The 141,429-nt window shown below is 39.6% G+C and overlaps 2 protein-coding genes and 2 pseudogenes across 5 annotated transcripts; 3 read left to right on the forward strand and 1 right to left on the reverse strand.

The window, feature by feature from the left end:
• The first annotated feature begins 11,368 nt into the window (after window positions 1–11,368).
• On the forward strand, window positions 11,369–60,441 carry LOC129040645 (zinc finger protein 736). Of its 4 annotated transcripts, XM_054495406.2 has the most exons (10): window positions 11,369–11,655; window positions 12,247–12,411; window positions 14,811–14,975; window positions 15,845–16,015; window positions 16,578–16,621; window positions 17,349–17,435; window positions 17,768–17,923; window positions 40,029–40,155; window positions 40,656–40,751; window positions 51,877–60,441. In XM_054495406.2, the coding sequence occupies exons 7-10, from the start codon at window positions 17,921–17,923 to the stop codon at window positions 52,932–52,934; spliced, it is 1,284 nt and encodes a 427-aa protein (XP_054351381.1). In that variant the 5' UTR covers window positions 11,369–11,655; window positions 12,247–12,411; window positions 14,811–14,975; window positions 15,845–16,015; window positions 16,578–16,621; window positions 17,349–17,435; window positions 17,768–17,920; the 3' UTR covers window positions 52,935–60,441. The 4 variants fall into 4 exon arrangements, with proteins under 4 accessions (XP_054351381.1, XP_063524459.1, XP_063524458.1 ...); XM_063668389.1 differs by lacking the exon at window positions 15,845–16,015 and having other exon boundaries at window positions 11,369–12,101; window positions 17,169–17,435; XM_063668388.1 differs by lacking the exon at window positions 15,845–16,015 and having other exon boundaries at window positions 17,169–17,435.
• LOC129040657 (tripartite motif-containing protein 60-like) lies at window positions 58,907–60,010 on the forward strand (annotated as a pseudogene).
• Window positions 60,442–120,172: 59,731 nt separating the features above from the next.
• LOC129040656 (14-3-3 protein epsilon-like) lies at window positions 120,173–120,866 on the forward strand (annotated as a pseudogene).
• An 8,637-nt stretch (window positions 120,867–129,503) lies between these two features.
• On the reverse strand, window positions 129,504–130,420 carry LOC129040648 (vomeronasal type-1 receptor 48-like). The gene is given in 2 exon segments (XM_054495410.1): window positions 129,504–130,045; window positions 130,048–130,420. Coding segments are annotated over 2 exon segments (915 nt in total).
• Between the last annotated feature and the right edge of the window lie 11,009 nt (window positions 130,421–141,429).

Here is a 141,429-nt window from a genome sequence, read left to right on the forward strand (position 1 = left end):
TCTGAATTCTTGGTTCAGCAATACATCACAATCCCTTCTGTAAGTAGGGCCCAGGCAGCAAGAAGAATCACATTACCTAGGTGCTGAGCCTGGTGAAATGTCACAATGCTCCCTGATAGCAGGGCCCAGGAAAGAGCAGCGTCATATTGCATGGCTGATTGGCCCAGAAATTTGTCACAATCTCCACTGAGGGCAGGGCACAGGAAGAAAAGGAGAGTCACATTAACTAGGTGATGGGCCCAGCCATATGTCACAATCTTTCCTGTAAGCAGGGCCCAAGCACATTACATAGGTTATAGGCCCAGTGATAAGTCACAATCCCTACTGAGACTAGAGTCCTGGAATGAGAGAAAAATTACACCACTTCTTTGATGTGCCCAGAGATGTGTCACAATGACCCCTTTGGGCTTGCCCATGCAGGACATGAGAGTCACATCATCTAGGTAATAAACCCAGAGTCATGTCACAATTTCCCCTGAAGGCAGGGCCAAGGCAGGAGAGTCACATCACCTAGGTTCTTGGCCCAGCAATATGTCACAATCACTTCTAAATGCACAAGCAGCAAAGAAGAGTCACATAACTTAGGTACTGGGCACAGAAATATGTCAAAATCCCCAATGGAGGCCAAGACAAGGCAAGACAGTAGAGTCACATCACGTAGGTAATAAGTCCAAAGATATGTCACAACGTACCCTGTGGTAAGTCCCACGCTGAAGAGTTACATCACCTAGGAACTTGGTCCAGGTATATGTCACAGTCCCAACAGTTGGCTGAGTTCAAACAAATTGTAAAATAAATTAGATGCTGTGTGAAAGTATATGCCACAATCACACCTGCGGGAAGGTTCAGGAATAAAATTCACAATTCTACATATTTCCCAGCTTTAGGTCTGAGAGTCAACACCTCTGGTGAGTTGCATCCAAATACATGAGACAGTCTTAACACTGGACAGTATCCATGCATGAGAGCTCCATCTCCACCTGCAAACACAGTCCCCATAAGATAGGCACAGCCTCACTAGGGTGCTGAATCTTGGTCTCAGAGTCACTATCCTACCTGTTGACCAGATGCATGTACGTGAGTCAAACTTTCAACTTTTCATTGCCTCTGAGTGTGAGATTCAGAACCTCAACAGTGAGCTGTGTCTATATGGGAGAGTGACCATCCTTATTGCTGGCTGGGTACGCATATGAGATTCACAGTTTCCTCTATGTTTTTGGCTCTGTTATGACACTCTTTGTACCATCTGAGGTCTTCACACAACATGCTTGAGAGTGGAATTCTGCGCTGAGAACTTTATGTTTTTATGGATCCAAGATCTTACCCACTACCCTAAGCCCAGGCAGAAGTCAACATAATTTATCTTGTCTGGGTCCAGATATAAGAGTCATCACCATGTTTGTGAGCTGGGTCCAGAAATGAGTCACAATCTTACCTGTGGTCAGATCTATATATGACAGTCAAAATTTCAACTGTGAACTGTGTCCACAAGGCAAAGTCAGGATGTCACTAGTGGGATCTGCCCATGTGTGTGGGTGGCAATTCTTACTGTCAGCTGGCTGTGCGTATGAGAATAAGTCTCAACTTTGTATTGAGCTGTGTTGACACTCTCTGTACCACCATAGGGCACTATGCTGCATGTGATTTTTATGTTGTATGTGTTGTGATTTTTTGTGACCTTTGTACAAGTAGAAAACCCAGAATCATCCCCATTTTCCCAAGCATAACAATGAGAGTCAACGTCTCTTCTATTAGCTTGGTTCAAGTGTAAGAGACAACACTGTGCCTGTGAGTTGGTCAAGAAATGACTTCCCTTCGACCTGTGGCCAAATCCACATATGACAGTCACGATTCCAACTGTGGTCTGCATCCATATGTGAGATTTATAACCTCACCATTGGGTTGTGTCTAGGTTTAAGGGTGACAATTCCATTGTTGGCTGGGTGCACCTATGGGAGTCACAATCTCACCTGCGTGTTGGACCGTGTTATGACACAGCTCATACCACTCAAGGCCTTTATAAAATATTTGTGTCATAATCTCCCGTGACCTTTTATAAGAAAACCCAGAACCTTACCTGTGTCCCTAGGTCTAGCCAGAAGAGTAAAAAATCTGTTGTTTTGGTTGAGTCTACGTATAAGAGTCATCATCATGTCTGCTAACTGGGCCTGGGTATAGTAACAATTTCACCTCTGGGTGTGGATCAGGCAAAAGAGTCACATCACCTGAATTCTGGGCCAGGAATATGTCAACATTCTTCTTGTGTGCAGTGCCATGGCAGGAAAGCCACATCGCCTGAGTGCTGGGCTTAGTGATATGTTATAACACCTTCTGTGGACATAAAATGATAGTCACATCACTTATATATTGGGCCCAGAAATATGTCACAATTCCCACTGTCGGCATGGCCCAGGCAGAAGAGTCACATCATTTGGGTGCAGGATCCAGCGATATGTTACAATTCTTACTGGAAGCAGGACCCAGGCAGAAGGGAAGAATCACGTCACCTAGGGGATGGGTCTAAAAATATATCACAATTTCCCCTGTGGACAAGGTTCAGGCAGAAAAAGATGGTAACATAACCTAGGTGATAGCTCCGGAGATATGTCCAAATTTCCCCTAAGAAAAGGGCCAAGACAGGAGAGTAATATCACCAAGGTATATGGCCCAAATATATGTCACTATCTCATTTGTTGGTTTTATCCAGGCAAAATAATCAAATCTCACAAGCTGGGCAAAGGTATATGTCACAATCACACCTGTAGGAATGTCCAGATTAGATTCACAATCTCACATTGGTCCCAACACCAGGTATCGGAGTAAACACTTGTGAGTTAGGTACAAGTTTGCAAGTCAGAATCTCAATGGTGACCTGGATTCCTGCATGAGAGCCCCAAGACCCCTGCAGACTTTTTCCTGGTAGAATAGTAACAGCCTCACACGTGTGCTGAATATTTGAGAGTCTTCATCTTTTTCTGTGGAACAGATTCACATGTAAGAGTCACAGTTCCAACTTTTGACTGTCTCTGAGCATAAGATTCAGAAGCTCAGCAGTGACCGGGCTGTGTCCATGTGGCAAAGTGACAATCCTGACTGTTGGCTGTGTCTATGAGAGTCACCATCCCACCTGTGTGCTGAGCCCTGTTATGACACTCTCTGTGCCACTCAGGAACTTTATAAAATATGCACGAGTGTTGTAATCTGTGATCTTTCTACAAGTAAAAGACCAAGTAAATTGCCTATTTCCATAAGCCTATTTAGAAGAGTCAAAATCTTTTCTATTGTCTTGGTCCAGGTAAGAGAGTCATCATTATGCCTGTGATTTGGGCTTAGGTGTATGTCACAATCTCACATATGGGCAGGGACCAGGCAGAAGTTCACATCACCTGAGTGCTAGGCAAGGAATATGCCAATATTTCCCCTGTGAGCAGGGCCCAGGAGGAGAGTTACATCAACTGGGATCTTGGCTCCATGATATGTAACAATTTCTTTTAGGCATAGCCTGGGCAGGAAAGGAGAGTCACATCACATAGGTGCTGGGCACAGCAATATGTCTCAACGTCCCCTTTAATAACAGCTTAGGCCGGGGAGCAGAGTCACGTCACCGAGTTTATGGGCTCAGTAATATGTCACAGTCTTCAGTGAGGCTCAGCCCAACCGGGAGTGTTGAGTCACATCTCCTAGGTAATGAGCCCAGAGATCTGTCACAATGCCTTCTGTAAGCTGGGCCTAGAAAGAAAAGGAGAGTCACATCACCAGGTGATTGGCCCAGAGATATATGTAACAATTTCTCCTGAAGGCAGAGCCCAGGCAGGAGCATCACATCACCTATGTAGCCCAAGTATATGTCACAATTTCAACTGTAGACTGGGCACAGGCAAAAATGTAAAAGCAATCGGGTGCCAGGCAAAGGTATATGTCACAATCATACCTGAAGAAAGATCCAGAAATAAAATTTCTAATCCTGCACATGTCCCAGCTGAAGGTTTGTGAGTCAACACCTCCTGTGAGTTGAGTCTACGCATGCAATTCACAATCTCAACAGTGGACAGGATCCATACATAACAGCCTCAACTCCACCTGCGCACAGTGTCTTAGTAGGGCAGACACACCCTAGCAGGAGTGCTGAAGTTTTGTCCAAGAGCTGAGGCAGGAGAATCGCTTGAACCCAGGAGGTGGAGGCTGCAGTGTGCTGAGATCGTGCCACTGCACTCCAGCCTGAGTGACAGAGCGAGACTCCGTCTCAAAAAAAAAGTTATAATTTTACCTGTCAATCAAATCCCCATATGAGAGTCACAATCCCAAATTTTGACTGCTACCAGGTGTGAGATTGAGAACCTCAAGAGTGGGCTGTATGCATGCACTAAGGGTGAAAATCTTAATTATTGGCTGGGTATGCCTATGGGAGTCACAATTTCACATGTGCACTGGCCTGTTACAACATCTTTGTACCACCCAACGTCTTTATAAAATATGCATGAGTGTCCTAATAGTCTGTGACCTCTCTATATGTAGAATACCCAGAAGCATACCTGCTGTAATAAGCCTAAGAGCAAAAATCTCTCTTATTGGCTGGGTCCACGTATGACAGTTATCATCATGCCTGTGAGCTGGACCTAGGTATATGTCACAATCCCATCAGTGGGCAGGAACCAGGTAGGTGAGTCACATTACCTTGGTTCTGTGCCAGGGATATATCACAATACCCACTGTAGGCAGAATGCAGGCAGGCGAGTGACATCATGCAGGTGCTTGGCCCCGTGATGCCTTAATCTTTTCTGTAGAAAAGGCCCAGGCAGGAAGAGAAAGTCATATTATCTACGTGATGGGCCCAGTGATTGTCACAATCCCCCTTGTAATCAGGGCCCAGACAGGAGAGAAGAGTCATATTGCCTAGACAAAGGTCCCGGTGACATGTCACAATCTTCACTTGGGGCAGGACAAAAAGAGAAGGGTCACATTATCCATGTGATGGGCTCAGAAATATGTTACAATGTTGCTTGTAGACAGGTCCTAGGGAACAGAAGTAAGTCACATTCCTAAGTGATTAACCCAAAGGTATGTCACAATACCTCTTAAAGGCAGGACCCAAGAAATAGAGTCAAAGACTGGGTGTGGTGGCGCACGCCTGTAATCCCAGCACTTTGGGAGGCCGAGATGGGCAGATCGCTTAAGGTTAGGAGTTTGAGACCAGCCTGGCCAATATGGTAAAGCCCTGTCTCTACTAAAAATACAAAAATTAGCCAGGCGTGGTGGTGTGCACCTGTAATTCCAGCTACTCGAGAGGCTGAGGCAGGAGAATCGCTTGAACCCAGAAGGCAGAGGTTGCAGTGAGCTAAGGTCACGCCACTGAACTCTAGCCTGGGTGACAGAGCAAGACTGTCTCAAAAAAAAAAAAGAATGTATTACATGAGTCCCCTAGACCTAGAAGGTGCTGCTGAGGTCAACACTACACAGGGCATGAGAGGCATATTAGTCTTCTGTTGCTCCATAACAGGTCACCACAAAATTAGTGGCTAAGAACGCACCCATTTATTAGCTCATGGTTCTGTAGAACTTATGGTTCAGAGTCCGGCAGGCTCCGTTGGGCTCTCTGCTTTAGTTCTCACAACGGTAAAGTCAGTATATCAGCCAGTCTGGGCTCTCATCTAGAGGTGCTGGGAAGAACCCATTTCTAAACCCATTCTGGTTGTTGCCCATTTCCAATTCCTCATGGTTGTAGGACTGGGATCCTTGTTCCCTTGCTTGCTGCTAGCTAGGACTCACTCTCTGTAAGTAGATGTTTCCCCACATTTTTCTCAAATTGCCCCCTCCGTCTTCCAAGTCAGCAAAAGCACATCGCATTTCCCTCCTACTTTGAATCTCTGACTTAGAGAAAGCTCTGTGCTCTCAAAGGCCTGCACTGTTAGGCCAGGCCGACCTGGATAATCTTCCTATCTTGAAACATAACACAATCACGGGACTGAAATTCCATCATATTCAGAAGTTCCTGAGATTTGGACATCTTTGGGGAACCATTTTAGCAATTCTGTCTGCTACAAGAGCTAGGACTCAAAAAAGAGGCTTGGAATCCTGTCAGGTCTTTGACAGCAGCCAAAAATCCAAATGAGACTTCTGTGAGGGTAGAAGTGAGGTCTGAATTCTGATTACCCACCGGGAGGTTTGCCTTTGCACTGCTTGAGTGCACACATTTGTAAAAAGTCTCACACCCACTCCGTTATTTCTTTGATCTCCCAGGGCATTCTGATGGTCATAGTAATTTTGAAGGCCAGGCTCCTCCTTACTCTGAATTGGGTCAGTGAACCTTCTTGCTGTCCCCATGAAGGGTCCCTGTTATGTTCCGTGACAGCCCAGATCTGGAACCCAGTCCAAACAAGCCTGTAATTCCAGCAATTTGGGAGGCTGAAGCGGGTGGATCACCTGAGGTCAGGAGCTCAAGCCAGCCTGGCCAACATGGCAAAACCCTGTCTCTAGAAAAAATACAAAAATTAGCCGGGCGTGGTGGTACATTCCTGTAGTCCCAGCTACTGGAGAGACTGAGGCAGGAGAATTGCTTGAACCCAGGAGGCGGAGGTTGCAGTGAGCCGAGGTCGCGCCATTGCACTCCAGCCTGCGCAACAAGAGGGATATTCCATCAAAAAAAAAAAAAAAGAGTGTTTTACCATTTATTAGGAGGGCAAAAGTTTTATTTTCATCGATATTTGCATTGTATTTTAATGCACAGCAGGAACTTATAAGAGAAAACCCAGAAAAATAATTAGGGTAAGTCTGGGCGCTGTGGCTCACGCCTGTAATCCCAGCACTTTGGGAGGCTTAGGCGGGGGGATCACCTGAGGTCAGGGGTTTGAGACCAGTCTGGCCAACATGGTGAAACTCTGTCTCTACTAAAAATACAAAAAGTTGGCCGGGCATGATGACAGGCGCCTGTAATCCCAGCTACTCAGGTGGCTGAAGTAGGAGAATCTCTTGAACCCAGGAGGCAGAGGTTGCAATAAGCCAAGATTATACCATCACACTCCAGCATGGGTGAAAAGAGCAGGACTCCACCTGTCTCAAAAAAAAAAAAAAAAAAAAAAAGAATAGAATAATCACACCTGCGAAAAGTAAGTGGATTAGCATTACATAATAAACTTTAAAGGTGAGGACTGGCCAGGCTCCGTCACTTCTCCAGCTCACTCAAAAAAACTAACAATTATCAAGGGTAAGAAATAGAAAAGGGAAGGCCCAGCTCCAGCTAGTTTCCTCCCTCCCCATGAGGCTATTTTTTGCCAGTTTTGTATTGACAAGAAGAAAATGGAGTGAGAACAAGATCTGTACCCTTCGGGACTCTGGCAGTGAGAAACAAAGTAGAATATGAGATATGCTTAAATATCCTAGAGAAAGATTTCTAGGTTAAGATTTGAAATGCTCCAAAAACTTGTAAGGTGTTAATGAAATGACTCAACCTCTGGGTGTCAGTTTCCTAACCTGTAAAATGGGGATCTATGCCTACTTCATCAAATTGTTGCCAGAGTTAAATTCTTTTTTTTTTTTTTTTTTGAGAGAGAATCTCGCTCTGTCGCCCAGGCTGGAGTAAAGTGGCACAGGCGTGAGCCACCGCACCCAGCCTAAATTCACTAATATTTAAAAATGGTGGTTACTGTAAGTGTCCACATCATTAATAAAATAGTATCAGTGGCCAGGTGCAGTGGCTCATGCCTGTAATCCCAGCACTTTGGGAGGCCGAGGCAGACGGATCACCTGAGGTCAGGAGTTCGAGACCAGCCTGGCCAAAATGGGGAAACCCTGTCTCTACTAAAAATACAAAAATTAGCTGGACATGGTAGTGGTGGGCACCTGTAGTCTTAGATACTCCAGGAGGCTGAGGTAGGAGAATCACTTGAACCCAGGAGGCAGAGGTTGCAGTGAGCCGAGATCCTGCCACTGCACTCCAGCCTGGGCAACAGAGCAAGACTCTGTGTCAAACAAAACAAAACAAAAAGGTATCAGACTTCAAAATGCATAAAAGAGATAATGTTGATGAGACCAAAGACACGATTCCCAGATTCATAAACAGTCCAGCAATATCCGAATGAGAAGACTGACAAGTAAGTTGAATTCTTCACAGCTCCACTGGAGAGAATGAGCATGGGGGCTCCAGCAAGATGAGTACGTGGCCAATGTCCAGTGACTAGTCTAGTAAGTGTAGAATCCCTAAAGACCCTGTGAAATACAGTTACACAACAGGCTAACAGGAAAAAAGTGGAACCACGCAACCCACCAGATACTACCAAGAATGGGAGAGCAGAGGAGGGTCAGAGCCACAAAATCTAACCAGAAGACACCAAATTGCAAGGAGCTCCTGCTCCGTGCACAGCAGCTGTGGCTGCATCGGGACCAATCTTCTCAGACAGCTGTCGTGAGATGGCTGACAGCACAGTGTCTTTGCAGCCACACACCAAACAGCAGTGCATCTAAACACAGGTCCCAAGACTCCTCTCCGTTAATCCTCATTTTAAAATGATGCATAGGTTCACATCACAACATTCCCTTTCAACACTTGTGAGCAAGGGTAATCAGACACCCTTACCTAAAGAAGGAACAGGGAGTAGGGTGAGAATACTGAGGGATAGGGGAGGGATGCAAGCACTTTACCACACGGACTGTCACTAAGGGCCTTACTTTTAAAAAGAGCAGCACCCGGCTGGTGTGGTGGCTCACACCTGTAACCCCAGCAGGTTGGGAGGCCGAGGAGGGTGGATCACCTGAGGTCAGGAGTTTGAGACCAACCTGGCCAACATCATGAAGCCTTGTCTCTACTAAATACACAAAAATTAGTCAGGCATGATGGCAAATGCCTGTAAAGCAAGCTACTTGGGAGGCTGAGGCAGGAAAATTGTGAGAACCCAGGAAGTGGAGTTTGCAGTGAGCCGAGATTGCACCACTTCACTCCAGCCTGGGTAACAGAATGAGACTCCGTCTCAAAGAAAAAAAAAAAAAGACTAGAGCTCTAGTATTGTGCTGTCATCTCCCTATACTTCCTCATCTTGCCACCTGCATAGATGACACATGGTTTATCTTCCTTTCTTTACAAAGGCAGTGATGAATCCAGGTGTAATTAATCCTGAAGTGGTAAATTCTTCACAAGTTTCACAAGTACAGTAACAGATTTCCATGGTCACAATCATGTTTTCCCATTTTTTTTGACAGTGTACCACATTCAGCAATCACAAATGAGAAACTATTGGAATGTGTGACATGAATGAACTATTACTTTCCTATAGATTAACACCCGGGTTATTACAGATTAGATATAAAAACAAGAAAGCTGGTACCAACTTTCTGAAAGTAACTTTGTTTTTTATTGTTTTTTTTTTTTTTTTTTTTTTTTTCTGAGATGGAGTCTTGCTCTGTCGCCCAGGCTGGAGTGCAGTGGTGCGACCTCAGATCACTGCAACCTCCACCTCCTGCCTCAGCCTCCCATGTAGCTGAGATTACAGGCACACACCACCACGCCCAGCTAATTTTTGTATTTTTAGTAGAGATGGGGTTTCACCATGTTGGCCAGGCTGGTCTCAAACTCCTGGCCTCAGGTGATCCACCTGCCATGGCCTCCCAAAGTGCTGGGATTGCAGGTGTGAGCCACCGTGCCCTGCCAAAAGTAACTGTTTCTGAGTACTTAGTGGTTTAGGGACATCAATTATTAAGAGGCTACATGGAAGCAGAAGTGCTCCTGGATGTTTCCACTATCTAGACAGAACATTTCAACAGATCAGTCCCAGCAAGTTCAGTTACATCCCTGACTGCAGAAGGTCATGAGTTTTCCATCCAAAGCAGAGATGTTAAACCTCACAGGTTCAAATGCCTTCCAAATGATCTACACCTTGAAAGTTGCTCCCACAAAGCTGGAGCACCATCTGTTCCAGAGAGAGCTGGTCACCATCCATGTCTTTGAGACACTGGCCAGTCAGGTCTAAGGTGAGATGAGGCCATGATTACATGTGTAAAATATCAAAACAATCATTACCTTTAGGTTGATTTTTGGAGGCCTAGCCCCTTAAATGGGTTGGTGAAAATGGCCCACCAGACATATGCCTGGAAACATTGGGGCTTTCTCCTCTGCTTTTAGCAGATCCCGGGTAAGCCAATAATTACTCTTCCTCATGTCTCGACTTCTACTTCCACGAAAAAGGGGTCAGTGAGGTTGACATTTTTACCAAACCACAGCCCATGTTACCCACTGCAAAGCTCAAGTTGTTTACGGGCGGCCCAGGCAGCAAATTTCTCCCAAATGCCGCTGAACTGGCTCTCTGCCTGGAGTAAGCAGAGGCCGGTGGCACAATGTACAATGTCTCAGTCAGACATCAGGCCAGTTTCCGTAGCAGTTTAGGAAAGCAGGCGGCTCCATGGGCTGGAGGCGGCGCGATGCCGTGGAAAGACCAGCGGGTAAGGATAAAAAGAGGAAACCGAGCTGCTCAGCCGAAGGTGGGACCTGCCACATTTGGGCAAAAGCCCAGATTTATCCCTCATATCTCTCTCCAAACTCACTCCCCATGGAGAGGGGGCAGCAGGGGGTGAGCGGGCAGCACTGCTTTGCCAGGTCCACACCACCCTGCCCCTCCCACTGAGCCGGTGCCTACTGGAATTGTAGTTCTGCAGCCAGGCGACCAGAGAGCCGGGAGCCGTTAAGAGACTACAACGTCCCCGCACGCCCGGCGAGGTGCGCAGCGCCCTGCCTCTCTTTCTTCTTCTTTTTTTTTTTTTTTTGAGACGGAGTCTCCCTCTGTCGCCCAGGCTGGAGTGTGCAGTGGCTCGATCTCGGCTCACTGCAACCTTCGCCTCTGGGGTTCAAGAGAGCCTCCTGCCTCAGCCTCCCGAGTAGCTGGGACTACAGGCGCCCGCCACCACGCGCGGCTAATTTTTTGTATTTTTAGGAGAGACGGGGTTTCACCGTGTTAGCCAGGATAGTCTCGATCTCCTGACCTCGTGATCCGCCCGCCTCGGCTTCCCAAAGAGCTGGGATTACAGGCGAAAAACACCGCGCCCTGCCGCCCAGCCTCTCTTTCTAAGGCTATGCCCAAACCCCGAGCCCCGAGCATGCGGGGATTGTAGTCCTGCAGTTCTGCAACCTAGGGACTGCGAGCGGTTAAGAGACTACAACTCTCAGCATGTCTAGCGAGGCGCGCACCGCCGTGTCCCCAGGGCTTCGCACCGCCCCCAGACTTGCGCATGCTGGGATTGTAATACTGTCGCCTTGCCACCAACGGGCTACGAGCGGTTAAGAGAGTACAGCTTCCAGGATGTACGGTGATGGCACCCATTGGGACTCCGCCCCTCTGCGCGTCTAGAGCTGTTCTCCCATGCGGCGGCATCCTGGCTATTCCCAAATCTCGCCTGCCTGCGGGGAGCCAGCGTGGCCCGGGCAGCTGATCTCAGCCTGTGATGGTGACATCATCCCTACCTGAGGAAGCCTCTTCCAGCCTGCTCAAGGTTGCCGTAGTTAGGTTTACCCTCCCTTCCTTCCCTCACCCCGTCCTTTCCCTCATCCCTGCCCCTTCCTCTGTCCCACGCGGCTTTCAGACATGCATAGTGCAGACCCTCCGTAAAGGTGGAGCTAATGGCCCGCGGGCCTAGCAGTTGTCAGGCCTTTTGGGAGCCCATGATGGGAGCTCCCTGGTAAGTGAAACCGTCAATTAACTGCCTAAAATGACAATACCCCATCTCTGGTATCTTTGCACTTGCCTCTTCAAAGCCACCTTTTCCTTTCTCTCTCTCTGGACTGTCACAGATCCTCCTCTGTACCCCAGGAACACCCCATTGGATTTCCAGGCTGGCTGCTTGGCCTACACACCTGGGTCAGGCCTCTCGCAGGGATGCGCCTGCCACTGTACTAAAGAGGAGAAAATGTCACAGGGGAAGGCCTGACTCCTTCATACAATCAGAATACTCAACTGCACAGAGAAGGGACCCCTTTAAGCCAGTTTGGGAGCCACATCCACCGCTCTGTGACTCCCACACAGGCTGGTTCCCAGGAATCAGGTGTCTTAGTGTTAACACGGGCCAAAAGGACAAAACAGGACCCTAGGTCCTTCCCAAAACATTAGGAAAGTTTGTGTTCTGAGGTAATGTACAATGTCTTTTTGCCCTGAATAGGGCTCCCTTAAAAACTCTTTTAATAATCATTTTTAAATAACTCTCTGGAACCACTTTTAGTAATTTGCTCAAGGAACATGACAGTAATTATCTTAATTCATGTTTTTCTTTTAGTTTTTCAGATTAACTAAGTAATTCATACTGTACATTTCTGAAATTGAAGTACACACAGCTTCAATTCTGTGCAGGGAGGATGCAACAGGAGAGAATATCCTGGGCACATCTTTCTGGAGAATCACTTTTACTACAAGATTTGTAAGAAACAAATTTATTTCCAAGGTAAGAAATTAAAACTCTAAAACAAGGCTAGAAAGTCATCTGCCTTTAATAACCCTTAGTCATCTGTGCCTGATACGTGAGACTTGGCTCCAAGATAAATCTCTCAAGGATAACCTATTTTCCATCATTATAATTAGTAAAAATTAGCAATTTTAGAAAGTCAATTGGAAGCCCTGTCCTGCCAGTTTCTTAAATCACAATATGGCCTTTGTACGATTTTACTTGGATTTTCTTTTTGGAATTTGTTGACTGCTTGGATATAAAATGTGGGGTTTTGACCAATTTTTGCAAGTTTTCAGCTATTGTTACTTTTGCACCCCATTTAATTTTTCTGTCCCTTCACTCTTTCTGGGACACAATCTGCCCACAGATTGGTAAGACTGTTCATTTTCTTCAAACTTTTTTTACTCTTTTTTTCAGATTGAATAATTTCTGTTGTTCTTTTTCTAATCTATGAATCAACCTAAAAGTACTATTTAAAATTTCATTATCTTTCTATTTGGTTCTTTTTAATAATGTGCATTTCTCTGCTGAGATTCCACATGTATTCATTCATTATGAGAATTTTTTTTCTTCACCCCATGAGTATAGTTTTAATAGCTGCTCTCAAATACTTGACTGCTGATAACAACATCTTGGACATTTTGGGTATAGCTTCTAATGCCTATGTTTTATCTTGTGTATGGATAACATTTTTGTGTTTCTTCTCATGTCTCTTAAATTTTAAGATTGTATTTTAAAAACTATAAATAATACTTACAGAGACTCTGGATCCTGTTGTATTCCTTTGAAGAGTGTTGTTAATTTTTGAAGAGGGAGTTAATTTGGCTGGATTCAAATTCACATACCTGTCTCCCTTTCAGTGGGCACAGCTAAAATTATCATGCACTTCTTATCCCCACATATATCATATGTATGATATACAGATGTGTGTTTCTATATAACAATATATGACATTGTATCCAGATTTTACCATTATTTGTAAGAGTAGTGTTCAACAAGCTACTCCACTATTACTGAAAGCCAAAACCTCAATTTTATATTCTTTTTGGATTTTACATAAATGACATTATATAGTATGTATACTTTTACATATACTTTCTTTTGTACATCATATTTGTAATATTCATCAATCCTGCTGTAGATATGTAAGCACTGAGATTACAGGCATGAGCCAACATGCTCAGCCTAAAATATTTTAGGAGGTTAAGGTGGGAGGATCACTTGTGGCTGGGAATTTTAGACCACCCTGGGCAATAGAGTGAGACCCTCTCTCTACAAAAAAATTAAAAATTAGCCAGGCACGGTGGCATGTGCCTGTTATTCCAGCTACACAGAAGGCTGAGGCAGAAAGATCAGTTGAGCCCATGAGTTCAAGGCTGTAGGAAACGATAATTGCACTCCTGCACTCCTGTCTGGGTAACAGAGCAAGACTCTGTCTCTTAAAAAATAATATAATTGTATACATTATGTTAAAATACACATAAAATTAACTATTTTAACCATTTTAAAGGTTTCAGTTGAGATGAATTAAGTACACTCATTATTTTGCTACCATCATTTCCATATATAAAAAGCATATTCCATTTTTTGAAACTGAAACTGTACCCATTAAACAACAACTCCTTGTTCTCCCTGTAGCACCTGGGAAACAGTCTCCTACTTTGTGTTTCTATGAATTTAACTACTCTTAAGTACCACACATGAGAAGAATCATATAGTAAAGAAATCATGAGGAAGAATGATAAAAAATGTATCACATGCTTATTAATTTTCAATAAAAACACCAACAGAGATCAGCAGTACCTGTTGATTATAAATAAACATATAAATGAGAAAAAGGAATTGGCAGTGTGCATTATATTTATGACAATGGGGCCTCAAGTACCATAGCAGTCAGTCCTCTGCCCCAGTCACAGGGCTGGTCAGTGGTGGAGCTGGGAGCCCAGTGTAGCAATCTGACACCCAGATCCCATGCCTAGCCCAAATGTCACTGAGCCCTAAGGCACTTCGCTGCTGCTGCTCCAGGCAGTCAGATGAATCTCCTAAGATTCATCATGGCATGTTCTCCATGGCCTTGAGGAGTTGCTGGCCTACTGGGATAAGCGATCCAGCTGGCAGGACAGGTTGTAGCTACAAGTCACAGAGGCAGATGTGAGGCCTCTATGTAGGAGCCACACCCTAGTCTCCTTCCCAGTGCCTGCCCAGCTGGAGTGCTGGGTCCCAGGGGTCATCATGCAGCAGGGCCTGACACTGACCAGGGAGCCATGGCCACAGGCTCTTGGCAGCTGGCCCAAAATAAATATTCTCCGTAACCTCTGCCGATCTGCTGGACCCTCACCTCTCAGTCTCACTGAGCCACTCCATTAACTGAAAGCCGACCCAAAATTGCTCCACAGGCTGAAGGTGGTAATTGTCTACAGACAGCTGAAGCAGCTGCATCTCCTGGAGGACTTTGATCTCCTGCAGCTAAAGGGAGGGACAAGTGGAAGATGTGGATGGAGGGTCCAGGAGACAGGCGGTTATGAGATTTCAGGGGACAGGCCTTGAATGGACACCCAAAAGTGAGTAGTCATCCCCATCACCACCCGACGGCACAGGGTGTTGCCTCCATCCTGGGCACATTTTCCAGTTATTTGGTGATGGCAGACCCTGCCAGAAAGGATTATATGGATGGGAGTGAGCCTGGGATGGGCAGGGCTGGAACCAGAATCCTGAGGCTTGGGAGAAGAGAATCCAGGATTACACCCTCAGATCTCAGCACTTGGCAAACTTCATCTCATGAGCGCCTCACAGCTGCCTCTGTGAGCTGAGGAGTCAGGCCCCTCTTCCCTATGAATGTTGAAGATGCCACATCAGCCACCAGTCCCTGTTCCCTGAGTGGTGAAGCTGCACAGCTGCCTGCTTGCAAAGCCCAGTGAGGTTTTGCCTGAGCTGGACTCAGACTCTCCCTCAGATGGTGCCAATGGAAGGATAGTAAACTTAGGCCTCTCCAAGGGCAGGCAGCTTGTATGTGGCTGAGCACTTTTTTTTTTTTTTTTTTGGGATGGAGCCTCCTCTGTCGCCCATGCTGGAGTGCAGTGGCATGATCTTGGCTCACTGCAAACTCCGCCTCCCAGGTTCAAGCAATTCTCTGTCTCAGCCTCCCTAGTAGCTGGGATTACAGGTGCCCACCACCACGCCCAGCTAAATTTTTGTATTTTTAGTAGGGATGGGGTTTTGCCATCTTGGCCAGGCTGGTCTTGAACTCCTGACCTTGTGATCCACCCGCCTCAGCCTCCCAAAGTGCTGGGATTACAGGTGTGAGCCACCGTGCCTGGCCTGGCTGAGCACTTTTTTTAGTGGGAGCCCTCAGTTTTTATGTCTGTCATCAAAGAGAGTTGGGGTGGGAGGTCCCTGAGCCTCAGCTCCCATTGTCTCCTTTGAACCCCAGAACCTGATGCAGACCCAAGTCCTGCTTTGTGCACATCCCCTGAGCCTGGTGGCCCTGGCGGTAATGCAGTATGAAGAGTGTGGGGAAGGGACCTAGTCAGGGTCCAAGGGGCCTTTCTGATGAACATTGGCTGACTTCTAGGGAAATGTAACACCCAGAAAGAAAAGGAAGGTGAGCAGCTGGGGCAACATTGAGAGAGAGTGGGGAGGTGAAAGTCAGCAACACCCTGTGCTATCGGGTGGTGATGGGGATGAGTATCCACTTTTGGGTGTCCATTCAAGGCCTGTCCCTGAAATCTCATAAGCCCGTCTCCTGGACTCTCCTATCCACATCTTTTACTTGAAAAAGCCAAAGACATGCAGCTGCCTTTCCCCAACTCTCTCCCCTCTTCCTAGCTGGCCTCCAAAAACATGAAGCATTCCCTTGTTAACTCTGTGGTGAGATTTTAACAAGTCACAACATTATGTGGTCCCTAGCACCACCATTTCCCAAATCCACTCAGCCCAGCTCTTCGAGGCCTTTACTCTGATTTCTCTTATAGAGGCATTTCAGGGACTGTTGCCACGGGAGGGAAGGGCTGAGGGAGAAAGGCCCCTTGCTCTTTTGATGTGGAGGCCTCCGGCTGGGAGGGAGGAGCTCTTCCCTCTGACTCCCTGGAGCTCCTCCCCACCACAGGGACCCTGCCTTTTTGCTGCTTTAGCCTCATCTGGGCTCTCTGTGGTTTCTTCTCTAGGGTGGCCAACTTGGGTGTCTTCACCTGCAAGGGTCAAGGACAAGGTCAGTGATATTATGCTCCCTTCACCCAGTTATGCCCAGTTACACTGACCTGGTACCCTGGATAACTGGTGTGAGTAAGCTGGTCCAGTGCTCCTGCCACCTCTAGTAAGTTCTGATTCTAGATTCATTCCCTGCTGTAACACTCACTGTGTGTGGAACCTTGAGCATGCAGCCAGGCCTCCCTGAGACTGTTTCTCAACTTGAAAGTGTGATGGGAACCACACCTACCTCACTGGGCCTCCTGAGGACTCAGTTATATGTAGCCGTCACCATTGTTATCATCATCATCTGTCTCAGGAAGAGCCAGGCACAAGCACTCTCAAATTTCTTTTCTCCTTTGAAGCTCATCATTACCGTGTGAGGCTCATCATCCCTACATTTTTTAGATAAGAAAACAGAGGCCCAAAGAGGGCAGTGACTTGTCTGGGGCCCTACAGAAGAGGCCAGCTCCTCCCCGCACCTGGAGGCCCTGACCTAGCTGACTTTACCCCACAGCCCAGCACTATCCCTGACTAGGGTCCCATCTTGGTTCTCTATGCTTGTTTAGGTCCTCAGGCAGGCTCAGCTTTGGTGGGAAAGAGACACGGTGTCTTGGGAGGCCTGGGCCAGTGGCACCTCTAACCAATCTGCTAGGCCCTCACCTCTCAGTCTCACTGAGACACTCCATTAATTGGAAGCAGACCCAAAATTGCTTCACAGACCAAAGGTGATAATTGTCTGCAACCAGCTGGAGCAGCTGCATCTCCTGGAGGACTTTGATCTCCTGAAGCTAAAGGGAAAGAAAGGATGCTGAGACAGAGCCTGCAGCATACACGTAACTATAATTCAGAATGTAATATATACACACACGTAAATATAATCAGAAAGTGATATAATCTTACATGCAAGGTTAAATACAAATGTCTCTCAGGCAGGGCCAGGCCCCCAGCACAGGGAGGACTCGCCTGAAAATGCTGCAGGCAAAAACCTGTAGCTCTTGCCTCATTCAGCCCAGTGTCTGATTACATCTTCTGTCACTTAGGATTGAAACGGGTGGGGCCTGGAGCCCTAGCCAATCAGTGGCGCTAGCGTGAAACTGTCCAATCAGGTGCGCAGCTACAGAGGAAGAGGCGGCCTCTTCAATATGGCGGGGCCTTTGTCTCCTAGCTTCCGGGCTCTGATCCCAGTTCGCGTCTCCACTGTTCCATCTCCTCCGTTCCTGGAGTTCCTCGGTGACTCTACCATAGCTTCTGTTATCCTGTGACCTGCAGGTACTGGGAGATCCATAGGGAGGACGGCGGAACATCCGGAGACTGGGAAATGGTGAGTGCGTGGAGTCGGTGTCCCGAGAATGGGGAAGAGGGTGTTTGAATCCGGCCGGAACCGGCTGCGGTGGTATCTGGGCCTTCTCGCGGTCGGGTCTGGAGTCTGCATTCCCGAGTCCCCGCGGTCAGAGCTCAATCCTCATTTCCCTCCATCGCAGATTAGGGGCTGAGCCAGCAGCCAAAACCCTACGTCTTGTTTTGTCCATAAACTCGAATTTCTCCCCAGCTTAGAGCCCTTTCTGGGCAGCTCTGTGCTGCGGTCTCGAGTCTCCCTCCTCCAGATTGTGTGGGGATGATGGGAGTGTCATAAGACGGGAATCCTCATTTAGGGTCTGGAGTGCCTCTGTGGAAGAAGCAGTGGGCCGTGGGGTCCCTAGTCCCTCCTTTCTCCTTTTAAAAATAAAATTGTGGCCGTCTTTAAAATTTATTTATTTTTGAGACAGTGTCTCACTCTGTTGCCTAAAGTGAGTGAAGGCTAAAGTGCATTTCTGCTCACTGCAGCCTCCACCTCTTGGGCTCAGATGATCCTCTCACCACAGCCCCCCAAGTAGCCAGGACTAGAGGGGTGGGCCACCACGCCTGTTTTGTTTTGTTTGTTTGCTTTTGTAGAGACGGGCTTTTGCCATGTTGCTCAGGCTGGTCTCCAACTCCGTGAGCTCAGGTCTCAGGTGATCCACCTGCCTCGGGCCTCCTAAAGTGCCGGGATTACATGCATGAGCCACCACCCTAGCCTAAATTGAGGCAACTTTAGGATATAATTTGGATGTGTTTTCCAGCCCAAATCTCCTATTTAAATGTAATCCCCCATGTTGGAGGTGGGGCCTGGTGGGAGGATTATGGGCGCAGATTTCTCATGAATAGTTTAGCACCATTCCTCTTGGTATTGTCCTCTCAATAGTGAGTTCCCTGAAGTTCATCATTTAAAAGTGTACAGCACCCCACCTTGCCTCCTTTTCAAGCTCTTGCTTCACCTTCATCCGTAATTTTAAGCTTTCTGGGTGGGGCCTCCCCAGAGGCAGACGCTGGTGTTATGCTTTCTATACAGGCTGTGGAACCATGAGCCAATTAATCCTCTTATAAATTACCCAGTCTGAGGTATTTATAGTAATGCCGGAAGCGATTAATACAAATAGTTTATTTGCACAAACAGCAATTTATGAATCAGAGAACACCCAGCTATGATTTGTTGTTTGGGGGCTCAAAGGAGGGTCTTGGAACAAAAGGCTTTTTTTTTTTTTTAAGAGGTATGAGGAAGCAAACCAGATTCAATATTTGTTTGGTTACAGTTACGTATTGCATTTGCAGCCCTCCGGTGGAAATGTCCTGGTTATGTAATTAGAGCTTTTTATTGGCAGCTTGTGGTTGGTTAAGCCTAAGTTGTTTTTTTGTTGTTGTTTTTTCTCAAAGTTAGTAATTTACCAGAAATTCCTTGGACGTAGTTAGGTTTCCTTAGGCAGAATCCCAGGGCACCATGGCCACTTCAGCCTAATTGCTAGCTATTTAATTATTTTAATGCTCCACAGGGTCGTTGGTTTTCTCTGCATTTTTCAAATGTTTGGCAAGCAGGGTCTCAAATCTAAAACTGTTCTCCCAGCCTAACTTTTCTAGGGACTGTAGAAAATTCTAAATTTCCAATTTCTTTCCCACATTCCCAAATGCCAGCTATCCCTCTCCAAATCACATTATGAACTATCAGTTGTTTATTTAATTTTAAAACGGATGTGGCATTTTGTTTATTTTTGTTTAACAGAGTTGTGGGTGGCTCTTTTTAATATATTAGTCTGTGCGTATTTCACAGGACAGAAAAGCAAAGAGTAGTCACCTGACACTGCGCATGTCCTCTCATCTTCTCTAGGCACGCGCACCTTCCCAGAATGTCTTTCGAACCTTTGCAGGGTGATGTGTCCTCAGCCACTCTCCTGTATTTTCCTGGTCCAGGTATTACAACTTACTGGAGATGATCCAAGATACCCACAAGGACCATGTCTCTTGGAGTGTCTAGCAAACATCAGCCCCTGGGTCATCTCCTTTCAGAGAAGAGCCTGAGGTATTGGGTGGAGCCTCTCAGGGGAGCAGCTGGATGCCCTCGTGCGGAGAGCAGTTTCCTGATATACCCTTCGTCTAAAAAGCTAACTGCTTTAACATTAAGATTTTTTTCCCCTCAATCCTAGTTTTCATTTCTTGCAGACACATTGGTGGTCAACCAATCAGGTGCTGGTATTGAGGGGAAAAGGCACAAATGCATCTTGCCCTCTGGTTTCTCTCAGGCTTGTGAAGGAGAATAACTGTCCCAAAGTACAGGAAAGACCCACCCTAGTGAGGGAGTGTATAAATTTGCAAAGCAAAATACACATCCGCCACACAGGGGGCAAGTGCAGTGTCTTTTGGGAGAGTGAAGATCAAGTACTTTAGTGAGCAGAATGGGGGTGGGACAATCTCTCAAGTGATTGACACGTGAGTCTAATACATCTGTGTTCCAGTCAGCACTGCTTCACCCCGTGTTTGTCATCTTCAATATATATGTTCACTTATTTCAACTTCAGTTTTTCATTAATTGTATAATGGATTTTATCATTAGAGCTTGAAAGATTTAAAAAAAAATGTTTTCTAAGAGAAAAGAGGTAGATTTTAGAAAAAAATAGTTTATATTCCATTGGTTGAAAATTTTCATTTATCTTTTATATTTCACACAGTGAGTATAGTAAGATTCTGAGGTCTGTTCTATTTAGCATGATTTCAAACAGAATCCCACGGCTTAGCTTTGGGAATGCTACCTGGGAAAAGACAGAGGAAATGTCTCTCTCATGATGCCTACAGAAAAATAAATACATTTCTACAAGAAAGTGTGGTAGATTAACACGTAAATTACAAAACATTCATGAAAACATCAGTTTCTCTCTTGTGCAGGGTGGAGAATTTGTGACAGTGGCCAACTCATTTTTAAAAAAAATTTCTACTTCATAGGAAGTATTTATGTGTACACAATAAAAAGATCTTTCCCACCATACATACATATCTTTGCTCAGGTAATATATATAACCTAAAGCAATATGATTGTCTAGTATAATTGTAGCCCGTGAATCAGTAGCTTTTTTTTGAGCTGCAATGGATGTAACAGTTTTATCAGTAATTTTTTCTAAGCTTATAAAAATATTTTTAATCATGGATTCATGGGAGGTGACACCTCACCAAGGCAAAAATATTTTTTCCAATAAAATGAATGAAGCTGTTTTTTGAAAGCCAGGCACATAATTAGCAGATTTTTTTCAAATAGAATCTTAATCTAAAACAGATTGGTGGCCTTGCCTGTGGAAAAGTTAGAGAGAATTCGTCCAGTGCTGAGTTTTTTCAGAGCTATGTATAGAGAGAGCAGTGACCAGATATTTTAAAAGACATTACCCTTCAATTTAGTGGCACAGGTACTGGCCAAGAAAATCTAATATGGTTCATTCCAACAAATTTGGAGTAAATCTTCTTCATAAAAATAGAAAATCAAATTTTATTTTTATATTATTAAAGCTAATTTTAGGAAAGCATTATAAACAGATGTATTCAATCTCAATCAGCTTTGACCATACAAGATTTCTATAAACCTTTTATAACCCCTTAAAATTTGATTTTTCTCTTTCTTTCTCCAGCTTTCTATATCCATTAAGTTTACCTCATTTTCTTTATCTTTTTTCTCTCAATTTTATGTATTTTTTAAATAACCTCTAAACTCAGCAAAATTGCCTTTTCTTTAAGAAAAACCACGTCCTCATGTCTGTTTCTAAAATTTTTTTTTTCATCAAGAAACACATTTTCTTTGTACTGTGTATGTAAAGTTGTTTCTCTCCTTAACAATAGTTATTAATCTTAGGCAGAATTTTAATTTTTAATAATCTTAATTTATAGTGAAAGCCTGAGAAGTAAGCAATTTTAACTATTAGTCATGTGCTAAAATTTTATAAATATATATTTTATAATTTTTAGAAACAGGATTTTAAATGGAAACATTTTTAATGTGGAATAAGACATACTAACAGATCTAAATATCTTGTTTCTGTGAAGAAACAAAAAATATTTAGCTTAAACTTATATTTAAAAATTAATATCTTAGCATTTTGTCTTACTTGGAGATAATTTAGATGTTTAATGAATAGCCATCATTTAATGTAGCTTAGCAACAGTCTACAAGTATAGTTTCCATAAAGATTTGAGAAACTATTTAAACTAAACACATTACAAAACAATCAGTATTGTAAGTTTATAAACTTTTGTCCCATTTACATGTTTTATTTATTTTTTCTTAACAATTATTTTTGTAAAATCTCATGAAACAGACTAATCTACTCATCTAAAGTTAAACTTCCTATTATCCATTTTTATATTACCGTGTTGAACAAGTATCATAAAAGCAATAAACTTAAAGTTTATATTTTGCTGAGAAGTCAAAAGACATTTTTTTAAATTAAACTAACAATATTAAACTAGTCATGTTTGCCAAAAGATTTACTCAATTCACATATGCTTAAAAATATTGGGCTTATTTTTTTAATTCATGAGCAGTTATCTTTAAGTTAATTCAGTACCATGTAGATAATACACAAAGACATTTATAGACATATATACATATAGACACAACATATAACTTACTCATGTTTGTATCTAAAAGCCCTAGAGAGGGAGTTCATTGTAAAAGGGAGTAGAGCTTCAGACCTCAAAAGAACCTGTTTACCCACAACTCTGGGGGCTTCATGAGGAAAAACAGAGGTACCCTGCCAAAAAGGAGAAGCCTGTGGCACTTTATCTGTGCTCTTCAAGGGGTCTCAGGCTCCTAGAAGTTTCCTTTAGTTGTCCTCTATAGTGACAAAAGATTTTAACTGGAACATGAGACAGATAGAAGTAAATGGAAGAATTAATTCCAGAGGAGACAGTTTGAGAAGATTTTGTTTTCCAAAAAGCCATTAAAGTTTTACATTATCCTTGGCAAAAATCATGTCACCAAGAGAAGAAGCAGGCACATAGAGATGCTAATTTAGGGAGAAAGAAATTCAGTTAACTAAAGACCTTATATGGGAAAACCATAGGCCTCAAATACATATGTATATGTATGTGTGTGTGTGTGTATATGTATAAAATATGTGTATGTATGTATGTGTGTGTGTGTGTGTATATAAATATATATATATATGCCTGACTAAGCCTGACTGTCAATTTTAAATAAATGGACTTTTGACTGTAGAGCTTTTAAATTTTTTAAAATTAGATTTTACCCAGGTAAATAGAAAACATTTCTTCCTTTTTTTTTTTTTGAGACAGAGTCTTGCTCTGTTGCCCAGGCTGGAGTGCAGTCGAGTGGTCTCAGCTCACTGCAACCTCTGCCTCCTGGGTTCAAGCAATTCTCCTGCCTCAGCCTCCCAAGTAGCTGGAATTACAGGTGCCTGCCACCACGCCTGGCTAATTTTTTGTATTTTTAGTAGAGACGGGGTTTCACCATGTTGGCCAGGCTGGTCTCGAACTCCTGACCTCGTGAATAGCCTGCCTCGGCCTCCCAAGTGCTGAGATTGCAGGTGTGAGCCACTGCGCTCAGACAAAAACATTTCTTTACTTGTCTTTTTCTTTCTAAAATTTATCTTTTTCTTTCTAAAATTTACATCAAGAAGGAATTTTGGAGATGGGGCATTTTTGTTTACTGGAGGCCTAGGGTAATCACTATTCAAAGCTGTTTCTCTTTGAAGTTTTTCAGTAAATAGTTTTCTTTTTTCCAAACCACAGTATATGGTTTTATTTAGTTCCAGAGAGAAGACTAAACAAACAAAACAACAAAAGTTTCTATTACACTGTAAATATAAACTGAAATTTTAAATTAAAGGTATACCTGAACTAGTGACTAAAAACCAACACAAACATTCATGAGGCCAAATCCAAGAAATCCTGTATGACTTTAAAACTTCAGAAATAAAAAAATTGTAGCTCTTCTGTAATCAAAACTTCTCCTAAGAACAGCTTACTGCAAATGGGTTGCAATCTGTATTTTCAGGCCACATTTTTTAGCATCTCAGCTTCTCAGCTTACCATCTACCCACAAAGGCCAGACACAAGATTTTAAGAAATGCTTGGTAAAACAGGAGAATGAAAGCTGTCTGTGGGAGTAGACAAGTTTACAAATGTGGACTCTAGAAGGTCAAGAGCAAAAATCAAATAATAAAAACAAATACATTCGTAATTAATTATTATGTATGTAATGTTTTTTTGCCTAAGCTAGAGATAATTCATTGAGAAATAAAATTTTGAGGTTTGGTCTAAAAAAACTTCAATTTTTTTTTTCCAATTTGATCTCAGCTAGAATGCTGTTTTGCTAATTCTCTGGATGTTAACATTTCAAATACATGGTAAGATTTACATCTCTGAGAGACTGAGAAAAGACTGGAAAAAGTTGAAGTATGTATTGCAAATCCTGCAGCAATCAAACAGGCAGTTTGAACATTTAAAAGGTTTTTTTTTTTTTTTTGAGGAAGTGGAAGAGCCCTCTTAAAATGTACTTTGAAATCTTTTACTAGAATTTAGCCAGGCAAAACAGAAAGAAGGCCTTTCATTAAATTTCATTCTAAAACCTGCCGTTTCCAATTGTGCATGGAAAGATATTAATTTAGAAATGTCAAAAGACCTTCATTTTTGTCATTGCATTTTGGGGTCATCTGAAGTCATGTCAGTCCATTTACCCAGGCATTTGCAAGATGAAGCTCCATAGGTATTATACATAAGTTCAGCTTATGTTTCTAAGGGATGTTACCTAGAAGGAAAAGAATGGTTTTGATGATCAGTTTTCCATAATTTAGAAACTTTTCAAAGGTGATCATGGCCAGAACAGTGTACCAGGTCTGAGTGTGCTGTGTATGAGCATCACTCCTCAAGGTGTCACCCAAGAATTGCTGATTATAGTGCTGGGTGAGCAATGCTTATGTTCACCTTCCAGCTTAGCTGAAAGTCTCTGCAGGTGTTTTTCTTTTGGGAAGACCCTATGAGACTGGTACAAAGCGTTGAAAATCATCCTAACACCTCTACAAAGTCTGTAGTTGCCTAGAGCACCCAAATGAGTCAGTTAAAGAAATTGCCTTTTCTCTTTGCGATGAGAGAATTCACTCCCATGCACCTTTTAATTTGAAGGTCCCAAAAAGTCAAGTTCAAATTAGAAACAATAGAAAACAGCTGTGTTTTTTAAAGCATGTTACCTAATTTTAGAACAAAAGAAGTAAAACCACCAGGGCTAGAGTGCCAGTATTATGACCCAGATTTTCTGTCTTGAGACAGAAGCAGAGAAAGCAGTTAAAAATATTGAAATTAAAATCTCCTGACTTTAGCCAAAAATGGAAATCTTTTGTCTAGAAAGTGAGGGTTGAAAAGAACAGCTCAAGCAAAGTCTTGACCTCATGAAATAGTAAGGAGATCTGAATTCAGGAGGACTCACCCCTTACACTCAACGATGTACTGGGAGCTGGAAGAATACAAGGGGTTCTCATTGGCTAGTTTCTCAGTTCAAGAGGGATGTTGGATGGTTGGGGGTGTCCCTCTGAATCCTGCTTACAGCACCAGAAATATCAATCTAAAGGAAGAAGCAGGGGCAAAAAAATAAAATTTTAAAGAATTTACTTCAGCCAAGGTGAGGACAACTGCCTGGAAGACTCAGATGCATGTTACCTAAGATATGAACTTTGGCCTTTTTAATACGGTTTATAAAGTAAGAAGCAGAATAAATAGTTGGCCATTGTCAGGAATTCTCGTTAGTTTGCAGAAATAACATTGATTAGTGATAAGCTATATGTTGTTGAACTACAGTCTATGAATTTAGCAATGAAATAGCTGGATCATATAATTCTATGTTCTAAACATAGAAGAAGGTACATTTTATGTTTGTTTGTTTGTTTTTTAAGAAATGTCCACATTGTTTTTTATAGTGGCTACACCATTTTACATTTGCACCAGGAATTAAAAATCATTCTAATTTCTCCCTCTTCTTTTTACCGCTTGTTCTTTTAGGGATTATGCTGTTGTTTTTTGTATAATAGTCATTCTCATGTGTGTGAAGTGGTATCTCAATATGATAGAACATCAATTTTTATATTTATTTTATAAACAGGTTTATTTTTTATGCTGCCACTATGCTAAATCTTGGTATTTGTTGAATCTCTTGGGTTTCTAGGTATAGTATATCATCTACAAATAGAAATTATATTTTTATTTTTTTCCTTTGGGAATCATGTTTGATAATGCTATGTACAATATGCCAAGCACTGTTCTAAGAAGTGTTAAGATAGTAACTCGTGACATCAAAATACAGTGTGAGCAGGAGTGGAAGATACAGACATTTCTAAAATTATGGCTGAGAATGTGACAAAAGACATCTAATAGAGAAGAAAGTTCGCTTTAAAAAGGACCTGAAACTTCCCACAATTAAAAAGTCAACTTTTATAAGTTACACAGCCTCTTTGTGTCTCACAGCTCTTATTTGTGAAACAGAAATAATAATAATATTATTTATTGTTGAGTATATTAAGAGAAGTAATATCCTGACTTGAAAATTAAAATATTTATTAGTGTAATTAACTGAAATAACAGTAATAAGAATATGTCAATTATTGGAATAGATTAGATAATAGTTTAGTAGGACCATCAACATTTTAATTCTATAAAAAATGTATGTCTTTCTGTTTACTCTTTACAAAACTACTTAGTCACTCTCTATTACTTAATTACTAAAACCTCCTAATTCTTAGTAAGGCCTTTCTAGGGCCACCTAAACTTACAGTCTTTAACCACACTGTTTATCAGGATTCACTTCTTTAGCTCCTTCTTCTTTTCCTTATCTTGCCTGGTGCAAACCACAGTTTTGCTCTGCTTTTCTGTCTTATGTGTTTGTATAAAGACATCTGCCTTTATGTAAATTCCAACCAATTACAGCTGTGACATTTTCCTCGAAACATGTAAATTCTGTGAGTTCTTTTTTATTTGAAATCTCTTATATCTTTACCATATTATGGGCACTCATTTGAAGTAATAAAAATTTTTTTAAAATACCGGATAAGAAATTTTGAAACACAGTCAACAAATATTCATAACAAATATTAAACTACAGTTGCTTATTGAGCATGAAACACTTGTGATTACATTTCAATAGGTTCTGTGCTCTCAAAGTATGTTTTAAAAATGTATTTTTTTCAATTAACCTTAAGCAGTATATTGTTTTTAAAAGTAAAACAAAAATACTATTCACAATAGCAAAGACACGGAATTAACCCACATTGCTTCCAACAGTAGACTGGATAAAGAAAATGTGGTAGATATATACCATGGAATACTATGCAGGCATAAGAAGGAAAAAGATCATGTCCTTGACAGGGACATCGATGGAGCTGGAAGCCGCTATTCTCAGCAAACTTAACACAGGAACAGAAAACCAAACGCTGCTTGCTCTCATACTAATAAGTGGAAGCTGAATGATGAGACACATGGACACACTGGGGGAACAACACACCCTGGGGCCTGTCAGGAGGCAGGGAAAGCATCAGGAAGAACAGCTAATGGGTGTGAGCTTAATACCTGGATGATGGGTTGATCTGTGCAGCAAAGTACCATGACGTACATTTACCTGTGTAACAGACCTGCACATCATGCATGTGTACCCTGGAACTTAAAAGTTGATTTTTTTTTTAAAGTCAAAAAATAAATACCTAAACGCAGGGGGTATTTGTGGTACAGAAATTCATAGTAAACACATACAAACTATTTGAAAACATAATCTTATCTCTTAATGCAGTTATATTCTGCTTTATTACTTACATATTATAAAATATGGATTCATGGCATAATTGTCAAAGGCTTCCATCTATTCCTACCACATATCCATTGTTGCTGATTTGTTTTAATTTGTTCATTTTCCAACAAAGCTGGGATAAAAATATCTTCATGCCGATGCTATATTAATTTCTGACAATATGCCCTGGGTTACTCAAAAGGAAATAGAGTTGTTTTGCTCATGTTTTTGACACTTGAGTCAATCATCTACTACAAATAACCTAAGAGGAGTCAAGGACATGTGCGTGCCTGTGAGTTACTCAGCAAGTGTCAGGCAGGCCCTGGGCTGAAGGGAGACTCCAGGTGTCTCAGAAAAGGGAGGTTCTGCTCTACTGCACACAGACTGTCACACTGTAAATTGTTCTGTGATTCCATGTTTCTCCCAAGGTCAACAGGAACTGAGGACACATAGGAAGTGAGTTATGAGGGCAGACTCCTTCTCCCATTTAGCTACCGGTATGTGATTTTGCCCCCCTGGACACATGCACACTACATAATAATGTGCTCACAACCCTCTTAGGACTAATCTCCATGCTTACAAATTGCATCCACATTTTCTTTACTCCTAGAGTTTTCAGCCAGATACAAGTGCCTAGAGGACTTTAGACTTATCCCTGTCCCCAGACCCTAAATCTGTGCCAACAACCTGCTCTGTCCAGTCAACTGGGCTTCTGAGTCACCTGATCATAGTCTCTTCTACCTGTATAGACACAGAAGTAAGCCAGAGCCTAACCCTTTCTGAGTCACTATCTGTAGCACAAATTTAGTCTTTCCACTAACTCTGGACTTTCCCCTGCCCATAGGTCCTATGAAACTAAATAATTCAAAATTTAAGCTGTTTGATACTCTAAATTATTCTGGGCCTTAAAGGAATGTAAGTATAAAAGCTGGGTAATATGACAGGCAGCAGTAACAAGGCAGCTGTAACCTTTGTTTTTCTGTTTATGGATTACACCTACTTCTACATCTGCATTCTTTTGTCAGGTGTTGTAAATGGCCGAAGTGCCCCATGGAAGACCTCTTTCCCCTTCACTATCGACTTTCGTTATAGATTAACCTCCCTCTTACCTATGGCTATTGCATTGTCTTAAGATGAAATGTTAAATACATGCTTAGGTTGAAAAGGAAAGAAAAACCAGTTGTAAAAAAAAAAAAGTTGGAAAAATACACTGTAACCAATTAATTTTTTGTAAATCTTAAGCCAGCCTTGTATAGAAACTGTTGTAGTCTTGTTAAATTTGTTTTTTGCCTGTAGAAATAAGAACTTAACTTTCACCTATGAAGCACTCATCTCATTTCACTAGAGCTTTTGTCTCCTGGATGACTATTTCTAGCTTTTCATTTGAATAAACTCTAAAATTGGATTTTGAGGCTTTATTGATTATTCAGATTATTTCAGATTAACAGTCCTTCATAGCATCTTTGTTCTGCCTTTACTTCCTGACTAAACCCTCTTTCATGTGAACAAATTGTACCCAATGCCACTCCTCAGGTGCCTGATTCAAATGCCTACTGGAAATCAGATATCCGTGAGTTCAAGGTCATGGCCTTAGACTTGGCTGTTGTAAGGGCAAATAAAAATTAGAAATACCAGACTTAAATTATCAAACTTGAAGATAAAAGAAGACATTTTGCTCTCCTTTTAAAAAATAATTTTAGAAAAATTTATATGTAAATTTATTTTGTGTGTCTATTAAATATATGTACATCATTTAAATAGGTAAATAGGACTTTGTCAGCCTTTTTAACTTAGAAATGTCTTTCTCTAGGACCTGGAAACTATTGCATTGAAATGTAAATGGATTACCCTTCTGTCCTACAGTAGGTGACTTCATAAAATATTATGAAGCCAAGGAAAGCTTATTTTGCTTTTGAATATAGCCAATTTAAATTTTCATTGACTATACCCAATATACATATAGGCTTCTCAATTACCCAGTTAATTTAGGATGAACTATATATGACAAATTATGCTGTTAAGTCTTCTACTTAAAGACTAAATATGGTGATTTTTATTTCTGCTTTTGTAATCTCAGCAGATTGCCTATGATGGATATCACATTGTGGTTTAATTATGTAAAAAAAACAATTTTCTTTCTCTTCTGCCATTTTAGAGTGTCTCTGAAGTTGGAGATAATTTTGTTTTTAATTATGTTTTCCAAACACTGTACAGAATTACCAGACAGGATATAAACACAGGAGGTACACACAAGGCTTTAGTTCACAGAGGCTTTTCTCTCTTTGGCTTGCCCCAAAATCTGCAGGCAGAATATTTATCTGCGTATTTTTAATATACAGTCCCTTCCAGAGCACTTCAGCCAGATTTGTAGAAAAATAGCTTCACAGCAGAGAATCAGCCATTCCAGCTCCATCTTTCAATGCACTTGGCACCTTCAGACCTGAGAGTAATTCCAACACCATGGGAACCTGAATCCCAAATCTTTAGCCAATGGGCTAATGTTTTGTAAATTTTATCTTTTCAAAAAACTAACTTTTCATTATGTTTCTTTTGAATTTTTGTTTTTATATTCATTTATTTCTGCTATAGTTTTAATTTTTTCCTTCTAATTTTGGGTTTGGTTTGCACTTTTCTAGTTCTGTATGATACATCAATAGTTTATTTGGAGATTTTTTTTAACTTTTTTTGATGTAGGCACTTACTGCTATAAACCTTAGTACTTCTTTCATTGTATTCATAGTTTTCTTATGTTTTCATTTTCATTTGTTTCAAGAACATTTTAAATTTTTTTCTTAAATTCCTTATTGGCCTACTAGTCATTCAGGAGCATATTTTAATTTCTCTGTGTTTGTATAGTTTCCAAAGTTTTTTCTGTTAGTGATTACTAGTTTTATTCTATCATCATCAGAGAAAATACTTGATATAATCTTATATGGGGGGAGATTATTTTAAGAGTTATTTTGTGACCTAGCTTATGGTCCATCCTTGAGAATAATCCAGGGGCTGAAGTGTAGCATTTGTATTCTGTAGCTTTTTGATGAAATGCTTTGTAAATTTCTATTAGGTCTATTTGGTTCATAGTCCAGATTAAGTTCAATGTTTATTTGTTGATTTTACTATCTGGATGATCTGTCTACTGTTCAAAGTCTCTGTTGTATTGGGGTTGATCTCTCTGTCTTTATCTCTAATATTTGCTTCCTGTATGTTAGGTGCATATAAATTTGCAGTTGTTGTATTCTCTTGCTGAATTGGCCACTTTATTATAATAACTTTTGTTGTCTCTTTTTATAGTTTTTGTCTTAAAGTCTGTTTTGTTTAACATAGCTATTCCTCCTCTTTTGGTTTCCATTTGCATGAAATATCTTTTTCTATCCCTTTATTTTCAGTCTTTCTGTGTCTTCATAGGTGAAGTGTGTGTCTTGTAAGAAACAAATTGTCAGGTCTTGGTTTTTGTTTGTTTGTTTGTTTTAACTCATTTGGCCAATTTGTGTCTTTTGATCGGGGAATTAATTTATATTAAGTGTTGTTATTAATAAATAAAGACTTACACCTGCCATTCTGTTACCTGCTTTCTTGCTGTTTTGTGGTCTTTTCGCTCGCCTTTTCGCTCTCCCATTCATCCTGTCTGTCTTTTAGTAAAGATGATTTTTTCTAGTGGTACGTTTTAATTTTTTGATTTTATGTATGTGTGTCTATTACAGGTTTTTAATTTGAGGTTACCATGAGGCTTGCAAATCACATCTTATAACCTATTATTTTAAACTGATGGCAACTTAACACATATTGTAAAAATGAACAAACAAGAAAGCAAAGAGGAAACTAATAAAAACTACAGTTTATCTCCCAATTTTTTAACATTTTATTGTTTGTATTTATATCTTATACTGTCTGTGTCTTAAACTTGTGGTTAGTATTTTTAATAACTATAAGTGCCTCAGAAGTAGAAATATGAGTTATGGCGTTAAGGAGGTAGAGAAAGAGTTATTACTTTTCATAATTACAAGTAATTATAGACTAATCTTTTAGTCTTCTCAAAATATGAATAGTTACACACCACATTTATAGTACTAGAAATTTTGTCTTTGTCTGTGTCCTTCATATTACCAGTGAGTTTTGTACCACATGTTTTCTTATTGCTCATTAATGTCCTATTCATTTAGATTGAAGAACTGCCTTTAGCAATTTTTGTGGGACAGGTATGGGGGTATTAATAAAATCTCTCAGCTTGTTTGTCTTTTTTTTTTTTTTATGGTAGAAGGATATTTTTGCTGGATGTATTATTCTAGGATAAAAGTTCTGGCCTGTAAGATTTCCACTGAAGAGTCCACTGTCAAACATATTGGTGCTTGTTTGAATGTTATTTGTTTCTTTTCTCTTGCTGCTTTTAGAATCCTTTATCTTTGACCTTTGAGAGTTTTATTAAAGATCTTCAGGTAGTCAGCCAGGCACGGTGGCTCACGCCTGTAATCCCAGCACTTTGGGAGTCTGAGGCGGGCAGATCATGAGGTCAGGAGATCGAGTCCATCCTGGCTAACACTGTGAAACCCCATCTCTACTTAAAAAATACAAAAAATTAGCCGGGCGTGGTGGCGGGCGCCTGTAGTCCCAGCTACTTGGGAGGCTGAGGCAGGAGAATGGCGTGAACCCGGGAGGGGGAGCTTGCAGTGAGCCGAGATTGTGCCACTGCACTCCAGCCTGGGCGACAGAGCGAGACTCTGTCTAAAAAAAAAAAAAAACAAAAAACAAAACAAAACAAAAAACTTAGGTAGTCATATTTAAGTGAATTGTGCTTGGTATTCTATAACCTTCTTGTACTTGAATATTAATAATGTTTTTTTAGGTATGGGAAGTTCTAGTTATCCCTTTGAATAAACTTCTACCCAGAACTTTTTCTTTACCTCCTCTTTAAGGCCATATTTCTTAGAGTTGCCCTCTTGAGGCTATTTTTTTTTTTTTTTTTTGGTCTCATCTGACTGTATCTTTTCAAATAATCTGTGTTCAAACTCACTAATTCTTTCTTCTGCTTGATCAGTTCTGCTGTTGAGAGACTCTAATGCATTCTTCAATGTCTTTTGAATTTTCAGCACCAGAATTTTTGCCTGATTCTTCAAAATGATTTTAATCAATTTATCAAGTTTATTGGATCAGATTCTGAATTTCTTTTTCTTCCTTTTTTTTTTTTTTGTTATTTTGAATTTTGCTGAGCTTCTTTGAATTTCCTGTCTGAAAGGTTACATATCTCTGTCTCAGGATTTGCACACTAGTGCCTTATTTAGCTCATTTAATGAGGTTGTGTTTTCCTGAATAGTCTTAATTTTTGTGGATGTTCATTGAAGTCTGGGCATTAATGAGTTAGGTATTTATTTTAGTTTTTGCATTCTGGGCTTTTTAATACCTGTCCTTCTTAGAAAGGCTTTCCAAGTATTCAAAGGGAATTGAGTGTTGTAATCTAAGTCTTTGATCATTGCAGTCATATCTGCATTAGGGGACACCCCAACCTGAATAACACTGTGATCCTTGCAGACTTGTAGAGGTACCACTTTGGTGGTCTTAGGTAAGATCCAAGAGAGTCTCTGGGTTACCAGGCAGACTCTTTTTCTATTTTTTTACATTCTGCCAAATAAATGGAATCTCTCTCTCCATGCTAAGCTGCCTGGAGCTGGGGTGGGTGTAACACAAGCACCCCTGTGGCCACCATCACTAGGACTACACTAAGTCAGACCCAAAGCTAGCACAGGACTGGCTCTCACATAAGGCCCACAGTGACCACTACCTAGGTACTGCTGATGTTCACTCAAGACCCAAGTTCTCTTCAGTAGGTGGTGAATCCAGCCAGGCTCATGTCCTTTCTTTCAGGGCAGTGAGCTCTGGGCTGGGGGTAGCAAAATGCCATTTGGTAGCAAGAACATGGAGTCAGAAGCCTTAGGAATCTACTTGGTGCCCTATTCTGCTATGGCTTAGCTGGCACCGAGGCCATGAGACAACATCCTTCCTACTCTTTTTTCTCCTTTATCAAGCATAAGAAGCCACTCTCCATGACCACCACCACCCAGAGTCCACAACAAGTACTGCTAGGCTACTGCTGAATATCCACTGAAGACCTAAGGGATCTTCGGTCAGCATGTGGTGAACTCTGCCAGGCCTGCTTCTTTGGCTTCAGGGAAGTGGGTTTTTTTGTTTGTTTTTTTGTTTTTTTGTTTTTGAGACAGAGTCTCGCTCTGTAGCCCAGACAGTGGCGTGATCTTGGCTCACTGCAAGCTCCGCCTCCCAGGTTCCCACCATTCGCCTGCCTCAGCCTCCCAAGTAGCTGGGACTACAGGCGCCCACCACTGCACTGGCTAATTTTTTTGTATTTTTTAGTAGAGATGGGGTTTCACCGTGTTAGCCAGGATGGTCTCGATCTCCTGACCTCGTGATCCGCCCGCCTCGGCCTCCCAAAGTGCTGGGATTACAGGCGTGAGCCACCGCGCCCGGCCGGGAAGTGGGTTTTTTTCTGACCTAGGGTGGTTCCAGAAATGTCATCCAGGAGCCAAGGCATGAAATCAGAGACCTCAGGAGCTATCTTGTTACGGCTACCCCACCATGGCTGAGCTGGTAATCAAGCTTCAAGACAAAGTCTCTTCTTCCCTGTCTTTTCCTCAAGCAGGAATCTCTCCACATGGCTGCCGCAGCTTGGATTGCACTGCACTGGGTCTCACCCGCGGAAGGGCTGCAGCAAGTTACTGCTTACTGGTTACTGCTGATGTTTATTCAAGGCCCAAGGGCTCTTTACTCAGCAGGTGATGAATCCTGCCAGAACTGGTACCTTCCCTTCAAGGCAGTGTGTTCTCTTCTGGCCCAGGGTGTGTCCAGAACTGTCACTCAGGAACTAAGTCCTAGAATAGGGGCCTCAGGGCTTTTTCTGGTGCTGTATTCTACTGTGGCTGAGATGATGTCCCAGTTGCAGGACAAAGTTTTTTTTAACTCTTCTCTCCCCTTTCCTCAAGTAGAAAGAAAGATTTTCTCCTGGAGCTGTGAACTGCACTGCCTGTGCCTAGGGTAAGTGTAATGCAGGCACTTTCTTGGCCATCCCATTTGGCATCTCACAAGGTCACATGCACTTCAAGTTTTCTGGCTATGAGCCTAGCAAAGCACCAGGATTTGCCCAGGAGTTGCAGTCCCAGTGGCTTAGACTTTCAAGTTTATTTAGAACCCCAGAGTGCTTTAACCCATGGTGGTGGGGCTACCTGAAACTCAGGTTTTGATTACTGAAATGGACAATTCCTCTCTGACTAGCGCTAGTCTGAGTGCTCCCTCTGTAGGCTCTGGCTGAATTCTGCCCCATGCTGCTTTCTGCTATGACGGGCAGCACTGAGTTTTACTGGACAGTCTCACAGTCACCACACTCTCCCTTCTGTAAGCACATGGATTTTCTCTCTCTGCCGAGCTGCACTGCCAGGGAATGGAGGAGGGCTGCTGCTGGCAATTAACGGCTTTCTTTTTTACCCTCTTCACTGCCTCTTTGATTTGATGCTAAAACTAGGTCCTGTGATCACTCCCCAGAGTTTTTTGCTCTTATAAAGATGCTTCTTATTTGGATAGTCATTCTAATTGGTGTTTTATCCGGGGGATGGTTGCTGGAGGGTGCTATTTAGTCGTCTTGCTCCACTTCCCCCCTGCAGCCATGTTGTTTGAATTAAGTGCCACATGTGAGGCTAAGGTGAGCCCAGGGTCAATCATGAGTGCTTTCAGATACATTCACGAGAGGTGAGTTTAGCTTTAGTTCCAAATGAAGATCATAGAGACTGCTCTGCGTGGGTTTGGTAGGGGCAGGTCAGTGTGGCCCATATTCCCATTGCTGCAGTAGAAATTTCTGGCATCTGTGGCAGAGAAAGGCAACTGAGTGTTGGAAAGGGGAAACTCACATTTTGGTTTTTATGTAGGACTTTACTGGTTCTGAACCTCTCTTGTGATAAAGGACAAAGGCAGACTTTATCTGCAATTCTAGGTCCTTCTGCCTGTGGGTGTGGTGGTTTCAGGGGAAGGAGTTTTGCTCATGCTTCAAAGGCATATTCTCAAGAAACAGGTGTAATTTGTGCAGATAATCACACCTGGGAAGGGATCACAGAGAAGGAGAAAAAGAAAGAAATGGCTTATTCTGAGGTGAATGTGTCTCAGGTCAGAGACTGTGTCCACTTTTTCTTCCGAAATATCATGTGTGTAGAACTTGCAAATGTTTACTTCTCTACTCTCAGGGGAACCTGCCCCCAATATTTCAACATAGGTTCTTTCTATTTTCCATAAGTGTTGGCCGGCTGAGAAATAAAGAGAAAGGGTACAAAAAGAGGAATTTTACAGCTGGGCAGCCAGAGGTGACATCACATATCAGTAGGACTGTGATACCCACCTGAGTCTCAGACTAGCAAGTTTTTATTAAGGGTTTCAAAAGGGGAGGGGGTGTAAAACAGGGAGTAGGTACAAAGATCACATGCTTCAAAGGGCAAAAAGCAGAACAAAGATCACATGCTTCTGAGGGAACAGGACAAAAGGCAAAACAGAACTGATAAGGGTCTGGGTTCAGCTGTGCACGTATTGTCTTGATAAACATCTTAAACAACAGAAAACAGGTTTCAAGAGCAGAGAACCAGTCTGACCACAAATTTACCAGGGTGGAGTTTTTCCCCACCCTTATAAGCCTGAGGGTACTGCAGGAGACCAGGGTGTATCTCAGTCCTTATCTCAACCACACAAGATAGACACTCCCAGAGCTGCCGTTTATAGACCTCCCCCCAGGAGTGCATTCCTTTCCCAGGGTATTAATATTAATATTCTTTGCTAGGAAAAGAATTTAGCGATATCTCTCCTACTTGCATGCCCGTTTATAGGCTCTCTGCAAGAAGGAAAATATGACTCTTTTTGCCCGACCCCGCAGGTACTCAGACCTTATGGTTGTCTTCCCTTGTTCCCTAAAAATCGCTATTATTCTGTTCTTCTTCAAGGTGCAATGATTTCATATTGTTTAAACACACATGTTTTACAATTAATTTGTATAGTTAACACAATTATCACAGTGGTCCTGAGGTGACGTACATCCTCAGCTTACAAAGATAACATATTAAGAGATTAAAGTAAAGACAGGCATAAGAAATTACAAAAGTATTATTTGGGAACTGATAAATGTCCATGAAATTTTCACAATTCGTGTTCCTCTGCCATGGCTCCAGCTGTTCCCTCCGTTCAGGGTCCCTGACTTCCTACAACACGCTGCTTGTGATGTTTTGCCTTATCAGTTTAACTCCTTTTTCACTTTTTATTCTCATGATAGTCAAGGGGCTCTGAGAAATACTTTTTCATTATGTACCAGAGCCTTCTCCTTATTCCCTACATCCCAGCTTTTAATAAGCAGTGAAAAAATCGTCACCATGAATTTATACCTGCAACATTACAAATGTTTCTTTTGTGGCTGTCGAACATGGAAAGGTGTGGAGGCCCAAGATTCCTGTTTGAGATGGGATCAGGTCTTTGGTTATCAGTGAAGAAGGAGACCATGTACTGTTTAGCTTCCATTAAATCTATGCAAAACTGCTTATAAAAATGCACATTTAATGAGAATGGTCTTTATTGCCCAGGATAACTCAGAAAGTTCTGAATAAAAAATAGAAGAGACTTCCTCTCTAGGATGCTAAAGCAAGGAAATAAAAGAGGACACAAATGGGAAAAAAAAAAAAAAAAAATCCATGCTCATGGATAGGAAGAATCAATATCATGAAAATGGCAATACTACCCAAAGTAACTTATAGATTCGATGCTATTCCCATCAGGCTACCATTGATTTTCTTCGCAGAATTAGAAAAAAATACTTTAAATTTCATATGGAACCAAAAAAGAGCCCATATAGTCAACACAGTCCTAAGCCAAAAGAACAAAGCTGGAGGCATCACGCTACCTGACTTGAAACTATACTACAAGGCTACAGGAACCAAAACAGCATGGTACTGGTACCAAAACAGATATATAGACCAATGTAACAGAACAGAGGCCTCAGAAATAACACCACACATATACAACCATCTTATCTTTGACAAACCGACAAAAATAAGCAATGGGGAATGGATTCCCTATTTAATAAATGGTGCTTGGAAAACTGGCTAGCCATATGCAGAAAACAGAAACTGGACCACCCTTCCTTACACCTTATACAAAAATTAACTCAAGATGGATTAAAGACTTAAATGTAAAACCTAAAACCATGAAAACTCTAGAAGAAAACCTAGGTAGTACTGTTTAGGACATAGGCATGGGCAAAGACTTCATGACTAAAACACCAAAGGCAATGGCAACAAAAGCCAAAATTGACAAATGGGATCTAATTAAGGTAAAGAGCTTCTGCATAGCAAAAGAAACTGTCATCAGAGTGAACAGGCAGCCTACAGAATGGGAGAAAATTTTTGCAATCTATGCATCTGACAAAGGGCAAATACCCAGAATCTACAAGGAACTTAAACAAATTTACAAGAAAAAAGCAACCCCATCAAAAAGTGGGTGAAGGATGTGAACAGACACTTCTCAAAAGAAGACATTTATGCAGCCAACAAACATAAAAAAAATTCATCATCACTGGTCATTAGAGGAATGCAAATCAAAACCACAATGAGATACTATCACACCAGTTAGAATGGCAAGCATTAAAAAGTCAGGAAACAGATACTGGCGAGGATGTGGAGAAATAGGAATGCTTTTACATTGTTGGTGGGAGTGTAAATTAGTTCAGCCATTGTGGAAGACAGTGTGGTGATTCCTCAAGGATCTAGAACCAGAAATACCATTTGACCCAGCAATCTCATTACTGGGTATATGCCCAAAGGATTATAAATCATTCTGTTATAAAGACACATGCACATGTATGTTTATTGCAGCACTATTTACAATAGCAAAGACTTGCAGCCAACCCAAATGCCCATCAATGATAGACTGGATAAAGAAAATGTGGCACATATACACCATGGAATACTATGCAGCCATAAAAAAGAATGAGTTCATGTCCTTTGCCGGGACATGGATGAAGCTGGAACCATCATTCTCAGCAAACTAACAAACTAACACAGGAACAGAAAACCAAACACCACATGTTCTCACTCATAAGTAGGATTTGAACAGTGAGAACACATGGACACAGGGAGGGAAACATCACACACCAGGGCCTGTCAGCAGATGGGGGCAAGGGGAGGGAGAGCAATAGGACAAATACCTAATGCATGTAGGGCTTAAAACCTAGATGACGGGTTGATAGTTGCAGCAATCCACCATGACACATGTATACCTGTGTAACAAACCTGCACATTCTGCACATGTATCCCAGAGCTTAAAGTTTAAAAAGAAAATAAAGTTTAGCCAAAAATTAGAGATTACAGAACATGGGAGATATTTGTAGCTTACATTTTGCCTAAAACTGATGTTTCTTCATGACTAGATTAAGTTGACCCTTTTTTGTGTTAATGTTAATATTAGCACAGTAGTCTTGTATCCTTCTTTGTTAATCAGCACCTGATAACAAATTTCTTTTAATATAGTTGATCTTAATTTATTTACTTGGTAAATATGCTCTCTGACAGATATTTTTCACTCTACAGTTAATTATTTTTCTCTATTAATAGGTACCTTGGGGAGTTTATCAAGTGATGTGCAAAAACAAGATTAAGCCACGTTTAATCTGATAGCTCTTCTTTCTTCCTACCTTCTCTTTGCGTATCGCTTGCTATGGAAAATGAAGGCTCTCGTCTTTCTTTACTGGTCAAATAAACTAAAAACCTAGGCTGTGCCACTTACTGAATTTTTGACAAAATATTCTCCTTGGGCCAGAAGCAACAATACCACTGGCAAACTTCTTACAAATTTGGAAACTCAAGCTTTACCCTAGATCTTCAGAGTCAAAATCTAGGTTTTAACAAGATCTCCTGTTCATTGCTATACACAATAAGATTTGAGAAGTATGCTTTTAACTCACCGTGAAGTTTCCATATGGGAACTGTAGACAACTTTTCTTGTATTATGTAAATGTAGCATTAAGAAATGTACATGCCTGTGTTAATGTCCTTTATTTTATACTGTATCATCAAGAAAAGTATTGCACATACACTGGTTTCATGATCTTATGCCATCTTTTCTCAGAGTTAAAAATACACTAGAGAATATTTCTGTGCTAGAAAGTATCCTATTGGATAACTCCAGTAACTCATATAAGTCAGAACCAGCTCTCTTTATTCTCATTTCACCTGATGTCAAATCAAGAATTCTTTCTATGGTCGCTTGGTAAATATGTTTTGTTTTCCAGGGAGTGTTGACATTCAGGGATGTGGCTGTAGAATTCTCCCCAGAAGAGTGGGAATGCCTGGACTCTGCTCAGCAGCGTTTGTATAGGGATGTGATGTTAGAGAACTATGGAAACCTGGTCTCCTTGGGTGAGAATAACTTCAATATACAACTCATATTCTACATTAAATATTTTATTTTCTTCTGGTTTTTTTGGAGGTTCTGCTTTGCATAAATGAGTTTCAGAATCCTGCTTCAAAAAGAAAAAATTGGGTATCTGTTGAGGTAGAAAATATAATCTTCAAGATGTTTCATCTTAACATTAATCTTTCCCTTTTTTGAGCTCATCTGTATACTTCAGTCTAAATTAGTGGTAATGTCAGAAATTTAGTAGCATAGAATAGTTACCCACACCTAAAAATGCAATTTTCACAGCTGATTTTTGATTCAGTATTACTGGGTAATAGAGCTAAGAACCACAAATTTAAAATACTTTCTAAATATTCTAAAGTTTCTGTTAGGAAACAGTATATTGAAATTAATTTTCTAGAGTCTTCTATAATGTTCTCTCTTCTCTACTGAGCATAGTACTAGATTGGTAATCAGATTATCCTAGCAAGAGTCATGTTATTTTTTTCTAATAAAACAGGTCTTGCTATCTTTAAGCCAGACTTGATGACCTGTCTGGAGCAAAGAAAAGAGCCCTGGAAAGTGAAGAGACAGAAGACAGTAGCCAAACACCCAGGTAGGTGGGAGTGAATGAAGCAAATGACACAAATGATGGATCCCAATGTCAAGGAGAAAGCCAGACCTTTAAACATGCTTCCAGAAGCTCTGCTCCAGTGGAAATGGTTTCTGAGAAACCTTCATTTCTTTCTCTTGCTTTAACATAGGGACATTTTTTGTCCCATTCTTGTGAATTTTCCAAGCACTGTACTTCCCCTTCAGTAATATGTGTGTGTGTGTGTGTGTGTGTGTGTTTTGTTTTTTGTTTTGTTTTGTTTTTAGTTTACAGCAATAATGAAGTCTTTCATGGCTTGACAGAAAATGTGTGATTTGACTGCTTTTCCATTGCTTTGGGGAAACAGCAATATCTGTATTTTTCAGAAACTCTATATTAAACCATTTTTTTAAGTTCTGTTTTTGGATAATGTCTAAATATATAAGTTTTGGTGATATTACAATTTGGATCAGAAATCCCAGGAACACCACAAAAAGATGTGTGCTTCCTGCTTTATAATTCTCTATTCTATGGAGCCTGCAAACGTGATTTTACAGAAATTTATACTCAGTAATTATATCAAAACACTAAGCATCTCCCTAAATGAAACAAACTCTAAAATTGTGTTACTTCAAATGTTATTCTTTTCATATAAACAAATGTTGGTAAATACGGCCACATTCCTCAACTGTATGTAATATAGTTCACTGTATCTACTTCATACGTTTATTAAATATACTATGTCATTGGGGAGCTTAAAACATTGCTGAGTATATTTTTTTTTTGTTTTTTGTTTTTTGTTTTGAGACAGAGTTTTGCTCTTGTTGCCCAAGCTGGAGTGCAATGGCACGATCTCGGCTCCCTGCAACCTCCGCCTCCCAGGTTCAAGCGATTCTTCTGCCTCAGCCTCCCTAGTAGCTGGGATTACAGGCATGTGCCACCACACCCGGCTAATTTTGTATTTTTAGTAGAGACGGGGTTTCTCCATATTGGTCAGGCTGGTCTCGAACTCCCAACCTCAGGTAATCTGCCTGCCTTGGCCTCCCAAAGTGCTGGGATTACAGGTATGAGCCACTGTGCCCAGCCTGCTGAGTACATATTAAACTCTCAATTTTAACTTTATTTTAAATGACATCATTTTGTGGTTTTATTTAGTATGAAGCTTACTGTGATTGTGTCATTCATATGTATATATATAAACACATTTATATACGCATGTGTATGACACACATATAATCCCAGTAACGCAAATTTTTTCACAAATAATAATTGAATACCTATGTATTGTTTACAATGTATTGATTTTATATGTGTATACATAAAGAAATGATTAATACAATCAAATTAATGAACAAACACTATGACCTTACAAGTTACCTTTTTTGTAGTGAGAACAATTAAGATGTCTCAGCAAATTTTCAGCATACGTAACAGTATTACTTTCGGTAGTCATAAACCTGTACCTTAGGTTACCATAACTTGTTTGTCTTTTAACTGAAAATTTGTACCATTTGAACAACATACTCCATTTTCTCCACCTCCAGGGCCTAGCACTCACCTCTATACTCTCTTCTTCTAGGAGTCCAACCTTATTATATTCTCCATAGAAGTGAGATCATACAGTATTTGTCTGTTTCTGTGATGTTTCACTTGGCATAACGTCATCTAGGTCCATCCATGTTGTAGAAATGGCAGGGTTTTATTATTTTTTATGGCTGAATAATATTCTATTTTGTATATATACCATGTTTTTTTGTGTGCAGTCAGTTTCCACAAACACTTTAGATTGATTTCATATCTTGAGAATTGTGAAAAATGTTTCAGTGAACATGGAGGCGCAGGTATTTCTTTGAGACAGTAAATTTATTGTATATGCAGAAATGAGATAGCTGAATTGTATAGTAGTACTATTAAAAAATTTTTAAAAGAACCTACATACTAAATTTCATAATGTCTCTAAAAAATTGCATGTCACCAAAATTGTACAGCATCTTTTCTTTAATATATTCTTGTCAACACTTGTTATAAATCATCTTCTTGATATTAGCAGTCCTAACAGGTATAAAGTAATATCTCACAATGAATTTAATTTGCATCTGCCGGATTGGTGACATTGAGCACCTTTCTACATACCTGTTGCCCAACTGTATGTTTTCATTTGTAAACATTTATTTAGTCCTTGGCTTATTTTTAAATTTTGTTATTATTACTATTATAGTTGTTGCCTTTTATTTGCATGAGTTTCTTATATATTTTTGATACTAACCACTTATCAGATATGGTTTTCTTATTCTATTTTTTCTTGGTTCTACAGAAGTGTGTTAGTTTGATGCAGTTTAATTTGTTTATATTTGCTTTCCTTGCTGTACTTTTGCTGTCATATCCAAAAATTCACTTCAAGACCAATATTAAGGTTTCTTCATATGTTTTCTTTTAAGATCATTAATAATTTATGTCATTCATTAGAGTCCTTATTTTATATTTAGTTAATTTTTAAATATTGTAAGAAAAGTGGTCTAATTTTATTCTTTTACTTGTGGATATTCAGTTTTCCCAGCCCCAAGCGTGGAAGAGACTATACTTTCTGCATTATGCATTCTCAGTGGCTCAGTGTCAAAGATGAGTTGATCTTACAAGGATGGATTTGTTTCTGGGCTCTCCATTCTGCTCCACTGATATTGGTGTGCATTTTTATGCACACATCATCCTGTTTTTATTACAGTAGTCTTCAGATGTAGTTTAAAATCAGAAAGTATAATGCCCCAGCTTTGTTTTTAATCCTCAAAACTGCTTTAGATATTCAGTGTTTCTTGTAATTCCATATAAATTTTAAGATTGAATTTTCTATTACTTTGAAAAATTTTACTAAAATTTTAATAGGGCATTTATTGAATCTAAATTTTCCGATTTTATAGACTGCTCTCAGCAAGTACAAATCTTCTCTTGGGTCAATTAGCTGATAGAATCTTCTTGGGTATGCAGTGGAGAGGGGTTATACGTGGGTCACATGGCTGTTTCTTGGTCTGTTGTGGAGTTTGCCTTTAGTGGATTTGTTACCAGGAGCCTGGGTAGTTGTTAATCCTGTCTTATTTCTTGGCAGACTGAATTGCCTTTAGGACTTTGATCTGTAGGGCCAGCACTAGGGCAGTGTTCTGCAGTACGGCTGGTATATGGTGTGCCTGATGTGTGTTTCTTACTGAGTATGTGGCAAGATTTCCCCAAGTAACTCTTTGAGTACTTAGGTTGGCAGAACTTGCCACAAACTGTGACTATCAGTGCTGAAACTGAGTCACTGAACTGTTTCAGAGAGCACAGTAAAGGCCAAGGTCTGCACACCTACTGCTATAACCACAAATAGGCATCTTTCTCTGGATCTCTGGATATGCAGAACCACTCCTAGGCTATGGCTGGAAGGAGCTGGAGATGGTTATGGAGTCACTACAGAATTTTAAGTCAAGTCAAAATAGTTGAACCATTTCTTGACCTGTAGCCAAAGACCAAGGGTTTTCAAGTTTGCCACCTATATGAGGACCTGCCTTTTCAAAATGACTTCAATCAATCTTTAGTTCTAGCAGGTTTTAAAACCCTCTCCCTGAAAAACAAAATTATTGTAAAGGTCTCTTCTTTGAGAAGGAGTCTCACTATATCACCCAGGCTGGTCTCAAACTCCCGGCCTAAAATGATTCTTCTTCTGCCTCAGCCTACAAAGTTGCTAGGATTACAGGTGTGAACCACCATGTCTGTCAACATAATGGACTCCATGTAGTAGTTCTTATAAGACTTTTCTAGGGGTAATGAACATCCTTACCTTTGGTTCATGTTAGAAAGTCTTTATTTTTGTCTTATTTTTAAAGTAAATTTCTCCCAGATTAAGTATCCTTGGTTGGTAGCATTTTTTTCATCACTTTGAAATTTAGGAAGTTCTTAGTGAGTCCCTTTTTTCTTCAAATAACCTCTCTATGACTTTTCCCCTGCATTCTTCTTCAAAGACTCCTTTCATGAATACATTGGTCTCCTTAATCGTATCTAATAAGTTACATATTGCATGTTGATGTTTTTCAACTTTTTTTGTTTTATTTTTTCATGACTCAATGTTTATAAATAATATGTCTTTAGTTTTCTGATTTTTGTTTTCTGATCATTAATTCTGTTGTGACTCTACAAAATTTTTCAACAATTATTTTTCTGCCACAATTTCTACTGGGTTCTTTTTTTTAAATCTTTGTTCTATTTTTGTTATTGAGCATACTTAGTATCATTATTTCGACATCTTTGTCAGATAATGCAAAGATCTTCTTTTCTTAAGGATTGAGTTTTGGAAATTTATTTCTTCAAGTGGGGTATGTTTTCTGTCTTTTTTTTTTTATGTTACGTGATCCTTTTATGAAATTTGAAAACTTAAAAACAGCTGTCTAATCTAATACTTAAAGACTTGCTTAAAGAATGGCTGTAGCAATGAGCCAGGCTATAGATTTTTTAGTGCTTCACAAACATGTTCTCAGTTATGTCTTTGAAATTTGTGTGTAATTTCTAAGTTAAAGAGATTTTTCCTCATTTTCTTGTCAGATTCTATAATCTTTTGCTTCCTTAGATGACTGTGGCATGGCAGTTCCTCTAGTATTATAACAACATTCACCTTCTAGCAGGTACAAACTCTAATTCTCATTACTCCATCATTTTCATATTAAGGGAGACAGACTCTACTAATCAGAACTTTAAACAGACCTGTTGTTTTAGATTTCTCCTGAGGATAATACTGGGAGTTGATTGTGTTTTACTTAGACCATTTGCTGTCGAAGGAAAGAAAGGTTGTGTTGGAAAGCCTTTAAGCTAGACCTGGTTACCTTCTGCAGCATAGAAAGTATTACTGGAATGTGAAACGAGTGGAAAGAATAGCCATACGCTCAGATAGGTATGAATGATTTAGCAGATAACACATGTGAAAGGTCCAAAGGTGAAGGAGAAAACAAGAGTTTAAAATGTGGATTGGGAGGCTATTCTCCAATGGAATGGATTCTTGAAAAGCCTCTTACTGTCATGGAGGACAATTTTTTGATGTATGCTTATTAAGCTTTTGAATTCTTTAAGTCTTCTATCCATTTAATCTGCTGGTGCATTCACAGTGAGAGACAACTCCTTTTTATGCTGTAAGGATCTAAATAATCTAACTGCTCTTCTGTTGCTTTGAGGGGTCTGGAAAATTTGTCCAAATTTTTGGAGCTGTTTTTAAAAATCTGTGTGTTATGTCAGACATCTATGAGAGGAGTAGGGAGATTTGGTTAAGAGATTTGGGAGAGGCCTGGGACAGATGTCATATGTTTCTGCTTTATAATTTCCGGTCAGTTGATCATACAGAAAATGAAAGTGAGAACTTTTATCAGAGCACAAAGCATCTGATTAAGTACAAGAAAATCTAAACATCTATTTCACTTCAAAAGTATATTTTTCTTAGTAGGAACTAGACTTAGAAATTTAAATTCTATATGACAAATGCCTTTACTGTGGAATAGTTGATTTTATCTACTCACCTCACAGAATTCCTAAAAACACTAATACCATAGGTTACTTAGAACACTGTCCAGCACATAATAAACATAATAAATTCCAAATTGTTACCTATTTCCTAATAACTATTATTTTATAATTTTATCTTCTTTACTATGAAGACTACTAGGGCTGTGTCTTATATATATGTTTTTCTTTCTGATTTGTGTGTAACAACTATGCCTGTAATTTCACAAGTTCTGAAGTAATGTGCTCAAATGTATATGTTATATAAAAGGTGAACTAGATAATTAATAGGCACACCATATATTATAATCTTTGATTTATATGATTAAGTTTACTGCATACAAAAAGATGCTAGCATTTTCATCAACTCTTCTCAAACTTTGTCTATGTGATTGTATAAATTTATTTCTAATTATTTTATTTTATTCCATATTGTACTGTATTTATGTTGTTTATATTATGTAGTAATGTAATGCTTTGCTTCCAAAGGTCGCCTTGCCTTTACATTTTGTGCAAAAATAGCAGCTATACATTAATGACATAATAAGTATGTCTAGTATTATTTAAGTGCCTATTCATATTTTCTCATCAAAGCTTTTTATGAATGATTATAATGCATTTTCTATAAAATGTCATTGCTTTCACTGTATACTAGTGATTCAAACTTTATTGTCTTCAACAGCAATGACATGAAATCACTCTAGTTGCCCATCAGTGGTGGATTGGATAAAGAATATGTGGTACCTATATACACATTGAAATACTACACAGCCAAAAAAATTATGTTCTTTGTAGCAACACTGATGCAGCTGAAAGCCCTTATCTTAAGTAAATTAATGGAAAAAAACCAGAAAGACAAATACGGCATGTTCTTACTTATAAGTGAGAGCTAAATATTGAGTGTACATGGATATAAAAATGAAAACAATAGACACTGGGGACCACTAGAGGAGGAAGGGAGGAAAGAGACAAGGCCTGAAAAGCTACCTATGGGGTACTGTGCTATCTATCTGAGTAGTAGTAGCAGTTATCCCAAACCTTAGCAATACATAATATACCCATGTAACAAACCTAGACATGTGGCCTCTGAACCTATAGGAAAAGTTGAAATTAAACAAAAATACCAAAATATGTGCTCTTTATGAATGTGCAGTCACAGTTAAAATGCGTGGCTATCTAGAATAATTATTGTTTAGTAGTACACTATGTTGATTCAATATTTTTTGGTTAATTTTTTTGTTAGATTTTGTTCCACCATTTTATATTTTAGTGGCTTATGTTTTACAGTAGGCTATGTCACATTAATTAATTGTGTTTTTAGTTTTTATTTATGTATCATAATTTTATATGACAATAATTCAACTCTGTACACATTAAAACAATGTTTGGACAAAAGTCAGATATTGATCAGTCATATATATGTTGCCAATATAATTATTTCTGTGTTTGTTTGCCTGTGTAAATATTACCCCTATTTTATGACTTGTATATTTGCTTTTTTTTAAAAATTTTTTTGTTAGTAGTCAATGATTGTTTTATTCTTAATTGTAAGAAATACAAGGGCCGAGCATGGTGGCTCACACCTGTAATCCCTGCACTTTGGGAGGCGAAGGCGGGCAGATCACCTGAGGTCAGAAGTTCAAGACCAGCCTGGCCAACATGGCAAAACCCCGTCTCTAGTAAAAATATAAAATTAGCCAGGTGTGGTGGTGTGCGCCTATAATCCCAGCTCCTGCAGAGGCTGAGGCAGAAGAATCACTTGAACCTGGGAGGCAGAGGTTGCAGTGAGCCGAGACAGCACCACTGCACTCCAGCCTGGGCTTCAAGAGCAAAACTCTGTCTAAAAAATAAAAATTAAAAAAATTAAAAAGTGTATACTCTTTAATATTTTCAGTTATATAGTTCAGCTTTGTTAAGTATATTGACATTTTTAGCAACATATCTTTAGAACATTTTATTTTTGTAAAAGAAATATGCTATACACATGAATCCACTACTCATTTTTCCCATTGTCTGGCCCTTTACAAACATCATTCTATTTTCTGTGTTTAAGGATGTAACTATTTTAGATATTCCATGTAAGTAGATTCATACAGTATTTTTGTGTGTGTGGCTGGCTTACTAATTTAGCATGTTGTCTTCAAAATTTGTCTTTATAATAGATATTAGAAGATTTCCTGCTTTTAAAAAGCTGATTAATTTTCCCTTTTTTGTATTTTAAATTATATTTATCGATTCATTTGGTAAGGAAAGTTTAAATTGCTTTTACCTATTGGCTTTTGTGGATAATGCTTCAACATGGTGTACAAATAACTCACTTGACCATATATTCAAGAGTTTATATCTGTGCTGCATTGTGTTTCATTACTTTGGTGTTCTACCTTTATACCAGTACCAAAGTGCTTTGATTACTGTAGGTTTGTTTTGTGTTTGGAAATTGTTAAGCATAATGCTTCCAATATTTTTCTTCTTTTTAAAGATTGTCAGGCTTTCCATGTTCCCTTGAGATCTTACGTAATTTTATGGGTTTTTTTTTTCTTTTTGGAAAAGTAAAATTTATTTTATTTTTTATTTATTTATTTTTTTTGAGATGGAATGTCGCTCTGTCACCCAGGCTGGAGTGCAGTGGCGCGATCTCGGCTCACTGCAAGCTCTGCCTCCCGGGTTCACACCATTCTTCTGCCTCAGCCTCTGGAGTAGCTGGGGCTACAGGTGCTCGCCACGGCGCCTGGCTAATTTTTTTTTTTTTTTTTTTCTAGTAGAGATCAGGTTTCACCATGTTAGCCAGGATGGTCTCGATCTCCTGATCTTGTGATCCGCCTGCCTCGGCCTCCCAAAGTGCTGGGATTATAGGCGTGAGCCACTGTGCCCTGCCAGGAAAAGTAAAATTTAAAATTGAAAAGGGTGTGTTGAATGCATGGGTCACTTTAAGCAGCATGGACATCTTCACAATGTTATGTCTTCCAACCCTTTGAAAAAGAGCATGCGCAAAAGTATGTTGTTGGTTGGGTGCGGTGGCTCATGCCTGTCATCCCAGCACTTTGGGAGGCCGAGGTGGGCACATCATAAGGTAAGGAGATTGAGACCATCCTGGCCATCATGGTGAAACCTTGTCTCTACTAAAATACAAAAAATTAGCTGGGCGTGGTGGTGCGTGCCTGTAGTCCCAGCTACTCGGGAGAGGAGGCTGAGGCAGGGGAATCACATGAACCCAGGAGGTGGAGGTTGCAGTGAGCCGAGATCGTGCCACTGCACTCCAGCCTGGTGACACAGCAATACTCCATCTTAAAAAAAAAAAAAAGTGTTGTTTAATTTTTATGTTCTTTGAATTTTTCAGCTTTTCTTCTGTTACGGATTTCTAGTTTCACTCCATTTGGACCATAAATAATTGTCCATAAAGTTTCAATTAAAAAAATTGTTAAGACTTCTTTTATGGTGTCACAAGTCATCCATCTAGGAAAATGTTTCATGAGGTATTGAAAAGAATGTGTATTCTGCTGTCTGTATACATTTGTTAGGTGTAATTATGTTATAGTGCATTCAAGTTTTTTGTTCCCTCACTGATACTCTGTCTTGCTTTATTTATTAGTGAAAGTGGGATGTTGATGTATCCTTCCATTATTATATTGCTGTCAATTTTTGCTTCAATTCCGTCAATGTTTGCTTTGTTTGGGAAAACTGTCTTGTGTTTATAGGTTCTCAGTGAATGAACCCTCTTATTATAGTTGAATGTCCTACTTTGTCTTTTGTGAATTTTGACTTAAAGTAAATTATATGAAATATGACAGTTTTCAACTTAATAAATTGTTGCCTCTTCTCCTCTCATTTGGTTAACACTTGCATAAAATATATTTTTCATCCTGCCATTTTCAGTCTTTTTTTTTATTAGATTTAAAGTGAATCTCTTGAAGACATGATATAGTTAGATCTTGATGTAGATCTTGATATATATCATGATATAGTTAGATTTTTTTTTTCATTTTGAAGGATACTTTTGCTGGATATAGTATTGTTGCTTAGACTTTTTTTTTTTCCGGTGCTTTAACTATGTCATCTTACTCCCTTCTTGCCTGAAAGATTTATGTTCTTAAATTTACTCGTAATCTTGCAGAAGCATGCACATAAATAACACATCTCTTTCTTCTTCCTGAATTCCAGATTCTCTTCTTGTCTGCGACTTTTAAAACATTGCTTATGTTATGTCTTGTTAGAAATCTCTTTGTGTTATCTTAGTTGAAATTTGGTGAGCTTCTTGATTTTCTTATATTTTTTACTAATGTTGAAGTGCATATTAGTCTTTTTTTGTAGTTCTGCTACACAATTTTTATTTCTTTCTGTGCTTTTTATCTTTTTGTTGGTTTCATTTTTGTTATTTCATTTTGTTTTTTTAATTTCCATTTTACTCATTGAGCATCATTGAGATGTAATTTTGATTTTCTAGGGTAATTTATTTTTTTTCTTTTAAAAAATAGATCAAGACTTTAATTCAAATTGTCTCATGTAATTTTTACATCTCCTTTTTTTAATAATTGATTTCTGGATATTCTTTTTTATCTTGAGCCATATTATCTTGATGTTTTGTATATGTTGTAATGTTGCAATTTGTGTAATAAAAAGCTACATGTCAAAATCTGTATTAAGTGACTTTTGTCTGAGGGAATATGATACCAATTTTTTAGGCTAGAGATTCTTGGAGTCTCTCAAGCCTGTTCTATGGATGTTTTCTCTGAGCTTGTGTGTTTTTTAGTTAAAAAGTATTTGCCTTTTTTTTTTTTTTTTTTTTTTTTTTGAGTGTTACTCTTGTTGCCCAGACTGGAGTGCAATGTTACAAGCTTGGCTCATTGCAACCTCCACCTCCTGACTTCAAGCAATTCTCCTTTCTTCTGCCTCAGCCTCCCAAGTAGCTGGGATTACAGGCACCTGCCACCACGCCCTGCTAATTTTTGTATTTTTAGTTGAGACAAGGTTTCACCATGTTGGCCTGTCTGGTCTTGAACATCTGACCTCAGGTGGTCCACCTGCCTCAGCCTCCCAAAGTGCTGGGATTACAGGTGTGAGCCACCACTTCTGGCCATTCCCTATGTTTCTTATTGAGATCCCTTAGTCACTTGCTATACCCATTGTCTGTCTATGATACTGAAGTCTTTCTTCTCTTGTAACAGTCATTTACCTTTGGTCTCAGCTGTCCGAAACTGTCAGTGTATACCACCTTTCCTTTCAACACTGTCATGGAATATAGAAATTAGTCTTTGGTAAGGTCTCAGTAAGCCAGAAGCATGGACACATGTGCCACTATTTTATTTATTTTCGGAGGGGGAAGACAGGAGTTTGGAGTCTATAGTTAGAGTCATCATAGGATGAAGAATGGCTGTGGTGGGTAAATATGAAATACTTTTATTACACTTCTATGTGGTTCTTGGCATTTTGCTCACTTGGTGTGCTGCAAATGCTTAACTGGTTCTTAGACTTCTCGCAAAGGCATTTTGGTCAGTATATTTCTGTTAGGTTTATATGTCTGTAAGAACATAGAGCCTGTGGTATTTTATTGTCGTTTTGTTAATGTGCTTTGTATAATTATATATTTGTGAAGTATATTCATCTGAGTCTAATGAGGGAGAATTTTATTTTTTTTCTCCAGCTGGCTCTTTTCATTTTACTGCAGAGATATTGCCGGATCATGACATAAAAGATTCATTTCAAAAAGTGATTCTGAGAAAATATGGAAGCTGTGACCTTAATAATTTACATTTAAAGAAAGACTACCAAAGTGTGGGTAATTGCAAGGGGCAGAAAAGCAGTTACAATGGCCTTCATCAATGTTTGTCAACTACCCATAGCAAAACCTGTCAGTGTAATAAATGTGGCAGAGCTTTTCAGTTGTGCTCAATGTTCACTGAACGTAAAGACATTTTTAGCAGAGAGAAATGCTACAAATGTGAAGAATGTGGCAAAGACTGTAGGTTGTTCTCAGATTTTACTAGACATAAGAAAATTCATACTGCAGAGAGATGCTACAAATGTGAAGAATGTGGCAAAGCCTTTAAAAAGTTTTCAAACCTTACTGAACATAAGAGAGTTCATACTGGAGAGAAACCTTACAAATGTGAAGGATGTGGCAAAACTTTTACCTGCTCCTCAACCCTTGTTAAACACAAGAGAAATCATACTGGAGACAGACCCTACAAATGTGAAGAATGTGGCAAAGCCTTTAAGTGCTTCTCAGACCTTACTAATCATAAGAGAATTCATACTGGAGAGAAACCCTACAAATGTGAAGAATGTAACAAAGCCTATAGGTGGTTCTCAGACCTTGCTAAACATAAGATAATTCATACTGGAGACAAACCCTACAAATGTAATGAATGTGGAAAAGCTTTTAAGTGGTTCTCGGCCCTTAGTAAACATAAGAGAATTCATACTGGAGAGAAACCCTACATCTGTGAAGAATGTGGCAAAGCCTTTACCCGCTCCTCAACCCTTTTTAACCACAAGAGAATTCATATGGAAGAGAGACCTTACAAATGTGAAGAATGCGGCAAAACCTTTAAGTGCTTCTCAGACCTGACTAATCATAAGAGAATTCACACTGGAGAGAAACCCTACAGATGTGAAGAATGTGGCAAAGCATCGAGCTGGTTCTCACACCTCATCAGACATAAGAGAATTCATACTAGAGAGAAGCTCCACAAGTGTTAAAAATGTGGAAAAGCCTTTACCAAGTCCTCATACTGTGTTCAACATCTGAAATTTAATACTGAACAAATGCAGTATAAATGTAATGACAGTGGAAGAACATTTATCATCTTAGAGGGTCTTTAAGGACTTACTTTATAATCTGGTTGCTTATATGTTGGGTGCATATATAGCCCTTTGCTTTTATGTAATGCCCTTTTTTTTTTTTTAATCTATGTTAATTTCAAGTCTGTTTTGTCAGAAACTAGGATTGCAACCCCTGCTTCTTTTCCTGTTTTCTATTTGCTTGGTAGGCTTTTCTTTTTCCCTTTATTTTGAGCTTATTTGAGATGGGTGTCTCGATTAAAGCATACCATTAGATCTTGATTCTTTTTTCAGCTTGCCATCTGTGTTTTAATTTGGGTATTTAGCCCATTTACATTTAAGGTTAGTATTCATATGTGTGGATTGGATTCTGTTATTAGGATCTTAGCTGGCTATTTTGCACATTTGTTTCTGTGGTTGCTTTATAGTGTCCGCAGTTTGTATACTTTAGTGTGCTTTTGTAGTGGCTGGTAATAGTCTTTTTCTTATTTAATGCTTTCTTCAGAAGCTCTTTTAAGACAGATCCTGTGGTAACAGATTTTCTCAGCATTTGCTTATCTGAATAGGATCATATATATTTTTTACTTCTGAAGCTTACCTTGGGTCAGATATGAAATTCTGTGTTGGAATTCTTTTTTTAAGAATGTTGAATATTGGCCCCTAATCTCTTTTGACTTGTAGGATTTCAGCTGAAAGATTCGTTGTTTTCCTGATGAGTTTCTTTTTAGAGGTGACCTGGCCTTTCTCTCTAGCTGCCTTTAACTTATTTTTTCTTTCATTTTGACCCTGGAGAATCTCATGATTATGTGTCTTGAGGATGAACTTCTCATGGGGTATCTTACTGGGGTTCTCCATATTTCCTGCATTTGAATGTTGGCCTCTCTAGGTTGGGGAAGTTCTCATGGATGTTATCCTGAAATACGTATTTCAAGTTGTTTTCATTCTCCCCATCACTTTCAGGCAATCTCTTGCATCATAGATTTGGTTTCTTTACATAATCCCATATTTCTTAGAGGTTTTGTTCATTCCTCTTTATTCATTTTTCACTATTCTTGTCTGTCTCATTTCAGAAAGCCAGTCTTGAAGCTCTGAGATTCTTTCCTCTGCTTGGCCTATTCTGCTGTTAATATTTGTGATTACATTATAAAGGTTTTATATTGTGTTTTTCAGTTCTATCAGGTTGGCCACATTTTTTCTCCAGACTGGCTGTTTTTTCCGTCAGTTCCTGCAATTTTTTTTCCTTCCTTGCATTGGGTTGCAACTTACTTTTGTAACTCAGTGAAGTTTGTTTCTACCCATATTCTGAATTCTACTTCTGTCATCTTAGGCCTTGCTGGAAACGTAATTTGGTCATTTGGATGAAAGAAGTCCACTCTGGCTTTTTGTGTTTTTATCTTTGCACTGATTTTGTCTTATCTTTGTGGGCATATCTTTGAGGTTGCTGACCTTTGAGTGGGCTTTTTCTTTTTAATCCTATTTGATGGTCTTGAGTATTTGATTGTGGTATAAGATGGATGCAGCCAACAGCCTTTGTTCCTGGGAGGTTTTTTTTGTTTTGTTTTGTTTGGTGGTGGTGGTGGGTGGGCAATGCTCAGCTCACAACTCAGAGGCTGCATACTGTAACTCCGGGGGACTTGTTTTGAGCCCCAGCTGTGTTCTCTGGCTCCTTGAGATTTGGAGTTTGCGATTTTGTGGGACTAAGGTGCCATAGCTGGAGCAGAGTGCTAATGGATATGGGGTTTCTGCCTGTCTTTTGGTATTCACCTCAGTGACAGGAGCAAAGCATCTGGGAGGGGAGTGGGGGATACCTGCTGGAGACTGTGTGCTGTTGCACTAAAGGTGGTGTTGGCTTGGGGCAGGATACTGGCCAGTAAAGGTTTTGATGCCTTCTCTGTGGCCCCCAAGAAGGAGTGATTGTTCAGAGTGTGGGAGGATACCCTGTTCTCCGCACAGTGTTAGCACAAAGGCAGGGGTGGAGTTTTCTGGCTCTCTACCCACCAAAGTTTCATCTACAATGGCAGTTGCTGGGGGTGGCGGGGCATATTGCATTCCCGTTTGCTGGTGGGGCAAGCAAAGCCAAACCTGCCTTTGCAGACATGTGCCAGCAAAGAAATATCGGGAGTTGCCATGGTGTCGCAGGAAGCTGCAGTAGGGGGAAGAAATGTGGGCTGGTGCAGTCATAGGGGCTGCCTTGCTGGAGCTCTTCATGAGTCAGGCATATCCCTCCAGTGCAGATGCTCTGGTATGAGCTTCTAGGTACCTGAGACTGCCCTGTAAGCAGCTGTGGCCAGACTGGGTCCCTGGGAGAGGCCAGCAGACCAAGGAGTACTCAGTTGGATCAGCTTCTTCTGATTTGCAAGACCATCCTGCAGAAATTAGGCCCAACAGTTCCCCTAGGGTTAAAGTCTCTTATGGGAGAAAGTTGAGCCTAGAGAAGTGGCCATCACTGGCCACACTTTACTACAGATGCTCTTGCACCAAACCCTCTGGCCACCACATGAGCTGGCTTGCTGCCTTATCTCTTTGCTTGTCTTCTGGGGGCTGCATCTCAGAGAGATGTAGGTCAGCAATTACTCAGTGCAGCCAGCCCAGGATGGAGGATCTCTACTTTTGGCCAAGTTAGGGGTTTACTGTCTGCTGAGGAGCAGTGGGTAGTTTGTGGGACCCATGGAGGATGGGCTGGCTTCCTCTCCTTGGGTAAACTGCAGTTTGAGGTGTGAATAAGGCACTTAGGGTTTTGGATTTTTTATTAGTCTGAGGGTAGCAAGGACAGTTGTACTGCAGAGGCCCCTGGAGGCTCTGTCCAGGGAGTTGCTAAGTTGCTACTGGCTCAATAGGTCTGGCAATGATTGGCTAGTGGCCCGGGCCTGGAGAACCTGCCTCGTGAGAATATATGAGAACAGGCACTCACGTAACAGTCTGACCACTTCTGAAGGGCTGCTGCAGTATGCTGGGTGTCCACTGCAGTTTCTAGTCACCTCAGATATTCCAGTACTGGAAGTTATCACCACTGAATGCTGCAAAACAGCAACAATGGCAGCATGCCCTTTTCTCTGGGAGCGCCATCCCAGGGGGAGGTATAGACCTGTTTCCAGCACAAAAACACCTGTAGGAGGTAGCTGGAAGCCCCTGTTGAAGGTCCTACCCAGTGAGGAAAACATGATTGGGGACCCACTTAAGGAAGCAGTCTAGCTATATTTTTGTAGGACAGCTCTGCTGTTCAGAGGTACCACTTCCACCCCTAGTTTATTTGGATTCTCCAAAGCCAGAAGGCTGGAACAGCTAACTCACACAAACAGCAAAAATGGCAGCTCACTCCTCCCTCTAGGAACTGTATCCCAAAGAAGTTTCAAAACTCCATCAACCAAAGAGCGCTGGTGGTGGTAGCTGGAGACCCTCATTGGGAAGTACTTCCCAGTGAGAAGAAATGAAACGGGGGACCTGCCTTAACAGGCAGTCTGGCCATGTCTTTTTAGAGCACTTGTACTGTGCTAGGAGATCCTTTCCGCCCCCCGGTCAGCTTGGGCTCTTCAAAGCCCGAAGGCTGGAATGGCTAAGTTGCCCAAGCAGCAAAGATGGTGGCCCACTCCTCTTTCTGGTAGCTCCATCCCAGGGAGGTACAGTGCTGCTACCAATGGTTGGCTGGAATCTAAGCCAGTAGATCTTACCGTGTGAGGCATTGTTGAAGTGGATCCTACAGACCATCACTATCAGCCCCCTGGATTCTGCCTCTTTCCTATGGGTATGTTCAGGGGTGTAACCTGCTTTGCTCGAGTTGCACCTACTTTTTCTGGGAAGCCTGGAAAGCCAGTATCTAAGGCTCTTGAATCTGCGCAGGCCTAAGCGGCTGCTCTGCTGAGGCTCCATGTAGCTCTGTGTGTTAAACTGAAGGCCTTGGTGAAGTGGGTTCATGGGGGTATGTCCTCACCTGAAGGTTGCAGAGATCTGTGGGAGAATCATGGGTTTCTAGGGTTACACATGCACTCACTGCTTTACTGGGTGGGGAGGTTCCCTTGGCTCCATGTTGTTCCCCGGTGGCCCATTGTCCTGCCTTGCTTTACTCCATTCTCCGTAAGTTGTTTCTTTGATTATTCCCAATGCAAGTACCTGGATGTTTCATTTGCAGGTGCTGTATTTATGTATACCTTGCATTCCTGTCTATGAGAACTACACAGTCTAGCTGCTTCTAGTCAGCAATCTCGATCACTTTTCTCTAAAGGGAACCTACTTTTTTATATTAAAAGGATTCAATATTTTTCAAAAGCAAATTTTGATGTAATTTAACTCTTACATTTGATGCTATGTCTTCATTTCTAGAATTTATGTGAAAGAACATGGTCAATGGTTGCTGCACCAGAGTTATGAGAGGTTCTTCTATATTAGATGGACAGATTTATATACTTTTCCATGGAAGATTAAGTAAACTGAAACCTAAGATACATGAAGAAATTCTAAGTGGAAAGGCCACTTAGCAGTTAGTTTACAGCAGTATCGTAAGTGACAGGATGATAAGAGTGTGGTAAGTGATCAGGATAATAATCTGCTTAGTAAGAGAAACAATTTGAATTTTAGAAGGAAATTGCCTTACCATTTGCAAACTAAGGTAATTAAAATACAGTGAATTTCAAAATGCCTTTTTAATGACAATGTGTGAACTTAATTTGTTTTAATAAACCAAAATTGTTGTTATTGTGTTAAGGCTATTTTACATTGAATGTGTATCTTGCCACTGATATTAATTTATCCCATCTTAACCCAAGGTTGTAGGTAACAATATGCTATTTGGTGACAGTGGACTAACATCTCTAGTGATCCCTTTGTCAGTGGTCTTTAACTTAAAATAATTTAGAGAATATGGTTTCTACAACTTACATTTTTGTTTTCTTGTAACTACAGGTTATTATGATGGTTGTAACGAAGGTTATGAGTATAATTGGAGCTATATGTTTCTGAATTCTGAACAACTATTTATAAAATTTTATCCTACTTTTTTCTGTTGAACATGACTTCTCTGGTCTGCTAAACACATACAGACCTTTAGTTTTGGTTTACATGGATTTAAATGTATAGATATATCACTGTAAAATAAACTTCAGGTGTAACAGATTTATAGAGAAAGTAATCATATTTGTTTATGGTTGTATACCTACTTTGAGAAGAAAAGAAAAATATTAGAATGAAACAGATAATTTTACAAGTGTTGATCACTTACCATCAAACAGAAACTTCAAAGATTTTGAAAGCAAATCTGTTTTCTCTGCTGTGTATTAAATTCATTTATCTAAAGTGTTATTGCTCCTGGCTTAGAATCATGTGCAAATTCTCTTTTTTTGTTGTTTGTCTGTTTGCCTGTTGCTCACCATAGACATAATACATAATTTTCTTTTCATCTAATTTCATAAAACATTCTTTGTATAATCCCCTCAGAGATTATGAAAGTGACTTTGATAAAATTTAATGGTGTTCACAAAATAATTTTCACATGAGTAATTTCATAGCGCATGTATTGTATGTTATTTAGTATATTTTATATTTTGTTTCAATTAGAGAATGCTATTTAATCCAATTTTTGTTTAGTTACTGTTCATTTTACTTTATAAAATTGACATAATCGAGTCTATTAAATTTATTGGGCCAATTTAAGTAAACAGTTGAACGTTTCATAAGTCATGAGGTCTTTTTGGCATATACATGAAGTAAACAAAGACAATACTAGCTATGTAATAGAAGCTACATAATTAGAAGTAAATATTTTTGAAATTAGCCTGTGGTCTCAGGTGAAAAATGGAAAATATCTATAGTAAAAAAAAATGACATTAATTCTGCATATGAAGAGAGCATAATTGTACCCATGCCACACAATTGACTCACAATTGAAACAAGATGAAGAGATGGACATTTTAGCAAAACTAAGTGAAAACCTTGTAAAATTTTCAGATTATGTTTCTACATTTAAACATCTACGGGGGGAGGTAGAGGCCAATTCTATGCAGTCAAACCTGGAATTGCTGACAGATGTTAAGAGTATGCACCACAGGTATCGAAACCTAAAATGCCCTGAACTCTTTTCATATACATTAACAAAATATAAAATATGGTTTTAGTCTTCCTCCTCTATATTCTGGCTTAGACAGAACTATCAAGCCATTTCAAGTAGATTTAATTCTAGATCTTTTTTTTTTCTTTTTTTGAGATGGAGTCTCGCTCTGTCACCCAAGCTGGTGTGCAGTGGCGTGATCTCGGCTCACTGCAACCTCCGCCTCCCAGGTTCAAGCAATTCTCTTGTCTCACCTTCCCGAATAGCTGAGACTACTGGTGCCCGCCACCAGGCCCAGCTAATTTTTTGTATTTTTAGTAGGGATGGGGTTTCACCATGTTAGCCAGGATGGTCTTGATCTCCTGACCTCATGATCCACCCACCTCAGCCTTCCAAAATGCTGGGAATACACATGTGAGCCACCGCGCCTGTCCTTGATTTTAGATCTTGACACAGCACATCCTCAACTTAACTGTCTCCGAGGATAGAAAAGCTGTGTGATGGAAGAACAAAACCAAACGTATGTTATAACCCAAGGAGATTTTATTTCTGCCCTGCTTTCCTGGGCTCTCAGAAGTGTAGTTCTGACAGACATTACTGGAAGGTAGAGGTAGGAAACAAGTCTAAATGAAAATTAGGTGTGTGTCAAGATTGTCTTCTTAGAACCTGGCAGGATCAGCCTTCAGTTCTGGGTTGATTTGGGGGCAATTGGATGATATATAAGAGTGGTTATGCTGCATCAGGTCCTAAGAAAACCCACCTTCTGCCAGTAGTAAAATCCAGTAAGATTGGTATTCTTTTGGACTATGAATTGGGTGATTTTTTAAAGTAATATAAATGATAGGTTTGTTCTGTATATTTTAATGATTCTTTCACAAGAGCTGTTTGGCCTTGTTTCTATACTGAAGCAGATTCTGAACGTCTTCAAATCTGTTCATTATCAGATGCTGAAAGATAAAGAACAAGTAAATGAATCTATTTCAGTTTTTGTGGGTAATTTAGCCAGTAAGTTTAATCTTACTTCTTTAATCTTTAAGTTTTACTACTGACGGCCAGAATAGATTTTTTTCTCTTAAATTTTTGGCAAGTATACAAGCACATTCAGAATGTCGCTTTCATAGATACTATGAATATCAATTGTCAAGTGTGTTGATTTCTAAGATAAAATATTTGAGAATTAATATTACCCAACTTGTCCAATAAAATGTTTTTAAGTTGCCTATTTTAAAAAATCTTATCAATTTTGAATTGCATACCTAGCTAAATTTTGTTTTAAGATTGAGGATAATATGTAAAATAATTTATACAAGTAATATAAACTAAGTTTACTTAAATTATTTACTTATTTAAGAAATCTAATTACATTTTAAATAAATTGCTGTTACCTGTTAGTATTTGTGTAGCATTTTTTTTTTTAAGTTTTTGCTTCTAAAGCAGGTAACAATTTGAACAAAGAAGAAAACAAAAATTCAGTGATTGGGAGGAAAATAAAAGGTTTGTATGATGACCTAATTAAGATAATGTAAAGGATAAAAATCTTAATATTTGTTTTTACACATTTTTGGGCAAAAGTAACCCTGAGATAGTAATGTGCAGAAAATACTATTAATTATATTCTTGAGATTCTTACTGACTTTGGCACTTAGAGAACCTCCAGCACAGGCCCAGGATTCCCTAGGCATTTCTTACGGAAATGAAGCAGAAGGCCATGTCCACAAAGACATATGAATGCTCATCTTCTAGAGACCAGTAGGTACAGGTTGCAGAAAGAGTAGGCCCTTCTTGAAGGTCCAGGAAGGGGCTGTGGGCACCATCCTAGAAAAGGGGTCTGGGGCTCCATGGAGCCCTCCTGCCTGCAGGAGCCTCAGAGGGCCCTGGGTGAGGCCAGCCAAGGTGCTCTGTCGTGTCCCTGGCCCTTGAGTCCTGCATCACCTGCTAGCTTTTTCCACCAAGAAATCAGGATGGCAACCGCCAGTGCAGCCCCACTAGAGGAAGGAGATCAAGGGTGTCAAGGCCCACACCCATCTTGGCACATTAAGTGACTTATTGATTAACTAGTCAATAAGTTAGAGCGGAATGTGCTACTGCAATCCCCTGAGATCACATTCTAGGAGAAAACCTGGGTGGCACCTGTCTGAGGCTGTACATTGGAGGAAAGATGGTCAGGCCACCTGGGCTTCAGTGAGCATGTGCCCCAAGCTAACCCAGGGAGACATGGGCTTGGAAAGAGCATGCAATAAGGGTAGCATACAGCAGACATGGTGAGCTGTCAGGTGGGCACAGAGGGGTAGACAGGAGGAGTCCCTGAGGGGGAGAAACCTCAGGGCCCTGAACTCAGCCCAGAGATCCCCCAGCTTTTTGAAGCACAGGCTGTACCTGGAGCTGCAGAGTGAGCACTGTGCAGTGGTCTGGTAAAAGGGATAAGCAGCCAGTCACTGAGAGGCTTTCATTGCCCATTTTTCTGATGAGCAGTGTGAGCCCCCAAAGCCACAAGCCAGGAGGGGCAAAAGCACTGGGCTGAGGCATCACCTTTTTTCTTCACTTGCTCCCATGAGCCTCAGATCTCCCTGGGCTTGCCTTTGGGGAAGAAGAACTCTCCTGTGACTGTAGGCATAAAAGCAACCAGTCATGTGTGGTAAGCCTACCCACAGCCACTTTTGTGGGTCCACCTGGGCCTCCTCACTCCACTGGCCTGTGAAACCCAACTGGAATTCCTGAGTCCAGAATTCACATTTGGTTCTAGAACCAAAGTGTTTAGGACCCAGGCCAGAGCAGAAGTGGGCCTGTTAATCCCACTGCTCAAGGCCCAAATCAGAAAACTGGCTTGACTGTTCAGCTGCACCCAGGCAGTGTGTGTACTGTCCCAAGCAGGTCCCATTCTCTTCCTGCCTCCAATTATTTCACCTGCAACTTGTCATTTGTACCAGCTCTTTCTCTGCCTCCCACATCCTATGGTTTTTAAAATTCCTCTGAAGACTGCCTGAACCAAGCATTAAGGGTCATAGTGCTCTAGCCTACTCAGGCTGTGCCAGGAAGAAAGGTCTCTCAACCTACCTTGACACTTAAGAGTCATGTATAAATAGTACCAACCCTAGCAGGAGGGCTGTCACAGACTCTATTCTGGTCTCCATACCAAAAGATACATTAGAGTGACAAGGAAAATAAGACAGACCTGGCAGTTCTGCCTTTTAAAGAGCAGCCTCAGCCTGGTCACCTTGAACCACAATTCCAGGGTCTGGTTCAGCATGTCCCACCTTGGAAAATAGTGGAACTGGGGCCCCAGAATGTTATGGTCCAGTGAAAGTCTAGAGAAGAGGCACCTCAGCAGCCTGTATACACCCAGTCACACCTGTAACAGGAACAGGCCCTACCAACAGTGAAGCCATCTCATTGACTTAGACAACTGTACCAGCAATGTGCACACACATCAGGCCTTTTAGTAAACTGTCAACCCAATGATTCAAGAAAAAGCAAAAACTTTTTTGAATCTAGAGTCTCGGGAAGAAGAACCTCTACTGCCTGAACCAGCCTGTATGATGGATGCAACTGGCAGTATTTACTTGGGCATACCTGGAGACTGACCAGGTATAAAAAAATGCTTCTGAATGTTCAATTTTAAGCTAAAAAGTCTAGTAGGAGCCAATCTCGTGATTATTTTTTATTTATGAGGAACATCTGAGCCCTGGTCCGTCCCATCCTGTGGCGTGGAACACAGGCCACACGGGATTGAGGCCATTCCTTTTTTGTTAAATGAAGTCTGACAGGTGAAAGGTTGTTCAGAAAAAAGTACTAAATAAAAATGCTATACAAACTGCATGCTTTTTGCAAGTGGGCATAGTTATCCTGCTAAGCCCACTGACACTGGACCTTCTCTCTATGTAAGTCCCCAGTAAAACTCCGTATCTCATTCACTGGTTCTGAGTCTCTTCTTTGACATCTTGAACCTGGTGCCATTTCCATGGGAGTCGAATTTGACACAACTTACCCCATAGTGAGGAAGGATTTCAGACTCTGCTCAGTGTGCTTCAAAGCTTACCAAGGCATCAGCTATGGAAGGATGCAGTTGTTCTCTTTACCACTCTCATCCAGGCCTCTTTTCCTTAGATGCACAATCAGTGGAATACCAAGAAAGATGACTAAGAAACACATCGTGGTCAGAAGCATGATTAATGCCAGAATAAGTAGTGACCACTTGGAAAGCAAAAGGGAGCATTTTTCTTTCTCCTGTGGGCAGCCCCCAACTTCTGTCATTACTTTCTGGATTCAGGAATGATTTTTAAGTTCATCCTGCCTCTGGAGGAACCGTAGGCCCTGAGTGGTAAACACCTTCACTTAATCCTGCAATAAAGCTTTCTCTTGACAAATATGACCTCTGTGATCATGAGCTTCTAAGCAATCTGGACAATACACAACCTGAAAACCTATGAAAGGGAGATGAGTAGGTCTGAGGGAAACAATTTCCCACTTTTTCCCTTGGCAAGTTGAAAAAATTATGACGGCAGACAATGTGCAGACGAGGACAGCATACTATAACTCCTCATCATGTGAGTTTGCAACTAAGAGTTTTTAATCCTAGCTGTGAGAGCTCCGAATGAAAACCAGAAGTTACTTCACTGCATCTATCAGGGATTAGATTGCACAACATTTTGTCTGTCATACTGAGGAGTCTTCACTGAGGATTTTCCCATTGAACATAGAAAGACAGGAAAGGGTAAAATAGCAACCCTATGAAATCATTAAATACAATGTAGAAATATTCATTTTCTCACATGATTAGCATTTTTGCACATATTTGCATGTGTATCTACCCATAAGGCTGACATTTTCATAATAAGTCAGTTACATGTCAAGTTAAAAAAATTTTTTTTTTTCTCAACTGGGCACAGTGGCTCACACGTGTAATCCTAGCACTTGTGGAGGCTGAGGCGGGTGGATCACCTGAGGTCAGGAGTTCGAAACCAGCCTGGCCAACATGGTGAAATCCTGTCTCTACTAAAAATACAAAAAAAAAAAAAAAAAAAAAGTTAGCTGGGTGTGGTGGCAGACACCTGTAATCCCAGCTACTTGGGAGGCTGAGGCAGGAAAATCACTTGAACCCGGGAGGCGCAGGTTGCAGGTTGCAGTGAGCTGAGATCACATCACTGCACTCCACCCTGGGTGACAGAGCAAGACTCCATCTCAAAAAACAAAAAAATTCTTTTATAACAAAGGAAAGACACACATATGGTCCAGACATGCCCTGGTGCAGTGGAGTGGGTGTGGCCCTCTCCTGGGAAAGAAGTCAGTGCCCTGGATTATGTGTGGGGGATCCATTGGGACACAAAGAGGCAGTCAGGGTCTTGGCCTGGCAACACTAGGGCTTCCAGGGGGCTTCAGAAAGCAGCAGAAATGGCCCATGACGCTGAATGCTAGATGGGCCTGTAACAATGAAAGATCTGCCGAGGGATCTTAGCAATCTTCCTAGGAGGCCCTGACTATACCCTAGGTTGGAGACTCCTGGGGTAGAGTGGCTGCCAGAGAGCCTCAGCAAACGAGTCTTGACCACTATGGCTAGGCCAATCTAAAATAGCTCATCCCTTCTGTTTTACAAAGCAAAATACAGAAAAATAAAGTGAAACAAATGAAATCAAGAGAAAGAAAATAAAATTTAAAAATAAATTTAAAGTAATTGAAAAATAGTAAGGACAAACTAAAATAAAGAAAAACAAATGTAATTAAGATCAGTGAAAATAAAATGAAGATGAAGATAATAAATACAATAAAAACAAAAGAAGTAAACATGCAATAATTTGCAATAAAATAAGAAAATTTTAAGAATGAGAGAAAAATGAAAAAAGAAACATGGAGAAAAATAATGGGATATGAATGGAAATAAATTAAAACATGACAAACAAGAAAAATTCTAGAAAATCTGAAATTAAGAGAATGTAATGAGAAAAAAGAAAAATAGAAATAAAATTAATAGAAAAGAAAGTAAATAAAAAAGAGAAAATAAAGGCAAATGCAGAGAGAAATAAAAGGTTAAAAAGAAAAATAAGACCTGGGAATAATCTACAAAACATTTCACCCAACAATAGCATAATAAATAATATTTCTAATTGCATATGGCACATATTCTAAGATAGGCAAACTTCTAAGCTAGAATGCAAGTTTTAGCATAAACAAATGGTAATCATAAAAAGTATTATTTCTGACTACAATGAAATATAACTGGAAGTTAAAAGCCAAAAGAAAACTAGCTTGCCTGCATATATATGAAAACTTGACAAATTCTTTAGCATACTATTTTTCAAGAGTTAGAACATGCAAGTTTCTTTAGACGTTAATGGTATTTGAAATGATCTACAAATCAATGAGATCTCTTTCAAAAAAACCAATGGTACTTTTTGCAGAAGTATTAAAATATTCTAAAATGTTTGAGTCAATATTTAGCTGTGTCACCCAGGCTGCAGTGCAGTGTCATAATCACGGCTCAGTGTAGCCTTGACCTCTCAAGCTCAATTGATTTTCTCACCTCAGCCTTACAAGTAACTGGGCCTGCAGGTGCATGCCACCAGGCTCAGCAAGTTTTTGTATTTTTTGTAGAGACAGAGTTTCACCATATTGCCCAAGCTGGTCTCAAACTCCTGGGCTCAAGCAATCCACCTGCCTTGGCTTCCCAAAGTTCTGAGATCACAGCAGTGAGCCACCAAAATACTGCCCTATAATTTCTATAAACACTCAAGAAAACCACAAGTAGCCAAACAACCTGGAAATAAATATTAAACTCAGAGGCATAATTCTTTTTTTGTTTAAAAATATATTGCAAATTTACAGTGATCAAAATACTGTGGTGTTGGCATAAAGACAGAAAAATGTTGAAACAGATAGAAGCCAGAAAGAGACCCACATGCATATACTAAGCTTATCTTAAATGAGGGTTCCAAATCTTTATGTTGCAGAACTTTCCTTCAGCAAAATTGGGTTCTTATCACATGACTAGGAAAGATTAGGCTCAGAGACACTCTGAAGGATGAGGAGTAGAGTTGATTGGGTTAAAAACCAGAAAGACAAAGTGAGTGGGAGTCCTGTTTAAAGGCCCCCACCTCCTAGATTGGTGAACACCAGACCATCACACAGAAACTGAAGAGGCCAGGCTCCTCCTCCCTGCACAAGGGGTAAACTTTCCATGGCTCCACTCCCTTCCCCCAGTGTGCAGGTGGACATTATTCAGAGAGAATCAGTTAGAAAAAGGCAGGCTTCATCTGGGACCAGCAGTCTGATTTTTTAGGCTGTTTTAGGCTTGAAGATGGGGTTTCACCCAGGACCCTTGGCTGTTTTCTAACTCTGTTATTTCCCTCTCTAAAGAAGTATGTCTAACTGCTGTTAGAATCAAAATAAAGATGAGAACGAAAACCACTTTTAACTGCTTCCTGCTGACAGGGGGCACTGTTTTGGAAAAATGGCAGTCAGATCTCCCTAAGAGGCCTATCTAAGCGTTCCCTGTGAAAGGGGCCATTGTCCAAGGCTCTGGTTGTGTGACTCTTTGAAGTTTGGTAGCCTGAAGGTGGGAAGAATCAAACTGGGTTATTAAAAAACATGTATTAAAACGAAACAAGGGGCGGGTGGCAAGGAAAGCTCAAAAATTCCAAGGTCTTTTACCAGTTTGCATAGGGAGAGGGAGACCAAAAGCCCAACTGGGGAAGAAAAGAAAAAAAACCTTTTACCCTTTTGCCAGCATGTCAGGCTTCTGAGTTCTTTTGTCTTGAGTCCAATCCTAAGCCACCCAGTCTAAGGTTTGGAAAATTAATTCTTCCAAGCTTGAAGGATGCATCTGAGGGGACCGTCCCATAGTATGAAGACATGATTACCTATCTGTAAAGAGAAGACAGAGGGGATAAAAGGAAAACATGTTTTCAAAGGAGTCCCAAGGGTTCAGGATGCATTCAAAAAGGGTGTAGACTGAAGATGAATGAATGGTTACTTATCTAGAAAGAGAGGAGCAAGTGTCCCTGGTTCCTTTTTCGTCCTAGCAAATACCCGGGTATGTTGACAGATAGAAGAAAGAATGTTCTCTTTTCCCCTTCCATCTTTGTATCCCTGTGCCCAGTGATTGTGACAGGGTGCCATCCATCAGTGTCCAAGCAGCTTCCACCCTGGTTAACAGGGAGGCCTAGGGGGGTGGAAATATTTGCTCTTATCCTATCTCCCCTGCTGTCAGTTGTTCTGGAGTTCACTAGACCTCATTTATTCCACAGATCCTAGCATGATATTTATCTATGAAATGGGAGGCTTGGCTTAATCGGCTGGAATTAGTCATGCTCCCCTGCACTGTGCCTTTTAACCTCCATTATCATCTGCCTGTGGATTTCTCAGATCCAGTATTCTTTCCTAAGGCTTCATTTTGAAGCTTGGAATTGAGGTTGGGACAAAAATGTGCCTCGGGATTGCATAGACTCCTTATCATGAGCTGAATGCTGAAATGAAGCTGTGGTATTGAGTCATCTTTCCACAAGGGAGAGAAAAGAATGTCTTTTGACACACCCAGATAACTAGTGGCTATAGTTAATGCTTGCTGAGATTGGGATGAGCACCCTATTTATTTCCATCCCTCTGCAGGATTTGCAGAATAATTGCCCAGAAGTAGAATATTAATCCAGATTTTTACATTACCCATCCCTTTTTGTTTCTTCTGAGCTGCAGTTGAAGATCGCCAGGTGGTTCACAGGAATAAGCAGGGTTGGTCTAAAATGTAGGCAAAAACTCAAAACTAATGAGTTTAGAATTTAATGACTATTGTATAATAAGTTTTGAAACATAATCTTTATCCAGTCCTCTTTTCTGTTAAAAACGAATCATGATAGGACTGAGTTATTTGTGAAATAAACTTTAGTCTTATACTTGACCTGATTGTTTGCATAAAGTGCAGCAAGAATAATTATTTTTACATAGGTCTTTTACATTGGCTTCGATGGAATTCTGTTCCACAAGAAATTTTAGATAGGACTTTCTGAAGTCAAGCCCAGCCATGGGTTTGTACTATCAAATACTTATGAGTTGGGTGATCCTCTCCTCTTGTGGTCCCCAGATAAACTTGGGGCTCCTGGGCCTATCAGAAAGTGTCATTCTTTACTTAACCACGGATCAGGAATGGAACCCTGCACAAGGACTATGTAGATGAGGTATGAGGCCAGTTTTTCCAAGGGGCTTTTATTGGCTCTGCAAGTTGAGCTTGACTCCATAAAGGGAAGCATACCCGATGCAAACAGCTATATTGCCATAGGTTAAGAATACTCACACTATTTTTCAAATTCTGGAGAAGCCAGGCAGAGAGAGACAAACATGCTCCAAATTTTGTTCACAGGAGTACACCTTAGTCAAATATTAAAGGCTGTAAATAGCTCAAAATAAGTTTCCTTGATGCTGGTAAACAATACAAGGATCAATAATGTTATAAGCAAAAGTCAGAAAGATTACTTCAGTTTTCTATTAGTCCAGTCCATTCAGTTAACTCTTGTGTTTGATACTCATGAACATTTCAGCTCTTCATGAGTCCTGTACGTTTTTCCTATATGCCAATGTCACAAGCTCCAAAGTTATCAGAAGCATGCATTTGAGAGCACCTGTCAAAGTTCTATAGCTGATTAAAAACGATTTTTTTGAAAAAAATCAAAACAAGACAACAATTGTCTGTGTATAACAAAATGTCCAGGGTAGTTACGGTCAGAAACATGATTGACCAAAAATTTTGGTTATTTCTGTGGCTTACAATAACTTAACCTTAATTGCGGTTGATAGCATATACTTCAGACATTAGAATTTTAGAAATCCCATACAATTTTGGAACATGTATTAGTATTATTCACCACAGTATCATCTAAAGAATATTGAACACCATTTTGGCGATTCTATGTAACTAAACCTGTCATATAATCCTATTTACCTCTCTTGTGGATACTCCAGGAGCCCTCTTTAGCATCCAAAAGCCAGGAATTAGGAAAGACAATTTTGTAACTAGAGTTTGATTTTGAGAAGGATGTTACATGTTAGGGGTTTAAAACGCTTGATGTTATGAAATAAAATTTCAGATTACCATAAATTGCTTATTTAACCAAAATGATGACTTAGAAATGTAAAAAGCAAAAACCTTTAATTTTAAATTCTTTACAAATGTTGCCAAAGAGCAGATTAGTGCCTTAAGAGTACCTTGTTGTGCTTTTATGTCAATGCTCAATTTATAAAAAACTCATATAATACCTTTTTGAATTTAATTAATGTTCACACAGAATTTTTTTGGCAAGATTTATTTTTACAATCCTTCTACAACTTGTTTGAACTTTTAGCTTTATCTTGTGTAATTCAAAACAATTGTTTGACTCTAGGCAATAATTTATATTTCCATGCCTTCTTACAATCTTTTATTTAAAACACATTTGACTGTTCTTAGACACCTTGTATGTAAATCTACTTCCAGTGGTTTCAATTACATGTTACAATGGTAACTTCTAGCAATTTCTACTTTAATGTAAAACCAGGTAAATTGTTTTCATTATATGCTAGGTGCAGCCAAGGGTTTGGCTGCTTTCAGCATAATTAGGGGTGTGGTTAATTCCATTTGTCTTCAGGTCTTACAATTGTGAAGCAAAGTTGAACTGTTCTAAAAAACCAAAAAAGTAGTTTATAACCTTAAAACATATAGCAAACTTAGTATCTGACCTGCATAATTTACTTCACCTACTCGTATATTGATGGCATTTGTGTTTTGCCAATAATCTTTAAGGCTGTTTTTATTTCTCAAAGAGTAACAGTCATGTGAACTAAAAGGTACACAGCTTTTTTCTTCCCTTCAAAAAATATTTGATCCAAGTGCTTATCATTCTTTAAGTAAATTTATTATAGAGCTCTTTTTTATAGACATCACACACACAACACATACATAACTACACAGACAGGCAGAAGAAAACCCAGTAGCCATAGGTTTTTTATTTGCCAATTTCCTGATTGAATTACTGGCCTCTCAGGCATGCATTACAGTGGCAAGACAAAATAAAAAGAATTCAATTGGCTGAGAAAAAAACCTTTCCCCAGCAAAACAAGATCCCAGAAGAGAAAAACATAAAGGTTTTTAAAATATACCTATAATTTGGATATCCACTTTTAATTAAGTTGAGCACTCTTTAAGAAAATCCTTTTAAATTCCTTATTACCTGACTCTAGCAGTGCCAAGCAGCCAGTATTTCTGGCTTTCAAACTTTATCAAAGGCAACTTACCAGGTGCTCAGTGGAAAAGAAAAAAATTAAGGCAGTTTGTGAAGGGGAAGAGAATCCGCAAATGGCAAAAGTTACATGCTGATAGGAAACCAGAAGGGACTTATTCCCTAAGCCAGGATTAAACCTGGGCTACCATTGTAAAATGGCGGAGACCAAAACAGAACATTGCCACGTGGTTACAGGTCATGCTCCTGAAAACATAAAACAAGGTAGAGGCCTACAGCAAAATTTCCTGACAACCATAGAGAATGACATACAAAGCATACCAGATTGGCCACAGTTCAAGATCGACTTCACAAATACCCTTTCACTATTAAAACTCTACAAAAAATATAAGCAGTGATCGTTGAGGTCCTAGACCAGCAAAACATTTTCTAAGAAGAAGAGAAGAAGAAAAAAGCCTGTTGCTTAAAAGTAAACTGCTGACAGGGTGAATAAAAGGGGAAAAAAAAGGCTTAAGTGTAGGGCAGGGAAAAACATTTTCATTCTTATGCAAATGATTCCTTCAACAGAGGGAAAAACTTAATTGTTATTGGATGGGGCTGGATCCCTTGGCCGGTAAAGGGGAAGACACCATGAATGCCTGGCATTTTCCAGCCCAGAGGAGATGGGGGTGAGGAGCCGCCATTCACCTGTCCATCCCGCATGTGCCTGGGGCTGTTGGGGTGGGGTGGTGCACAGTTTCCTCTACCCTTGGGAGAAGTCCAAGGATGAAAAGGCTTACAAGCAAAGGAAAAAAAGATACTTTGGTTTACATCTTACCCTTCCTCAAGCCCCACATCGAGACACCGAAATTGTTGAACTTTTTCTGTAGTTCATCTAAAACTAGGATCTTATCACATGAACAGGAACGAATAGGCTAACAGACATACTGAAGGGTGAGGAGTAAAGTTTATTGGGCAAAAAGGAAAAGGAAAAAAAACTGTCAGCAAAGTGAGAGGGACTCCTGTTAACGGGCCCCCACCTCACATATTGATGAACACCAGGTCACCACATAGCAACTGAAGAGTCCAGGCTCCTCCCCTGCCAAAAGATGTGAATTTCTATGGCTCCAACTTGTTTCCCCAGTGCACAGGTGGGCATTATTCAGAGAGAAACATTCAGGAAAGGGCAGGCTTCATCCGAAACCAGCAGTCCAGTTTTTCAGCCTTCAGGCTGTTTTAGGCTTGAAGGCAGAGTTTCGCCCAGGACCTTTGACTGTCTCCTGTCTCTGTCACTCAAAATGAGAAAAGGTCCCTTGGCTATCTACTGTCTCTATCACTCAAAATGAGAAAGGAACAGTCTTTTTAACAAATGGATTGGAGAATACTGAATATCCAAATGATAAAAAATAAAGGTGAACCTTACCACAAGCATGAACTTAGAATGAAGTAAGACTTATTTTTTATAGCTGTAGTAAATGATTTTTTTCTTGAATTTTTTTCAGATGGCTTATTCTTGTCATGTAAAAATGTTCCTACTAATTTTTGTATGTTAATTTGGTATTCTGCCACTTTACTGAATTTGTTTATTAATTCTAACGATTTTTAGTGTAGTATTTAACTTTTGCTATATAGACAATTATGTGATCTGCAAACAGAGACAATATGACTTTCACCTTTTTTATTTGGATGCCTTTTATTTATTTCTGTTGCATAAGTGATCTGACTGGGACTTCCAGTACTCTGTTGAATAAAAGTGGTAAAAGTAGACATTATTGTCTTGTGGTTTGGTGATGCATGATTTAGCACACCTGTGAGGCTGGGACTCCCCTACTGGAACACAATCTTCAGGTGGGATTGGGCATCTTATACATGGATCTTGCCCATTGTTGAGATTGTGAGTCCTCTGCTTCGACCCAACTCATAGGAGGTGTTGACTCACATACACAGAGCCAGGACTTGAGTGGGACTGTGAAACTTATTTCTGAATATTTCCTAGTGTGTAATTAGACCATAAAAGCCCAGCTCCTGAATAATTTGACTCTCCTTTTCAGGCCATGACCACAGATGAAACTGTGACATACGTGGACCATACACCTAAGCAAAGGTGCCTGGGCCTGCCTACAAAGGGCACTTTTACAAATCACTGGGACCAGCACCCAAGTGATGAGAATTCTTTACCTGAGCCCTGCCTATAAAAAGCATTGTGGCTGGCCGGGCGCAGTGGCTTATGCCTGTAATCCGAGCACTTTGGGAGGCAAGGCGGATGGATCACCTGAGGTCAGGAGTTCAGGACCATCCTGGCCAACATGGTGAAACCCCGTCTCTACTAAAAACACAAAAAATTAGCCAGGCATGGTGGCGGGCACCTGTAATCCCAGCTACTCCAGAGGCTGAGGCAGGAGAATCGCTTGAAGCGGGAGGCGGAGGTTTGCAGTGAGCCGAGATTGCACCATTGCACTCCAGCCTGGCAACAAGAGCGAAACTCCATCTAAAAAAAAAAAAAAAAAGCATTGTGGCTTATATCTAGGTCCATCATGTAAGTGAAGTGACTCCCTTCTACTGCCTTGGCCCCGCACTTATGGTGCATTGTGACACTGTGACACATAACTGGGTACTGCACCCAGGCGATATGACTCTGCGTTTTGGGTTGTGCCAACAGGAAGCTTTGTAGCATATCACTTGGCTCAGCACCAAGGTGATTTTTCTCCTCTCTTGCCTCGCCCTGACCACAGAGGAGATTGTGACATATTGCTAAACCTAGTGCCAAGGTGAGGTCACTTTCATATCTTGGTTTTGCACATAGCGGCCATTGTGACACAGATCTAGGCCAATTGCCTAGGTGAAGTCAGTGTCCTCACCTTACTAAGACCTGCCCACAGGGGGAATTTTGATATATCACTAAAACCAGCATCCAGGTGATGTGACTCTTCTTCCAGGGTCCTGCCCACAAGAAAGATTGTGACATCTCACTGGACCAGCACCCACGCAGATGATGTGACCTTCCTGCTTGTTCTCTGTCCACAGGTGATATTGTGCCATATACCTGAGGCCAGATAAGAGAACTAATCCTGACTCTTAAATCTGGAGCCAGGTCATATGCAAAATGGTGACTCCCATTCCTGGAACTTTCCACCAGTGTTATTGTGACATATACCTTTGCCCAGCTCCTGATTTAATAATCCTGCTTAAGTGTAGCCCACAAATGAGATTTAGAAAATTACCTCAGCTGAGCACCTTGGTGATTTGACTCTCCTGTGTTAACAATATCCTCAGGAAGAATTGTAACATGTCTCTGGACTTACCATCTAGGTTACCTGACTCTCCTCTCCTGCCTGGACCCTGCTTGCACTAGGGATTGTAGCATTTCTAAGCACTGCATCCAAATGATATGACTCTCTTGCCTGGTCCTTTCAACAGGAGACATTGTGACATATCTCTGGGCCTATCATTTAGGTGATATGAGTCTCCTGTCTGGACACTGCCCACAAGGGGCATTGTGCCATACATCTGGATGTAACCCCCAAGTTATGCAACTTTTCTGCCAGGAACATGCCTATATGGAGAATATTGGAAAATTTCAGGCTCAGCATTTATGTTACTTGGCTGTCGTGCCTGTTTCATTACCATAGAGTAAATTGTGACATACACCTAGGCACAGCTAACAGGCGTGATAATGACTCATATGTGGATCCCACAAATAGGAGTAATTTTGACTCTCATAACTTTCTTTAGAAACACAAGTGATTAAATCTCTTTCTGTTAAAAAAAAAAAGGAAAAGGACAAAGAAGATTATAACAGCCTCAGATATTTTATAAAGCCCATGGCTTGTACAGAGCGTGTCATAACAGAACCCAGCAGAAAGGTGAAATAGTGAGTCTCTTTTCTTTTTTTGTGACGGAGTCTTGCTCTGTCGCCCAGGCTGGAGGGCAGTGGCATGATCTCGGCTCACTGCAAGCTCCGCCTCCCGGGTTCACGCCATTCTCCTGCCTCAGCCTCCCAAGTAGCTGGGACTATGGGTGCCCACCACCATGCCTGGCTAATTTTTTGTATTTTTTAGTAGAGATGGGGTTTCACCGTGTTAGCCAGGATGGTCTCGATCTCCTGACCTCATGATCCGCCCGCCTCAGCCTCCCAAAGTGCTGGGATTACAGGCATGAGTCACCGCACCTGGCCAATTGTGAGTCTCATATGCACACCCAGCTGACAGTAAGGACTGTCACCGTCTCACATATATGAAACCAACTGTCACTCATGAAAACAGGACATGTGTGGTATTGTAAATCTTATCCTGGAAATGTTCTGCCAGTGTGATTGTCGTATAAATCTTTGCCGAGCACTTGTGTGATTTGACTCTCCAGACTGGGTCCAGCCCACATATGTTATTGTGTTCTCTACCGGGCCGACCTCTAGGTGATGTGACTCTCTTGCCTGGGCCCTGCTTTCAGTAAGAATTGTGACATAGCACTAGATCCAGCACCCAGGTCATGTTACCTTTTCTCCTGAGCTATGCCCACAGAAATCATTGTGACATATCACTGTGTCAACCACTTAGGTGATGTAATTCTCCTCATTAGAATGGGCCCTGCACCCAGTGGGGGATAGTAACATATGGCTGGGCCAGGTGCACAGGTACACTTTTGCGAGGGCCATGTCCTAAAGAGGGCATTGTGACAAATCTCTGAACCTATCACCTAGGTGATGTTGCTCTCCTGCTTGGGTCCTGCTTACCTGGATAGTGACATATTGCTAGGCCAGGCACACAGATGTTCGTATTCTTTTGCCAGGGCCATGCCTCAAGGAGGACATTGTGACATATCTCTGAGCCTATCACCTAGGTGATGTGACTCCCTGCTCAAGCCCTGCCCACATGGAGCATTGTGACATAAGGGTAGAACCTGCACCTATTTGTTATAACTCTCTTGCCTGGGGCCTGTCCCAAGGGAACCTTGTGACACATCTCAGGACCCAGCATCAAGATGATGTGGCTCTTCTGCCTGCTTTCACCTCTAATGTTAGATTGTGTTATATATCTAGGGAAGCACCCAGGCGATATGACTCTTCTCTTCTGCCCGAGCCCTGCCTACTTGGAACATTGGGCCATATATCTGAGCCCATGTCCTAAGAGATGTGTCTCTTTTCTTCTGCCTGAGCCTTTACAATGGGGTGATGTGACGTATTGCTAAGCCCAATACTTAGGTAATATGACTCTTCTTTTTGTCTTGAACCATGCCCGTGAAAAGGAATTTTGATGTATTGCATAAGAGAGAATTATGGCATATTGCTGGGGCCTCCCACCTGATGATGTAACTCTCCTGCCTGTGCCAGAGAAACAGAAAGTATTTTTACATATCTTGGGCCCACTCTGTAGGTGTTTTTGCTCTCGTCATTTGTTTGGGTTTTTTTCCACATTTAGGATTGTGTCATATTGCTGGGTCCAGCACCCAGTTAATGTAACCCTCATTTCTAGACCCTGCCTAGCGAGGGCATTGTGACATATTGCTTGCCACAGCAGTTAAGTTGTGCTACCCTCCTGCCATGTTTTTTTTTTTTTCTACAAATGGGATTTTGAAATTTACATTGCTTCAGTTCACAAGCATGATGATCAAACTTAAATTGGAATTCCACCAAGAGTAGATATTTTGCCTCTCATCGCTATGCTTAGGGCAATAGGTAAGGTTATGAGTTGCATATTGTAGAAAGCTCACAGAAGGTGACAACACTAACTCATATTCTAAAAACTCCTTGGGTGGTACACAGAGTTTCATAAGAGGGTCCAGCAAAAGGTTAAGATCATGACTCTTGATTACACTTGCAAGTGAGAGCAAAAGTCACCATCCCACATTTACAAAGCCCACTGTTGAAGTCCTGAATCTAACAAGTAAATAAAGTACAAAGATAAAATTGTGACTTTCATATATGGATCTTACTACAGGTGAGATGGTGACTTATTTCTGGGCCCAGATCACAGGCGTAATAATGGGTCTCCTGTCTGAACCCAGCCTATAAGAGAGATGTTGACTATCATATCTGAGTTTAGGGCAATATGTAAGTTTGCGAGTCAATATGAGCATGTAGGCCTCAGTGGTTTGCAACTCTTATGCATGTTGTATAAAGCTTTCAGATGTCGTAGAGTGTGTCGTACAATGATGCAGAAAACACGTGAGATTGTAACTCTTATATACACACCAAGCTAACAGTTAAAGATGTCACCCTAAGAGATGAGGAGATTGTGTCATATCACTAGGCCTAGTACCCCAGTGTTGAGACTTTTTGGCTTAAATTCTTTCCCACAGAAAATATCGCTGGGTCAGAATCATAATAATGTTACTCCTCTTCTTGGACCCAGCCAACAGGGGATACTATCACATATCTCTGGGCCTATCAGCTAGGTGATGTGTCTCTCTTGCCAGTGCCCTACTCACAGGGGACACATATCGCTAGATATGGCATGTAGCTAATGTGACTATCCTCTCCTGCCTGGATCCTGCCCACTGGAGAAATTGTGACATACCTCTGAGTGCAAAACCTAGGTGATGTGACTCTCCTCTTTATCCTGGACTCTGCCAGGAGAGGGAATTATGACATATTGCTGAGCCCAGCATCTAGGGAATGTGACTATCCACTGTTTTTTCAATCCTGCATACAGTGAGCATGATGACATATTATTTGAGACTGTACCCAACTGATATGACTCTTCTGACTGGGTCCTGTCTATAAAGGAGATTCTACTGTATCCCTGGCTCAGCACCCAGATGATGTAACTCTTCTGTCTTGTCTCTGTCCAAAGGTGAAATTGTGACATATACCTGGATTCAGCTCATATGCACAATCATAACTCCCATACATAGACCCAGCCAGGGGTGATATTTGGACTCTCATAGCCAGTCTTACGGCCATGGGTAAAGTCCTAGATCTCCCACCTGTAAGAATTCACAGAAAAGTATGCTGCTCAGGCATATCATATAAAGCCTGAGTGGTACAAAGACTGTCATAACAGGCACCACCAACCAGGTGCTATTGTGACTCTTGGATGCATACCCAGCTGACACGATTATCATTCTCACACATGAAGGGAGCCTACAAATGAGGTACTAAATCTCACACACATAAGCAGTCGAAGCTTGAAATTGTTACTGTCATACATGAATCTGATCCACAGGGGGTTTGGTGATGTTTGAACAATGATTTAGCAGACCTGTGATGCTTTGACTCTCCTACAGGAACACAGTCTTCAAGTGGGATTGGGATTCTTATGCATGGATCTTGCCCATTGTTGAGATTGTGACTCCTGTGCTTCGACCCAACTCATAGGAGGTGTTGACGTTCATACCCAAAGCCAGGACTTGTGTGGCACTATGAAACTTATTTCTGAACATTTTCAAGTGTGTGATTGGGAAGTATGACTTTGCCCAGCATCTGAGTGTTTGGACTCTCCTTTCTAGGCCTAGAGCACAGTTCAAATTGTGACATATGGGGACCAAGCACCTAAGCAATGTATAACACCTTCTCTGGCAGTGTGATGAAGGGCACTTTTACATATCACTGGGACCAGCACCCAGCTGATGTGAAATCTTGGCCTGAACTCTGCCTACAGAGCATTGTGACTTTTATCTAGATTCATCATGTAAGTGATGTGACTTCCTTCTACTGCCTTGGCCCTGCACTTATGGTGCATTGTGACACATAACTGGGTACTGCACCCAGGTGATGTGACTCTTTTTTGGTTGGGGGGGGGTTCTGTCAATAGGAAGCTTTGTAACATATCACTAGGCTCAGCACCTAGGTGAAGTTTCTTCTCTCTTGCCTTGGCCCTGACCACCAGAGAGACTGCAACATATTGCTGAACCCAGCACCAAGGTGTGGTCACTCTCCTGCCTTTTTTCTGCACGTAAGGGCCATTGTGACATATATCCAGGCCAATTGCCAAGGTGAAGTTTGACCCCTCTCCTGCCTAAGCCCTGCCCACAGGGGGGATTTAGATATATCAGTGAAACCAGCTTACAGGTGATGTGACTCTTCTTCCAGAGTCCTGCCCACAAGGAGGATTGTGGCATTTCACTGGAACAGCACCCACTAAGCTGATGTGACTCTCCTTTCTTCTCTCTGCCCACAGGTAACATTGTGCCATATACCAGAGACCAGATCAAAGGCCTAATAACCTGGAGCCAGGACTTGTGCAGGATGGTGACTCTCATCCCTGAACATTTCCACAGGTGTTATTGTGACATATACCTGTGCCCAACTCCTGAGTGATTTAATAATTTAATAATTTAATAATCCTGCCTAGTTATAGCCCACAGATGACATATTGATGTATACCTAGGCCAAGAACCTTGGTGATTTGACTCTCATATCTTAACAGTGTCCTCAGAAGGGACCATCACATATCTCTGGACCCATCATCTAGGTTATGTGACTCTCCTCTCCTGCTTGAACGCTGCTTCCAGTGAAGAGTATAGCATTTCTAAGCACTGCATCCAAATGACATGACTCTCTTGCCTGGGCCCTTTTAACAGGAGTTATTGTGACATATCTCTGGGCCCATCATTTAGGTGATATGACTCTCCTCTTCTGCCTGGACATTCTCCACAAGGAGCATTATGCCATAGATCTGGGCCTAGCACCCAAGTTTTGTGACTTTTCTGTTAGGGCCCTGCCTACAAAGAGAATATTGGAATATTTCTGGCTTAGGATTTAGGTGATGTGGTTGTCCTGCCTGTTTAATAACTACAGAGGGGATGGTGACACATACCTAGGCACAGCTAACGGGCATGATAATGACTCATATGTAGACCCAGCCAATAGGAGAAATTTTGACTCTTATAACTAGGTTTAGGGACATGAGTGATGTGAAGGCTCTCCTTCTGGTAAAAAGGTCAGGAAGATTACAACACACACATATTTTATAACACCCTTGGGTTGTATAGAGAGTGTCATAACAGGGCCTAGCACATGGAGAAAATTGTGAGTCTCATATGCACACCCACCTGACAGTAAGGACTTTCACCATCACAGATGGATGAAGGCAACTGTCCTACATGAAAACAGAATGTGTGTGGTATTGTAAATCTAATCCCTAAAATTTTATTTCATCGTGATAATCATGTGATATAAATTTCATGTGATGTAAATCTTTGCCAAGCACCTATGAGATTTCACTCTTCAGACTGGTTCCAGCCTACATATGGGATTTTGATATCTACCTGGGCCAACCTTGAAGTGTTAAAGAACTCTTCTGCCTGGGCCCTGCTCTCAGTAAGAATTGTGACATCACTGGATCCAGCACCCAGCTGCACCATGCCCACAGACATCATCGTGACATATCACTGTGTCCATTACTTAGAAGAGGTAACTCTCCTCTCTGGAACGGGCCCTGCACAAAGGGCAGGATAGTGACATATTCCTAGGCCAGGCACACAGGTGATGATACTCTTTTGCCAGGGCCATGCCCAAAAGAGAACATTTTGACATATCAGAGGGCCTCTCATGTAGGTGATATGGCTCTTCTTCTTGGGACCTGCCACTTGAATAGTGACATATTGCTAGGCTAGGCAAAAAGGTGATGGTACTCTTTTGCCAGGGCCATGCTTTAAGGAAGGCTTTGTGACATATCTCTGGGCCTATCACCTAGGTGATGTGACTTCCTTCTTGGCCCTGCCCACATCGAGCATTGTGACATAAGGGTGGAACCTGCACCTAGGTGATGGAACTCTCTTGCTTGGGTCCTTTTCTACGGGGGACTTGTGAATATCTCTGGATCCAGGACCAGGTGATGTGGCTCTTCAGCCTGGGTTCTGCCCACATACTAAATTGTGACATATACTTAAAGAAGCACCTGCATGATATGACTGTCTTCTTCTGCCTGAGCCCTGCCTACTGGTGACATTGGACCGTATCTCTGAGCCCCTGACCTAAGTGATGGGACTCTCTTCTTCTGTCTGGGCCTTTACAATGGGAAGATTGTGACATGTTGATGAGCCCAGCACTTCGGTATTGTGACTCTCGTCTTGTTGCTGAACAATGCCCATGAACAGGACTTTTGCCGTATTTCAGAGCCCAGCACCCAGTTGATGTTACTCTTCTGCATAAAGAGGTCATGCATAAAGAGGGAATTATGGCATATTGCTTGGCCCAGCCCCCTAATGATGTGACTCTCCTGCCTGTGCCAGAGCCACAGAAGGTATTTTGGCGTATCATTGGCCCATTTTGTAGGTGTTTTGGCTCTCATCACTTTGCTGGGTTTCTTCAATGTGTGGTTGTATCGTATTGCTGGCTCCAGCCATCAGTTAATGTGAGCCTCTTTCCTAGGCCCTGCCTAGAGAGAGCATTGTGACATATTCTTTGGCAAAGCACCTAAGTGATGTTAACATTCTGCCTAGTTTTTTTTTTTTTTGCCCATAGATGGGATTATGACATATACCTTGCTTCAGTTCAAAAGCATGATTATCAAGCTATATTGGGATTCAGCCAATAGGAGATATTTTGCCCCCCACCACTAGGTTTATGTCAATAGGTAAGGTCCTTCATTGCATATTTGTACAAAGCTCACAGAAGTTTACAACATTAACTCATATCATAAAATCTTTTTGGGTGGTACAGAGAGTTTCATAACAGGGCCCAGCAAAAAGTTAAGATTGTGACTCTCGACTACACACTCAGGTGAAAGTAAAAGTTGTTACCATCCTACATTTACAAAGCCCATTGTTGAGGTCCTGAGTCTAACAAGTGAAGACAGCACAAAGTTGGAATTGTGACTTTCTTAAGTGATTCTGGTCACAGTTGGGATGGTGACTCATTTCTGGACCCAGCTCCCAGGCATAATAATGTTCTCATCCCTGAAGTCAGCCTATAGGAGAGATGTTGACTGTCATACCTGGGTTTAGGGTATGTGTCCACCTCACAGGTTATGTAACTCTCCTCTCTGGAATGGGCCCTGCACAAAGGAAGGATAGTGACGTATTGCAAGGCCAGGCACACAGGTGAGAGTACTCTTTTGCCAGAGCCATGCCCAAAGCAGGGCATTGTGACTTATCTCTGGGCGTATCACCTAGGTTATATGACTCTCCTGCTTGGGCCCCGCCAATCTGGAGAGTGACATATTTCTAGGCCAGGCACACAGGTGATGGTACTCTTTTACCAGAGCTATGCTTCATGGAGGACATTGTGACATATCTCTGGGCCTATCACCTAGGTGAAGTGACTCCCTCCTTGGACCCTACCCACATGGAGCATTGTGGCATAAGCAGAGAACCTGTACCCAGGTGATGTAACTCTCTTGGCTGGGTGCTGTCCTAAGAGAGCCCTGTGACCTGTCTCAGGACCCAGCACCCAAGTGATGTGGCTCTTCTGCCTGGTCTCTGTCCACATGTTACATTGTGACATATTCCTAGGGAAGCACCTATGTGATATAACTCTCCTCATCTGCCTGAGCCCTGCCTGCTGGGGACATTGGGATATATCTCTGAGCCCATGACCTAGACGATGTGACCCTCTTTTTCTGCCTCAGCCTTCACAATAGGAGGATTTTGACACAATGCTGAACCCAGCACTCAGAATATGTTACTGTCCTCTTTTTCCTGAACCGTGCCCACAAAAAAGGAATTTTGACCTATTGCAGGGCCCAGCATCGAGGTGATGTTACTATTCTGCCTGGGTTCTGCCAAAAGAGGAAACTATGGCATATTGCATATTTCTTGGCCCAGCATTCTTATGATGTGACTCTTCTGCCTGTGCTAGAGCCACCAAATGTATTTTGACATATCTTGGGCCCTTTATATAGGTGTTTTGGCTCTTATAATTTGGCTGGGTTTTTCCACATGTGAGATGGCGTCATATTGCTGGGTCCAGCACCCAGTTAATGTGGCCCAATTTCCTATACCCTGCCTAGAGAAAGCATTGTGACATGTTGCTTGGCACAGCACCTAAGTGATGTTACCCTCCTGCCTAGTTTTTGCCCACAAATGGGATTATGACATACACCTTACTTCAATTCACAGGCATGATGATCAAACTTATATTGGGATTCAGCAAATAGGAGATATTTTGCCTCTCATCATTACGCTTAGGGCAATAGGTAAGGTCCTGGGTTGCATATTTGTACCAAGGTCACAGAAGCTTACAATACTAACTTATATTGTATAAACTCTTTGGTGGTAGAGAGTTTCTTAACAGGGTCCAGCAAAAAGTTCAGATTGGGACTGTCAATTACACACCCAGTTGAAATTAAAAGTTGCACCATCCCACGTTTACAGTGCCCACTCTTGAGGTCCTGAGTCTAACAAGGGAATACAGCACAAAGTTGGAATTGTGACTTTTATATGTGGATCTGGCCACAGGTGGGATGGTGATGCATTTCTGGACCCAGCCCACAGGCATAATAATAGGTCTTCTCTCTTAACCCTGCCTAAAGGAGAGATGTTGACTATCAAACCTGGGTTTAGGGCAATATGTAAGATCGTGAGTCCATACGAGCATGTGGGCCTCAGAGAGGTTTGCAACTCTCAAGCAGGTTTTATAAAGCCCTCAGATGTCATAGAGAGGGTTATACATTGGCCCGGCACACATGTGAGATTGTGACTCTAATATACACACTCAGCTAAAAGTTAAAGGTGTTACCCTCAAAGATGATGAGACTGTGTCATATCACTCGGCCTAGTACCCAGGTGTTGAGACTTTATTCCTCAAATTCCTTTCCATGGGTGCATTGTTACTTATCACTGGGTCAGAATCATAGTAATGTGACTCTTCTGCCTGGGCCCTGTCAACAGGGGATATTATCACATATCTCTGGGCCTATCAGCTAGATGATGTGTCTCTCCAGCTTGTGCCCTGACCCCAGAGGACATTTTGAAATATCACCGAAACTAGCATCCAGGTGATGTAACTCTCCTCGCCTGCCTGGGTCCTGCTTACCAAAGGAATTGTGACATATGGCTGGGTGCAAAACCTAGGTTGTGTGTGTCTCCTTTCTATTCTGGACTCTGCCAAGAGAGGGGATTATTACATATTTATGAGCCCAGCAACTAGGTAGTGTGACTCTTCTCTTTTTCTTAAACCCTTTCTATAATAGGATTGGTGACATACTACTTGAGACTTTACCCAGGTGATGTGACTCTTCTGCTTTGTCCCTGCCCACAGGAGAAATTGTGCCATATACCTGGGTTCAGCTCACATGCACAATAATTACTCTTATACCTGGACCCAGCCAGTAGAGATAGTTTGACTCTCATAGCCAATCTTATGGCCAAGGGTAAAATCCTGGTTCTTCCACTTGTATAAAGTTCACAGAGGATTATGACACAGGCATATTATATAAAGCCTGAGTGGTACAAAGAGTGTCATAACAGGGACCAGCAACCAGGTGAGATTGTGACTCTTGGATGCACATCCAGCTGACATGATTGTCATTCTCACACATAAACAGAGCCTATGAGTGAGGTACTAAATCTCACACATAAAAAGCAGTTGAAGGTTGAAATTGTTACCCTCATACATGGATCTGATCCACAGTAGGTTTCGTGATATTTGAACTATGATTCAGCACACCTGTGAGGCTGTGACTCTTCTACTGGAACACAATCTTCAACTAGGATTGAGGCTCTTACACTTGGATCTTTCCCATTGTTGAGACTGTGACTCCTGTACTTCTACCAAACTCACAGGAGGTGTTGTTGACTCTCATACCCGAAGCCAAGACCTGTGTGGGACTGTGAAACTTATTTCTTAACCTTTCCAAGTGTGTGACTGGGACATATAACCTTGCCCAGCACCTGAGTGATTTGACTCTCCTTCCTAAACCCAGACCACAGGTGAAATTGTGTGATACGTGGAACAAGCACCTAAGCAATATAAAACTCCTTCTTAGGTTCTACCTACAAAGAGAAATTTTACATATTACTGGGACCAGCACCCAGGTGATGTGAATTTTGTGCCTGAACCCTGCCTTCAAAGAGCATTGTGGCTTATATCTAGATCCATCATATAAGTGATGTGACTCCCTTCTACTGCCTTGTGCCTGCACTTGTGGTGCATTATGACACATAACTGGGTACTGCACCCAGGTGACATGACTCTCCTTTCTGAGCTCTGCCAACAGGAAGCTTTGTAGCATATCACTTGGCTCAGCACCCAGGTGATGTTTCTCCTCTCTCGCCTGGGCCTTGACCACAGGGGAGATTTTGACATATTGCTCAGCTCAGCACCAATGAGAGGGCACTCTTCTGCCTTGGTACTGCACATAAGAGCCATTGTGACATATATCTAGGCCAATTGCCTAGGTGAAGTGAGTCCCCTCTCTTGCCTAAGCCCTGTGCAAAGGGGGGACTTAGATATATCACTGAAACCAGCATCCAGGTGATGTGACTCTTCATGGGCAGGAACTTATTTCTTAACCTTTCCAAGTGTGTGACTGGGACATATAACTTTGCCCAGCCCCTGAGTGATTTGACTCTCCTTCCTAAACCCAGACCACAGATGAAATTGTGTGATACGTGGAACAAACACCTAAGAAATTTAAAACTATGGGCAGATTCCTGCCCATAAAGAGGTGTTGTGGGAAGTCAGGGACCCCAAACAGAGGGACCGGCTGAAGCCATGGCAGAAGAACATGGATTGTGAAGATTTCATGGACATTTATTAGTTCCCCAAATTAATACTTTTGTAATTATTCCTGTCTTTACTGCAATCTCTAAATTGTAAAGGTTTCATGGACACTTATCACTTCCCAATCAATACCCTTGTGATTTCCTATGCCTGTCTTTACTTTAATCTCTTAATCCTGTCAGCTGAGGAGGATGTATGTCGCCTCAGGACCCTGTGATAATTGCATTAACTGCACAAGTTGTAGAGCATGTGTGTTTGAACAATATGAAATCTGGACACCTTGAAAAAAGGACAGGATAACAGCAATTGTTCAGAGAATAAGAGAGACAACCTTAAACTCTGACTGTCAGTGAGCTGGGTGGAACAGAGCCATATTTCTCTTCTTTCAAAAGCAAATGGGAGAAATATCGCTGAATTCTTTTTCTCAGCAAGGAACATCCCTGGGAAAGAGAATACATGCCTGGGGGTAGGTCTATAGATGGCCCCCTGGGCGTGGCCGTCTTTTATGGTCTGTAGACTGTAGGGGTGAAATAGACCCTAGTCTCCCATAGTGCTGCCAGGCTTATTAGGAAGAGGAAATTCCTGCCTAATAAATTTTGGTCAGACCAGTTGCTCTCAAAACCCTGTCTCCTGATAAGATGTTATCAACGACAATGGTGCCCAAAATTTCATTAGCAATTTTAATTTCGCCCTGGTCCTGTGGTCCTGTGATCTTGCCCTGCCTCCATTTGCCTTGTGATATTCTATTACCTTGTGAAGTACTTGATGTCTGTGACCCACACCCTATTTGTACACTCCCTCCCCTTTTGAAAGTCCCTAATAAAAACTTGCTGGTTTTGTGGCTTGTGGGGCATCATGGAACCTACTGACATGTGATGTCTCCCCCGGACACCCAGCTGTAAAATTTCTCTCTTTTGTACTCTGTCCCTTTATTTCTCAAACTGGCCGACACTTAGGGAAAATAGAAAAGAACCTACGTGACTATCGGGGCAGGTTCCCCGATAAAGAGGATTGTGACATCTCACTGGACCCACACCCACCCAGGCAATGTGGTTTTTCTACCTTCTCCCTGCCCACAGGTGATATTGTGCCATGTACCTGAGACCAGTCCTCTTATACCTGAAGCCAGGACATGTGCAAAATGGTGACTCTCATCTCTGGACCTTTCCACAGGTGTTTTTGTGACATATACCTTTGCCCAGCTCCTGAGTGATTTAATAACCCTTCCTAGGTCTAGCTCACACATGAGATTTTGATATATACCAGGGCCAGGCTCCTTAGTGATTTGACTCTCCTGTCTTAACAGTGTCCTCAGGGGGAACTATAGCATACCTTTATACCCAGCATCTAGGTTACATGATTCTCCTCTCCTGCCTGAACCCTGCTTCCTGTGGAGATTGTAGCATTTTCAAGCACTGCTTTCAAATGATATGACTCTTGCCTGAACCCTGTCCACACAAAGCATTGTGACATACCTCTGAGCCCATCATTTAGGTGATATGAATCCCCTCCCCTGCCTAGACACTGCCCACAAGAGGCATTGTGCCACAGAGCTGGGCCTAGCACTCAAGTTATGTGAATTTTCTGCCAGGGCCTTGCCTACAAGGGTAATAGTGGAATTTTTCTGGCCCAGCATTTAGGTGATGTGGCTGTCCTGTCTGTCTCATAACCACAGAGGGGGTTGTGACATATGCCTAGGCACAGCTCACAGGCAGGAGGATAATAACTGTCATATGCGGACCCAGCTAATAAGATAAATTTTTACTCTCATGACTAGGTTTAGGGACACTAGTAATGTCCTCGATCTCCTTCTAGTATAAAGGTCGCAGAAGATTACAATACTCCACATGTTATATAAAGACCTGTGTTGTACAGAGAGTGTCATAACATGGCCCAGCACACAAGTGAAATTCTGAGTCTCATATGCACACCCAGCTGACAGTAAGAACTTTCACTGTCTCACATATATGAAGCCAACTCTCACACATGAAAACAGGACATATGTGGCATTGTAAATCTCATCCCTGGAATTCTCTGCCAGTGTGATTGTAATATATATCTTTGCCAAGCACCTGTGTGACTTGACTCTCCAGATTGTTTCCAGCCCATATATGGGACTGGGATATCTATCTGGGCTAACCTCTTGTGATGTGACTACTCTGCCTGGGGCCTGCTCTCAGTAAGGATTGTGATGTGTATCTGGATCAAGCACCCAGGTGATGTTACATTCTTGCATGCACCATGACCACAGAAATTACTGTGATATGTCACGGTGAGCACCACGTAGTTGACATGACTCTCCTCTCTGGAATGGGCCCTGCATATGGGTGGGGATAGTGACATATGCTAGGCCAGGCACACAGGTGATGGTACTCTCTTTCCAGGGCCATGCCCAAAGGAGGGCATTGTGACATATCTCTGGGCCTATTACCTAGGTGGTGCAGGTCTCCTACTTGTGTCCTGCTCACCTGGATAGTGACATATTGCTATGCCATGCTCACAGGTGATGGTACTCTTTTGCCAGGACCATGCTTCACACAGGGCATTGTGACACATCTCTGGGCCTATCACCTAGGTGATGTGACTTTCTTCTTGGGTCCTGACCACATGGAGCATTGTGACATACGGGTGGAACCTGCACCTGGGTGATGTAACCCTCTTGCCTGGGTTTTGTTTTAAGGGAGCCTTATGACATATCTCAGGAGCCAGCACTCAGTTTATGTGGTTCTTCTGCCCAGTTTCTCCCCACATGTTAGACTGTGACAAATACATAGGGAAGCACCTAGGTGATAAGACTCTTTTTTTCTACCTCAAGCCTGCATACTGGGGAAATTGGAACACATCTCTGAGCCCATGACATAACTGATATGACTTTCTTCTCTTGCCTGGATCTTTACAATGGGGGGATTGTGACATATTTCTGAGCCCAGCCCTTAGGTAATATGACTATCCTCATTTTTCTGAATCCTGCACACAAAGGAAAATTTTGATCTATTGCAGGGCCCAGCACCCAAATGATGTTACTCTTTTGCCTAAGTCCTGAATTAAGATGGAATTATGGCATATTGCTGGGCCCAGCACCCTGATGATGTGACTCTCCTGCCTGTTCCAGAGCCACAGAAGGTATTTTGGCATGTCTTAGACCCATCCTTTAGGTGTTTTGGCTCTCATGCCTCATCTGTGTTTATTCCACATGTATTAGTCTGTCATATTGCTGGGTCCAGCACCCAGTTTATGTGACCCTCCTTCCTAGGGCCTGCCTAGACAGGGCATTGTGACATACTGCTAGATCAAGCACACAAGTGTTGGTACTCTTTTGCCAGGGCCATGTTTCAAGGAAGACATTGTGACATATCTCTGAGCCTATCACCTAGGTGATGTGACTTTCTGCTTGGGCTTTGCCCACATGGAACATTGTGAAATAAGGGTGGAACCTCACCTAGGTGATGTTACTCTTTTGCCTGGTGTGATGGTTAATACTGCGTGTCAACTTGATTATACTGAAGAATGCAAAGTATTGATTCTGGGTGTGTCTGTGAGGGTGTTGCCAAAGGAGATTAACATTTGAGTCAGTAGGCTGGGAAAGGCAGACCCACCCTTAATCTGGTGGGCACCATCTAATCAGCTGCCAGTGAATATAAAGCAGGTAGAAAAATGTGAAAAGGCGAGACTGGCCTAGCCTTCCAGCTGACATCTTTCTCTTGTGCTGGATGCTTCCTGTCCTCAAACATCGGATTCCAAGTTCTTCAGTTTTGGGACTCGGACTGGCTCTCCTTGCTCCTCAGCTTGCTGACAGCCTGTTGTTGGACCTTGTGATCATGTAAGTTAATACTTAATAAACTAACTCCCATATATATATGGGAGTTTATTTTATATATATAATATTTTATATTAATTTATATATATGTGTGTGTGTATATATATATATATAGTCTGTTAGTTCTGCCCCCCTAGAGAACTCTAATACAGATTTTGTTACCAGTATTGGTTCTAACAGAATATTAAGGATGGAGTTCTTTCATTGGTTTTGGGGTTTCTGGAGTTGGCTGCTTAATATGATTAGACCCCAAAATGCTAAGGACTTTACTTCTAATACTATGAAGAACACTGATAGTCCTTGGCATGAACTGTTTAGAGAGTTATGCAAAATAAATGCATTTGGTGCTCCTGATTTACTGCTTGTGAGGGGCAAGAAGTTTAGTGACTCTACACATAATACCTTTGACCATATGTGGAGAACCATGGAACATAATGAAGCTTGTTGGTTGCTCCTAAGTTCAGTGGACAAAGTGATGAAAGAAAATGATGACATCAGGGATGCCATCTCCTGGCTTCAGAAGCAAATACTGAGCTTCAAATCTGCTAAGATTGCCCTGAATGAGAGTCTTATCTGCTCTAGAGAAAGAGCTGAAATTGTGGAAAAACAGACACAAGCTTTTACCATGCGAGTGACTGACCTGCAATGGAAGATGCATGCACAGCCTCTCCAGGTGTCTACTATTAAAGTGAGGGCATTGATTGGAGAAGAATGGGATCCTGAAACTTGGAATAGGGATGTGTGGGAGTACCCTGATGAAGCTGTGGACACTGAATTTTTAAACTCTGATGAACCTATTTTACCAGAAGGAACAGCTTCCCCATCCCCAGGAGTGGCAACATCCCCTTCCCAACCCATGCCATCAGCCTTTTCACCTTTGTCTGAGGAGATAAACCCTGGGTTGCCTGAGAATATTCTCTTCCTCTAGATGGCCTCCCCTGAGGCAGTTGCCAGGCTAGATAATGTTGATTCTCCACAGGAGCCACCCCCAACATCCTGTTTGCTTCTAGACCTATAACTAGACTAAAGTCCCTGTGGGCCCTAGAGGTGGGGTTCAGAGGGTGATCCTGAGAAGGTATGCTACACTCAAAAAGAACCGTTTGAGTTCTCTAATTTATATAAACAGAAATCTGGAGAATAGGCATGGGAATGAATATTAAGGGTAAGGGATAATGGTGGAAGGAACATAGAGTTGGATAAGGCTCTTTATCCAACTTTAAAAGTCCCTACTTTAAAAGTAGGGACTCTGCTTTTAATGTTGCAGCTTGGGGAGTTGAAAAAGTTTCTAATAGTTTATTTGCTTGGTTAGCTGAAATATGGATGAAAAGATGGCCCTCTGTGAGTGAGCTGAAAATGCCTGATCTCCCTTGGTTTAATGTAGAGGAAGGTATCCAAAGGCCTAGAGAGATTGGGATGGTGGAGTGGATTAGTCACTTTAGACCTACTCAAACCAGCTGGGAAGGTCCAGAAGATATACCCCTGACCAATGCCTTCTGATATTGTTTGTGATAGGTTTGTGGGGGCAGCACCTGCATCTTTGAAGAGCCCTGCAATTGCTCTTCTCTGTATGTCACATCTAATGGTGGGAAATGCAGTCACTCAGCTACAAAATTTAAATTCAATGGGAATCATTGGATCCCAAGGTGGCAGGGGCCAAGTGGTGGCACTCAGCCATCAAAGGCAAGGTGGGTGTGGCTACCATAATGGACAGCAGAGGCAAAGTGGCAGTCAGAATAGTCTCACTTGTGTAGAGCTCTGGCATTGGCTAATTAATCACGGTGTTCCTAGAGATGAAACTGATAGGATACCTACTGCATTCCTACTTAATTTATATAAGGAGAAAACTTCTAGGTCGAATGGACAAAAGACTGATTTAAATTATAAAAACAGAGAATCATGGCACCTCAATCAATTTCCAGACTTGAGCCAGTTTACAGACCCAGAACCCCTTGAATGAAGGGGAGGCCAGATTGTCTTGAGGAAGGACCCCACTACATTACCGACAATTTACCTAGTGAATCTTTTACCCATCCTTCCCCAAGCAGACCTCCGTCCTTTTACCAGGGTAATTGTGCAGTGGGGAAAGGAAAATGATCAGACATTTTGGGGACTACTGAAAACTGGCTCTGAACTGACGTTAATTCCAGGGGACCCAAAACGTCATTGTGTCCCTCAGTTAAAGTAGAGGCTTTCTGGCCTCCCAGAATACTAGGGTGAATTTTTATTTATTTATTTATTTATTTATTTATTTATTTATTTATTTATTTATTGAGACAGAGTCTTGCTCTGTCGCCCAGGCTGGAGTGCTGGAGTGCAGTGGCGCCATCTCGGCTCACTGCAAGCCCCGCCTCCCGGGTTCACGCCATTCTCCTGCCTCAGCCTCCTGAGTAGCTGGGACTACAGGCGCCCACCACTACGCCCGGCTGATTTTTGTATTTTTTTAGTAGAGATGCGGTTTCACTGTGTTAGCCAGGATGGTCTCTATCTCCTGACCTCGTGATCCGCCCGCCTCGGCCTCCCAGAGTGCTAGGATTATAGGCGTGAGCCACGGCGCCCGGCCGAATTTATTTTTTTGTAACACCGCCAGGATTCGATGGTGCAAGTCTTGTAGTCCAAAGACATCTTCCTGACGCTGCTCCCCATCTTGTGCCCTCTCTCTCCTGGCGTCCTTCCCCTTGCAGAAGGAGGAACTTTTCTCTTATGTTCTTTCCAGTCCCTCCCTGACAGGGAAGCCTGGAGACTAGGGTGCCTGCTTTCCACTGCAGCCACAAAGTATGGGGGTGCCGGCTAGGAGGTCGCTTCCTGGGGTGCCCTCCCGAGGGTGCTTGGTAGGAGCATCTGCTGTGCTCTGCTCTGTGGACTTTGATGCTCCTGGGCAGAGGACACTGGCATCAAGGGGGCAGCAAGCAGCCCTGCGCCCTGGCCCTTTCCTGGCTGCCAGCTGTGGTGTGTCCTACTACCATCTAAGGTGCCCAGGAAAGAAGGGGGCCAGGGCCTGGTCATGGGGGCAGCTATTGTTCCTCGAAATTCCATTGGCGGGGCACATGTTTTACTGAAAACCGTCAGTGTGGAGTGCACCATCCTTGCACAAGGTGGGGGGCTTGGGGCCCGGTGCGATTGTAAACCCAGAAAAGAAGGCAGGGGTCCTTCTCCCACTGGAACAATTTTTTTTTTTTTTTTTTTTTTTTTTTTTTGAGATGGAGTCTCACTCTGTCACCCAGGCTGGAGTGCAGTGGCACGATCTTGGCTCACTGCAACCTCTGCCTCCCGGGTTCAAGAGATTCTTCTGCCTCAGGCTCCTGTAGCTGGGACTACAGGCACCCACCACGCCCGGCTAATTCTTGTATTTTTAATAGAGACGGGGTTTCACCATGTTGGCTAGGCTCAAACTCCTGACCTCAAGTGATCTGCCCGCCTCGGCCTCCCAAAGTCCTGGGATTAGAGGTTTGAGCCACTGCCCCCGGCCCCACTGGAACAATTTGTCGCTAGTTCCAGGGCTTCCCTTCCTCCTCTCATACTGGCCCACAGTCTAGTGTCGCTACCTCTGCCCCTAGCAACAGCCTCTGCCGGGGCCCCCTCGCCCCCTCCCCACTCGCCTGTCTTAGAAAACTGCTACCCTGTTGTTTCCTGAGTTTTTAATGATTGCCATTCTAACTGGTGTGAGATGGTATCTCGTGGTTTTGATTTGCATTTCTCTGATGGCCAGTGATGATGAGCATTTTTTCATGTGTTTTTTGGCTGCATAAATGTCTTCTTTTGAGAAGTGTCTGTTCATATCCTTCGCCCACTTTTTCATGGGGTTGTTTGTTTTTTTCTTGTAAATTTGTTTGAGTTCATTGTAGACTCTGGATATTAGCCCTTTGTCAGATGAGTAGGTTGCAAAAATTTTCTCCCATTCTGTAGGTTGCCTGTTCACTCTGATAGTGGTTTCTTTTGCTGTGCAGAGGCTCTTTAGTTTAATTAGATCCCATTTGTCAATTTTGGCTTTTGTTGCCATTGCTTTTGGTGTTTTAGACATGAAGTCCTTGCCCATGCCTATGTCCTGAATGGTATTGCCTAGGTTTTCTTCTAGGGTTTTTATGGTTTTAGGTCTAACATGTAAGTCTTTAATCCATCTTGAATTAATTTTTGTATAAGGTGTAAGGAAGGGATCCAGTTTCAGCTTTCTACATATGACTAGCCAGTTTTCCCAGCACCATTTATTAAATAGGGAATCCTTTCCCCATTTCTTCTTTTTGTCAGGTTTGTCAAAGATCAGATAGTTGTAGATATGTGGCATTATTTCTGAGGGCTCTGTTCTGTTCCATTGGTCTATATCTCTGTTTTGGTACCAGTACCATGCTCTTTTGGTTACTGTAGCCTTGTAGTATAGTTTGAAGTCAGGTAGCATGATGCCTCTAGCTTTGTTCTTTTGGCTTAGGAGTGACTTGTTGGAGAGGATGTGGAGAAATAGGAACACTTTTACACTGTTGGTGGGACCGTAAACTAGTTCAACCATTGTGGAAGTCGGTGTGGCGACTCCTCAGGGATCTAGAACTAGAAATACCATTTGACCCAGCCATCCCATTACCAGGTATATACTCAAAGGATTATAAATCATGCTGCTATAAAGACACATGCACACGTATGTTTATTGCAGCACTATTCACAATAGCAAAGACTTGGAACCAACCCATATGTCCAACAACGATAGACTGGATTAAGGAAATGTGGCACATATACACCATGGAATACTATGCAGCCATAAAAAATGATGAGTTCATGTCCTTTGTAGGGACATGGATGAAGCTGAAAACCATCATTCTCAGCAAACTATCGCAAGGACAAAAAACCAAACACCACATGTTCTCAGTCATAGGTGGGAATTGAACAATGAGAACACATGGACACAGGAAGGGGAACATCACACTCTGGGGACTGTTGTGGGGTGGGGGGAGGGAGGAGGGATAGCATTAGGAGATATACCTAATGCTAAATGACGAGTTAATGGGTACAGCACACCAACATGGCACATGTATACATATGTAAAAAACCTGCACATTGTGCACATGTACCCTAAAACTTAAAGTATAATAATAAAAAAAATTAATAAGTAAAGATAAAAAAAAAAGAAAACTGCTACCCTGATGTTTGCTAAGACACAGGGGAGGTTCTTCCCGTCACCGACCCCCTCCCTAGGAAGCGGCCTGTTTTCTGGGCCAAGGGTGCATCGAGGATGTGACCCACTCCCCGGCCAAGTGTGAGGCCGGGGCGTAGGGGCCGACGCCACTGCTCAGCGGGGCACTTTCCTTTCCAGGCAGAGAGGAGCCCTGGAGGGCACCGGGATCCCACCCAGCGCAGAACGCGCTGGCCAGCGGGCCGCTTGGCAAGCACCATGGGCCGCTGGCGACCCTCGTCAGCTCTGCATTAATGAGAGGTTACGTAGAAGAGGAAAGAAATTTTCCCTGCTTAGCCGATTTGTTCTCCCTCTCTGCTTACTGGTTAGGAGATAGAAGGTGAGCCCAGATCTCAGTAGCAATTCACATTCCATTACAAAACTCTACACAGCTTCCAGGCTAGCACCAGCACACATTTGGGGAACATCAGAGGGATTTTCTTCTTCTTTTGTGAGTGATCATGATCGTGGTCATGGAGAGACATAGAAGGGTGAATAAAAAATATAACCATTTGGCAAGTCAGAACAGCTGTCTAGGATTTTTATTAACAGAAAATTAAACCCTCGTTCTTAAGAGTTTAAGCTTAGCCCTTTCTAAGTCAATGGAAACAAAGTGCCTGTTGGATAAGAATGCTGAAATAGTGAGAAATTTCTGTCTTAAAAAACCTTAAAATGATTTCTGCAAAGACAGAGTTTCCAGTGCACCCACATATATTTGAGAGGGTTTGTTTTGTTTTGTTGTTTGTTTGTTTCTGAGAAGGAGTCTCACTCTGTCGCCCAGGCTGGAGTGCAGTGGCATGATATCGGCTCACTGCAACCTCCGCCTCCCGGGTTCAAGCGATTCTCCTGCCTCAGCCTCTCGAGTAGCTGAGACTACATATGCGTGAGAGGGTTTATTTTTCCTTACATATGTAGTTGTCTCTGAATCTGTGCACGATTATTCTGAAGGAAGTTTAATAGAAGTGGAAGGTGAGGGAAAGAGAACTGCCAAGAGAAGGATGTGATTTTGTTTTCATTTTTTCACACTTGTGAAAAGCATCCTCTAGATTTTGTGCTTTTTCAAGTAGGCAGGTATAGTTTTGAAGCCATATTTTAATTAGGGAATCTGAAATTAGAGGCCAAAGTCTTGGCTAAAACCTCTTTGAAAAAACAAAAAAAATGCTTGGTTCAGTGCTACATTCAATTGCCACAGAACTTTTGCAGGAATGGGTATGAATTCCTTCTAAAGGATCCTGTGCTCCATTTCAGGTAAATGAAGTTACACTGTCTTATCATTTTTGAAAATACGGCTGTCCGGGCATGCTGGCTCATGCCTGTAATCCCAGCACTTTGGGAGGCCTAGGCGGGCGGATCACCTGAGGTCGGGAGTTTGAGACCAGCCTGACCAATATGGAGAAACCCTGTCTCTACTAAAAATACAAAATTAGCTGGGCATGGCGGTGCATGCCTGTAATCCCAGCTACTCGGGAGGCTGAGGCAGGAGAATCGCTTGAACCCTGGAGGCGGAGGTTGTGGTGAGCCAAGATTGCGCCATTGCACTCCAGCCTGGGCAAGAAGAGTGAAACTCCATCTCAAAAAAAAAATATGGCTAAACTGGTAGCATATTAGGGTGTCTTGTTTTTCAAAGGATTTGCTGGATATGTGATACTTTTAAAAATGCCACTGATGCTCACTGATATATGGAATGATATATCCATATCTGGGGTTATCTGATATCAGTTATCTGATATCTGGGGTTTTCTAGATACCATTTTATTTCTCATCAGAAATTCAGACTCTAAGCCCATGTGGCAGACACGTGTTTGTTATGCGCTGGGGAACATATATCTCACTGAGCTGGTACAGGCGGTGCACCCATTCCTAACTTGTTACAACCATCCAACAAGTGACCTTTTGATGAAGGGATCTTTTATTTCAAGTTTCTTCAGGCAGACTCCTGAGCTCTTATTTGCATCTGACGCAGGTACAGCATGTTACCTTTACCTAAAGCATTTTTTTCTCCTTTAAGAGAAAAAATAAACCTTACCTTATAAGTCCTGCATTTGATCAGTAGCTGTTTATTGGCTACCTGGTGTATGCCAGGCACTATACAACATAGGTGTGCTGGTAATAAATGCAACTGCCCTACATCAGAGGTCTCCAACCACTGGGCCACAGACTGGTAAAAAGAGAGACAGTTGCTAGTCTCATAGATGATATGTGTGTTAACTGCTAAAAGTTAAGTATGTGCTGGGATGCAGGTCAAGGAAGGCATCCCGTGGAAGTGACATTTTAACTAACATCTGAGGGATGGGTGACAGGAGGGAAAGAATGCTTCCGAGAACAGCTGGTACAGAAGCCCTGTGGTTGAAAAGGTGGATGTGTCCAGGGTAGTGAGAGAAGTACAGTGTGTTTGGAAGAAGAAAAAATACTGAATGAAGTAAATGACAGGAATGGTGAAGAAGGTAGGGAGTAGAGCAGGCTTGTAAGAACTCCGGAAAGCTGTGAAAAGTGTTGGCTCAAAAAGCAGCATGATGATTAGCTGGGCACGGTGGCTCAGGCTTGTAATCACAGCACTTTGGGAGGCCGAGGCAGGCAGATCACCTGAGGTCGGGAGTTCGAGACCAGACTGACCAACATAGAGAAACCCCGTCTCTACTAAAAGTACACAATTAGCCGGGTGTGGTGGCACATATCTGTAATCGTAGCTACTCGGGAGGCTGAGGCAGGAAAATCACTTCAATCTGGGAGGCGGAGGTTGTGGTGAGCCGAGATCGCGCCATTGCATTCCAGCCTGGGCAACAAGAGTGAAACTCTATCTCAAAAAGAAAAAAAAGCTGCATGATGATATTTGCATGTTAAGGACTATTTTTCCCCTGGTAAGAGGAAATAATAATTGGCCTTCTCTTTGGAAGATCAGTTAGAAGGCTTGTTTATGAAAATTTTGAAAACTAGTGGTGGCCTGGAGCATTGTGGCAGTAAAGATGGGAGCTCAGATGGATTTGATAGAGGTTTAAGAGGTAGGAAAAGCGTGCTAATGGAATGGTGTTGGGAAGGGATGGATGACTTTCCAATCTTGGCTTTTATAGCTGGGTGGATGCTGATGCCTCACTGATATTGGAATGCTGGATTAAGCAATGTTTATGAACAGAGCATGTTTTCTACGCTTTATAGAGTTATGTACATGTTTTTCATGTTTTTAGCTTTTTCTCTACTTGTAATGTGTTTTAGTTGGTTAAAAGTTATGTACCTGGCATGGATGAAGCATGAAAAGTACTCGTGTAACAGTGAAAAGTCAATGTCATTTTCTTACCTATTAAAATAATTAAATGGTTTCCTACTGCCCACTTCTCCTTTTTCTTCTTTCTTTTTAGTTTCTTGATACTAAAAGGCAAAGAGATTTCTTATAGATGGCCTGATCTTTTGAATAATTTTCAAATGAAATGTACACCTAAATTTTAAGAGCTTTGTAGTTTATGTTTGCTTTAGTGATGCTTTATCTGTTTGACTTGTAAGCATAACATTCATGGAAAGAGGCTTTTGGTAGGAACCAAGCTGGGACTTTTACAATGGCTTAAGTCCATCAGAGTAGATCTTATGCTACTTAAGAGCATCAGAACTCCTTTCATTGCCTGATTTTTCAACTTATTTCTTAATTGGAACCCCATATAGAACATGAGTGGTCTTCTGATACCCTTAATGTCTTAGCATTATGTCAATGTTTTGCTTACCAGTAATCTGTGTGAAAATAAAGTTTATTTAGTAAACAAAAGTTGCTGTGTATCCACTGTATGCTAGGATCTTCACTAGATCTGTGGGTGCCAAAGAAAAAGATCTATTTTACCCCTTTTGCAAAGAGTGAAACTTATTCCCGCAGAGTGAGTGTCTAACCAGCATTTAAATACATTTGGTGATGGCAGACTTACTACCTACCCCTAGACAGCCCTTGGGTTCCTACTATATTCATTTACTTCTTTTTTTTTTTTTTTTTTTTTTCTTTTGAGACAGAGTCTCGCTGTGTCACCCAGGCTGGAGTGCAGTGGTACAATCTCGGCTCACTGCAACTTCCACCTCCCAGGTTCAAGCGATTCTCCTTCCTCAGCCTCCCAAGTAGCTGGGATTACAGGCACCTGCCACCGTGCCCAGCTGATTTTTGTATTTTTAGTAGAGACAGGGTTTCACCATTTTGGCCAGGCTGGTCTCGAACTTCTGACCTTGTGAACCACCCATCTCGGCCTCCCAAAGTGCTGGGATTACAGGTGTAAGCCACCACGCCCAGGCTAATTCATTTTTTTTCCCATGGCAAATAAAATCTTTTTGGAACAAGATAGATTGTGATGTGTTTTCTGCTGAGTTGGTACATGCTAGAAGCTGTTGTGCAGACATGTTGTTCTGTGCTTTATGCAACTCAGGAGACAGTGTGCAATCTGATCCCCAGAGAATTCTATCGGGGCATGCTTCAACTACTCAGCAACTGGACACCTTTTACATGAAGATTTCTGCTCCTGAGAGAAGATATCTGTCTCCCTGGGCTGCACAGCCATCCTCTTATGTGTGAACTGGGCCACAATCCTCTTAAGGCAATCTCACATGGAAGTCTTACTGGGACTGTCATTTTGGGCAATGCTTGTCTCTGATGTCATCTAAATGACTTACCAAAACCTCAGGTAACCCCCACTGTGCTCCAAAGAAGGTTCTCTTTTGTGGTGTCAATCCTGACAGATGCAACCTGAACATCCCTTTGGGCCCCAGGGAGCACTGGTCTCTCCATTTTGGGGAGAATGTGATTTTTCATCTCTTGCTTGGGAGCATGGATATTTCTGAATAACCACAACCATGAATTCTATTAAGAGAGACACCACACTTTATTTCATCTCTCTATTAGATAAGATAAACTGAATAGGAAGGAATCAAACTTTAAAAAGCCCTCCATACTCCTCATTTTTAAAAATTGGAATAGCTTGGTGAAGAGATGCTAAAGAGAATACTTCTAAAACTAAGCTTAAGTGTGATTTTTGAAAATTTAAATTTTAAGGTACTCTACAAATAACTCAGAGTCCTTTGCCTCACTGTGACCCAACCATATGTGTGGGTTTAGAAGCCTAATTATATGTTATGTATAAATATAACTTACCAGATAATTGCCTTGTTGTGAATATCCAAGATTGAAATCAATAGTATGTTTAGAACCAATTTTTGGTGACAAGCATATATAAGCTAACTTTTGGATAAGCCATGCATAGCTACTTATTTTAAAGAGCGCAGGATAGTGGTGACCACACATGCTGTCTGTTGGGTGATTAATTTTTAAAAAAATATTTGTGTATTTGCACTATTATAGTGTTGGCTTCCTCAAGGCCCTGGTGTGTTGAATTTGTTATGCTTTGGGGTATGGGCACGCCTTACATACAGCTGTCTTCTAAATATGTTAGACCATCTATTGTGGTAAGATTAAGTGAATGAAAGTTGAATATATTTTCTGTAAGTCCCTGAGAAAATTAATGGAATAAGTGAATAAAGAAATACATGTTTTCGAATTTTAGTGAGTTTACTTCAGAGAAATTAAAAATGGTATCAGGTAAGCCAGGCCATGTAATGTGTCTTAAGGGTGTCTGTGATATGTTCATTCTTTGCACACTCAAAACCACCGTTGGTTAGGTGCGGTGGCTCACACCTGTAATCCCAGCACTTTGGGAGGCCGAGGCAGGTGAATCACTTGAGGTCAGGAGTTCGTGACAAGCCTGACTAACATGGCAAAACCCCATCTCTACTAAAAATACAAAAAATTAGCCAGCCATGGTGGTGTGCACCTGTAATCCCGGCTACTCGGGAGGCTGAGGCAGGAGAATCAATTGAACCTGGGAGGTGGAGGTTGCAGTGAGTGGAGATCGCATCATTGCACTCCAGCCTGGGTGACATGGGTGACAGACCGAGACTCCGTTAAAAAAAAAACAACAAAAAAAAACAACCGCTGTCATCTTGCTAAGAATGTGGCATTGGGTTACATGCTGTAAAATCACCTTTTCCTCAGGAAAGTGGATGTTCTGCCTTAGAATGAGAGAGTGTGTGTGCATGTTTCATCTTCTTGTGACAATAAGTGCTGAGAGCAGAATAGCCCTCACTTTCTCAGTTTCTCATTGATTTTTGCCTCTTTTTTAAAGCAGCTCTAGATTTAGATGGGGTGAGCATGGTGGTCTGTGTGTTCTGAAGCTTGCTTTGTACCTTCGTTTATCTGTTCTGCACTGGAGAGTAGCTGGTGGGTGGCCACGTGTTTGTTTTGTGTTATGCTCAAGAAAAAGGGAGAAGTATATGTATATTGGGAAAGTGGAGTGGTTAGCACTGATCAAATTCTTATGTTTATAGATTCTGATTTATTTCATTATTACCTTTATAGTAAGTGATTTTTTGTTTGTTTGTTTTTGAGACGAGTCTCGTTCTGTCACCCAGGCTGGAGTGCAGTGGGGTGATCTCGGCTCAGGGCAACCTCTGCCTCCCAAGTTCAAGCGATTCTCCTGCCTCACCCTCCCAAGTAGCTGGGATTACAGGCGCCTGCCACCATACCTAGCTAACTTTTGTATTTTTAGTAGAGACAGGGTTTCACCATGTTGGCCAGGCTGGTTTCAAGCTCTTAACTTCAGGTGATCTGCCCACCTCTGCCTCCCAAAGTGCTGGGATTACAGGCATGAGCCACCACGCCTGGCAGTAAATGAAATTTTGTAAAATCTCATTGGACCAGCTTGTCTCTAAGAAGTCTGATAGTAGCTACTGCTGTCTCTTGTGTCTCTTCAAAAAAACTGAAAAAACAGAAATCCTGGCTGGGCGCAGTGACTCATGCCTGTAATCCCAGCACTTTGGGAGGCCAAGGCAGGTAAATCACCTGAGGTCAGGAGTTTGAGATCAGCCTGGCCAACATGCCAAAACCTCATCTCTACTAAAAATACAAAAATCAGCTGAGTGTGGTGGCAGGTGCCTGTAATCCCAGCTACTCGGGAGGCTGAGGCAGGAGACTTGCTTGAACCCGGGAGGCGGGGGTCGCAGTGAGCCAAGATTGCACCACTGTACTCCAGCCGGGGGACAGAGTGAGACTCCATCTCAAAAATAAATAAACAAACAAACAAACAAACAAACAGAAATCCAGTCTGAAACATCAGAAACTATAACATGCTTATATTACAAATGAATCTGTCTAGACTATTTTTAAATAAGTTTAACCTACAGCATCCAAGTTACAGACAAATTTTGGTGAAAATCATTTCTTAGCCAGACCTGCCTGTATTTGCTTTAAATCGGATAAACCAGAAATTAAGTATTTCATTTTCTCTTCTGCCTGTGCTAGACTTGTTACCCCAATAAGTCTCCAGTTTGACAAGTCAAGAATCTAAAGTTATACTTTAATTTTTACCCTTTGTTGGTTGTTAGCTTTTTTATGTAGAAACACACTCAGCATGATAGCAGTAGGAGCAGAAGTCAGAAGATCTAATGATTATTGAGCACTAGCTACCAGCATCCTAATTTTTTTTCTTGCGACATCTCATTCATTCATCACAACAACTCTTTAACACAGAGATGTAGATGTAATTATTATCCTCAGGATTCAGATGAGGAAATAGAGACCCAGGGAGGCGGCCAGCTATTAGAACTCAAACTGTTAAGTGTGTCTCCAGGGCTGTGCTTCTGACCCCTTCCAGACTACCCACCATAGAGTCATGATCCATTCACCAAACAAATACTAACTGAAAACCTCCTGTGTGCAGAGTCCTCCCTATGAGGCACATCAAGGGAAAAGATGGGCACACCGAGAGAAAAAGAAGTGTGCCAGCACAGGGTTCTGGCTTCCAGAAACAGATTACAGCACATTCTAGCTAGTATTTGGAAACATAAGTTCGACCTTCACTTCTGTGATGGTCAGGAAGTGAGAGGGATGTTTTGTGGAGGGAGGGGCTTGCAGAGGTGGTGTTAGTCCATGAAAGAGCTGACTGGGATTTGTGTGCCCTTAGAAAAGGGGAGGTCAACAAGACACTAAAGCAGAAGGCTGGCAGAGTGAGATCCAGTGGCAAAGTAGAGTCAAACTTTGGACAAATCCTGCCAAAGACTGAATTGTTCCCATGTTCTCATTGGAAAGGCTAGGCTGTGGAATGGAGATGGTCTTTCACATGGTGGGAGATGTCCTAGAAGTGGAGAAGTAGGCGTGGACTCTAACATTCTGATGGTCTTCTGTGTTGTGGATAGAAGGGGACTCTCCTGTCTTTTAAAACCTTCCCTGTGGACACTGACTTTTAACCTCACTGAAAGTGCTGAGCCCTGTTCAAAGACTCATATGTAGCTTACTTTTGAAGAGACTTGAAGCTGTAAACTTCATAAGTGTTTGGGAAATTTAGTTTTCTTTGGGTAGGGCCAATGCCTTGAGAACAGGTCCATTGTTTTATGTTATAAGAGGTTATTGTTATTTTGCATAATATAGAAACTCAAGGTTTTGCCTTGGAATTTGTATTGGGGTGATCCCAAGAGGTTTATAACATGTGATATGAGTCAAGTAAGGGCAACAACTGTATTGACCTAATTACTAATCAAATCTAAAAATTTGTCCAAGTTCAAGTGTGATAGCCTCTAGGAGACATTATTTTGTTATTGTTGTTTTTGAAGCAGGAGGAGTCACGTGTACTGGAGGACAGTGAGAGGAAGACCTTCTATCTCTCTTACAGTGTGTCTGAGATGGGGGTCACCAGTGTGCTTCGTTTATTTTATTAGGGTGCCTGAGCAAGTTATAGAATTGGAAGATTTTGCACTGTGATAAGCACTTGAGGGTCTGTTTCCTGTTTTTTCCTATCTGTGGATGAGGACTATCTTGAAACTAGCAAAAAACAGAGAACTTAAGTCATGCATGCTACCAACTCAATTATAACTGACTTAGCTTGTGTATTTAGTACTAGTGTCATTATTATCATTGTTATTTTGGTAATGACAATGGGGGAGTTTTAGCAAAATAATAGTGAAAAGCAATCTGGATTAGTAGACAGGCATTCTGGCTCATTTTCTCATCTGTTGAATATCACCATCAGCAAACTTGCATTGGGAACCATTTATTGACAATTACCCCAGTGCAAGGCTCTAGAACTGCAAAGATGGATAAAATATGATTCCAGTTCTAAAACTCACCAGTGCCTCACAACCAGCAAGAACACATGGAGAACATCCAAGTGGAAAGAGAAAGTGGTGCTCTCAAATGTGCAGGGTTTGCCATGTGGAGGAGAAAGATGTGGGAAAGGGAAAATGTACATTTAAGAAAAAAACAGTTTAGGTATAGGCCTTGGAGTATAAAAATATGAGGCTTACTTGAGGACCGAGTAGGACAAGTAGTGGAGTGTGAGTAGAGAATAGAGTTTGGAAGTGTTGTGTAGGGTTGTGATAATAAGAGGTGTTGACCTTGGAAAAATGAATGGGGGATCAGTTGTGTTGGCTGCTATGAGCCATCAAATGTTTTGGAACAGGGCCGTGATGTGAGCAGCTCTGTGTTTCAGCGAGAACACAGCCAACACAAAAGCAATGTGTTTAGCAAAGTGCAGTGTGAACTTGGAATTTGGTCCCCACTTTGACAGAATACATTTTCCCTTTTTAAAAAGAGATTTATCAGCCCAGAATGTTTGGGCTCCTTTCTATACATGGTTAAATAATAATGGAAAGGTGAGAACAGTTATTTTCCACAAATAAAGTTCAATTAGATAATGTTTAAACTTCCCTAATTGTGTTTGAGTAATTGGTACTTGTTTAAGCTCTTTAGAGAGTGGAAATCTTTAGAGGGGAGGAAGTCCTTTTTTCTCAAAAACATTGAGAATGAACACTGGAATCTGAATGGAGATATATATATATATATATAAAATAATTTTGGACAAATGGTTACTATAATGGGGAGCTCATATGAATCACTAAAATGTTAAATAATTGAATAGCAAAATAAGCAGAAGACATGACTAGGCAATTCAAAAAGTAATACACTAAACATATATAAAACCAAGTTACCTAGATAGTTACTAAAATGCATATTAAAATAATGAGATGCCAGTTTTTTACATACCAAAATGGAAAATGTTTTTAAAAATAACATTTCATTAAACTATTCATAAATGGTAAGTGCAGGGAAACAAGAGCTTTGTAATACTTTTTTTTTTTTTTTTTGAGACGGAGTCTCAGTCTGTCACCCAGGCTGGAGTGATGTGATCTCAACTCACTGCATCCTCTGCCTCCTGGGTTCAAGCGATTCCCTTAACTCACCCTTGTAGGGTTACAGGAGTGTGCCACCATGCCCACTAATAGAAAAAAGTTTTTTTCTACTAGAAAAAAGTTTGTATTTTTAATAGAGATGGGGTTTCACCATTTTGGTCAGGCTGATCTGAAACTTCTGACTTCAAGTGATCCACCTGCGCTGGGAGCCTAAAGTGCTGGGATTATAGGCGTGAGTCTCCGTGCCTGGGCTCTAAGTATAATTGGTGTCCTATTTGTATATGGCAGTTGTTGCACTGTGCATCAGCAGCCTCAAAATGTGCTATATTTCTTAATATAGCAATTTTAGCTAATAAATTTATCACTTATAATGAAGCAGTGTCGTCTGTCTGGGGTAAATACTTGGGTTTTGTCGTCTCATGCCAAGGAAATTGAGTATGCGGACACACAAGAAGTAGGTTTAGAAGTGAAGGTTTAATAGGCAAAAGAAAGAGAAAGGAAAATAGCTCTCTCTCCTGTGAGGGAGAGGGTTGCCTGAGTGGACTTCTGGCCTGGAGCAAAGTGCACCAGATTTTATAGACTGGCTTGAGGAGGCAGCGTCTGATTTACATAGGGCCCAAATATTGGTTGGGCCAGGTGTGATGTTTACACAGTGCACGGGGAAGCTGGCTGCCGCCACCTAATCTTCTATAATGCAAATGGGGTCTTTGCCTGGCTGATGCCATGTTGCCTGCCACCATGTTGCCTGCTTCTTACTGTACACATGGTTTACAAAGGAAAGGGAAGATAGAGCCGCCATTCTGAACATGCCTAGTCACCAGGTAGCACCTTTTCTTATTGACACAGCTGCCGGCATTTATTTGTGCAAGCTTCCATCTTGCTTATCTATGTCTGCAGCTCAATTTTACACACTGCTCCATGTTAGAAAAGAAATAATTTGGGGGCTGCTTTTTATTAAAATTAAAATTTCTTTTTAGCTCCTGCATCAATAATAGTTAATGTCATGGGAAATATTCATAATGTATTTGTATTTATAAACAAACAAGATAGTAAACTCTTGTGGTTCTTTTTAAGTTATTTATACAAATGTATGGGGTACAAGTATAATTCAATTACATGCATATATTCCATAGTGGAGAGGTCAGGGCTTGTAGGGCATGCATCACTCAAATAATATACATTATAACCATTAAGTAATTTCTCATCTTCTACCCCCATCCTAACCCCTCACCCTATTAAGTCAGGTGTCATACTGTGCTGAACCTCAATGACCAACACAACAAAGATACATTGTTTTCTGAGACTCAGTTTTAAAAATCAACCTCAGATAAAAGATGACTCCTAAGCCAATAAAACATTGTATTTGTTGTACACACACACGCACACACACACGTGTGTGTGTGTATATATATATTTGTTTATACTCAAGAAATGTATGCAGAGTCTTTCCCACGGCACAAACCTAAAAGTAAAGCCAAATGGCCCCATGCAATAAACATCATGGTAATAACTTCAAAAAATAAGCTTTCTCCAATGAATGTAAATTCAAAATAAAAAGAAGAAACTGTTGCTTCAGATGTGCAAAAATCATTATGAAGACACAGGAAGCATGGAAAAGCAAGGTTTATGACACGTTCAAAAGAACACAATAATTTTCCAGTATTCTAACAAAAAAATTCATTGAAATGTCAGACTTTAAAAGACTTTAAAAAAATAGGTATTAAAGAAGCTCAAAGAGATGCAAGAGAAATCTGAAAACCAATACAAAAATAAATAAATAAATTCAGAGAATGAATGAGAAATGTATCAAGGAGGTAGGTATCTTTTAAAATAAATCCAAACAAAAATTATGGAGGTTTATTGAAGGGAAAAGAAAATACATTTAAAGATTCAATAATAGATGAGAACAGGAATAAAATGAATTTTCAGAACTTGAAAACAGGTCTTTCAAAATAATCTACTCAGACAAAAATAAGGAAAAAAGAATAAAAGAGAATGAACAAAGACTTTGAGATGTTTGGGACTAAATATAGTGACTAAACTTACAAATCATCAGTGTTTTTGAGGGGTAAAAAACATCAACATTTTAGAAAACCTGTTTAAGAAAATAATTGAAAACAAAGTTTAAGAAAACTTCCCAAACCTTGCAACAGAGTTAGACATCCATATACAGGAAGCCCAGCAATCACAGCAAAACACATTGCAAAAGGGGTTCATCATGGCATATGATAATCAGAATATCTAAAGTCAAAATGAAAGAAATAATTCTAAAACCAGCAAAAGAATAGCATCTAGTCATTTATAAAGGAAACCACATCAGACTAACAGCAGACTTCTCAAAAGAAACTTTACTGGCCAGAAGAGAATGGGATGGCACTTTTAAAGATGAAAGGAAAAGAAATTGCCAGCCGAAAATTACATTAAGCTAGATTAACCTTCACAAATGAAGAAGAAATAAAGTCTTACCCTGACAAATAAATGCTGGGGAAAGTAATTACCACTAGGCTGGGCCTACAAGAGATGTTCAAAGGATTTCTAATATAAAAACAAAAGATTGATATTCACCATCATTAAAACATGTAAAAGTATAAAATAGGTCTTAAAAAAAGAGAAAAAGAATAAATATCAAATCACAACACGACAGAATTTTATCAAATCACAAATATAAATAGATAAAAAAACAACTAGAAAACAACATTATGACAAAAACAAAACCTTACATGTCAATATTAACCTTGAATACAAATCAATTAAATTCCGCATCATGTGGTATAGATTTAGGAAATGGATAAGAAAAGTTGATTCAATACTATGTTGCCTACAAGAATATCACCTTACTTGTAAGACACATACAGACTAAAAGTAAATGGAGGAATATAGTAACACAAATAGAAACCAAAAGCAAACAGGAGTATCTATACTTACATCAAATAAAACAGACTTTAAATAAAAAACAGTAACAAAAGGATAAAGAAGGTAATCATCCAATAATAAAGATTCAATTCAGCAAGAGGATATAACAATTCTAAATATATATGCACCCAACATCAAAGCACCCAGATTTTTAAAAAAATTACTAAACCTATAGAGATAGACAGCAATGCAATAATAGTGGAGAAATTTAAAATTCTACTCACAGCATTAGAGAGATCATTGAAATAGAAAAGCTGAAAAATAAGTATTGGACTTAAATTGGACTTTAGACCTAATGGACCTAAAAGACATCTACAGAATGTGCTTCCCACTCAATCGTAGAATATACACTCCTGTCATCAAAACATAGAACATTCTACAGCACAGACCATGTGGTAGGCAATAAAACAAGTCTCAACAAAGTACCCCCCAAAATCAAAATTATATCAACTACCTTTTAGACCACAGTAGAATAAAACTACAAATCAATATCAAGAGGAATTTCAGAAACTAAAATTATGAAGAAATTAAACAACATGCTCTTAAACAGTCACCGTGTCAATTAAGAAATTCAGATGGTCAGCTGGGGGTGGTGGCTCACACCTGTAACCCCAGCACTTTGGGAGGCTGAGCAGGTGGATCACCTGAAGTCAGGAGTTTGAGACTAGCCTGGGAAACATGGCAAAACCCTGTGTCTACCAAAAATACAAAAACAAAAAACAAAAAAAACCCGGGTGTGGTGATGTGCACCTGTGGTCCCAGCTACTCAGGAGGCTGAGGTGAGAGGCTCACTTGAGCCTAGGAGGTGGAGACTGCAGTGAGCCAAGATCATGCCATTACACTCCAGCCTGGGTGACAGAGTGAGACCCCATCTCAAGTAAAAAATTAAGATGAAAAGTAAAAATTTGTGGGAACAAATTGGAAATAGAGACACAATATAATAAAACATGTGAGACACCGCAAAAATAGTACTAAGATGGCAGTTTATAGCACTAAATGCCTGCATCAAAAAAGTAGAAAGCTTACATATTAAGGACCTAAAATCACACTTCAAGAAACTAGAAAATTAATAACAAACCAAATTCCAAGTTAGAAGAAGAAAAAACTAACAAAAATAAGAACAGAATCAAATGAAATAAAGACCAAAAGCAATACAAATGATCAACAGAATAGTTAGTTCCTCAAAAAGACAAAATTGATAAATTGCTAACTAGACTCACTGCAAAAATAAGAGAGATCTAAATAAACAAAATCAGAAGTAAAAGAATAGACATTACAATGGATACACAGTAATAAAAAAGATCACTAAAAACTATTAAAAACAACTAGACACTCACAAACCTGAAAACCTAGAAAAAAAATGAATAAATTCCTGGAAATATACAACCTCCCAAGATAGAACCAGGCAGAAACAGAGTGCCTGAAAAGACCAATAATAAGTAGCATGGTTGAATCAGTAATAAAAAAAGTCTTGAAAAAGAAAATCTCAGGACCAGATGAATGCACAAATTCTACCAAATGTACAAAGAATTAATAGTAATCCTCCTGAAACTCTTCCCCCCAAAATTGAGAATAATGAATTTTTTTTTTTTTTCTGAGACGGATTCTCGCTCTGTCTCCCAGGCTGGAGTGCAGTGGCGCAATCTTCGGCTCACTGCAAGCTCCGCCTCCCAGGTTCATGCCATTCTCCTGCCTCAGCCTCCCAAGTAGCTGGGACTACAGGTGCCCACCACCACGCCCAGCTAATTTTTTGTATTTTTAGTAGAGACGGCCTTTCACTGTGTTAGCCAGGATGGTCTCGATCTCCTGATCTCGTGATCTGCCCGCCTCGGCCTCCCAAAGTGGTGGGATTACAGGTGTGAGCCACCGCGCCCGGCCATGAAATTCTTTCTAAGTAATTCTGAGGTAATTATCACCCTGATACCAAAACTAGCCAAGGACACACAACAACAACAACAACAACAACAACAACAACAAACTATAAGCCAATATCCTTGTGAATATAAATGCATGCAAGAATTTTCAACACAATACTACTAAACTGAATCCAACATAAAATAAAAAAATATATATACCATGAGCTAGTGGGTTCTATACCAAGGATGCAATAATGGTTCAAAGTACACAAAGCAGTATACATAATAAGCTACATGAACAAAATTAAGGACAGAAAGCATACGGTTATCTCAACAAATGCAGAAATAGAATTTAATAAAACTCACCATTTCTTCATGATGAAAACCCTCAATAAATTAAACATAAGAAGTAACATTATAATTATAATGAATGAGAAGAATTCTTTTTAAGCCAAAACAAGAAAAGGATGCCATTTGTACCACTCCTATTTAATGCAATTGTATTGGAAGTCTTAGAGCAATCAGGCAAAAGAAAGAAAGAAAGAAAGGCACCTGAACTAGAAAAATAAAATAAAATTATTCCTGTTCACTGATGATGTGATATTATATTTAGAAAGACCTAAAAACTCTACCAAAGTCTTTTAAATATGATAAATGAATTGAGTAAAATGTCAAGATACAAAATCAATATACAAAAATTAGTAGTATTTATATACACAAACAATGATCCAACTGAGAACCAAATCAAGAAGGCAATCTCATTTACAATAGCTACCAAAAAAGATAAAATACATAGGAACGTATTTAGTCAAGTAAATGAGAGATCTCTACAGGTAAACTACAAAACATTGATTAGACAAAATGTAAATGCCACAAAAAGAAAAATGGCTCATGCTCATGGATCGAAAGAATTAATATTGGCAAAATAACCATACTGCCCAAAGCAATTTACAGATTTACTGCAATCTCTATCAAAATACCCGCATTATTTTTTACAGAATTAGATAAAAACTATCATAAGATTCATAAGAAAGGGGCCCAAAGAGCCAAAGCAATCCTAAGCAAAAAGAACAAAGCTGGAGGCATCACTTACCTGACTTCAAATTATACTGCAACACAATAGTAACCAAAGCAGCATGGTACTGGTATAAAAACAGACATGTAGATTAAGGAAACAGAATAGAAAACCCAGAAATATGTAATCCCAGCACTTTGGGAGGCCAAGGCAGGTGGATCACAAGGTCAAGAGATCAAGACCATCCTGGCCAACATGGTGAAACCCTGTCTCTACTAAAAATACAAAAATTAGCTGGGTGTGGTGGCGTGCTCATGTAGTCCCAGCTACTTGGGAGGCTGAGGCAGAAGAACCGCTTGAACCCAGGAGGCAGAGGTTGCAGTGAGCCGAGATGGTGCCACTGCACTCCAGCCTGGTGACAGAGTGAGACTCTGTCTCAAAAAAAAAAAAAAAAAGAAAAGGAAAGAAAACTCAGAAATAAAGTCACATATCTTCAGTCAATTGATATTTGACTAAACTGATCACAAGATACACTAGAGGAAGAATACCCTGTTCAATAATAGTGCTGAGAAAATTGGATTACCATATACAGAAGAATACAAACAGATCCCTATCACTCACCATACACAAAAATCAACCAAGAGGAATTAAAGAATTAAAGTAAGACCTGAAGCTATGAAAGTGCTAAAAGAAGATGTGAGAAAAACTCTTCTGGGCATTGGTTTATGCAAAGTATTCATGACTAAAACCTCAAACATGCAATAAACAAAAGTAAAGGAAAATAGACAAATGGGACTCAAACTAAAAAATTTTGGCACAGCAAAAAAAAATAATCAACAGGGTAAACAGGCAACCTACAGAATAAAAGAACATATTTGCAAACTGTGCCAACATGGAACTAATATTCAGAATTTACAAATAACTCAAACTCAAGTCATCATGGTAATAAAAACAAAGAATCCCATTGAAAATGGGCAAATAACTAAGTATTTTTCAAAAAAGACATACAAATAGCCAGCATGCATATTTTAAAAATGCTCAATATCACTAATTAGCAGAGAAACAGAAAGTAATACCACAGTGAGATATTACATTAGCAATAATGGCTACTATTAAAAAGAAAAAACATAATAAACATTAGCAAAGATGTGGAAAAAGGGGAACACTCTATATACTGTCAGCAAAAACATATAAATTAATGCAACCTCTATAAAAAACAATATGGAAATTTTTCAAATAACTAAGAATAGAACTACCATTTGATTCAGAAATCTCATCATTGGGAATCTACCCAAAAAAAGAATTTATTATATTAAAATGATAGATACATTTGCATGTTTATTGCATCATACTCACAATAGCAAACCATATATACGATAAGAGTTTAATATTCAAAATATATGAGAAATTCAAAGCAAAGGTAAATATAATAATAATGATGATAATCCAACTGAAAAATAGAAGACTACAAAATATTTTGTCAACAAATATATACAAATGACCAACAGGTATATGAAAGAGTGCTCAATATCACCTACCATCAGGCAGTTGCAAATGAAACCAATGATGAGCTATCATTTCAAATCTGTTAGGATTGCGAAAATCAGAAAGAAAAAATAGAGAAATAACAAGCTGCGTTTGTCATTGATGTTCCTGAGATTCCTGAAACAAATCTTAATATCACCACTGCTCTCACACATTTCAGACATGATGGAAAAAGAAGACTTTAAAAATGATCTAACATGCAGTTCCTCAAAAATAAAGATATTCTTGTATCCCCCCAAAGCAATGGAAGAACAGGCGTATCATGCAGTACCTTATAAGCCATAAAGAAGACTCTGGCTCTCATGGTAATCTCAAAGGAAAATCACAGAATGGGAAGTAGAGTCTTTAGAGAATTTAAGGGTATGGGACAGAAGATGCTCCTATTTGAGAGCAAGAGGAAAAAGTGGCTTTTTAGGAAACATTTCCATTGAAGCAGAGTGTCCCATATCACATTTTAAGGTCTGGCATTCTTTTTGACCTTTGTACCTCTGATCTGTGTTATCTGCTTCATTCATGCTTACCTATCTTAGTATTTGACTACTGTCTCATGTCTCTTCACATTCCAGGGCTCTTTTATTTGCTCAAGGCAGCAGATCAGATGAGGGTTAGAGACAGCAAGACCTGTTTTGTTAGAAAAAAGTAACATGACTTGCTGGGATTCTCCAACTACCAACCTAGTATTATGTTCAGTAGAGAGGAGAGAATATTATAAAACATTCTAAAAAATTAATTTCAAAATACTGTTTTCTGACAGAACCTTTAGAATATTTAAAACATATTTTACACTTCTGGGCCCTTAGCTCTACTATCCAACACTATTGAATTTAAAATTGGTGATGAGTATTGGATTTCAATATTTGGGCAACAATATTTTATGCCACTGAATTTCTAGATTTCTACTAATCTAGGGTGAAGGATACAGATTAGCTCAAGAAAGGGGAAGGTTTCTGTTAAGATAAAACATCTTGAAGATTTGCTTTCTTTATTCCAAAAAACCTTCAAGTTTCCCTTAAAAGTATTGATCTAAAAATAATTTAAGCTAGCAAAAACTCCCAAAATCATTCTACAAAGGGAGCAAATAGAAACCTTAGGGTATATTAGGAATTCCAGGGAAATGTTATTCTCACCTAGGGAAACCAGCTTTCTGAGTTTTCTAACATCACATCCCTATACTAATTCCACTGAGCAGGATTCAGACATTCCCACTCCTTCTAAGATAATTCTATGGCCACATCCTTCAATGTTAGCAGTTTCTAAAAAAAACAAACACACACATATTTAGCAAGTGGCCATGGGCAGAATTCTTAATTTGACTCTAGGTGTATGAGAGTTAAGAGAGTTGGCTCTGTTTTACATGAGATACTTGAATTATCCAATAAGATACTATTTAATACAGAAAGATTCTCTAATGTATTCCCTCATTCTGAAGAAAGAGAATGAAATAAGATCCACAAAAGCAGTGTAGGTACTATAGTTTTCTGAATGATACAGCATACAATTCATGGCATAAACACAAGCATATACAGTTTTGAGTGCTATATTTACATCATACAGAATAAGTTGTATATAGTTCCCATATGGAGAAGTCACATTAAGTTAGAAGGTACCTGTCATATGTTAATGTGTACATCAATAAACTGGAGATTTTGTTAAAATGCGTATTCTAATTCAAGAGACTTGGGATGAGACTTGAGTTTCTGCATTGCTAACAAATTCATCAATGGTCCCAATGATTCTAGCTAAGAAAAATATTTTGTAAAACATCTAGTAAGTGACAGAACCTGGGTTTTATCCCAGTGTATAAGACCAGTAAACAAAGATGACAACCTTCATTTTCTGAAGCAAGGTATAAACAAACAGAAACAAATAAGAAAGGGACACTTCTAGATTAAATGTGATTGTTTATGCACATTAATCAGAAAGTCTCTCCAAGATACCTGCTAATGACAGAGTTCAAAGAAAAAGTAACTTTATGGTGGAGGAATCCTTTAGAGAGCACCTTAACCAAGTGAATAAAATTAATGAGACAAATTGGTATCAGGTGCTGATACATATGGGAGGATTCAACATGACTTCTGCAAGATTACTGGCCAAAAAACATAAACCATAATCAGAATCTAATCATAAAAAATCAGTTTTATGTAAAATTCAAGCCACATATGTTTCCCATGTTTTGTAATTTCTAATAGTGTATTTAAATACTCCCTCTTTAGCATCCTAGAAGGCACATTTAAAAAAATTAATTCCTTTTCCTATCTTCTGAGTTATCTCAGGCAATTAATTCCATCCTTTTTAAGTGTGCATTTAAAAGTTGTGTTCTTCATAGAGCTGATGGAGCATCCAGATGGAACATAAACAGTGGATTTTCTCACTCACTGATATCTGAGGACCCAGCACCATCCCCCAAAAAGAATGTTTTATATCCCCACCTGCCCAGACTGATCTGTCAACACAGGGAATACTGTCAATATTTCAGAGCATAAATTCTAGGTGAGAATTATTTGTGATATGTAAGAAGCCTGGATGGAGAGAATGAAGATAAGGCTCTAATATAGAGGGGAGAATTATTTTAAAGAGGTCCTTTCACTGTCATGAGAAGAAAAGGAAAAAGGTAGTTAAAATAATCTTGTTAGGCAGAAACATCAGAAGTGGAAATGGAAATGACTGCAATTCTAGATACATGACATTCTAGAAGAAAAAGTGGACACAGTTTTTGACCTGGGATACTTACCTGAGAATCGGCCATTTTTTCTCTCTTCTCTGATTCCTTCTCAGGAGAGATTAACTGAACAAATCTCACCTTCATCTTGAGAATGTGTCTTTAAAGGCATCAGGACAAACTTTGTACCTGGTACCACCACACCCACAGGCAGAAGGACCTTAAAGTGCAGAAAATGTTCTCTCCTCCTGGACTTTGTTGTGGAATTCAAAAACAATGACCTGCTAAATAAAGATGAAATTGTGAGTTACTCATTTTTCTGCCCTGTGGTACTCTCCCTTGCCACAGACTCCAGTGGTTTCTGTTACAGCAATGGGAATATGGGCCAAACTGACCTGCCCCCTACCAAACGCAAGCAGAGCAGCCTCGTGATCTCACTTCAGGGAAAAAGCTTAACTCAACTCTCCTGAAAGGATTTGGGAGCCCGTGTACTTTACCCTGGCCTCACCTTGGAATCACATGGGGCAATTAATTAGAACCACATGAATGATTCCACCCAGAACAATAGGTAGAATCAGCATTTCTTCAAACTGGCCAGGCACTCTTAAATGGAAGTTTGGGGTGAGAGCCACTTAGCTAAGCATTGCCTCTCAAGCTTTCGTGTGCATATAAATTATTTGTTATTCCAGATCTCACTGTAAGAAAATGTGATTCTGTTGGTTTGGAAGGGAGCTTATTAATTAACTTATTTATTTATTTATTTATTTGAGGGAGTCTCGTTGTGATGCGCAGGCTGGAGTGCAGTGACGTGATCTCAGTTCACTGCAACCTCTGCCCCCAGGGTTCAAGCGATTATCTTGCCTTAGTCTCCTGAGTAGCTGGGATTACAGGTGCCTGCCACCACGCCCAGCTAATTTTTGTATTTTTAGTATTGACAGAGTTTCACCATATTGGCCAGGCTGGTCTCGAACTCCTGACCTCAAGTGATCCGCCCACCTCGGCCTCCCAAAGTGCTGGGATTACAGGCATGAGTCACCATGTCCAGCCCATTGCCCTTTTTTTAAGCCTAGGCTTGAAGGCCATGCTGCCAGTCGGGTTGCAGTCACCACTCACAGCTCAAGATGCTCACCTACCCCAACTTCCTGTGGCAGTAGTAGAGGCTGTGCCTACAGTGGTGTGCGAAGGGAAAAGAGGGGTCTCATTCTCTGTGCTTGAGCCACTGCACAGAGGCTGTGCAGTTGGTGGGAGGGCATTTCACTCTCCATTTGCGGTGTGAGGACAGTTTTCGCACCTGTTGAGAGCAAAGTTACTTTTCACAGTCCCCAAGCAGGCAGCTCTTGGACTCTGAAAGTAGAATGCTTTGATTGTCTTTTGTCCCAGTTTTGCCTTCTTGGTTCACTGAACTCTCCTGTTTCCCAGGAGCAGCACTCTGTAAGGGCCAAACTTCTGGGGAACTGCGTCATTCCTGGGTCCAGCCAGCTCTGTGCCACTGCAGCCCTTCAAGCTGGCACTGGCCAATGTCAGCGGCAGCTCCTGAGATGCAGAGATAGGGGAACTGAGGTTCACAGGGCTGGAGTCAGTCCCCTGATACCTGCATTTTCCCAGTGGCATCCTGACACAACCACTTGTATCTTGGTGGAAAGTGAGTAGCACAGTATGAGTCCCCAGTCTGGTGCTATGCTCTCAAGAGCTCTTGAAGTCAACAGCCACGTTAGTGTCAGGGTTCATGAGAACAAAGGAGCTCTCCCACAGTTCAGACTGCGGCAGGCAATCCGCAGGAGAAATGTAGGCTGTGGAAACATTTCCCACTTACCTGTCCTCAGCAATGCTGGGCCCCTCCAGGTTCCTGGCAGCTCTCTGCTGAGTTGGCCTCTTGCTTCCTTTTCCTTCAGTTCCTCAGGTTTTCTCTGTGAGTTCTCAATTAGGTTCTAGTGTTCTTTCCTTGATATTCTATTTGAGGTATAATTACCAGTTGACAATATTTATTGTTCTTTCTAAGGGGAACTGGCATCCAATGTCACTAGTTTACCATCTTGAGCCCGTTTCCTTTTTAAAATATTTTATCTACATGTATGTTTTCACAACTACCATGCAATGTAACAATTCTTTGATGTCAAGTTGTACAGATGTGCTATGATTTTTGTTACTGTTGATACTGAATAACCTGATTTTGTTTCCTGTTTTGCACATTATTTAAAATATTAGATAGTGGATAAGACACCATCTCACACAAGTTATAAAGGTTATTATTAAAAAGTTGAAAGGTAACAGATGCTGCTGCTGGGCACGGTGGCTCACACCTGTAATCCCAGCACTTTGGGAAGCCAAGGTGGGCTGATCACGAGGTCAGGAATTCGAGACCATCCTGGCCAACATGGTGAACCCCCACCTCTACTAAAAATACAAAAATTAGCTGGGCGTGGTAGCACACGCCTGTAGTCCCAGCTACTCTGGAGGCTGAGGCAGGAGAATCACTTGAACCTGGGAGCCAGGGGTTGCAGTAAGCCAAGTTTGTGCCACTGCACTCCAGCCTGGCAACAGAGCGAGACTCCATCTCAAAAACAAAAACAAACAAACAAACAAAAAGTAACATGCTGCAAAAGTTGTGGTGGAAATGGAATGCTTGTACACTGCTGATGGGAATGTAAATTAGTCCAGACATTGTGGAAAGCACTGTGGTGATTTCTCAAAGAACTACAAACAGAAGCACCATTTGACCCAGCAATTTCATTATGGGGTACATAACCAAATAAATATAAATTATTTTATCATAAAGACACATGTACACACATGTTCATTGCAACATTATTCGCAATAGCAATATCATGGAATCAACCTAAATGTGCATCAACAGAAAACCAGATAAAGAAAATGTGGTACATACACCATGGAATACTACATATCCATAAAGAAGAATGAGATCCAGTAATTTGCAACAACATGAGTTGCAGGTCATTATGATAAGTGAAATAAGCCAGGAAAGGAAATGCAAACATTACATGTTCTCAATTATTTGTGGAAGCTAATAATTAAAACAATTAAACTCATGGAGATAGAGAGTAGAAGGATGGTTATTACAGGCTGGGGAGGGTAGTGGGGGGGGGGGTTGGGAAGAAGTGGGGATAATTTATGAATACAAAAAGTAGTTAGAACAAATGAAAAAGACCTAGTATAACACAACAGGGTGACTATAGTCAATAATAATTTAATTGTACATTTTAATATATCTAAGAGTATAACTGGATTATTTGTAACACAAAGAATAAATGCTTGAGAGGATGGATACTTCATTCTCCATAATGTAATTATTATATATTGCATGTCTGTATCAACATATCTCATGTATTCCATAAATATATACACAAATAGATATTTAAAAATATTTTTGGCCGGGCGCGGTGGCTCACACCGCCTGGCCAAAAATATTTTAAAATATCTATTTGTGTATATATTTATGGATTTTTGTGTATATATTATGGATATTTATAATCCCAGCACTTTGAGAGGCCGAGGCGGGTGGATCACGAATTCAGGAGTTCAACACCATCCTGGCTAACATGGTGAAACCCCGTCTCTACTAAAAATACAAAAAATTAGCTGGGCGTGGTGGCATGCACCTGTAGTCCCAGCTACTCGGGAGGCTGAGGCAGGAGAATCCCTTGAACCTGGGAGGTGAAGGTTGCAGTGAGCTGAGATCGCACCACCGCACTCCAGCCTGGGCAACAGAGCAAGATTCCGTTTCAAAAAAAAAAAATTATGAGGAATCATAATAATATTTTCATTGTTTTTTTTGGTTAGAGGTACAAAATTTCTACAAATTTAGCAATACAGATTTTTATATTTAATATTTTACCAAAAAAATGGAGTTAATAATTGAAAATGAAAGACAAAATAATGGCTGGAGCCTTGTGATGGGTAATCAGGAATTTTTGTATAATTTCTATATCTTTGTTTACATTTTTAATTGCCATGAGTTTTAAATAAAAAATTTAAGTTATTTTTTTGATAAAAACCTTCAAATACTGAACATTAGCCATGTTATGTAATAAAAAATAGGCAGATATCTTCTTATAAATTACAGTAATAAATTTAGAGATTAGTATCAGATTTGGGTATTGAGATTGGTTTTGAAGAAGCGATGAATGTGCAGCTTTTGCATTAGCAATAGGCTACTCTAACTGTAGAGACGGGTGCCATCAACCAACTTTATGTTAGATTGCTTCTCCAAATATTTTTAGTTAATTAATTAATTTTTAATTTTTCCTCATTCTATGATGACATCATTACTTATTTGTAACAATCTGTGAGTTAGAGTAGTCTTCTGTAAATGACTTCAGTTTTCCAGTCTAGTAAAACCAGATGGTTCCTATCCATAAATACTCCTTACAAGCTGTTTTCTTTTTGCTTACGTAACCTCTATAATGTTTTTGGTCGCACTTGTGTCCTCTTGTGATATTTAAAGTATCTTCTTCTTCTTCCTTTAATATTTATTAAATCAGCAGAAATAACTTTGGTGTTAACAGTCTGTTTCTTGGGTTTCTTAAAGTCAGAAGCTATTTTAATACTTTTGGCATGTTTATTTTTGATAGGCTTTAATGGGATATAATTTATATAATACAATGACATTTTCATTGTAAATATCAATGTTTTATTTTTTTATTTTATTTTTTTTTTTTGAGACGGAGTCTTGCTCTGTCACACAGTCTGCAGTGCAGTGGCGGGATCTCGGCTCACTGTAACTTCTGCCTCCCGGTTCAAGTGATTCTCCTGCCTCAGCCTCCTGAGTCGCTGGGACTACAGGCATGCGTCACTACGCCCGGCTAATTTGTTTGTACTTGTAGTAGAGATGGGGGTTTCACCACGTTGGTCAGGCTGGCCTCAAAATCCTGGCCTCAAATGATCCGCCTGTCTCGGCCTCCCAAAGTGCTGGGATTACAGGCATGAGCCATCGCGCCCAGCCTGTTTTTAATATTTTAACAGAGTTACGTATTGATAATCACAACTAACTTTAAAATATGTTCATCATCTCAGAGTAAAATCTATCTTGTTTTCATTCACTCTCCACCATCACCCAGGCCTTAGACATCCATTAGTTTATTTTCTATCAATGAGCTTTTTATGGACTCTTCTTATATGTGGAATTATAAATTATGTAATCTTTTTGAAACCTAGTTTGTTTCACTTAGTTTACTATTTTTGAGGTTTATTTCCAGTGTAGCATGGATTGCTTAATTCCCTTTGATTGCTGAGGATTTTATTGCATAAATATGACATATTTTTTCACTAGCTGATGGATATTTGGATGGTATTCCCCTCTGGCTCTTATAAACATAGCTGCTATGAACATTCACATACAAGTCTTTGTGTGACTTAGGTTTTCATTTCCTTTGCATACATATGTGGAGAAAAATTTCTGAGCCATGTGGCAATTCTGTGTTTAAAATTTTGAAGAATTGCCAAATTGTTTTATAAAATGACTACATTATTTTACCTTTCCAGCTGCAATGCATAGAAATTCCATACTTTCCACATTTGCTGACACTTGTTATTGTCTCTTTGTTATAGCCAATATAGTGTGTTCGTTGTTATCTCATTGTGATTTGATTTCTATTTTCCTAATAGCAAAATATATTGAGCATATTTTTATGTTCATATTAGCAATTTGTACATCTTCTTTGGTAAAACATATATTCAAGTCCCTTGACCATTTTTAATTGGTAATTTATCCTTTTATTATTGACATACAAGAGTTTGTTTTGGTTTTGTTTGTATTCCGGATACTAGAGCCTAAGAAGATATATAATTTGAAATATTGTCTCTCATTATGCAGCTTAGATTATATATTCTTCTTGGTGTTTGGAAAAAAATGTTTTTCAATTTGATGAAGTTTATCAGTTTCTTCTTGATTATGCTTTTTTGTTGTGTTATTTAAGAAATCATTAGTTGCCAGGGAGCGGTTGCCATAGAGCTGAGCAGTTTTCCGCGTGGGCAGGGGAAAGTCCCAGATTGAGGTGCCGCCATTTTTGCTGCCCAGAAGCGGAGCGAGAGTCAGAGACACTATCGGCTTCCGTCGGTCGCGCAGACCCTGTGGGAGCGGCTGCTGCTGTGGATGATCGAGAAGATCTGGTACCAGGTAAAGCTGGCCAAGCAGGCTGAGCAATACAGTGTGCTCTGGAACTGAACTGGCAGTATCTTCCAAGAAATGGTGTAGTCAATGAAGAAAGTAGCAGGAATGGATGTGGAACTGACAGTTGAAGAAATAAACTTCCTATCTGTTGCATATAAGAATGTGATTGGAGCTAGAAGAGCCTCCTGGAGAATAATCAGCAGCATTGAACAGAAAGAAGAAAACAAGGAAGGAGAAGACAAGCTAAAAATGATTTGGGAATATCAGCAAATGATTGAGACTGAGCTAAAGTTACTCTGTTGTGACATTCTGGATGTATTGGACAAAAACCTCATTCCAGCAGCTAACACTGGCGAGTCCAAAGTTTTCTATTATAAAATGAAAGGGGACTACCACAGGTATCTGGCAGAATTTGCCACAGGAAATGACAGGAAGGAGGCTGTGGAGAACAGCCTAGTGGTTTATAAAGCTGCTAGTGATATTGCAATGACAGAACTTCCACCAACGCATCCTGTTCGCTTAGGTCTTGCTCTCAATTTTTCTGTATTCTAGTACGAAATTCTTAATTCCCCTGACCGTGCCTGCAGGTTGGCAAAATCAGCATTTGATGATGCAATTGCAGAACTGGATACGCTGAGTGAAGGAAGCTATAAGGACACTACGGACTTCAGGCATGCAGGGTGATGGTGAAGAACAGTTTGAAGAAGCGCTGCAGGACATGGAAGACGAAAATCAGTGAGACATAAAAGCCAACAAGAAAAACCATCTCTGACCACCCTACTCTTCCCTGTCACACCCCTTGGCAACTCCCCATTGTCACTAAGAACCGCCAAATCTGACTTTTACATTTGGCCTCAGAATTTAGGTTCCTGCCCTGTTTTTGTTTGTTTGTTTGTGTTTTAAACAGTTTTCAAAAGTTCTTAAAGGCAAGAGTGAATTTCTGTGGATTTTACTGGTCCCAGCTTTTAGGTTCTTTAAGACACTAACAGGACCGCATAGAGGCTTTTTCAGCATTACTGTATTGTCTCCGTGCCAGATGTGGCAAGATTACCATTAGAAATGGAAATTACCTTTGAAAGCCATTAGGTGATGCTTCTAGGCGATGCAAGCGTCTAAGGGAGATGTTAATCACACTATAGAGGCAAAAGTGTTATCATTTTTCAGTTTTTCTAATTGTTTAAACCGTATTTTATACCAATGTTTGAAAGTAACTCGGTGTTAGCTTGAGATGGTTAAAGGTTGTTTGGGGAGAGAGTTTTGAAATGGTTTTGCTGTAAAAAGTTTTTCAAACTCTACTGAAATGTTGCTGAAAAGCATGGTGCTGGTAACAGTTCAACAATCGTAGCTGCTTATTCTTGCCTACTTTTACTCTCCCACTGAAGCGGGTTAGCGTTGCAGGTGGTATGGAAAAGGGCCTGCATGCGTGTTCAGTTGTTTGTTTCCACTGCTTCTCCATCCCCCTACCTGCTTCCCCTCACTCCTCCCCTCTGCTAACTCAGTCACTTTTGTTCAGTATGTGTAACTTGAAGCTAATTTGTTCTACTGGATATCTGACTGGAGCCACAGATACAGAATCTGTATTGTTCTTACTGAGACACAGTGTGGAATTAACATTAAACTGAAATAAAACAATCCTAAATGTAAAAAATAAATCAATCAATCATTATTGAATACAAGATTATAAAAATTTACTTCTGCGTTTCCTGTAAGAAATTTGTCATTTTAGCTCTTACATTTAGCTTTACAGTTCATATTAAGTATTTCAGTATGTATTTGATTTGAGATGGGGCCTGACTTCTTATTTTAAACGTTTATAGCCAATTTTCTTAGAAAAATTCTTGGAAAAGGTGTTTCTTCCACATTGAAATTTTCTGGAACTTTTGTGAATGTTAATTTGCCATAAATGAACGTGTTTTTCAATGGATCTTCCTTTTTTTTTGAGACATTTGCTCTGTTGCCCAGGCTGGAGTGCGATGGCGGGATCTCGGCTCACTGCAACTTCCGCCTCCCAGGTTCAAGCGATTCTCCTGCCTCAGCCTCCCAAGTAGCTGGGATTACAGATATGCACCACCACGCCTGGCTAATTTTTTTGTATTTGTAAGTGAGATGGAATTTCACCATGTTGGCCGGGTTGGTCTCGAACTCCTGACCTCAAGTGATCCACCCACCTCACCCTCCCAAAGTGCTGGGATTATAGACATGAGCCACCGCACCCAGCTGGATCTTCAGATATATTCTATTAATTACATGAATCTATCCTTGATAATAAGAATTTATATGAAAAAGTATAAATTGTTTTATTTTTCTTTTTAAAGACTGGTTTGTGTATTTGGTATTCTGTGCACATTTATATGGTTTTTTAAATATTTTTTTAGAGAGAGAGTCTCACTCTGCCACTCAGGCTGGAGTGAGGTGGATCAATCAAAGCTCACTGTTACCTCAAACTCCTGTGCTCAAGCAATTCCACCACCTCAGCCTCCCAGGTAGGTGGGACTACAGGCATGCGCTGCCATATCCAGCTAATTTTATTTTTTTATCTTTGTAGACACAGTACCTTCCTATGTTGCCCAGGCTGTTTTTCAGCTCCAGGCCTCAAGCAGTCCTCCAACCTCAAGCAGTCCTCCAACCTCAGCCTCCCAAAGCACTGGGTTTACAGGCATGAGCCACCAAGCCCAACTTATCTGTATTTGTTTTTGGGAAGAACTTGTCAATTTCCATTAGAAATAGTTAAAAATTTGGAGACTTTTTATTGAATCTGTAGATCAATCTGTGAGATATTCTAATGTTAAAAATGGTAATTTAAAACTTGATTATTTAATGTACGTTAATTTATTCAGTTCTATGATTTTTCTGAATTAAGAAATAGAGTGTAATATATTTGTACTTCCTTTTAAAGCTTTAATATTTCTGCTTATTGCTATTATAAATATATTTTTTCTTTATTTCATTTTCATTGTTGATTTATTTTGTCTATAACTGCAATTTAATTTTGTTTTCTGATCTTTCATTTAATGACATTGACATTAATTAACTTGTTTATAGTTCTAGGGATATTTTATTGAACTCCTTATATATTTTTATATAGAAAAGTATATCATCTGCAAAAAAAGACCTTTATTTGTTATTTTTCAGTCTGGTGAATTTTTTTAATTTTTATTATATATTTTATTGTATAATAACTCTAGTGTTGTGGGTTAGAAAGTATAAATTTCTTTTCAGTTTTTGAAAGTTTTTTTAAACAATTGATAGTATTTATTAAATATTCATGGAATTTGACATATAAGATATCAGGCCCTAAACTTTTCTTTGTGGAAATATTTTTAATTAATACTTTACTCGTTACATGATTATTTATATATATATATATTCATATATACTTTCTTATTTTTAATTGTTACAGACACATAATAGTTGTACATCTTTATGTAGTACATGTGATAGTTTGATACAAGCATATAATATGTAATAATCAAATCAGGGGAATTAGAATATGCATCACCTAAAACATATTTCATTTATTTTTGTTACAAACATTCTCTGGGAAGTATATCTTATTTCTTAATTTTACTTTCATCATTTGTGACAACCGATTTATTTATTCCTGTTTTGTGGTATTCTATGTGTAATAAATGTTTAGGTAACACAAAAATAGAAATAATAATATAGAATAAGTCTTTTGTCCAATAAATAACCCAAAGTTTTCTTTGTTGTAAGATGAAGAATATAATTATATTTTTATCCTTAATGCTTATACTTATTATTTGAGGCAATAAAAATCTCAATCTAATCCAAATTAGTAAAACTGACTTGTAGCTCTGGCTTTTATCAAGAGGGCAGACTGAATTGACCCCATAAATTTTATGAAAATTTTTTAAAGACAGGAAATTAATTTTAATAATAAATGCAAAACAATATTATATTTGAATGATAATATAGAAAAGATAATTTGATAAATTAGAGAGGTTACCACTTAGCATATATAGATGAATATATAAAGAAACTGTGATAAATATATGTATATGTAATTTATCTTTAATGATGAAAATTCTGCCATTTTCAACAACATTGAAGAACCATGAAGACATTATGCTAAGTGAAATAAGCCAGATACAAAAAGACAAGTACCACATGATTTCATATTTATGTGAAATCTTTAATAACTCAGAGTCATAGGAACAGAAGAATAATAATTACTACGGGCTAGGATGTGGGAGGAAATGACAAGGTATCAGTCAAAAGATACATACTTTCAGCTATAAAATACATAAATGATGGGAATGTAACATATAGACTGGTGACAATAGTTAATACTGTATACTTAAAATTTTTTCAAAATCAAATCTCAATCTCACCACACATACCCGCTCACACACAGACACATAAAGTAACTATGTAAGGTGATAAATATGTTAACTAGCTTAACCGATGTAATTAAAAAATATATACATGTCTCAAAACATCATATTCTAAATCCTAAATATATACACTTTTAGTTTGTCAATTATACCTCAATAAATGTATTTAAAAAGTTAAAGGTAATTAACAAGTATTATCTAGCCACATGTAAACTCCATTTAGAACCATTTTCAACATCTTCTGGATTAAATAAAAAATCTAAATCCGCATTATGTTTTTAATATCAGGGAAGTGCTAATAAGAAATAATGGTAATTGTAGAAAAAATCTGAATTAAGGTAAATGATTTAACCCATATTAGCTTTATATGATATAAAACAGTAATTCTGGCTATATATTCATTGGAGTGTTTCTGAAATTTGTGCATAATATATATGTAATACATAGTAGTAAAAAGTAATCACACTTCACAAATTATTACAATATGGTGTATTAGGAAGGAGGTCTTCTACATGAAGAAACTTGAGATTTTGCACAAGATGATGTTTTATGTCATAGACAATCTATGGGACATATTTTACTAATGTATGCAACTGTTGCTATTTATGCTTCTCAGGAAAATAATGTATATATTTTAAACATTTAATACAGATAATTAAAATTGTCAAGAAGTTAAAACAATCCATATTATGCTAAGTATAGTTGAAGAAAAATATGAGAAACTCCCAGGACCGGGAGTAAATGAAGGGAATAATCCAGTGGAGTAGTCAACCTAAGAAGCACGTGCTCTATTCAGACAGGACTAATCACAAGAATGTCAGATTCATGTGGGTTCAACTTCCAGCAAGGCAAATGGAATCAGCAAAGAAACAGACTGGAGACATTCCAAGTATGATATCTTCCATATGTGAAAACTAAGTTATGCATTCTGTTGCACACAATTAGATAAACCACCAAGATGAAGGGTCAAAAGAAATTGTATGGTACATAAACATCAGATATTTGGCTTATGTTTAAATATTTTTCAATACAATGAAAAAACAGAAAACCAAAGTAATGGGCAAAGAAAAAAAGCTATAAGCTTCTCAAGTCATATCTGAGAAAAGGCCAATTGAAAGTAAGCTATTAGAAATGTGGTGAAACAACGTAATGTACAACATATGGGTTACATATTAAAATACACTGAGCTGATGAGAGGCCATAAAATGAATGCTAACCAAAATTGATGTAGTTACATATTTTACAGAAGGCAAATTAATAGAGAATGAAATATATACATATATGAAGATTGGATTGAGAAGAAATGAACACCTAATTGCTTTACTAGACTATATAAAAAAAAGAAATATTTAAAGAATTGGTGATTAAATAGTTTCTAAAACTGAAAACCTTTAAATCCTTTAAAAGTTTAGAAGTGTAATGTATCAAAAAGAGATTTAAAAATTCTTAAGTAAAGTAATAGTTTGGCTATTACGATTAGTGCTGCAATAAACATGGCAGTAATGTTGCCTCTTTGACATACTGATTTTATTTCCTTTTGATATATACCCAGTATTGAAATTGCTGAATCATAGGGTAGTTCTATTTTTAATTTTTGGAAGAATCTTACTGTTTTTCCTAAAACAGAATAATAATCTGTCATTTATAGCAACATCGATTTACCTGGAGGACATTATGTTAAGTAAAATATGCCAAGCATAGAAAGACAAACCCCACATGATATCATTTTTATGTAAAATTTAAAGCTGATCTCATGGAAGTAGAGTAAAATGGTGGTTACCAGAGGCTGGAAAGGATGTGGGGAGGAAGAGATGAGAACAGGTTTGCCAATGACTGTAATATTATCATTTAAAAGAAAGAATAGGCCGGGCGTGGTGGCTCACACCTGTAATCCTAGCACTTTGGGAGACAGAGGCAGGTGGAACACCTGAGGCCAGGAGTTCAAGACCAGCCTGGCCAACATGGTGAAACCCTGTCTCTACAAAAAATACAAAAATTAGCTGGTCATGGTGGCGAGTGCCTGTAATCCCGGCTACATGGGAGGCTGAGGCACAAGAATTGCTTGAACTCTGGAGGTGGAGGTTATAGTGAGCAGAGATTGTGCAACTGCACTCCAGCCTGGGTAATAGAGCAAGACTCTGTCTCAAAAAAAAAAAAATTAAAATTTAAAAATAACAGAAAGAATAAATTTTTGTGTTATATTACACAAAGTAGGGTGACTATAACTAATAATAATATGTTATTATATAGGTTAAGTTAGCTAGAAGAGAGAATTTTGCATATTATCAGCACAGAGAAATGACAAATGTTGAAAACAATGGCTATGTTAATTATTCCCTATTATACAATGAATAAATGCACTGAAATATCACACTGTATCCCATTAATGTGTACAATTATATGTCAGTTTTAAATTAAATAAACCTTAATTTGAACAAGGTCAAACTTCATAACACCAACATGAAGGAAAATCTCATAAAAGCAGTGAGAGCAAAATGTCTCACCTTTGTATAAAGCCAGAAAACAGAAAAAAAGTTAATAAAATGTTAAAGTAAAAGCTTCTACATGGCACAGAAAATAATCAACAGAGTGCAAAGACAAACTACAGGCCAGGTATGGTGGCTCATGCCTGTAATCCCAGCACTTTGGGAGGCGGAGGTAGTGGACCACTTGAGGTCAGGAGTTTGCAAGCAGCCTGGCCAACATGGTGAAGCCCCTCTCTACCAACAATACAAGAAAATTAGCTGGGCATGGTGGCACAAGCCTGTAGTCCCAGCTACTGGGGAGGCTGAGGCAGGAGAATTGCGTGAGCCCAGGAGGCAGAGGTTGCAGCGAGCTGAGATCGCACCACTTGCACTCCAGCCTGGGCAACAAGAGCAAGACTCTGTCTCAAAAAAAAAAAAAAAAAAAAAGAAAAGAAAATGACAAACTACAGACTGGGAGAAAATGTGCATACTGTGCATCTGACAAGGGGTTAACATGCAGAATATATAAGGGGCTCAAATAACTCAATGGCAGAAATAATAATAATAATCACCCAATTTTAAAATGAGCAAAAACCTGAATAGGTATTTCTCAAAACAAGATAGATAGATAGATAGATGATAGATAGATAGATAGATAGATAGATAGACAATAGATAGTTGACAGGTATATGAAAAAATGCTCAAAATCACTAGTCATCAGGAAAATGTAAAAGTAATATAGTTATTACCTTACTTAAATTAGCATGGTCATTATCAAGAAGACAAAAGATAACAAGTGTTGGCCATATGTGGAGAAAAGGAAACCCTTATGCACTGTTGGTTTGAATGCAAATTAGTACAGCCATTATGTAAAAAAGTAGAGGTTTCCCAAACTAAAAATAAAACTACTATATGAACCAGCAATCTCACTATTGGGCATATATCCAAAGGAAATAAAATCAGTACGTTAAAGAGATGTCTTCACTCCCATACTTACCACAGCACTAATGACAATAGCCACGATAGAGAATAATCATATTATCCATCAAGGGACAAATAGATAAAGAAAACATGGCATAGAAACCCAAATGAAAGGCTATTTATTCATATAAAGAATGAAATCCTGCCATTGAAAACAACATAGATGGGCTGAGCACACCTGTAATCTCAACACTTTGGGAGGCTGAGGCTGGCAGATCACCTGAGGTCAGGAGTTCGAGATCATCCTGGCTAACATGGTGAAACGACGTCTCTACTGTGCTCCACTGCACTCCAGCATAGGAGACACAGCAAGACTTCATCTCATTAAAATAAAATAAAATAAAATAAAATAAAACAACATAGATGAACCTGGAAAACATTATGTTAAGTGAAATAAGCCAGGCACGGTAAGACAAATACAACAAGATTTTGCTACAATGTGGAATCTAAAAAAGTTGATCTAATAAAAGTAGAGACTAAAATGGTTATAAAATATAAAATAGTTACTAAATGCTGAGGTGATTAGAGGGGAGAAGAGGATAAAAAGATGTTGGCCAAAAGGAATATAATTACAATTATATCAGAGAAATAAATTTAATGATATTTTTTAAATAGCAAGGTGGCTATAATTACTTATGAGATTGTATAGTCTTGAAAAGTACACAGATAGTGGATGTTAAGTGTTCTCACCACAAAATAACTTAATGCATTAATTAGCTAAATTTAATTATTTTACAGTCTATATGTACTTTGAAACCTTTTGTTATGCATAATAAACTTGTACAATGTTATCTTCAATTAAAAATAAACTTTAAAAGCATGCTTAGAAAAATTATTATTCAGCTGGGTGTGGTGGCTCACGCCTGTAATCCCAGCACTTTGGGAGGCCGAGGAGGGCAGATTACCTGAGTCTGACCAACATAGAGAAACCCCATCTCTAATAAAATACAAAATTAGCCCTGTGTGGTGGCACATGCCTGTAATCCCAGCTACTGGGGAGGCTGAGGCAGGAAAATCCCTTGAACCCAGGAGCGGAGGTTGCAGTGAGCCAAAATCCAAGAGCAAAATTCCATCTCAAAAATATATACTTTTTTTTTCAAAAGTAGTAACACTGAGTGATACACTTGCTAATAGGAGCCACATAAGCATACACTCAGGAAAATAATGTTTTTCTGGCCGGACACAGTGGCTCACATCTGTAATCCCAGCACTTTGGGAGGCCGAAGTGGGCAGATCACCTGAGGTCAGAAGTTCGAGACCAGTCTGGCCAACATGGTGAAACCCTGTCTTTACTAAAAATACAAAAAAAAAAAAAAAAATTAGCTGAGCAAGATGACACATGCCTGTAATCCCAGCTACTTAAGAAGTTGAGACAGAAGAATTGCTTGAACCCAGGAGGCAGAGGCTGCGATGAGCCAAGATCGCACCACTGCATTCAAGCCTGGGCAACAGAGTGAGACTCCATCTAAAAAAAAAATTAGATATTACAAAACTGCAATTCCAGATGTTTTATTTAAATCAGATAGCAAATTCTGTGTTTTAAAATAATTTAATTAATGACAGCAAAATTATTTTTAGAAAATTTTATCACTAACTTGTTAAAAATGGATGGCACTTCCAACGAACCTTTGGCAGAATACTGATGATTCTTTTATCAGATCTGATTAGCACCATAGGACTGACAGTGGGATAGGCATTGACCATAAACTTGTGGACACTGTAGATGACAGGGCTGAATACCCATAACAACATTGTGGAGGATGAGACAATTAAGTCCAATGAGTACATAACCAGAAAGAAACTCACCAGCAGCAAGATGGTCTTGGTGGCCCTTTCCTCTGGGGAGGTTCTTAATAAAAAGCTAGTGCTGTGAAGGTGCTGGGAGACCCTCTGATGCCTGGACAAGAGAATCACCATGTATGCACTTGAGAGCAGCATGATTCCTACAAGGAAGACATCTCTGGATAACGAGAGAGTAACAAACAGCCTTCTGATGATGACATTTATTGGGGAAAGTGAGCAGTATTTACTGACATTCAGAATTAGCTGGGTCACACTGGAAAAACCTACAATGTAGATTATCATGTCACTGTTGAAAGACAAATTGAGGGACCAAAAAAAAATAAAGCCAGGATATTGTATTTTGTGATTTTTTGTTTAAATCTCACCAACCAGGAGGTGCTGGGGCTAATGGTGATGGCCTGAAGCATGCTCAGGAGAGAGGTGGTGCAGATCGAGAGGCCCCTCATTGCCTTGTATATGTAGAACACAGCCTTACATCTGAAGTTATTCTGAAAATCCTGTAACTCAAACACATCTTGAGACATTAACTCTGCTGCAATGACTAGCATCAGTATGTGAACAAAGGCCAAATGACAGATGATCAGGTCATGGTTTTTAGGCTTGTGATCCTTAAAGAATGTAAAAATGTGCCAGAGAAGAAGAAATATGTTGGCTGAGATTCCAATGCCAGCTTGAAAATAAAAGGACTTTTTCAAAGATAACATATGAAATGTGTGTTCATCCTAATGATGTAGAAGAAACATATTTTGAAGACCTGAAAAAAATACATCTGTGTCATCAATGTTCTTTTGTCAGTGTTCAAAATTATTACCATTATCATTATTTTTATTTTACTCTCATTTTCTTGATTAACCCCATCTTATATAAATTCTTGATAATGTATCTCCTGCATTATTTTCTAAACCAAATAAATATATACATATATAATTATTATGAATATGTATAACAAATACACTTTCAATTATGCCTGTATAAGGTGCACACTATCTATATTCCTCATGTACCTTGGCCTTCATCTCAGTAATCATATCCTTGTTTTATGTTCTCTCATTTTATATTTACTACTTCAATCGGGCATATAAAATGAATAGCATTTGTACAGTTGAATTGAATTAAATGTATGTTAATAAGAAAAGACTCACTAAAACAATTAAAAAAATATATTCAGTTAAGACTTTCTCATGATCTATCATTTTGATGAAATTCATTCATCATCACTCTTCCATGATTTTTGACCCTTGTGATTTCACTGGACTCACCATGATAATTCATCATATTTCATCAGCATATTAGCAATTTTCATCCTATCTGCACCCTTACATTCTCTTTGTCATGAATTGTGATGTGTAATGTGATATCTTGGAATTCAGATGTCAATATCCTTATAGGAACTGGGGGACATTATTCTGCTTAATCAAACCCTAATTTACTGTGTATAATATAGAAATAGTTCTGGCTGTCTCTGTTTAGTTCACATCCCAGAGATTTATTATGTGATTTCTCTTTATCTCAGAACACATTTTTTAATATTTTCCTCTCAGTTACCAACAAGATAAAACACTACCCTTTTTTTTTTTTTTTTTTTTTTGTTGAGACAGAATCTTACTCTGTCTCCCAGGCTGGAATGCAGTGGCATAATCTCTGCTCAGTGCAACCTCCACCTCCTGTGTTCAAGCAATTCTCTTGCCTTAGCCTCCCACGTGGCGCCCACCATGTGGTGCCCACCATCATACTAGCTAATTTTTGTATTTTTAGTATAGATGATTTCACCATGTTGGCCAGGCTGGTCTCAAATTTCTGACCTCCCAAAGTGCTGGGATTACAGCCGTGGGCCACCGAGCCCAGCCACTACCTTTAATTACTTTGTTTCAACCATGAAGTTGCATCAACATAGTCACATCTTCCTGAGACTTCACTTAATACAGAGACACTCTACCATGCCTAGAAAAATACGTAGTCTTCAATAAGAAAGATAATTCCTCTCAAGTTTTCTTGGGATAACTTCAATACTATAACACCTTGTAAAATTTTGCATAACAATTTTGCAGTTACCATTTCATATTATTTGGCCAAGATTCAGACATCATTTATCATTTTAATTTAATCCAGGGCTAAGAACAATTTAGCTTCATGACATTAAAAAAGTGAAACACCATTAAATTCACTCAGATTTTTTTAAAATAAAAGTGTGTCTGATCCAAGGTCACTTATCATTATACAATTCCATAAATAAAAATATATGAGACAACGCAAAAATGTTGACACTGAGTATCCTTGGATAATAATCAAAAATTAGTGACTGAGAAAACGTTGCTCTAAAACCACCAGATATGTTTGATTTTATAAAGGAAACATCTAGTTGATTAAATGGTTATTACTCTTTCTACAAAACCTTAATAAGTAAACACATTTATCTTAGGAACAAACAGTGAAAGGTTTCCACCAGTATACATCTACACCATCAGCGCAGTTGAGTTCCGCTGTCAAGTTGAAATCAGAAAAAAACACAAAGTAATTTTAAATTAAAGACTTAATGGTATCCAAATTTTAAGGATCACACATCAGTACTAGAAAAATATATTTGAACATGAGATAATAATATATGTACAAATGAGTTATTAACTATATATCTGTATAGTTTTATTAACATAAGCCATATATTATGAACCACACACCAAAAGAAGATATAGGACAAATAATTAGATTAAATAACATAGATAAGAATTTTAATATTTTATTTTTTCACCGTATAAAACATCCAGTTTATACTAATTCATTCTCCTTACTCTGTAAATAACCTGAACATACTGAAACAGAATAATCTGCATTATCAAATGGTGTATTTTTCCACTGAGGCTCTTGAGAGAATTGATGCTGATCCCAGACGAGATCAGCAATCTTGGTCATCACAATCTTGGTTGTCATAAATTAGAGCACACAAATAGAGTACGATTGAATTGATTGTATCTTCAAAAACTTTTCTCACCTGCCAGAGCTAAACAATTGATAATTGCCTTTAACATATTGCAGAAGTCATTTTTAGTCCAAATATTAAACTCAGCTGTGCTCTATGTTTTTATTTGATAAATCTGACAACTACACCATGGAAGAATTATGGAATTTGCATTAATATGATGCCAAACTGGCTGAAACAAAATAGGAAAAAAATCCATAGATGCCACTTTTAGGTTGTTCAGAGTGCAAAGAAAAATTTGGTTCTATGTGGCCCATTAAAAATTTCAAAATCTGAATGCACAGCTTAGCTCTCACCATTAGAAGTGATAACCTAAGGCTGCTGAGGCTGACGGTGAAGCCCCTGAGCACTCTCAGTAAACACATAATGCAGCTCAAGTTTATTCTCATTATACTGTCTGAAAGACAGTGTATTCCCAATATTCTTAAGTCCCAAAGTGTATAAATAATCATGTATAATAGGGGAATAACACTATTATACAGACCATGAATGAAAATCTGATCATAAAAAACATAAGCTTAGATCAGACATCTGAAGCAAAGATAAAGGGTGTATAAAGGCAAAAAGCTGTTTTGCATATGATGGATACGTTATTTGTAGAAAAAGAAGTTTGATAAAATATAGTTCCTCATCTTCATTATAAAACACAGTTTTTGAGTATTATTTTATTAATAATATTATTTGAATAGTGATGTTTGCACTGTCTCTTGTGTAGATTTAAAATATAATCTATACAAATGTAAAAGGTTTTTATTATATTAATAAAAAGACTCATTTTTATCATTCATTTACAACATTCATTGAGCAGCCTTGTTAGCCCTATGAATTTTAGGTGCCAGGGAGAAGGGGTTTATTGTTAAGTGGCAATAAATGGCAAACTGAAAAATCCAGCTGACAAATTTAGAAAAGAAAAAATGTTTCCACCAAGATTAGGCCTGTTAAAAAGAAGCTTTATAAAATACACCAAGACTAAAATAATAAATATGGTAAGTATCAGATCCATTGAATGATTGTAATGCATTTGCCACTCTTTGGAAGTTGAAATTAGTGTAGACTGCAGCTAGAAGCACAATGTTTGCTGACACGGATATTTATAACTTCAAGACATTTAATTCCCAGCTTCCTCGGAGGAAAAAATAAGCATGAAAATCATTACTTTAAATGTAGGCAATAGAAAAATACTGGAGGGACTTGATCGCAAATTCTATGCTACCAATTTTGAAAAAGCCTAAAATCCTTTTGGAAGAGTGTTTCTTTCCAATTATTTCAACTGAGGAGATAACAGCTAAGTGTAACACTAACTTTTTCCTAAAAATTTGAAAGGTCTTGTACAGTCGTGCCCCTGTGCATCACAGTATAGATAAGAGTCTTACCAAATGTGCCAAATATTGACTTGGAGAAATATTTCCAAGTTGAAAATTGCAATTTGGAAAACCACATCTTCTATTCTTCATGTACACTTACTATGAGCAGTTGAGGTCCTTTCTCCCTAAATACATAAAATGCAGATATTTGAAGCACTTAGAAATGCTTTATTTTTTTCCTGATGTTCAGAGACCTAGTGATTTTGTACTATTATATTTTCTTGAGGGTTTGATACCCTTATGAGCCACAATTAGACAACCATTATTGTTATCTTTTTCTTTTCTGTTTTGACTTCTCCTTATTCCTTTCTCTTACACGTTAAAAAATCGCAGAACTAGAAAACAGTATTTCCTAATAAAGTTAGACAAAATTAACTTATGTGTTTTAACAGCAAAATTGAAATATACTGGCCACATTCATGAATATATTTTTAATATATAAATTGCAAGTTTGAAACTTACCGAGGAAGCTATAAGAGTGCAAAATTTGGAGAAAGTTTTATAATAAGGAAATGCTATTTCCCTCAAATTTTGAAGAATATTATTCTCTCATTATTGAAAATCTTACCCAAACTAACATATATAACATTTTATAAGTTTTAACTTATTAATAAAATACTTATTATATTAGCTGTTTATATTTAAAAAATGTAATACACTAAAGCTGAATTTGTTTTACAAATTTGTAATCATGCTTAATATTACAAGCTTTGGTATATGTGATGTAGTGATTAACTCTACAAAATGTGATAAATGAGAAAAAGAGATATTTGTTTACAGTTTCATAGTAACCAGAACTAAATCCTGTATGTGCAATAACTATACCAAAATAAAACAAAATAATTTTATGGTCATTCACTGAAAGCTAATTAATGTAAAATATTAAATAGTAATCACGTTTTGAGATGACTCTAAAAATTATTATATACTTAAGTGTTTTCAAATTTAAAAGAACAAAGAAGTACGACTAAATTCTTAAGAATTAGTTCAGAATTCTTGTGTTTCAAAATATAAAATTTTACCTAGGTATGTACAGTAAGTTAAACTGAGAAAAAGCTAGTATAGTGAGAAATAAAATACAATTGCAATTCAAATACCATATTGCAAAATTAACAAAGTATAAGATCAGTATGTTATGGCCTCAGTATTCATAAAGTTGCATTTTTAATTTGGAATCATCTATTGTACTTAGATATGATTCACTGAGACATGACTGAAATTATGAAAAGACAATGATCCGAGCTCTTAATTGAAAAAATTCTGCCTCATCCCACCACTTACCTGAGTCTTGAGCTCTCACTGTTAATAATGCTGACAGACAGACAGTCACCCAGCTGGGTTTTTGGAGTGAGTTCATGTTTGTAAGATGAGGCTCACACTATGTGGTTATAAGGAAGCAATGCCATCAGCCCATCCCCTCAAGGCCTATAATTTTCACGTCAATCATAAAGATAGTACAAGCTCTGGTTTTGTGATTTTAAGAAAGGGAACCACCAAGGGAAAATGAAACTTTTTGATTCCTAGAAAATGCATTAGAAACAGCCGTGCTCCAACTTTTCCATGTGTAAGCTTATTTCCCCAGGTATATTCAGCCCAGTGGATTGTATGGTGTCTGTTCTTATAAAAAAAAGAGTAGTCTCCCAATTACCCAAACTTCAAAATTAGTAAAACACAATGTCAGATTTTCCACTGCATTACTACTGGTTCAAGTAATTCATGGTTGCCCTCATTAATATTCCTCAGCAATCTCTGATTTTCATGATAAGAAGTAGACCAAAATCACCTTTGTGAGAATCAGAAAAAATGCCACCTCTATCAGACCTAAATGGGTAAAGTGCTCCATTTTCCTGAGGACACAGTTCTGAGTCAGGGCACTAGACATGGGAGCAAAATGTAGGCTGCTTTATACCTCATTAATTTGTCCAGGTACATTTATAGAGTACAGAAATGCACATCTATTTCAAGCAGCGAATGTTTGGATACAAACTCTCCATGCCAAGAGATTTTTTTTTTTTTTAGATGTGAAGTATCAAAGGATTATTGTACCACCCCGGCCCTCAGGTTTCTTTGTGGCTTCCACTCACAGGAGTGCTTTACACACTCAGTAGTAGAGCACACGTTTTATAGCAAAGGCCATATTTTTGCTTCTGTGACACCCATCAAACACGATTCTATTAAAACTAAAGTTAACATTAATCATAATTATCACTGCCTACTTGCTTTCTTAGTCTAATATTGTATGTTAAATTGTTGTTAAATATTGTATATTAAAATAGTGACTTCTATTTCAATAAACCTGTGGGTCTTAGCACAGTGCAGGCACTCAGCCTCTTTAGTTTCAGCATGGCTGTGCTCTCATGAAACATCTTTAAAAAGCATGTCCTCCATTTGGCCTAAGTCAGGACCAAACAACTCACAGACTTCTATTGTCCATAAGTTTAATTCTTCCTGCTCTCAGCATCCCAGTCTAACGTATCATCAGCTGCCATCAATATAATTTTATTTTCAATTCAATTTAAAAACAATTTCAAATCTATTTTTTTAGATCATAATTTAGTTGCCTTTTGGAAGCCTTTCAATTTCATTTAAATCTTTTTGTCTACTCATCAAAGAAAAACTGTCAAGAAATAATCTTCTGAATGTGAAAGCTATCAATAAAAAATAAAGGCAACATAAGGCCTTTCCAGGTAAACAAAAACTGAGTTGATTTCAACTAGGTAAAAATACAAAAATTAGCTGGGTGTGGTGGCGGGTGCCTCTAGTCCCAGCTACTCGGGAGGCTGAGGCAGGAGAATCGCTTGAACCCGGGAGGTGGAGGTTGCAGTGAGCTGAGATCATGCCACTGCACTCCAGCCTGGGCGACAGAGGGAGACTCCGAGAAAAAAAGAAAGAAAGAGAGAAAGAAAGAGAGAGAGAGATAATCAAATAACCAAAGAGAACAATTTGAATCTACATGAAATGACAAAACACCAGTAAAGATAATCATGTCATTATAAAAGACATCGTGTATACATTTTTGTATTTCTTATATTATTTTAAAAAATGAATGCATAACAATATAAATAAAATTGTATTGTTGGACCAATTACAAATACATGTAATATACTTACCAATAACTAAACAAAACAGGTGAGTGATAGCATGTTTTGCAATAAAAATTAGCTGAATATTCTGGAACAAATGAGAAAATTCAGAAATGGGAAATAAAAAGGTTAATATCAAACAATTTGTAGATATATCTTTGCTCTTTTTTCTTTTCTCATCTCATTTTTGAAAATAAAATTATATAAAATAATAAATGTAAAATAATAAGTTTATAGCATGTGTCGATATAATAAGAGTAAAATTTATATCACAAAATGAGAAGCAGAAATAGAAATACCTAAAACTAACGTTTGTATACCTAACTCATCAGTATTGTTATTATAAATGTAAAACAGATTCTGAGGAATGAAGATGTATATCAGAAGCCCTAAAAGAACAAGAGATAGCTCCAAACATATATTAAAAATTATTTTTAAAATTGCAATGTTATATAAAAATGCTTTCTTAATGCAAAATAAGGCAAAATAGTAGAAAAAGAAAATACACATGTGATATACAAAAATAATACAGAAAAAGTAATACAGAAAAAATAAATCCAACTATATAAATAATACTAAATATGAAAAGATTAATTAAATAAGAAAAACTAAGATTGTTAGACAGAATATAAAAATAAGAATCCCTGCTGCTACTCAGGAGGCTGAGGCAGGAGAATCGCTTGAACCCGGGAGGCAGAGGTTGCAGTGAGCCAAGAACACCCCAGGCACTCCAGGCTGGGTGACAGAGTGAGACTCCATCTAAAAAAAAAAAAAAAAAATTGACAAAAATAAAGCAAGAAAGAGATAATCCAAAAATAACAGTTAGAGATTTAAATACTTCACTCTCAGTAATGAATTAAAAAACAGTCAACAGGTCAAAGAGTAAACAAACTTGAAGAAAACAAAACCACTGAGATCTAGCAGATATATATAGTTCTTTCCACATAACAGGAATAGACTATGCATTTTTACTAAGTATATATGGAATGTTTTTTAGAATAAACTATACTCTAGATAATTAAATACACAATAAAATTAAAAGAATTGGCCAGGCGTGGTGGCTCACACCTGTAATACCACCATTTTGGGAGGACGAGGTGGGCAGATCACCTGAGGTCAGGAGTTCAAGACCAGCCTGGGCAACATGAAGAAGCCCCATCTCTACTAAAAATACAAAATTAGCCAGGCGTGGTGGCAGGCACCTGTAATCCCAGCTACTTGGGAGGCTGAGGCAGGAGAATAGCTTGAACCAGGGAAGCAGAGGTTGCGGTGAGCCAAGATCGTGCTGTTGCACTCCAGCCTGGGCAGCAAGAGCGAAACTGTGTCTCAAAAAACAAACAAACAAAAATTAAAAGAATTGTGTAAATGCAAAGTATTTTCTCTCACTGCAATGGAATAAAATTAAAAATTAATTACATCAGGAAATTTGGGTAAGTCACAGGTATGTGAAAATTAAGCAGTGAAATTCTAAATAGCCAAAGTGTCAAAGAAAAAATTTAAAAATTGGAAAATATTTCAGATGAATAAAAACATTTACTCAACAAAACATGCAAGATGCAGCAAACATGGTGTCCAAAGGGCTATTTATAGCAGTTAATTTCTTCATGAAAAAAGGCATTTCAAATCAATAACCTTAGGCAAAGGGATTTCTTTGGGACAAAAAGTAGTCATACTGAAATGCCTAACAGGAGATAATGGAGAGTGCAATTCTTTGGGAATAAGATCTTTGAAAAGTGTCCACATAGTTAAGAGAATCTAGCAGGCAGTGTATAGGATTAGGGCCAGCTGCAGGCTCAGAAAAGACCTAGAATGATCCTAATTTCTGACGTATTTGACCTTCAATCTCTGGACAAGCAGAAAATAAAGGGGAAGGCCAAGTTGAAAATGTTCTGGTTAAGTGGAAAAGGTATTCTACAAGAGACACAGAACACAGCTTCAAGAACTTGAAATTTTTTGCATTGGTAAATTTATTTATTTAGGTTAGTAAGTTATTCTATAACTGACACATAATTTCACATATTTATAGGGTATAGCATAATGTTTTAAAATATATGTACATTGTGTTATGATAAAATTCAGGTAATTAGCATGTTCATCATCTCAAACCATTATCATTTCTTTATAGTAATAACTTTCAAGTTACTGTTTTCTAGCTATTGTGAAATATATATGTTGTTATTATACCATAGTTGTTATAGTCACCCAACTGTGTAATAGAACACCAGAACTTATTTTTTCTATATAACTGTAACTTTGCACCCAGTGAATGACCTCCCTCAATAGTTTTCTTCCCGGACCCCTCCCCAGACTCTGGTAGCCACCAGTCTATGCTTAACTTCTGCAAGATCAACTTTCCTATATTCCACTTATTAGTGAGCTCATGCAATATTTGTCTTTCAGTCTACGGTTTATTTCATTGAACATTATATTATCTAGGTTCACACATATTGCTACAGATGACAGTATTTTGTTTCTTTCCATAGCAAATAGTATTCCATTGTGTATATATACCACATTTTATTTATCTATTTATTTATTGATGGGCACATTTTGATTTCATCTCTTGGCTACTGTGAATGGTGCTGGAATAAACATCATAGTGCAAATATCTTTTTGACATACTGATTTTAGTTACTTTGGCTATATACCAGTAGTTCAGTAATGAACCATACGTTAGCTCTATTTTTAACTTTTTGAGAAATCACCATACTTTTTTTATAATGATTGTACTAAGCTACATCCCCACCAACAGTGTCAAAAGAGTTTTCCTCTCACTCTATCCTCACTTGTATTTGTTATATTTTGTCTTCTTTATACTAACCATTGTTACTAGGGTGGGATGGTATCTCATTGTAGCTTTAATTTTCATTTCGCGGCTGGGCGCTGTGGCTCACGCCTGTAATCCCAGTACTTTGGGAGGCCAAGGTGGGCAGATCACAAGGTCAAGAGATCGAGACCATCCTGGCCAACATGGTGAAACCCCGTCTCTACTAAAAATACAAAAATTAGCTGAGCGTGGTGGCGTGTGCCTGTAGTCCCAGCTACTTGGCAGGCTGAGGCAGGAGAATCGCTTGAACCCGTGAGGTGGAGGTTGCAGTGAGCGGAGATTGTGCCACTGCACTCCAGACTGGGTGATACAGCGAGACTCCATCTCAAAAAAAAAAAAAAATCATTTCCCTTATAGTTAGTAATGTTGAGCATTTTGTTATAAACCTGCCAGCCATTTGTATACTCTTTTGGGAAAATTGTCTATTAAGGTTTTTTGCCATTTTTAAATTGAATTATTTGTTTTGTTTTGTTGTTTGTTTGCTGGTTAGTTGTTTGAATCCTTTATATACTCTGGGTATTTGTATAGTTTACAAATGTTTGCTCCCATTCTGTAGCTTGTCTCTTTCATATTTTGTAAAGATTTGAGAAGTATTTGTATTAATTCTTCTTTAGATGTGTGTCAGACTTTGACAGTAAACCCATTAGTCCCTGGGCTTTTCCTTGAGAGGAGAGTCTTTACTTCCAGTTTGATCTTGTTATTAATTATTTTTCTTTTTATGTTTTCTAATATTTCATGATTTAATCTTGGTAAGTTGTATGTCTCCACAGATTTATCTATTTTTTCTCAGTTTTTCATTTTATTGACATACAGTTGATCTTAGTGGTGTCTTGTGATCCTTTGTATGTCTGTGGTAGCAGTTGTGATTTCCGTCTTTTTATTTCTAGTTTTATTTATTTGAGTCTTCTCTGTTGTTTTCTTAGTTTACTTGGAAGTGTTGAGTTTATTATTTCAAAAAACCAACTGCATCTTTCGTATTTTCTATTTTTAATTCTCTATTTTGTTTATTTTTACTTTTTGTTATTTCTTCCCTTCTACTTTTTTGAGATTTGTTTTGTCTTGTTTTTCTGGTTCTTTGAGATGTATTATTAGGTTGTTTATTTGAAATATCTCTTTTTCATGTAGGTGTTTATTGTTATAAACTCTTCTCTTACAATTGCTTTTGCTGTATCTCAAATTTTTTTTGGTATGTGGTGTTTTCATTTTCATTTGTCTCAAGAAACTTATCATTTTAAATTTTATTTACTTAACCACTCATTGTTCCAGGGCATGTCATTTAATTTCTATAAATTTGTATAGATTTTACCATTCCTTCTGTTATTCATTTTTAGTTTTTTTATGTTTTGATCAGAAAATATAGTTAATATAATTTCAAACTTTATAGATTTATTAAGACCTTTATTGTGACTTAACATATGATCTATCCTAAAGAATATCCATGTCCTGTCCAGAAAATTTTATATTT

The sequence above is a fragment of the Pongo pygmaeus genome, chromosome 6 (assembly GCF_028885625.2).
Source record: "Pongo pygmaeus isolate AG05252 chromosome 6, NHGRI_mPonPyg2-v2.0_pri, whole genome shotgun sequence".
In the NCBI taxonomy this organism is placed as follows: domain Eukaryota; kingdom Metazoa; phylum Chordata; class Mammalia; order Primates; family Hominidae; genus Pongo; species Pongo pygmaeus.

What these genes read in the sequence shown, in the direction of transcription:
- LOC129040645 (XM_063668389.1), top strand. An exon ending in TGGAAACCTGGTCTCCTTGG is followed by an intron (nt 40,156 to 40,655) that starts GTGAGAATAACT and finishes CTAATAAAACAG; the next exon opens with GTCTTGCTATCTTTAAGCCA. An exon ending in GACAGTAGCCAAACACCCAG is followed by an intron (nt 40,752 to 51,876) that starts GTAGGTGGGAGT and finishes TTTTTTCTCCAG; the next exon opens with CTGGCTCTTTTCATTTTACT.